At 38.0% G+C, this 116,220-nt stretch overlaps 7 protein-coding genes across 16 annotated transcripts; 3 read left to right on the forward strand and 4 right to left on the reverse strand.

The window, feature by feature from the left end:
- Positions 1-749: 749 nt before the first annotated feature.
- nfatc1 (nuclear factor of activated T cells 1) lies at positions 750-46,919 on the forward strand. Of its 2 annotated transcripts, none has more exons than XM_051873153.1 (10): positions 750-1,113; positions 3,472-4,549; positions 4,675-4,834; positions 10,384-10,586; positions 11,912-12,084; positions 13,335-13,475; positions 27,903-27,958; positions 31,195-31,327; positions 33,938-34,576; positions 45,245-46,919. In XM_051873153.1, the coding sequence occupies exons 2-10, from the start codon at positions 3,663-3,665 to the stop codon at positions 45,298-45,300; spliced, it is 2,448 nt and encodes an 815-aa protein (XP_051729113.1). In that variant the 5' UTR covers positions 750-1,113; positions 3,472-3,662; the 3' UTR covers positions 45,301-46,919. The 2 variants fall into 2 exon arrangements, with proteins under 2 accessions (XP_051729113.1, XP_051729112.1); XM_051873152.1 differs by having other exon boundaries at positions 3,520-4,549.
- Positions 46,920-54,601: 7,682 nt separating this feature from the next.
- Positions 54,602-59,022, reverse strand: si:ch73-196l6.5 (riboflavin transporter 2). The gene is made up of 4 exons (XM_051873087.1): positions 58,913-59,022; positions 55,330-56,385; positions 54,974-55,097; positions 54,602-54,867 (listed from the first exon to the last, which is right to left on the reverse strand). Exons 2-4 carry the CDS (start codon positions 56,340-56,342, stop codon positions 54,658-54,660), a joined length of 1,347 nt encoding a protein of 448 aa, XP_051729047.1. The 5' UTR covers positions 56,343-56,385; positions 58,913-59,022; the 3' UTR covers positions 54,602-54,657.
- Positions 59,023-65,788: 6,766 nt separating this feature from the next.
- Positions 65,789-81,584, reverse strand: LOC127501309 (solute carrier family 52, riboflavin transporter, member 2-like). The gene is made up of 3 exons (XM_051873258.1): positions 81,106-81,584; positions 80,646-80,769; positions 65,789-66,030 (listed from the first exon to the last, which is right to left on the reverse strand). The coding sequence occupies exons 1-3, from the start codon at positions 81,426-81,428 to the stop codon at positions 65,821-65,823; spliced, it is 657 nt and encodes a 218-aa protein (XP_051729218.1). The 5' UTR covers positions 81,429-81,584; the 3' UTR covers positions 65,789-65,820.
- Positions 69,869-74,572, reverse strand: slc52a2 (solute carrier family 52 member 2). Its single transcript, XM_051872940.1, has 3 exons — positions 74,158-74,572; positions 73,020-73,135; positions 69,869-72,801 (listed from the first exon to the last, which is right to left on the reverse strand). The coding sequence occupies exons 2-3, from the start codon at positions 73,081-73,083 to the stop codon at positions 70,112-70,114; spliced, it is 2,754 nt and encodes a 917-aa protein (XP_051728900.1). The 5' UTR covers positions 73,084-73,135; positions 74,158-74,572; the 3' UTR covers positions 69,869-70,111.
- On the forward strand, positions 74,900-94,969 carry LOC127501141 (F-box/LRR-repeat protein 6-like). 6 transcript variants are annotated; one of them, XR_007926528.1, is made up of 12 exons: positions 74,910-75,147; positions 75,283-75,816; positions 75,931-76,089; positions 76,219-76,282; positions 76,401-76,532; positions 77,314-77,421; positions 77,518-77,634; positions 78,092-78,323; positions 78,558-78,798; positions 78,970-79,091; positions 79,294-79,516; positions 79,721-80,075. XR_007926528.1 is itself a non-coding variant. In XM_051872945.1 (11 exons), exons 1-10 carry the CDS (start codon positions 75,137-75,139, stop codon positions 79,133-79,135), a joined length of 1,764 nt encoding a protein of 587 aa, XP_051728905.1. In that variant the 5' UTR covers positions 74,900-75,136; the 3' UTR covers positions 79,136-79,151; positions 93,799-93,932. The 6 variants fall into 6 exon arrangements, 5 of the variants coding, with proteins under 5 accessions (XP_051728905.1, XP_051728904.1, XP_051728902.1 ...); XM_051872945.1 differs by lacking the exons at positions 79,294-79,516; positions 79,721-80,075 and adding an exon at positions 93,799-93,932 and having other exon boundaries at positions 74,900-75,147; positions 78,970-79,151; XM_051872944.1 differs by lacking the exons at positions 79,294-79,516; positions 79,721-80,075 and adding an exon at positions 94,822-94,969 and having other exon boundaries at positions 74,901-75,147; positions 78,970-79,151.
- On the forward strand, positions 81,762-90,790 carry LOC127501142 (F-box/LRR-repeat protein 6-like). Of its 4 annotated transcripts, XM_051872947.1 has the most exons (10): positions 81,762-81,778; positions 83,542-84,072; positions 84,187-84,345; positions 84,478-84,541; positions 84,628-84,759; positions 86,486-86,593; positions 86,689-86,802; positions 87,265-87,496; positions 90,007-90,247; positions 90,416-90,790. In XM_051872947.1, the coding sequence occupies exons 2-10, from the start codon at positions 83,546-83,548 to the stop codon at positions 90,543-90,545; spliced, it is 1,707 nt and encodes a 568-aa protein (XP_051728907.1). In that variant the 5' UTR covers positions 81,762-81,778; positions 83,542-83,545; the 3' UTR covers positions 90,546-90,790. The 4 variants fall into 4 exon arrangements, with proteins under 4 accessions (XP_051728907.1, XP_051728908.1, XP_051728909.1 ...); XM_051872948.1 differs by lacking the exon at positions 81,762-81,778 and having other exon boundaries at positions 82,526-84,072; XM_051872949.1 differs by lacking the exon at positions 81,762-81,778 and having other exon boundaries at positions 83,957-84,072; positions 84,187-84,278.
- On the reverse strand, positions 90,663-110,600 carry eppk1 (epiplakin 1). Its single transcript, XM_051873260.1, has 4 exons — positions 110,455-110,600; positions 97,962-105,593; positions 95,025-95,915; positions 90,663-90,703 (listed from the first exon to the last, which is right to left on the reverse strand). Exons 2-4 carry the CDS (start codon positions 105,574-105,576, stop codon positions 90,663-90,665), a joined length of 8,547 nt encoding a protein of 2,848 aa, XP_051729220.1. The 5' UTR covers positions 105,577-105,593; positions 110,455-110,600.
- Positions 110,601-116,220: the final 5,620 nt, after the last annotated feature.

Raw genomic sequence — 116,220 nt, forward strand, 5'->3', positions numbered from 1 at the left:
CTGAATCAGTAAGAGCGGCTCTGGAGTTAACAAATACGTGCAGAGTTTACACGTCCAACTTGCAATAATTCTGGTTAATATTTGGATGCTAAACTGAGAGCTGTCTCTTTTGATGTAATGAACTCAAAAACCAATGAAAAAAACTAATGAGGTGAAAAGTAGGTTTACTAAGAGAAATGTTGACAAAAACTTAAATATATGACTATAAAACACAATTGCTTTTAATGAATAAGTATTTTATTAGCCTAAAACATGTCCAAAACATTTTAGTATTATTTTTTTTATTGTAAATGCAAGTGACTTTTGATTCTAAATGAGCTAAATCATGGCTGGAACTGGGACGTAGATCTATGAAATGACGATAAACACCTTTTTAATATAACCTAATAAACAAACAGAAATATGTTTCTACACATGGCTCTACTGAAACGAATGTAATATCCAATGTCAGGATGTCAGGGACATTAAACAACCGCTGAATCATTATTTGAACCGGTTCTTTAAAACAAACTGTTCGAAAGAACCGAATCGCAGAAATGAGTTGGTCTTCCCTTCACTAGCAGACGCGCATGCGCACACGCCGGCTCATTTGCCTTGCGTTTCAACGGTTCCACATCTGGAAATGTTGAGAGGAGAGAATCCCTCTCTTCATGTGCTGTTGAGCTTGAGACGTGGTGCCTGCGTCACTCCATAGAGAGGCGGGGCTTCTCGGAGGTGTTTCCCGGCTTTATATAGATACAGAGACCTTTCCATCGCAAAGCAGTGCGTCACCAGAACCCCTGGAAACTAACATGCAAGTCCAGATTAGAAAATATAACGAGTTAGATAAACTGAATTAAAATAACATAATACATTTTTGCGTTGTTATTGCATGCGCTTTTGAAGTGTTGTATATTGAATCATTTGAGCTTTCAAATAATTTATACCGTTTTCTCGTGACTGGAGTACACCTTTATTGCGGTAGAAGTGAACATTTTTATCACAGATATCTGGAGTCATCATTATATTGGGAAATAAAACGCTTATCGGACACTGTTGTGCGTTTTGGAAAAGTGCGTTGAACTTGGTGTGAGTTCACTCTACACTTCGCAAGCATGAAATCGGCAGAGGAAGGTAACGTATAAGAAGATTGAATGCATCTACTCACGCTGTGTCATATTTCACTCGAACGTGTTTCTGTATCATTATTAGGCCTAATGTTATTGAACCGTCATATTAATGGAGCACGTTTGCTTATGAGTTTACCTGCCGAGATTGAACAAAAAATCAATAACTACTATCGTGCACTCACCATTAACGGTTACTAAGGGAGACTGGGGAGTGTTGTAACAGTTGGTTTCAACGTCTCTAACGCGATGTCGTATTATGCCATGTCTCTCAAACTTTGACATGACGTTACTATATTTCTCTGCTACAAATTAAAGTAATTTGGAAATCTACAGCATGTTCCTAAACTGTGTATTAATGTCAAATACAAAGACTGCTGTTGTAACCAACCTCACTAAAGAGGTAAGTTCTAATAGTAGCTGGGGTGGGTAACACTGATAGAAAATATGTCATTTCTCTGCATGGATTTATTGTGGTAATCAAATTTACTGCACTTTTTTTTTTTTTTTTTTTTTCAAAATAATTATTAGCGTCTCTGATCACTACCCCAGTCTATTAATAAATTATATTTATAGCAAATAAATGATTAAAACAAGTATATAAATAGGATACCAATTCTTCTAAACCTATATTGTGCAATCTTTGTGTGTCCATAATAAGACTTTGGAAAGTTGTATTACAGCCCTCCCCATGCATGATTTGATGTATTTCACCCCAGTAGCTCATTTCTGATTGGTTGTTGGTGGTTACAGCTCACCCTGTGCTACTGCTCTATTGTGTACAATTATTGTAATGTTTATTCATTCTTTTTTATTCTTAGTCTAGTGAAATTGAAGTTATTTCTTATTTAATCAAAGGACTGAATGAGTTTTCCTTAGTTTAAGAGACTGCAGAAGGGAGTGGTGGGCCTGACGAAGATGAATAAGCAGGGACGTTATTTAGATTGTGGGTTTTTGCATCCCTCTCTTTGCAGCAAATGTGTATTTCACCAGATAACTTAGATTATAGTTCATAATGACCGCTCTACCAAAACAAAACCAGTTCTCATGGTTCGAATATTTTCATTTAAGATGATTTCCTGGTCTTAACTGGTTTAAGATGGTCTTCCAGTCTGGGCAAGGTTGTCTACAAGCTGGTCTCCAAACCTGACCTGCTGAAAAGTGACTAAAACCACTTTAATCCAGTCAACAGACCAGCATAACAAGGCTGAGAGACTAGCAAACCTGCTTAAGCTGATTTAAGGTGTTTTATTTCAGCAGGGTTACTAATGTACTTTTAGTAATCAGTAATTTAGTACTTTTATTTATTTTTTAAGCTATCAGAATCACATAGTGTATACTTACGGCTTGCTTACAAAAATCTAATATGTAGTTGTTAACTTGATTCAAAAACGATACATACATTAGGGATACATTAGCATGCTATCAGTATCCAGGGTGCTTTGTTGCGCTGTGGTCACATTTTCAAGTATCCGTGTTTTTAATCGTCCTCTAAAGTAGCGAGAAATCGTTGCAAATTTTATTGCAAGCAGAGCTGTGCGCCAGTTTGGGCTAACTTACATTACATATATTTCCACCAGGTTGGACTGACTGACTACAGTGACTCACTCAACTCAACTGCATTTTTTTCCTTTTTTGCACTGAGTACACACACACACACACACACACACACAAAAATAATTACAAAAATTCTGTTATCAAAAAAATGTCTTAATGGGATAGTAGATGGACAGACTTAAAAACTTGAATAGGCCAGATGACGTATTACTACTGCTTTTTAAAATGTTTTAAAAGTTTTTGGATAAGCTACGTGTTCTAAAATTGCTAAAGTGGTCAATGATTCATCTTGAACTCTCCAGAAAGCATTCGATTTTTTAAAAAAATTATTATTTTCTAGTCAAGACATTTTGTGTTAGTCATGTTGCACATCAAATGTTGTGTTGTTCTCTAATCTCAATATATACATTGCATAGAAGCAAATGTTTGCCCCTGTTTTTCGACAGAGATTGCTTATGAGTATTGGTTTTCCATCTGGTTTTGTCCTCCGGAAGATATTTTTAACACTTTGTTATTTTTGGCCTGGTATTTGTGTATCACTCACCTTGCTTCCTCTGCAGAGGTTGTGGCTTTTAACCACTAACGTTTTTTTTGACTCACAGCTATTACTAATAAAGAGTAGAGTGTCTTTTTATAATGCCACCGTTTTATACTAATCAAATGGCAGTTCTTAAAAAATAAAAAGCTATTTATTAGAGTTGGATGATTGTAAAAGCAGCAGTCTCCTCAAAATATCCACACAGCAGCTTTATGCATGTTCTTCAAGAAATATTTTCTGCACTTACTGTATGCTCTTTTATCTCTATAGATTATTTTTTATTGCAGTACCTCATGAAAATCTGATTGCACCTTACAGATGCATATGGTTACGGCCAAAACACCAGCATTTCACTTCCTCTGAGCAACCCCTGCCCAGCCTCCCAGTACCACAACCTCCAGACCAGCCCTTCATTGTCAATATCCATCAGTCAGCCATCCTCGTTCTCCCCTCAAGATGACATGAGCTCAGTGGGCTACTTCCAAACATCCGGCCCCCGGTCCAACGGAGCTCCCACATTGGAGAGCCCACGCATTGAGATAACGGCTTACGGGCAGTTCCCCGAGGATGAAGTAGAGGAGAACAGCATTCCCGTGGCCAAGCGAGTCAATTCCATAGTGACATTAACATTGCCAAGTGTCGACGGTTATCGTGATCCCACCTGTCTCAGCCCGGCAAGCAGCGTGTCCTCTCGAAGCTGCCATTCAGATGCGTCGTCATACGAATCTGGCTTCTCGTACAACTACGACAACTCACCACAGAACTCGCCCTGGCAGTCTCCCTGCGTCTCCCCGAAAGGTTCCTCATCGCTGCAGTCCTGCACCCTCGGGGCTTCTCCACGTCATTCACCATCCGGTTCTCCCCGTGCCAGTATCACAGACGACAGCTGGATGGGCACCAGAGGCTCGCGACCAAATTCTCCTTGTGGCGGTAAACGGAAGTACAGCTTTAATGGCGGCCAGTCACACAAGTACCATCCATACTCGCCGAATCAATCCCCGGGGCCTTCGCCACAAACTTCGCCCCGCCTCAGCGTGACTGAGGACACCTGGCTGCCCAATACCAATCAGTACACCAACTCTGCCATTGTCGCCGCCATTAATGCCCTCACCACAGATGGATTAACAGATCTTGGGGAGGGGATCCCTTTGAAGTCCCGCAAGACCAGTCTGGAGCACAGTGCCTCCATGAACCTGAAAGTAGAACCAGGTGGAGAGGAGACAGGATCCCTGGAGCTTTGCCAGGAGGACTTCTCAGCACGTTTGCCCTTCAAAAAAGAGACCTACTGTAGTGGCTTCTTGGATGTACCCCAACACCCATACTGGTCCAAGCCGAAGCCTTACATCAGGTTGGTTGCGCATAAAAATTTCTTTCATATTCATGGCCAAATAGTTTGCTATTTTGTCTGTGCTAACCAAAGTTCTCTCTTTCTCTTTGCCTCATTATTGGACTCTCTCACTCTTATTCTCGAAGTCCATCGTTGCCTGCTCTTGATTGGCAGTTGCCTTCCAGTTCAGGGCCGTACAGCCTACAGATTGATGTGCAACCCAAGTCCCATCACCGTGCTCATTACGAGACTGAAGGCAGCAGAGGGGCCGTGAAAGCACTAGCGGGAGGGCATCCAGTTGTCCAGGTATAAGTTCATAATCTCTCAAAAGCAGTAGCGTTTGTCAAAGGCATAGTTTACTCTGTCATTATTTACTCACCCTCATGTTGTACCAGACCTGTACAACTTACTTTTTTCTCTGGAATGTTTCAGCTGGTTTTAGGTAGGAAGATGCAGGAACTGATTAGTTAGATTACAATCTACTACAGTCTTCTAGGTTGATCTCTGCATGAAAAAACTCTGGTATAAAATGTACTGTTATATACACAACATTTGAAAAGTTAGATAAGTAAATATTTAGGGAAAGATTTTTTTAACTCTTTTGATAGAAGTTTCTTATGCTTACCATGGCTGCATTTATTTGAAAAAAACAAAACAAAAAACAAACAAACAAAAAAAACAGTAAAAACAGTAATACTGTGAAATATTACAATTTAAAGTAGCCACTTTATATTTTAATATATTTAAATGTAATTTATTCCTGTGATGGCAAAGCTGAATTTTAAGCAGCCATTACTCCAGTCTTCAGTGCCACATAATCCTGTAGAAATCATTCTAATATGCTGATTTGGTGCTCAAGAAATATTTCTTATTATTATCAATGTTGAAAACAGTTGTGCCGTTTAATATGTTTGTGGACGTGGAAACCAATACTTTTTTCAGGATTCTTTAAATGAATTGAATGTTCAAAACAACAGCATTTATTTAAAATGGTAAATACATTTATAATGTTACAAAAGATTTCTGTTTCTGTTTAATCAATTAAAAAAAATGTTACATACCCCAAACCTTTGAACAGTAGTGTAAATTTCTTATGTGTCTTATTTTTAACTATTCATTTATAGTCAACATCCTGCAACATCCTCTTCATGTGCTTTGGTGGTATATTTTTGCTCTCTCATTGTTTTTGTTTTTGTTCATGTAAGGGAAGTTCCTTTTATTTGTTTTCTCTAAAGTCATAGTGACACACTGTGATTTAAACCCTTGTATTGTTCGTTATGCTACCAGTTCAGGAAATGTCAGTGAAGTACTTCTGATATTTCACAGGACCGCAGTGTCTTGGTGTCAGTCCGTTCTGCTCATCAGTGAGTCACACACCACATTTGCCTTCATAGGTGAATCATGGGTATTCACTGCACGAGTTGGTTGCAGATGCTCCCTAATGGATAACAGAGTTCCTAAAGACAGGAGTCGTGGTTTTATCTGAAAAAACATCAGCGTGGTTGGACGTGACTCTTGGGGTATGCGAACCACAGTCTCCACGACCACTTTATTTACTAAAATTGCAGTTAAAGGTGAACTCAACATTTCAGAATACATCCGTGGCTGCTGGGTACTTCAATTCAAAATAATGAGGTGCTAATGATTGTGAACACGTGGCTCAGTGCGACTCCCGTCTGAAAAAAACAAGGTCCTCTCACCCCTTGCGTTTTTTTGAGATTCATTGCCGTTTCCGGCCTAGTGCACAGACTGCCTTTTGTTTAGCTGAAGGTCCTCGTACTGCACTGACATCATGTGCAACAGCATCGTGTGGAGGCGTCCAGTCTTTGCTACACACAGTTTTGGCAGGCAAGTGAAGGGGAGTGCTCGAAGGAGCCTCAAACAAGCTTGTCCCATTCTGTAAACCATCAGATTAGAGAGCGCTCGCAGCTGCACAGGTTCTTCTTTTAGTGTACAGCACCTCCCTTTATGCTCTGTCACCACTGTCGTCGTCCTCTGAGGATCTCATTCAGTGTGCAAGTTCTTTTGTGGCTTTAAGGGGAGTTGTTAAAGTACTTTTGTCAGATTTTGTATATCAATTGGAAGTTCTTCTCACAAAAAACAAACTGACTTGTGGCCAGTTTCTTTAACTTTCTTGTTCTTGTTATATGTAAATCTTTAATAGATAACATTGATACTTACATTTTGTCATATACGGAGCTTGTGAGTGGAACCCACATATACATACTTTTTAGAACTCCAGTCTATTTTTAAGGCCTCCATTGTTTTATTTTGATTAACTAGAGGGGTTCAAGCCTTAACTGGAGAGTCAGGCTTCCCAACCCCCAATAATTTGCACCCTGTTCTCAGTGAATTAGTCATATGTTCAGTATTTTAAGCACCTTCTTGTATGTGAGTCACTATATCCTCATATTTAGTCTTAGAGCTCCACTCTTCCCTCCTCGTGTCTCTCTAGTTGGGGTTTGGTGGTTTCTGATGATCAGGATTTTTGTACTCAGGCTGCTAGAGCCCTGTCTCTCTTTTTCACTCTCCCCCTGCTTGGGTTCCTGGTGGTTTCTGTCAGATTTTTTGTATCCTGGATGCAGTTTGACCACATGTGCCGTCGGATTGACGGTAGATGTGAGTGTGTAGCCTCTGAAGTAAGCCTGCCGCACCACAGCTATGTGCTTCCACGTCTGCGCTTAAGTCTCTCGGGAAGTTAACTTCTCAAAGAACAGCTCTGTCAACAAAAATCACTGCCGTAACTGGAAGAAGTGACGAAATCCCTAAATATAGGTTGGTTTGTAAGGGCAGTGCTTCCACATTTCTAATATTCAGACTGGTTTTATTTCATAGGCCTACTGTGACGGTGATGATCTTTATGACTTTTTTGTTGAGTACTATTAGTAGAGTTTTTATCTGGTTAAGTCTTTTTATGACTTATTTTATCATAGTAATATGTCTCATTCACTAATAATTGTGTACTCAACTTGTGTTGTTACTTAAGTATTCAAAAAGACATAAATTTGTTCTTACCCTCAATATTACCCTTAATTATACACTCTTTTTAGATAGACCCTGACTACATATGATTGTCTGCATTCATATTGCAATGCAAATGCATATATACACCAATGAGCCAAAACATTATGACCACCTGCCTAATATGCAGTTGATTCTCTGCATGGTGCTAAAACAGCGCTGACCCACTGAGGCATGGACTCAACAAGACACCTGAAGGTGTCCTGTGGTATCTAATGTTAGCAGCAGATCCTTCAAGTCCTGTAGGTAGCGACGAGAAGAAGCCATGGATCGATCTTTTTGGTCCAGCAAATCCCACAAATGCTTAAACAATGTGTGAACAATGTGTGAACAATGTGTGCAGTGGGACAGGGTGCATTATCCTACGTGGTCTGCAACAATGTTTAGGTAGGTGCCAAATTTACATCCACATGAATGGCTGGAACCAGGGTTTCCCAGTAGAACATTGTCCAGAGCATCATAGTCCATCGGCTTGAGTCATCCCACAGTGCATCCTGGTGCCATCACTTCCCCAGGAAGGCACACAAGTACATGGCCATCCATGTAATGGAAAAGAAAACAGGACTTTTAACGCACCAGGTGACTTTCTTCCCCTGCTATAGGGTCCAGTTCTGACACGAGCGAGCCCATTGTAGGCACTTTTGATGGTGGACAGGGGTCATCATATGCACTCTGATTGGTCTGTGGCTACGCAGCCCCATACGCAGCGATGCACTGTGTTGTGACGTATTCCTCCCAATAACCATCATTAAACTTTTTTGTGACTTGTGCCACAGTATACCTTCTGTTGGCTCAGAACAAATGGAATGCCCTTCATTGCCCTCATGCATCGATGAGCCTTGGGGCCCAACACCCTGTTACTGGTTTGTGGCTTGTCTCTCCTCGGACAACTGTTGGTAAATTCTTACCACTGCTGCTGTTTCAGAGATACTCTGACCTAGTCAACTTGCAGTAACAATTTGGCCCTTGTCAAAATTGCTCAGATATATATATATATATATATATATATATATTTTTTTTTTTAAGAAAAATGATTTATGAAAAATTCATTTTTTATGTTTAGTTGTAGGATCCTTATAATTTATACTACTTTTATATTTTATCTTATTATAATTTTTTGCAGATTTGTGTAAATATGGCCACAGAAGTCTGTGAATTGTTTGGGTATATGTGAGGTTTAGATGGTTCTAAATTTTACCTTCAGTTTAGAAAAAAATCTGTGAACTTATATTTCTAAATCAGGATTTCAATGTTTTAAAGTGACAAATATATACATATGCACTGTTAGTGAATAAGCCCAATGAGAAGAACATTTGGTCTTGCTCAATATCACATGAGACATAACCTTTTCCAGTAAGAATTTGCTCACTAGATCTGGCCAGTAACTCTTTAACAGAGCCCGTGTTGTAGATCTACTTTTTTTTTTTTTCTTAAACTGTTTCCCTCATCTGCCACAGATGTGCCACGGAGGTTGAGAGCTTGAGTGGGTGAGAACTGACCCACAGCACTTGGAGGTGCGGACATACGGCTCTGAACTCTGTGCCATGGGCGGAAAGAGTCTTGGCATTCCTCTAGTGGGTGATAATGTAATGAAGTGAGGGGAGGGTTCTAGGAGTGGGATCTCTCTGGCCTCTGTCTTTCTGGCCTGCGTACTCCCAACTGCCTGAATAAACACAAATGCCAGGCTCAAACATATCTACTTAAATAAATATACAGACTGGTCCAGGACTTTCACCACAGATGCTGACCACCCTCTTTGAGGATCTCCATACATCAGCTGTTTAGACCCAATGTGCTTGAGCTTTGAATATAAACCTTCAAATTCAAAACCTTACTTCATTTTTGTCAACGAATTATGATTTGTTTTTTTTACTTTTTTTTTTTGTGGTTTTCCTTGTAGAACTTTTTTTCAGCTTCTACAATCAGTCTCTCTTAGTTTACAGTATATTTGCTAAACAACATTCACTACCATTCAAAAGTTTGGGGTCTATAAGATTTTTTGTGTTTTTCAAAGAAATCTCTTATGCTCATTAAATCTGCAATTGTTTGATCAAAAATACAGTACAAACTGTGAAATATTATTATCATTCCAAGTAGTTGTTTCTATTTTAATATATCTAACATAGTCTTCAATGTCACATGATCCCTCAGAAATCGTTCTAATATGCTGAATTGCTGCTCAAGAAAAATTTCATATTATTACAAACAGTTGTGCTGCTTAACATTTTTGTGGAAACAGATGCATTTTATTTGATTGGATTCTTTGATGAATAAAGTTTAGAATAAGAGCATTGATTTGAAATAGAAACCTTTAACTTTATAAATGTCTTTACTGTTGCTTTTGATCAATTTATTGCATTTGAATAAAAGTATTAATTTCTTTAACAACAATAATCTTACTGACCCCAAACTGAATTGTAGTGTACATGAGGAGCAGGTTTGTGGTCCAATGAGATTTTAATGTGGGCGGGGCTACCAGCCATAATGCCACAGAAATAAAAATAAAGTGACAAAATATAGCATCACATGTAAATTAGAACATGGACAGCAATTAAGCATTGTGTCCTAATCAAGTTTGACAAAAAAGTGATAATTAAAAGGTGCCGTCTGAGGTTTTTTTTTTTGTACAGCAGGACATGCAGGGTCATGCTGGGTAGTCCCACCCACTTTGAAATCTTATTGGTCCAAAATCCCACTTTACATTTAAACCTCAAATATCTTCTAATTGACTCTGATAGTGTCATGTCGTGGATCGGTTTCTAGTTCAGTTTGAACAGACAAACTGCTTTTTGCTAGAAATGGGTTACCAATAAATTCATATTTGTATCTTTCAGCTTCACGGCTACATGGAGAGTGAGCCTTTGACCCTACAGCTCTTCATTGGGACGGCAGACGACCGTCTTCTCCGGCCTCACGCCTTCTACCAGGTCCACCGTATAACCGGGAAGACGGTGTCCACACCAAGCCACGAGGTCATGCAGTCCAACACCAAAGTTCTTGAGATTCCTCTACTGCCCGAGAGCAACATGAGGGCCATGTGAGTATGAGTGTATATCTCAGAAAGACATTAAGAAAAAGAAAAAAAATGCAGAGAAACATAGAAGCCTGGTGGGGGAAATGTTTGTACCACATAATTCTGTGTATCCACATACATCCTGTGCATATTTCCTGCAATAAACAACACTGAAAAAACCTTCCGTTTTACTGCCAATCCCCCTGTTGTGAAGGCAGTTGCTAAGGAGAAGTGTGTTTTTGTGTGCGCACGCTTTCTACAGAGTCCCAGCGCCATGGGTTTCCCTTGTATGAGCTCCAGGGCTTGTGTTACAGGAGGCCTCTGGTCGCGTGGTGCCTGTAATGGTGCGCTGGGGTCTGTTCTGCATGCCAGGCGGTAGCGGTTTTACTAGCTCAGCATTTTCTCCTCACTCTATAATGGATGTAACACTTAACTTATACAAAAAAAAAAGAAAACCACACACCCCTCTGGATCCTGTTTCAGAGCTTTCTGAGTAGTGTTCCCTCTTTGTCACGTTTTTGTAGTAAAGCCAAAAAATGGTTATGCCCCTGTGTCAGTGCAGTTTAACCAATTTTAAACTCTTTAGTATTTCATTTCATATTTTCTTTTGATTGGAGAGAAAATTATATTTTTGCTTTGTATATAAAGTTCGGTTTGGACGCATAGTGCTGAAAATGTGAGGCTGGAAACTCAACATAGGCTTCACACTTTTTGAAGCAGTTTTTTTTTTTGTTTTTTTTGTAAAAGGAATGACTGAAAATTGGGATGACTACTAGAACAGAGTGTGCTCGTCCTCACCACGTACACATGGGAATGTTAATATCTGATGCTGCAGTATCTGTACTGCGTTGACAGATCACTCATACTCAGTGATTGTTTCTCCAGTTTTTCAGACTTTCTGTTTTTGCCAAAAAGTAAGCTTTAAGGATATTTCACACAGATGAATCTTAAATAAAGGGCCCTACATGTTTCTTCAATGAGATGCAAAACTAAAAGGCTTTAAATAAGTATTTATACATGTTGGCTTTCTGGTGTAGTTGGAGGATTTGTACTTTTAATGGAGAAAGTAAACTTTTCATGGATTTTTAACAACATCCCTGCCATGTCAGGAGCAGAAATTGGAAGGGATGAGAGAGAAAGGGCATGTATTTACGCAGTGCAGAATAAGGGCCAGGCGTAATTTTGGCAGAAATTGTACAAAAAATTCAGGCAATAAATTAAACGTTTACTCTGTTCCGAGAAAATGTTTATTAAACAGCTGTCTAACAATATTAACCACACATTTTTGTACTTCTGAAAGGATTTGTTGAGTCTATTCCTCAAACATTAACGTTCTTTTTGTGCCACAGAATCGACTGCGCTGGAATTCTCAAGCTGCGTAACTCAGACATCGAGCTGCGGAAGGGCGAGACAGACATCGGACGGAAGAATACACGTGTGAGGATGGTGTTCCGTGTCCACATCAACCAACCTAATGGGAGGACGGTGTCCTTACAGGTGGCATCTAACCCCATTGAGTGCTGTGAGTCATGCCACTAAATCTCACTAATTTTTTTTTTTTTTATTGTGCTTTTTTTTTTTTATCCAATGTGACTAACATTGCAATCAATCAAGGTATAATTTTTATGAGTTAAAGGGATAGTTCACCCAAAAATGAAAATTCTGTCATCATTTACTCCCCCTCAAGTTGTTCCAAACCTGTATGAATTTCTTTCTTCTGCTGAACAGTTGATGGGCCCCATTGACTTCCATAGTATTTTTTCTCCATACTATGGAAGTAAATGGGGCCCATTAACTGTTTGGTTACCCATAATCTTCAAAATATCTTCTTTTGTGTTCAGCACAAGAAAGAAATTTATACAGGTTTGGAACAACTTGAGGGTGAGTAAATGATGACAGAATTTTCATTTTTGGGTGAACTATCCATTTAATACATTCCCAGGGAATCAAAACCATGATCTTGCAAGCACTATTCTCTACTGATAAGAATGCTGTAATTAGATGGATTGAATCAATAAATCAAAGACAGATTTTGCTCAGTATATAAATCAGTTTTTTCTCCCCTAATAATTGCTAGTGCCGATCAATTGCTATGAGGTAAATGAGAAATATCACTAGAAAATGAGCACAGCTCATAAAATGTGATTTACAATTTCAGAATGTTTTAGAAAGTACAGACTGAACTACAGTAGTGTAAATAGTTTGCAGTGTTCATGTAACCATGGCATATATGATATGATATGATATATATCATATCATAATATATACACTACCATTCAACATTTTGAGTCAGTAATTTTTTTAAGAAATTAATACTTTTGCATTAAATTGATCAAAAGTGGCAGTAAAGACATTTATAATATTATGAAAGATTTATATTTCAAAAAATGTTATTCTTTTGAATTTAAGAAATGTTTCTTGACCAAATCAACATATTCAAATGATTTCTGAAGGATCATGTGACACTGAAGACTGGAGCAATGATGCTGAAAAATCAGCTTTGCCATCACAGGAATAAATTACATTTTAAAATATATTCAAATAGAAAATTTATTTTAAGTGTTAATAGTATTATAGTTTTTACTGTGTTTTTGATCAAATTAATGCAACCCTGTTGAGCACAAGATATTTATATTTTATAGTTATACTAAGATTTAGCTCTTTACCCTACTGTTGTAGAAAGTACAGCTGTAAATATGTAGAGATTTGACTGGTTTTACACATTTACATCTCTTTCCTCATTTTCTTTCTGTCTCTTTGTCCTTCCTGCAGCCCAGCGCTCAGCACAGGAGCTGCCCCTCGTGGATAAACAGAGCATGGAAAGCTGTGCCGCCTCAGGGGGGGAACAGATGCTTCTCAGCGGGCACAACTTCCAGCCTGACTCCAAGGTGGTGTTTGTGGAGAGAGCACAAGGTAGGGAACACACTTGGAGCTGTGATTTTGTGTGTGTGTGTGTGTGTGTGTGTGTGTGTGTGTGTGTGTGTGTGTGTGTGTGTGTGTGTGTGCATGTGTGTGTGCGCGCGTGTGTGACCAATAGGAATTGTTTTGAAATGGCCTCTCTATTGGGAGGTTTTTGAAGATAAATCTGTAGGGACAAAGGCTGAATCCCAATCCGCATACTTCCCATAAGTACAAGGAAATACGTAAGGTGCTGACAATGGTAAATAACATAGTTTTAAGTATGATGTAAACCTGTACATGAGTATTGGTTTATAATTAGGCCCACAAGGAATCTCTGCATGATTTGCAAAGTACCTCTTGCATGTTAATTAAATAGTTTTGCTTGTTGATTATGCTTTTAGTTACCAATACATGTCTAGTACACTTAACACTTCAGATTTCCCGCCTAAAAACAGAAACAGATTCTATCTGGGCCTGGTCATAATATTATGTTTCAATCCATTGCAAACCAATCCTCTTGCATAGTGCTAGGGGATCTGGACAATATTAGGCCAAAAAGCATGCGTGGGTGCCATCTGGCCACTTTTGGCATACTGTTTTCAATGCACCAGGAATCGGGATGGATACTAATCATGCATACATAGGACGGATAGTAAGCAAACTGGGAATGAGGCACTGCATAACTGCATTTAAAGTTTTACTGTGTCATTTTTGGGCCATTTGCAACACCAAACCAAATTGCAAAAACTTCCCAATTTCCCAAACACTCTCCTGTCTTTCACTGTTTGGATGAACATTTAATCCTGTCCCAAAATTATCCCATTTATTGAGCCAATATTGTGTCATTCTGCTCATTTTTATCTTGTTGTGGGATATGCAAAGTCATTATTGCACTTGGGTTAAATATAATTTAATTTTAAGCAGGTGTGAAGGTGCATAAGTTGGCCTAAATATGGTTCCACAAAAATATTATGATTTAAAAATACTGTTTCAACAGTGATAATAAGAAGAAATGTTCAGCATATTGGAATGATTTCTGAAGGATCATGTGACACTGAAGACTGGAGTAAAAACTGGACTGAAAATTCAGCTTCGCATCACAGGAATGAATTACTTTTACAATTGAAAAGCAAATTGCAAAAACTTTCCAAAACCCGTTTGGATGAACACTTGATCCCCTCCCAAAATTATCCCATTGGTTTAGCCAATATTGTGTTGTGCTGCTCAAACAAACACAACATTTCAATTATTTTGATGCCACTAGTGGTGCAGAAATCACTGCAAGTTCCTGTTCATATTCCAGTGGAAGTAAAAGGATCCAAAATGAATATCTGCCTCCCTGGGTTTAATGCGGTAGTTTATCTCTCTGTTATAGTCATGGGGGTCAATGTTTATTCATAAGAGCTTTTATGTTGTGACGTGCCCCTAGAAACAATCCAATATATGTGTAAAAGTCCTGCTTTGTCCTTAAACTACTGTCTTCAGTAGTGTGTATGTGTGTGTATGCTTTCTCCAGATAGAAAAACCCTCCTACCACTCCCTCCATCCCTCCTTCTTCCCCTCTCTGCCGTCAAAATATCTCTCCCTATGCCAGAGTGCCACATGTGGAGCACATTAATGCGCTGTATTTTTAACCCAACAGATTTACATTTCCAGAACTTTCCATTGCCTGTGCTGCCCAGGAATGGAGCCCAAATAGAGAGAGTGTGCAGTCTGGGCTGTCCCTTGTGTCTGGGCGTTTGTTTTGATTTTTTTGTCTGTCTTTATTCAGGTCTCTCTCTCTGTTTTTCCATATGGAAAATAGAAGCAGTAGCCCTTGACTGTTGATACCTGAGATTTACAAACAGTCATTTCCTTGATGAGTTTGTCAAAAAAAAAAAAAAAAAAAAAATGAAAAAAAGACAGGAGGTGCAGACAAGGCCAAGGCCGAGCAGTGTAAACACTCTGGATATTTGGCGATCCGCAACACAAAGCTGAAGGAAATGGCCTCATTGTTTTACCTGTGAAGAGGGGAACTCTGGGAAATGAAGCTGCTGTAATGTGTTATAGTAGAATAATATTGATCCTCTCTGTATTCTAATAGCCACTAATTTATATATATTTATTCTTATATAATTTTTTATATTAAATATTTAATATAATTGTATTATGATTTTTATTTTATTTTTGGTAACACTTTACAGTAAGGTTCCATTTGTTACAACATTAATATGTTCTGTCTGTTTACATTATTTAATGGACCTGCTGTATTGTACAAATGTATTGCTCATTATTAGTTAACATTAGCTGATGGGACCTTATTGTAAAGTTGTATCTTAGTTTAAGAATTTTTGTTTTTTTAATATTATATTTTCATATTTGTATATACAAAATTTATATATATATATATATATATATATATATATATGATTTTATTTTTATTTATAGTTGGATGGATGGATAAATGGATGGATGAATAAGGTTGTTGTGGATTAACTAATGAATGAATATTTGTTTTAGTTACAGCCTCAATAACATGCTGTCAAACCAAGAGACATTTTTGGTTTGTGCACGTATTTGCGTGGGTGTTTGTGTAAAGGAGAGAGAGATAGAGAGGGCATGTGTGTGCTTGCCGACAGAAGGGAGTGTGCTCTTGTTTTTGAGAAGGGTTTCCCCGTGTCTGGCATCCACTGTGGATTCTTGGGCACTCCTCACATGGAAACACCCCTGAGCCAGCCCACCATTGGCATCAACAGCCCTTTCTCTCTCTCTCTCTCTCTTCTCTCTCTCTCTCTCTCTCTCTCTCTCTCTCTCTCTCTCTCTCTCTCTCTCTCTCTCTCTCTCTCTCTCTCTCCATCTCTCTTTATTTCTCTGTCCAGTTCGCTAAAGACAAATCTTTTCCACTATCATTTTTCATGAGCTCAGTCACATGCTGCTGCCTCATTGCCTTATAACTTATTCCCCTGTATTTGCATTTACCATCATCTATAAAACTTTGGCTTCTTTAAAACTGGGGAACAATCAGTTTTTAGGAAGAGAATGAGGTGGTTCAGTCTCTAGATTGTTTTTTAGATAGGATTTCCTCATGTGTTAAGGCATATTAGATTCATATTAGTTCTGGTATCATAATTTTTAAAGGGATAGTTCACCCATAACATTTTGTCATTATTTACTAACCCTCATATTTTTCCAAACCTGTATGACTTCTTACTCGAGACACAAAAGGTCATTTTTTTGAGAAAATATCCATATAATGCAAGTGTATTACGATCCAAAATTAAATATAAACCATTGAAAAGGTCCAAACAACTTGTGTGATATATTTTTGAAGCCATACAATAGTGACTCTGTGAGGAATGGACCAAAATCTAGAAGAGTGGCCAAGATATACTTCAACAATCCACCATTGTGTTCCATGAAAGAAAGAAAGTCATACTTGTTGGGAACGACATGAGGGTAAATAAATGATAACAGAACATTCATTTTTGGATGAATTGTTCCTTTAAAGCATATTAGATTAATATTTTTGTTGATCAGCATCACAACTGTCAATGAAAAGGTGTTGAAATGAATCTGAGGTCTGTAGCACTGTGCAGTCTCTCTGTGGGTTCAATCTCGAAGGGAAGAGTTGTTTTTGTTATGAGTAAAGAGGGGGCTCCCACAACGTGACTCACACACAGGGAATCCCTCTGTCTCTCTCTCCCTCTTTCTGACCATTGCTTCTTCTCAGCTGCAACGTGACTTCATGGACTCTTTTCCCATCTGTGCTTGGAGCGTATCTTAAATGGAAAGACAAAGACAGTAACTAATATGCTAAAGGAGAGGAAAAATAGAAACTGAGAGAAAGAAAGAAGTTTAGGGAAATCATCAAAACTGATTGATAATACACTACTGAAGAAGTAAAACTGAATACTCAAATGGAATTATTTCTGCTTGTGAATAGAATAGAATAGAATAGAAATGTTTTTCAGAGTTTGAATGTCAGTTTGACAAAGGCTTGTCTGAAAGTTGAAAGCTATTTAGGACTTAACAGTATGTAATTTGATTACTGCAGATTGAAGCGAGATTTAAAGAATTTTAATGAAAGCTATGCAGGCCCAGTTCTATGCAAGCAAGAGTACCGTCAGTTGATACTGTAATAATATATTGGTGAAACAGACTTGGCAAACGCTCATATTTGTGTTTGCGCTCTGGAGAACGTCAAATGTATCTGTTTACAACGTGTTTTTGCAGCGGTGAGCAATGTAGCTAATCTCAGACATAAGGTGCTTTTCCACTGTCGGGCCGAACGGTTCTTATTGCTTAACCATTCCATTCCATGCCGATCCGGGCCAGCTGGTACGGTTTCATTTTCCTCTGTGGGGCTGATAATGGCCGCTCTTTGAAATGTAATACAAAAGTGTCAGTCATTGCCTTGGTAATACAACGGTTTACTGATGATATGAGATGTAAATAGCCACTGCGTTATGGAGAATGATCAGATATTTCTTTTAATTTTATTATTAATTTGTGTTTACGTCTTTCAAATAGAGCTCTTAGCCAGCTACAGAGAAACTGGTAGCCAGGAAACACAAGTGACCAATCCTGAGTGATGACGTCACTTCACAAATTCTTCCAGCATGATTCAGCACGGTTAGACAACCATGCCGAGAATTCCGGGCCAGGAATGGTTTGTAATTGTGCCGTACTGTGCCGTACCAGGCTCAAGTGGAAACACAACTGGAACCATTCCTTAGCATTCTAAGAACCGTTTGGCCTGACGATGGAAAAGCGGCAATGGTTGTTGATCTCTTGAATGCAATGGCCAATCAGAGGTGTTTAATTTAGTCAGAATCAACTCACCGCTCAAAATGTGCTTTTATTCAGTGCTGAGTTATGCAGGTTGGCGAAACCTCTCATTAACAAAGTGTAGACACGACGTAAGTAAGAGATTTTTGTGCTTTGTTGGCAGCTTCATTGATTATAACGGAACTTTGTGAAATCTCTATGAACTGACAAAGCAACAGCGTTTTAGTGATTGTAAAGGGAGCAGTCTTGGCTCCCTTTTGAGGCTACAGCCTATATATCGGTAAAGCACTTGAATAAAACCATTGTTTTTCGTGCTGCTAAGAGGACCAATGTGCTGCAAAGTTTCGAAAGTGAGCACCCTCAGTAATTTCAGATGCACCCTCAGTGATTTGATTCTGCAATGGGGCCTGAAACTATGTGGTTGTTAAGGTGTTCTGTTTTAACTGCTTGGCAGTTGCTAAATTGCTTGCATGCTTGATGGATGGATGGATAGATGGATGGATGGATGAATGGATGGATGGATAGATAGATAGATAGATAGATAGATAGATAGATAGATAGATAGATAGATAGATAGATAGATTAGACACATTGCTAAGGCATTGTTAGATAGCTGTTAAAACACTTGCTAAATATTTGCTAAGGTGTTCTAGCTGGTTGCTAGGGCATGATAGATAAATCAAACCGATAAAATAAAAGGCTAAAGAATAGAATAGAATAGAATAGTACGGTTTCACAATTAATGAAGTCTTTAATGAAGTAGCTGCTTAGCTCCTGATCACTTGTCATCAAGACTTCAGTGCATAAGTGTACTGCAAGTCGCTTTGTATAAACGTGTCTGCTGAAATGATCTGGGCACCATCCACATCAGAGTCATCTGTGATTAATATGTGTATGTTACTAATTTGAGTTCACTTGTCTAGTCTAGACATAATCAGACACCTCAGAGAAGTCTTCGTTTTGGCACACACTGATGACTAAAGATAAGACATCTCCTTTTCTTTCTCTGTAGACGTGGACAGAGAGGAAGAGGGAGAGAGAAGAATTGCTCAACTTTAAAGTTCTTTAAGTTGGCATCCTCAGATGCATATCAGGTTAATATTGTTGGAGAGCTCACGGTGTCAGTGGTGGAACAGCTTGTTGACTTTGTATGCAAATTTGTAACAACAGAACTTAATGATGTTTTTGTTATCTTTATTTGACACTGGCCAGGGCTGTGATCTATAGTGGTTCCTCTTCGAATCGAAAATTTTTCCATTGACTGGAAAAGGGCTATGTGTTTGTGTATGAGTGCTTGGCCCAGATGTGTTACAGTTAATATGTGTGTGTGGGTGTGTTACGGAACAGTGGGGATTCCTAACAGAAGGGAAAATAGAGGGCAAAAAAAGAGCGAAAGAAAGAGGCAGACACAAAGAAAATCCCTCATGAGAGAGGAGCGTTTTCACATCTGGACTCACTGGACTTCACTGCCTGCTCAGCTGCAAAACCACTTAAAATTCTTTTTCCCCTCTTTCTATGTGCATTGGTGTTTGAGTGCATATGATAATGCCTTCAGAGGTTGCATGGTCACATACTAATGCTTTGACCTGGAGCATCTTATTCTTATCCGCTAGATTGAGTTATCCAGGTATAGACCTGTGTGTGTGTATGAGTCAGTCTTCATTAGAACAGTTCATTAAGGTAGATCTGTCTGCACTCATGGGTGGTTCCAGACAGCTCAGGTGAATATTGGTCTCGGCTTTTGTCCATAAAAAAATCTTAATTCTTGCTTAATCATACAGTGAACAGACAGATGATAGTTTATACACATTTTAAATGCATCACCCATTCTGTATGTGTTAAGACTTGGTTCTCAATAACTCCAGATTTCCACTAAAACTGTCAAAACTGCAACAAAAGAAATTAAAATTTGCTAAAAATTATTTAAAATCCACTTGCAGAATCTTTGTGTGTCCATATGCGGTTGTAACAGAGGCCAGCTAGTAGTTACTCTGCGAGTAAACCTAATTCCTCTGATCTCAAGAGAAGCTCTAGCGACTGACGCTGGAGGTTGCAGCCTTTAGCCTCTTTGTTAGAGTGTCTGACTCCCACGCCGGAGACCCAGGTTCGATGCCCGTGCAGAGCGGGGCGAGTAGGACCTGGGTGAGGGGTTACACGGTATCATCAGATATCTTGTGCGGTGCATTTAAAAGTGCATAATCATTTACTGCTTGCCACTACTGAGTAACAACTGTCTCCTTTACTGAACCCTGAATCAGTGATTTTGAATAAAACTGTTGAGGCAACAATTCACTGACTCACTCATTAAGGCAGCCATTCACCATTTATGGCATAACAATGTAACTTGCAGAAAGATACTCTGATAAATAACCGCATTTTCTAAACCCAAGTAAAGGAACATTTCACACTTGTAATTTAGAAGCGGGGTTCACACCACTTTTTTATCTGAGGTTATGAAACCCTGCTCCAAACTTGTACAGTGTGAGACGATGCAGTGTTAGAATGTTACAGCTAGATGCGTAGCAACAGACAACCAATAGTGTGCCTCATATTCATGTGCTTTGGACAGTCATGGAAACACTGTGCATTGTATAAGCAATAGCTTTAGCGTTTGAGGAGGAAAACAGTGACAGAAAATGTAAAAAATGGAGTGAAGAGACTGTTTCATTCTTACCTTTATAGTCTGAAAAGTCCATTCAGTATAAACTTGATAGTATTGTCGGCAAAATATAATATGAAGATGCGCAATGTTAGAGCATTTGTGTAAACATATTGCGTGCAGAGTTCATCCAATCAGTGACACCGACTCCACAAATATGCAAATAAGGACGTTAACCCAGATTTTTGGAATGTACAGTGTGAAATGTCAGATTATGAATACCCAGGATTAATTGTTAACCTCGGGTAAATTTTGAAACATAAATTAAGGTTACCCAAGATTTCGTTTACCCTGGTTTTACAATGAGTCAGGGTTAACTATTTCAAATGTGAAAAACCCTAAAGTATTTACAATTCATATTTTATTAATTGTAGTCATGTAGCCTAAAGAACTATTTTTCAAACTATTTGGTACTATCTGGTGTAAAATTCATGTAACTTAAACCATCATAGTCATAGACTCTTTATCAAAGCACACAGCAAGAAATTTTAAAGAAATTCTGTCATTTGTTGTAACAGGTTTTGTTTTGTTTTACTATCTTATCATGAACCTGGCAAAAATCTAAGGAGTTTTTCAAATCCCTAACAATCTATATTAGCAATAGTAATAGTGCTGCTTATCCTCACAAACATCACTAATAATGTTGTTATTTGCAAGTGGTTTCTATGGGTCTTCTGTGTGAGATGAGTTTGTTCTGGAGAAGCTTCGTGAATGAAAATCTCATGTGGGTGTCCGCCTTTCACACTTCAGAACAATAACCTCCGTGTGAAGGAGCCCTGAGGTTTGGCTCGTCCTCAACAACCCTCGGCAACAATGGCGCACTCTCACAAACAAACCAATCGTGGTCGCAAGCCTCAGGGAATCCCTGCATTGTCTCCTCATTAAGGAGCAACAAAAAAAAAATAATATTAGACATTTATAAACAGACCATCCACAACAATGGCCTGGCAGAATTTGACGGCTTTTATTGTCTTTCATTTAAATGCAATGAAAATGGATATTTTTCAAGCACATTGTAGCGTTTTAACGTGGCATAGAAGAGCAGCGCTACTCGCCTGAAGACTCCACAGCTGCTGTTCATTAGCACGTTCTGGAAAACTGGCTCGCTTGAGCATCTGCAATTAGGGTCATCCCAGCCTGAGCTCCCCTTTCTCTCTCGTGCCATACTCTGATCCCTTTTGCCCAGAGGAGGAGGGGGAGTCGCTCTCCGCTGCAGGAGGACAAGGGAGTCTATTCACAACGCTGTGGCGAGCAGGTCTGCATTGCCGCATCTGTGTGTGTTTACAGTACAACAGTCTGAGGGAGGCTTTTGGACGTGCACTACCACCACCCAGATCCCTGACTGCCTACTACCCTGACCGCCTGGGGTACTAAGATTTCTTTTTTGTGGCCCTCCCTAATCAACAACACAACAGGGCTTTTGATTCTGAACTGGGCTTAGGGGGAGTTTGACAAGTGCAAGCTGATCCAGAAACTTGGCTTCTGAAGTTAGCTTTTGAGTAGTATTCTGCTCTTTTAGAGGTATTTGCTAAGGCCTAATACTTAAAGGGATAGTGCATCTAAAAATTATGATGTTATTACCCTCATGTCATTCCAAATCTGTATGAATTTCTTTCTTCTGTGAAACAAAAAAGACGATATTTCATACAGTGAAAGTCAGTGGTGTCCAGTGTTGTTTTAGACTCTGCTAAAGTTCATCATGGACCCAAACAGTGAAGCATTCTTCAAAATATCTATGAAGAAAGTCATACAGGATTGGAATGACATGAGGGTGAGTAAATGATGAAACAATTTTTATTTTTGTGTGAACTTTCCCTTTAAAGTCCCCCTGAAATTAAAATTTAATGTTAGCCTTAAGGTTATGAATAAGCTGGTGTGTTCCAAAACAATGACAAAATTTGCGTTTAGGAGATATAAGCATTCAAAACGTACAGTCTCTCACTTCCGCTAAAATGGATCATGTATTTTCATGACATCACTGCATACTTCAGCATCTCATCAAATCTTGTGTCTAATCAAATGCTCTCTAGAATCTGAAGTCCCGCCCCCTCCTACACTATAAACAGACACTGAAGCTGCGACTGAAATAGGTCATTTGTTCACACATTTGCTAGTTTCTATATGGTGAATGGCACATAGTTCACTATAGAGGATATGGAACGATTCAGACAAATTATGCTTTCCATTGACGCAATGAAGTCCGTTTTCGCGTTAGTGTCATGTGAACCACCGCAGCGCGAGCACAGTCTGCTCCGGTCCAGAGAGACACAATCAGCAGCTCGTACACTCGAGTCGGCACAGACCACAAAACGCTTGGACACATTTGAATTCTACAAACAATGCTATATTTTAAAAAGCAATATGGAGGAGAAACGGTTAGAGATTAGCTGTGATCTAGGCAAAACGCTATTTGCTATTTTGAAAAAGGGGAGGAGCTTCCGGATATATCCCGCCCTGTCTTCCTGTTTCATTGGAAATTACGTCAACACAGTGAATAATGCCAAGGCACTTCAGTGGGCCTTTAAGTATTAAACTTCGATGTGTAGATCATTGTGAATCCTGCGGGTATTTAAGCGATCAGACATTTTTCACCTAGTGGACAAAAAACTGTGTGATTGAAGGCCATATCTAGTTACCAGAATATCTTAAGCTCCTTTCACACAGAGAATCCAGAAGATACTCTGATAATGTGATTTTCTGGAATCACATCCCGTAAAGATCCCGTAAAGACGTGACATCAGGATGTGACATGTATTGTCTCCACAGTGTCTTAAGTTTGCTTATGATCTACGATTTCTCTCTCTAGAAACCACGTTCGTGCATTTTTTTCTGATTCGATCATAAACTAGCGCATCACGCTCTGTTCCACTAAGCTGGCAAATGATCTCAGCTTCAGCGTCATCACTATGACACACCACCTTACGGCATTGGTCCTGACATTTGTTTACACAGGGCACGTTCCGGGACTGATCCCTGCAATGTTACTAGGTCCCCATCCTGGGATCAATCTCGGGATCAATCCTGGGACGTGTTTGCTTTCACACAGAAGGCACTCTAGCAATTTTATGGCAATTTTCTGGGATCAACACTCGGTGTGAAAGAGGCTATTGAGACATGGGGTGGGCTTTTTTGACTTGGATCAGTCATCAACCACTCTAGCAACCACATAGCAATGTGCTGAAAACCACTCAGAACACATCGCCAATTGCGTAGCAACACCCTGGCAAGCATCTGTTAAATCCTAGCACAAAGTTTTATACATACAAACACCACATGTAAAATCTCGTTAAAGTTTGATATTTGAAATATGTCAGGTTGACCTTGGCTCCCAAGTAAAGTAGTTCAGGATTTTTATTAGTAATAGTCTTGTTTGCTTCTCTCTGAGCAAGTAGTCTGATATGACGTGGTCAAGGCAAGGCTCAGTCTTAGACAAGAGGATTTTCTGAGCACCTCATCAAGATGAAGTACACTGTGTCCTCATCAGTTCTTCAGCGTAGTGAGAGTGGGCAGGTATTCCACTCACATGGCTCAATCAGAGTGAAGATGAGAGCTCTTATGACCACAGGCTCCACAGTCCTGCATTAGTACTTAAGGATGTCCCAGTGGAGGAAAGGCTCTGAGAAAAGGTTTCACCTCTGTGTAGATGAGGAGAGTAAGAGAACAAAAGCACAAAATAAGAGAAAGAGCACAAAATTTTAGTTTTCAGAAGGGTGCTCGCAAGTGCCCCCTTTGCGGCTGATATGCACCCTCGATGCACACTTTTGTCAAGCCCACACTGAAGCGTGCTCCGCAGCAGACTTCTTCACGACAGTCAAAGCGGTGTTACGTCATGAAAATGCGGTCTCTTGGAAGATTGCGAGTGTTCAGGGTGTGAAGGCCATGGCATGCTGCATTACTAAATTAAAAATTGAAATTGATTAATCAGTTGATTAAAAGTATTTCTTAAGTTAATCAGATATTTCATATCTTGCAGAACAATGTGCAAATATAATGTATATAATGCTGGCTATATATAGTGTATGCAAAAAAAGCAGAATCATTTATGTAAGCACAAAAAATGACAACATGAAAAAACGTATAATTTAAAAACGTATAATTTATTATAAATAATAATACTATACATTATTTTAGTAGTAATAATAATAAAACTAAATCTAATAATAAAAGTAAATATTAACATTGTAATATTTTTATACTTGTTTTTACAGTTATTTAAACCATTCTTTTGCTTTTTAGACAATTTCTTGCATACAGTATCTAGCACAAATTATATAAACGTTATTTTGCACATACATAAACTTGACTTTTTTTGTTTTTTCTAAAATAGTCATTTCTAGCAGACCTACAAAAAAACTGAGGCTGAGAGAAAAGTCTAGAGTAGATATCTGAAAAAAATGACCATATGACATTATGCTGGTGTACCGCAGATCTTGCTCTCTCCCCCATCCATAATTCGAGGCCCCATCCAAGTGGTGACGTCATATACAAGAGTTTGTATTAGGGGTGAAATAGTATCACTGATGGAGACAGACAGTGATTTTGGTCAATTTGGCTCTCTCAAGTCATTTTCTGTTTATTTTTTTTGGAAACATAATTTCAGTTCATCTTTCTAAATGTATTTTGTTATTTCTTAAAAGTAGTGTATATGTCAATTAGGAAAAATGGAATTATAAAGTCTGTGTGAACACTGTCTGTATATGTGCCTCTTTGATGTGGAGTAAAATCGCTGTAGAGAGACAAATTTAACCATAATATAGTTAGTAACTTCATGAAACCGATCTGAGAAAGAGCAGAAACAAAAGAGAGAGCGAAGGAGACAGTGGCAATGGAGGTTCCCTCTAGCATCGCATTACCTTCCAGCAGTAATGACAGACCGTTCCACCACATCACAGACCGCAGCGCGACTAGCCAGGGATGCCCTCACTGTCTGCCCATGAAAACTAGACCCCAGTGTCTAAGCTTTCTTTTAAAATGCAATCAAAATAGTCTCAGCATTCCATCTTTAAAGTCTGAATAATATGTCTGGAATAGTTTGAGAACCTCCAATGGAAAATTTCCCTCGATGCCAGATTCATCGCAATCAGATGTTACTACAGTATTGTTAGCGCGCCTCTAAATCTGACGCTAGATTATCCATTCGTTGCATATGCTGTTGAGTAACGTTATGAGAACTTGACAAGTCATTTGTCTTACAATTTGACAAGCAATTTGTCTGACTTGAAGCTCGAGACCTCATAAATATTTCACAGAGGTGAGAACAATACATTTGATCTTTCTCAGTGGCATAAATAAAGCACTCAATGTCTAGGAATACAGTCTTCAGGGTCTACTGGAGCATATTTGTCATAGAAAATTATCATGGAAAACCAATACAGTCTTTTCCACCGCATTCTGTTTAAACCCTGGAGCATCATCAATGTGAAATGTATGATAGCAATATGCAATTATGTAAAAATATGACAGCAGACAAGCCAATGGAAAGTTTAAAAAGATGCGTTGTCTATTGTTCGAAATAATATTAGAAGAATTTCCTTTCTTCTACTTTCTTTCTTTACTTTTATTCTTTCTTAGACACAATGATACTTTGTTTTCATGTGTGCGTCTGTGGTTTGCCCTAGCGGGTCGCTGCTGTGACCAAACTACCCTGCGGTTTTCTCCTGCTTTTACGGTCTAAGTAAAAACGTCTTTTCAGTGATGTCTTAACTAAAAATAGCAAACGAGACCTTAATATGTCTTTTGTTCCCAAACAATTGTGTGGGAAAGCCTGTTTGCGTTGAAAAACCGGAGGCTGAAAATAGTTAAATAAAACTTTTTATAATGAGGAGAGATTGGAGATCGAGAGAAAGGACAGATGAGAGTCTGTGACGCGTAAGCGCGCCTCACGCTCTTTAGCCAAACAGCCGCTGCTCATTATCTGAAGCAGAGTTTACCAGGCCTTTTATTGGACCCTTCAGACACTATTTGTCATGAGTTGCGAGATTCCACAAGGGGCTGATGTAAGCGACTGGTCCCCCCATAGCAAAAGCACGTCACACGCACACACTTCTTGGCTCTGGTAAGATCATTAGGATTGCATCAGCCCCCCATCTGCCCAAGCGGGTCAGAGGCAGACAGGACATGATGTAATCTCAAGGCTGACTGCAGTATAGCGATTGCTCTTGAAAGACTTTTGGGATTTCTGCCTCTTTAATGTTATACTGAGGTTGTCTACGGCAGTGGGTCTCAACTGGTCTTGCCTGAGGACCCAGATGTCGAGTGGTGACTCAACATTCAACAGTACCAAAATCATATTTTCTTTATTAATATGAACAAGAACTACTTAAGCAAAAAATGCCATTATGTATAATGCATTATAAAAGTATTCATTATAATGCATTATATCCTTTCATAAATAATTTTAACCAAACTTAAAAGGCCATATAATATTTTAATTAATAGATAAGTCTTTTAATATATTATAACTGTGGTTAAAATTATTCATGAGAAAATACAATGCATTATACGGTGCATTACAAGGCATAAAAATACTTTTATAATATATATATATAATATATATATAAAAATTTTAAGTAAAGTGTTACCAAATAGGTTATGAGAGACTGAATAGAAAATCTCTGGGAAAATATTCTGGTAGTATCAGCCATACTGACATATTAAGTGACTACTTTGCACCAAAAATTCACAAAAACAACTTAATAAATTTAATATAAGCTATTTTTCCATCCCTCTAAAATCTGAAAAAAAAAAAAAAATGATTTATTTAACTATACTAACTGCATGGTTATATGGTTCATAATATAAAATACAACCCTGTGTTCGTGGAAAAAGTTCAATTCAATCATCCATTTTTTGCTTTGATCAGGCTTCCATCACAGTTTATGTTGATTTTAATATCAAAATTTCTCTTCTATTCTGAATTGAAGCTCACTCTGTGGTGTATTCCTTAACATATGTGAGGTGAATGTTAATAATATGCCATAAATTTCATCTCTTTTTTAATTTATTTTTTGCAGATGGCCATCACATATGGGAAATGGAGGCCAAAGTCAACAGAGAATCCTCCAAATCTGTAAGTCTTGCATTTTACAAAACATTTTTACACTTAAAAAAGGCAGCAAGATGATCTCCTGAGAATTTATGAATAAAATTATATAAGTATATACATTATTATACAACAAAAAGAGTTTAAAACTAAGAAATGTTTGTTGTATTGTTGTGTTTGAGGTAAACAGGTTGTTTTTTTTGTGTGTAAAGCGGATATAATGTATGTGTGGAGCCCTACTCTCTTCTCTCGGGAGGAAACACACACACACATACACACAACACTCGCACACGCAAACCTGCTCCTTGTTTTCTCTATGGAAGATTCTTTCTGCGAGAGCTCAGGGACCACAGTTTAGACTCTGGGATTAGACTGTGTTTGTGTGTGAACCCTGCACCTGCTCCCCTCACCACACACACTTGTAAGGTAGCACATGTCTGTCCATAGAGCTCAGACTGTTGGATAAAACCCATTCTAACTGCCAGTATTGTCCAGCTAAGAAACTCAGAGCTCTGGAATGTGATAGAATGTTTTAATCAAAGCATTAAAGGGAAAACGCACCAGCTATTTACCATTTTATTTGTAGATTCTCGTAAAGAGAATGTATAATTGCAGAGTGACTCTTTAATTGCTTCTCGGCAGAACTTTCAAGTGCGAGTTTGGGTCCTGCTATCAAAAAATGAGCTAGCTAAAATTCCTTAATTTATGACAAAATTTTAGTAGCTTCTGTCTGAGCTCATGTGTTCATAATAAAATGAAGAGAGCTCTATGGCTGTCATATATTTTTTTTAGGATGAATTAATGTTTGTTTCTTCCCTGCCTGAGCCAAAAGCTCCCTGAAAGCTAGTCTTTGTCTGGTGTCTCTTGGTTCATAACTTTATGAGAGCCTCCACGCCTGGTTTCAATGCTCAGAGAGTGAATGGAGACCATCTGTTTTGAATGGAGCATTAATGTATTAGACAATTTTTTTACAAGGACGCCTTTGATTTCTGCCCCTCCCTGCCCGGCCGTGTGTGTATATGTATATTTATTTAATGTGAACCATTTTCTCACACAGTCTAAACCACATGGCTCTTTTAGTTTGGTAAGCTGGCTTGTGTCAGCTGTCTTTTTTTTCAGTTTTTTTTTTTTTTTGGGGTTGCTTTGTCTTTTCACAAATCGGCAAATCCAAAATATAAAGCACCATTCGTTAATGTTACATTACTTTTTCATACAAACACCAACATTTGAAATAGTTTCTAGAATGTGGTGTTTGTAAATAAGGGGCGGCGCTTGACTTCGACAAGCTTCGGAAAATGAATAACGGAAAATGACATGAAGTTGTTTATATTATTATTATTATTATTATTATTATTATTATTTTCTCAGATCTCATAAATAATACACTGTATGTTCAATAAGGTTAGCCAAATAACTATAGTATCATATCGTTCTTGCAAATTAGCATTCATTGTCTCAATTCTGATATATAATCACCAGTTTTCACCATCCAATCCTTTTTGATAGTTTTTTTGTGTACTACCAATCAAAAGTTTAGGGTTGGTAAGATTTTTTTGTTTTTGAAAGTCTCTTATACTCACCAAGGCTGCATTTATTTGAGAAAAATATAGTAAAAGCAATCATTTTGCGAAATACTATTATAGTTTAAAATAACTGTTTTATATTTTAATATATTTTAAAACATAATTTATTCCTGTATTATTTTCAGCATCATTACTCCAATCTTCAGTGTCACATGATCCCTCAGAAATCATTCTAATATGCTGATTTGCTGCTCAAGAAACATTTCTAATTATTATCACAGTTGTGCTGTTTAATAGTTTTGTGTAAAACGGTGATACATTTTTTTCAGGATTCTTTGATGAATTGAAAGTTCATGAGAACAGCATTTATTTGAATGTTTTTAGTGTCACTTTTGCTCAATTTTTTGCTACCTTGCCCAATAAAACTATTAATTTCTTTAAAAAAAAAAATCATACTGACCCCAAACTTTTGAACGCTAGTGTACATGTGCATTAACTGGACCAGTCTTTTTTTTTTTAAAGTATGATTTAAGCTAAAGAAAGAAAATGTATGATACAATTTTAAGATTTTATTACTGTTTTGATACATGTTATTGAAATGTCATCTTAACAAACAGTTTTGGAGATTTCAGTCTTTCTTAAGTAGGAACTGAATGCCTTTTACCTTTATACAAGATTACTGCTTGGGGGCGTAACCAAGATTAGGCTGCCAAATGACCAGAATTGCCTTAATTTTTTTCACTGAAGAATATGTTTTTCACTCAGAAATACATCAAATTACAAAAGTAAAATGGGTTGTCAATGACAATTCATGTTAAATTTATAGGTAAATGGGTGTGTTGTTGGTGTTTTAACACTTTTAAGTACATTTTTACTGAAGTAAATCTAGTATAGTTGGAGTTTGCTGTAGGCCAAGCATCCCGAGCACAGCTGCAGATCAGACTAATAGATGAAATTCTCTCAAACACATTGTGCTTGGTCTGGCATTGCTCTGCGGCTAAGGCGATGTGCTAATATAAATAGTCTGGGAGCTCACCTGCACATGGTTCTAAAACCTGCAAGAAGACTGATGACTTCCTCTCTGGCTACTGTACAGCACTTCCATCAATTTCTTCTCAGCCACACAGGGTTCATTTCAGGGTGGAGGAAAAGAGGTTGGGGGGAGATAGACAGTTTGACACTCCCAGCACCTTTCTCATACTGTAGTTATAATCGCAGACGGCTCAGCGGTCAAAAGTTCAGTGGTGTCTGGAGACAGAGAGGGGAGACGCGCAGGGGAAATAAACTGTCTGGACGGAGTCCCCGGACACTCTCTCATTCAGGGTGAGAAGCGCAAAAAATAACACCGTCTGCTGCATGCAGTTTGGTTTGTCTGGACCTCATCTGCCCCAAGCTCACAAAGCCACAATCACTGTGCGGCTGTTGGACACTGCTCATGGTGTGAGGTTGAATAACGGAGATGGCGCTGTTAAGGTTTTTGGTATCTAGGAATCTATTTTTTTTCCATTAAAATGCCTGATGAAACTATTCCAAGTGATTATAGGTGAAGTGTTAAAATGCTTCTTATTTTTTTCTCCGCTTAATATTCAACAGAACTAGAAGTAACCCATACAGTGGCTTTTTGGTGTTATAAAAACATGTTTTGTTGTTGTCGTTGTTGTTGTTGTTGTTGTTGAGGATCCTGACGAGCCCAACACTGCAACATCAACTGACTGAAATTGTTTATATTTTGAATTTCAGGTGGCTTTGCTTGTGGAAGTCCCATCATATCGGAACCAAAGAATATCCAACCCAGTTCAAGTGAATTTCTATGTGTGCAATGGCAAACGGAAGAGAAGCCAGTACCAGCGTTTCACATACCTGCCCACAAACGGTAAAAAAAAAAAATAGCCTCTTTCCCCTTTAATTCACTCACGCTTCTTTTTCCAATCTGTGACTGAATTAATTCAGAAGAAATTCTGAAGCCTTTTTTAGTGGATGGAATTGTGGCTAGTTTTTTCTTTGTTAAAAGCATTTCCATAAAATTTGTTCTTTTCCATACCTGCTCCGGGAGCAGTGGAAGGGCAGTGGCAGGGTGGGGTCCAGTATGTGAATGCTATTATTCAAATCCAGACTGGTTGCCAGGTGAATAGAAAAAATGACTTTACATCTGAAAAGTCCTAACCACCGCTAATTCCCTCAGGCCCAGTGTGCGTAACCAGTGGGTGGTTCAAAGGCTTGAGTCAGACCCAGCTTGTCCCAGCCCTGTCTCCTGAAGTGTGGGCACTGCAACTGCAGGCCGTCCCACTCACACTGCAGTACTGTCTTTTTTTAGACTGTATGCTGTAAAGATGTTGCAAGAAATCTGTCCAGCACATTTTATGAATAATTGTCTTTTAGAGCAGAGGTTTTCAGGCCAAAGACCCCTGAAATAATCATTATTTATTTATTTTTTTAAACTATTATTGCATCATTTTTTTAATTATTCTTGATGTGCAAGTCATATACTTGTACATTAAATATTAAATGTACTTAATACATTTTAATGTGGGTGGAACAATGGAACATCTTTTTAGGGCCGAAGTCATCAGGCCAAGGGCAAGAACCCCTAAAATAATAATATTTATTGTTATTTTTTTTAACTGTACCTAGAGGTGCATCTTTTTTAAATAACTATTATTGATGTGTAGATTCATATACTTGTACATACAATTTTAATTTATGTTCCTAAATTGTATTTTATGAATTTAATTGTGGGAGGAACAATGAAACATTTAGCTAAACTTTAGCTAAAGTTAACATGTTAACACAAAAATTGTGCTATAATTGGCACATTGGACCATTGCAGACTCCTGTTTGTTTGTTTATATATATATATATATATATATATATATATATATATATATATAATTTTACCTTTTAATATAAGACTTTCATTAAGTGTTAAGATAACCCTTTTTTTATTATGATTATGAGGAGGAGATTTATAGACATCCATTTATCTAATTCTATTTTAAAGAAAAAATTATAACCCTGAGTCTGTGTATTTAATTTCATATTAGTAAAGAATGACAAATGGCTCCTCACGAGTATAATGAGTCTATAAGCTTCAGTGGGAAGTGGTAAAAATCTGAATCATCTGAGATGGCTTTTGGGGTTAAAAATGAGGCGGAGTGACAGATAACTGCCTGCCTGTATAGTCATGTGCTAGAAGCCTCATTTCCCCTTTCAGGGCTTAAAATAGGTGTCTAGGCTCTATTTTAAACCTGCGGTTGATCTGGGCGGCACAGATAGTTCCCCTTTTCTCTGTATTGTTGATAGAATGCAAAATAAAACTTCAGGGCTTCTGTAGAGGCATGTTGGTGTGAGGGATGTCTCATTGTAGAAGAAAAATAAACTGCTGCTGACAGTCTGTTGAGAAATGCAGCCAGAAGTTAAAAGGTGAAATGTAACGTCATGAGGATGAAGAGTTTGTCAACAACAGCTGAATTCTCCCCAGTAGCTCAACATCTGTTCGCCAGAATCAAATACACCAAGTAATACCAATGAGGTAGTTTTTAGTTGTAGTTTCAACTAGTCATTATCAGGCTTTTTAATGAAACAAAAAGACATGGATGATTTTGTGAAATTGCATGAAAATGCATTTCCTTTTGAAACAGAAAGTCGTATATTTGCTAGTCAGATGAAGATGTTGTTGGGGAGGGAAATTCTCATTCTAGAAATCATCTGATTGGGCAAAAATAGGTCATCAATATTTTGGGGCTTTTTTTCCTGGAAGAAAAAGAATACAATTTTAAAATGAACTTGGTATAAGTCTAGTATAAGTTAATTTTGTCATAAGCATATAGATGGCCTCAGAAGCTAAACGGCATGAACTGAAAGTATACTATACAGTACTCCATTTTTTTTCTTTAAGATGTCTTTAAAGGCACCTTTGCTACTGTGTATATGTTAAAAATGGGCAGCCTCACTGCTAGTTTGAACTCCATGCACTCGATATGTAGGATCTGCTGATCTGTTTCTAATCCAGTCTCAGTCCAATTCTTAGCAATTTGGCTCTTTTAAACCTGAGATCCCATCTTAAAATGACACTGAAAAAAAAATGCTGGATTTTTTTTGTAAAGCAGTGGATGTGAAACTACTGTAGCAGTAAAATATTTCATAATGCACGCTTATATGGTATTAGCACTGGGGGCAGATCCAAAAAAAATAGCCCTTTTATTTTCGAAAGCAGCTGGAAGGCTCTTGTGGTGATGATTCATCCCTTTTTTCCCTCTTTCTTTAAATATTTTCAGTTGGGCGGGAGCGCGTAGCCTCAGACACATAGTCTCATTGATGAGAATGTTTGTTTCGCTGTGGGTATCCTAGCCACAAACCCACTCACTCGCGCTAGCTCGCATAAAGTCACATGAACCCGGAACGTGTGTTCATTCGTTTTTCTCTTTTCCCCCGTTTTCTTCATCTGATCTTTCTCTTTGCTCTCTTTTCCCCTTCGCTTCCCCAGTTCCAACCATAAAAACAGAGCCGCGCGACGACTACGACCTCCCCCAGGTATGTGCACCACTCCATCCAGTTGGGTTGGCGCTGCATCCGAAGCCCTACTACAGCCCCCCCGCGATGACCCCCATGATGCCCTCAGAACTAAGGCCCTGTGTGGCAGGCTCATTCGCATCGAGCCCTCAGAGACTTGCGGCAAAGCCCACCTCCCTGTCCTGCTCGTCCTCCCCCAGTACCAGCCCCAAACTACAGGATCTTTCCCCACCTCACATCTCCACTAAGTGCCTATCAGCGGGATCGAACCTGGGCCCCCAGTCTCCTACAATCCCACACGTCTCCACCATCCAGCCCACACCCGGACGCTACCCACAGTCCATCCTCTACCCAACAGGAAGTGCCGCATCCTCTCCAGGGTCCCATCCTTCCACTCCAAACTCCGCACCAGAACTCCCCTTCACTCCCAGCCACAGTCTGAACCAATCACAGGCCACCAGTGAGGCCTCTGTGTTAGCGGCTCAGATAACCAAAGGACCAGTGAGGAGCGGGTCCTCCCCCCTCCTACAGGAGGAGGAAGACGCCCCTACCATGCTAGCTGTCAGCATCAAGCAGGAACCACAGGAACTGGATCAAATGTACCTAGATGATGGTAAGTGACAGCACAATATTCAAGCGAAATTTAGTGACCGTATGCATCGTAGTCTGGTGATGTAATGCCCAACAGATGTTTCTAATTGCTTGATGTTTTTGCCTGAGTGCTCCCTCACAAAATTAAGACTGTTAAGATCCAGCGCTAACCGTACTGCCACAACGACAGCGGCCCTGTTCCATGATGTTTAATATATCGAGAAAGCAAGTTAAATTAACTGGAAAGTTAATGAATGACTTCATCGGTTTCCCTTCAACTTTTGTGTTAAATTTTAAGCATCTGTGGAAGAAACATTCAACAGATGGAAGAATTTTAATATTAGATCTGTCTATTAAATCATGAAAGCTAATAGATAATGGTTTTCTAGTCATATAGCCAGACCTTTGACTAAATAGCGAAAGGTCTGATCTACATCACAGCTTATTCTGGCCCAAAACCGCCAACTTAGACAGAAGGAGACTGTCTGAATGACATATAATACAAAAAATCACAGTTTAACAATAATAGGCCGCTATGGAAAAAATAAATAAAACAACAGCCTCTGAGAACAGTTTTACAAAAATTGGTGAAAAATGTGTATAGAATTTTCAAAAATCAAACAAATATAGAAAAGGAATACACTATTTAAATCCTACACATTTAAATACTACTTTGACTACTATTTTTATTAAATTGAATATCCCTTATCCAAAATAAACCAGTAAGTACAACATGATACCCAAGTAGCACTCTTTGCTTTTATTTATCCTGGCAAACTTTGGCAAATCCAGTGTACATTTCATCTTTATAAACACAACTTTTTTTTCCAGGCCAACTGATTAAAAAAACCCTTTTGTGCTCTGACTCCGGAAAGTGTAAAGTCAGCCAATCAGATTAGAGCTTGCCAGATTGAGAAAGTACCGTCCAGTTTTGTGTGTAATATGCATCAAGCGGTCTCTGGCCATTCCATGGGTGTACAGACATTGAGACTAATGGCTCTCTAGTGTATTTGCAGAGACCCAAACCTTAGTGGTTATGAAAAGATCTGCTGAAACATCACATGGTGCTTCAAGCCCAACAGGAGGTCACTTTTCAGCGCTGTCATTTAGTTTGCATCATGCTGATACACAAATAGTCTGGACTCCATCCACCCCGCAGCTTTTCAACACTATAGAACATGTGACAGGCCATCAGTATTTCTCAAACCCTGTGTCTTCCTAGGGCTTCTGCCCTAAGAACACTATTGCATACGTGAAACTCCTGTATGCTAATTTAGTGAAGGAAATTGTCTTAAATCATTCTTTAGACAACAAACATCATGCTAGCGATCTAAGACCCTTCCTTGGAGTTTAAGATGTCGGATAGCGGATTACAGATGCCATAGTGGTTTCCTTAGGTTCCAGGCGAAGCTTAAGTCTTCATACATTCGAGCAGTTGAAATATAGTCCATACCACTCAAGCTAAGCGGAAACATGAACAGTTATGCATGGAGTAAGAGCAGGATTTTTTATGGGTTTGCTTGTCAAAATTATTACCTGTCATTTCTCCCCTGGCAAAATATAACACGTTTTAGCGAGCACTAACACGTCTCCCTGTGTCATTATAAGTTCGGATTGCATTTCTTCTAGATTGCAGCTTTAATGGACTCTGTCAGGTGTGGCATTCAGGGAGCTTGTCAACCACTCTCATTAATTTGATTTGAAGCAGAGGCACTTTTCTACAAGCACAAAACCATCGTCCGTCATGCACGGCTGTCAACATATCTAGTATTGAGGGTTTCTGAGGCTTTAGTTGTCTTATTATTATTGAAGATGTTCTTCTTATTATATACAGTACTTGAATAGGTTGTCGGTGTGATGAAGGTACTTTTAAACTTCACAACCAACCACTTATCCAATACTTCAGTCTTCATTTACTGTTCACTCTTTCCTCTGATACGGTCCTTCTGTTGTTTTCCTTTGCTTCTTTGAGGAGGGGTTACAAAACCTTTTACTCATGGAAACTCTTACAAAAGCTGGCTGCGAGCCTGGCTCCTGGCCTTCACCAGCCGTAAGCTTTGAGGGGCCTCACTGCAATAAAGCACACTGACTTGGCCGCTGCCGACGCAAGCCTGTGGCTTGAGCGCTGCCAGGAAGAGTGATCCAGCTCGGCCCGAGCCAAAGCAGTAGATCCTGCCGTAAAGGAGGGGGTCACTATGGGAACCGCTCCATACCACGTGACCCACGAGCTGGGTTCCCCATAAGAAACCACAACAAACTTTCCAATTCAGCCTGTGGGGCTGTTAGGAAATGTATGTAGGAGTGGTGAGCAGTTTGAACATTCAAAGCGTTGAGCAAGTACAGTGAGGACTTGTGAAACATATTTATGCTATAAATAATAGAAATGTTTCCCATAAAGTGATAAGCATTTTAAACTTTAGTCCTGTTTATGAGTTGTTAAGGAGTCTTGACCAGTGCTTGAAGTAATAGTTCACCCAAAAAAAAAAAGAAAACTCATCATCATGTTGTTCCAAACCTATATGACTTATTTCTTTTGTGGAGCACAAAATAAGATGGTTTAAATAATGTTTCAACTGTACAATGACAGTCAATGTGGTCCAAAACAACACTGGACCAATTTGACCCAATGTATGGACCCGTCACCTGAGAAGTTTTTCCACATAAGTAAATGACAGAATTTTCATTTTTGGGCAAACTATCACTTTAAATAATGTAATTTGTTGGGTGCTTACATAAGAGTTTAAATAGAAGAGATTGGCTAGACATTGGTAGACACCTCCAAGTCGATGACTAATGTTATTGTAATTTTGCTAAAATTGTAGCAAAGGCCAAATACATCTTGTGGTCTGGTACGTGGTCAGGCTAACATAGTTTTTGAGGAAGATATACCCTTGTGAGTCAATTATGAGGCCGGTTATTGCGTAGATGAAAAATCCCTGTGTGATCGTGATCCTGACCCGAGGTCTGTTTTTCTTGTCTTCTGCTGATTAAAACAATTAGGACTACTGGGAGTTTTGGCGCTTGTGGACCCCTTTAATGAAGCTAACAGTGCTGGTGGGATAATTGTTTGGTAGTTCCTTGTTCCCCCATTGTTTCCTGAAGGTAGAGAGCAGGCCAGGTCTCTGGGCTCTATCACACGGATCCAGCTGCTGCTTATCCTGGTCCAGCAGGAAGCAGGTTCTTGGATTACCTCACATCCACATATTCACTTCCCAGTTAGAGTCACAACAGCAATCTCAAAGATACAAGACCTTTATATTAGAGTTCAAGAGGTTTGTTTGTCAAAATAAATAGTATATATACAAATAAAATCTAAAGAATATTTATTTATTTGTTTATGAACTAATGGAAGTCCTTCATTTAATCAGAAAGATATGTTGCTAATTGGTTGCTAAACAGGACGATGGCTGTAATCAGGAAGAATTCTGAACCTTTTATTTAAAAGTCGGAACCACTAAATGGAATGGAATGTGGAATGGACATTGGATGGATGGCTCATCATGCCACACTTTCCTCAGCAGATCTGATTTGAATGATTTAATTTTGAATATTTAGACATTTACATTTATGCACTTGGCAGACACTTTTATCCAAATCAAATTACATTGTTGAAGCTACATTTTATCAGTTCATGCCAGTGTTATTTTACTATTGTCCAGGTATTATTATCGTTTTTTTAGTATTTTGAATTAGCTTTTATTTTTGTATTTTTTTAGTTTTATATTAACTATTGTATTATTAACTATATAATTTAGTTTTCATTTATTTTATTTCAGTTTATTTCCAATTATTAGTTTTAGTGCCTTAACTTATTTTCATTTAGCTTAAGTTTTTCATCTTATATTTGTTTTATTTTATTTCAGCTTTATTTCAACTAAGATTTTTAAAAAATATATATTTTATCCGTTTTAACGATAATATCCCTGGTTCATGCATTCCCTGGTAATCAAACCCATGATCTTGGCATTGCTAGCACCTACTGTTTGAGCTATTGTTTTAAAAATACTCTACTGTTTTAGCATGTTATTGAACTGGAAATGGCGTCTAACGCCCAGATTTCTTTTTCCATGCAGAGGGCTAATAAAAACCTGGCTGGCTAATGCATCGATTCATGAACACCGTCTCTGTCGCACTCTATATACTCTGTTCATGCATCATCACTCTGAATCATTTATCACGTGCTGAAATACCTCTTGACTCATGCTAAGCTTATCGGGTTATGAGACTTAAGGGTAAGACTCGGCTATTCTTTGCCAACTCAAACAGCACCAGGCTGAAATCAAAAACACTTGTTAGTTTGGTATGAAGCCCTAAGTAGCGTCTCATATTGCAGCTTTATTATAGTGTATCCAGTCACTTATCACTTGAAGTCCTTTCATTAGACTCCTCATTCGAAATGTGGCAGCAAATTGAGATGTATCCTATGGCAACTGCCAACAGTTTTCTTTTCAAGCCAACAGTGTACAAAAGCAGCATCGCAGTACATGAGTCACTAGCTGCTATCCTTAGCCAAAACCCCAAACCAAAATTGTTGACCAATAGAGACTTGAAAACAATCAAAGTTTCCTTGGTCTTTTCAAAATGTTAGTGCATGTGTCAACACCTACTGAGGCCGTCTTTATTTACCATGAGCACTCTGAACAAGATGAAACCTCTTCAAATGTAAATTGTCATCTTGGCTCAAAATAACAGAATCCTTTGAGTCTCTCTGCACTCAACATAAATATCTTTTTTGTTTTGGATATGTTCACGTTTCTCTTTTGTACTCTGTTCTGTGGCTTGTTCTCCCAAGCATAAGTTCACAAGAAATCTCTGTGTCCTGTTATTCACGCCAAGGAGTCACACAGTTCAAATGGATTTGGATGATCAGGTCAATGTAAGGTGAAACCTCAAGGGAGCTGTGAACAGGCAAAGTTATGCTGCTTGCACTGAATCTGGTGCAATTCGAACACGTGGCGAATGCCGAAAAAATGTTAGTAGACACTTCGTCATCAAAGAAAAGGTTTTTAGACCAAGACAAAATAGGTCATGGCTAATTAGAACTCACAGTAACGCTTTAGTTTAGGGTCCAATGCGTATTAGCATGCATATTACTAGGATATTGGCTGTTTATTAGTACTTATAAAGTGCATATTAATGCCTTATTCTGCATGACCATATTCTACATCCCTTAATCCTACCCAATACCTAAATGTAACAACTGCCTTACTAACTATTAATAAGCAGTAATTAGGAGTTTGAGGCAAAAGTCATAGTTAATAACTATGTTAATAACTTTGAGTTAATAACCAAGCTCAAATATTTGTACTACCAGTAATAATACCAGAGAAGAACCTACTACCACTTAGACGTTCCATTGATTTACTTATATACTACTGTTCAAAAGTTTGGGGTCGGTAAGATTTTATGTTTTTGAAGAAAGTCTCTTATGCTCACCACAGCTGCAAAAACAGTAATATTGTGAAATATTATTACAATTTAAAATAAGACCGCATACGTATTCTACTTACAAAGAAAGTGTAAAACTCTAGCAGTTCAAAAAGCTTGCGCTACGTCCTACGCCTTCCCTATTCAACTTATGGAATTGACGCAACGCTAGTTCTGTTTTTTTTTTTTTCGTAATTTGAATACGGAAGGCAGTCTGATGGAAGCTAGATATTTTACTTCATAACTTGTTAAATATGGATTTTTTTTTTTTACACAAATGCATCGCTTCGCTTCAGAAGGCCTTTATTAACCCCCCCGGAGATGGAGACACTTTCTTCAGCTCGTACTCGTTTGGTAACGCTTACTGCCATTATAAAGCTTGGATGCATCAGGATATTTATTAATATTTCTCCGATTGTGTTCATCAGAAAGAAGAAAATCATATACACCTAGGATGGCTTGAGGGTGAGTAAAGCTTGGGCTAATTTTCATTTGAAAGTGAACTAATCCTTTAAAACATTTGTCTGTCCCTTCAACTCATTCAATAGTCTTTTGAATTCGAAAAGATGCTTTCGCTAGCGTCCCGCTCACCATAAAACTTTATTGCACGTGTGCAGTCGTGCAGATATTTCTTCCCAACCTCCACTGTTTTGACAGTTGGGAACCTAGTGATTCAAGAGACCTGCGTTTTAATGTCCAAACTCCCATGGCAGTTGTCAGTGCTCGCCAAATTTTTCACAAAGATATATTGGCGTAATTTACTCCCAACTGTCAAAGGTCCCTAATTGTTTCAGTATGGAGTGGTGTTTGTGTGGCACGTCCATGTGTGATTTTCTCCTCATAATTCAACCATCTCATTGATTCATATCCTGTTCACATATTAGTGCTATTCAATCAGAACGCTACTGGCAGTAGCATATCATATGGGTTCATGCCCAAGAGAATATGAAATCTTAAGGGATTTTAATATTTATAAGGCTGTGAAAAAATATTCCTCCAGCTTTAACGGCTTCAATTTCAGTATATCAGTGGTTAGATTTCTGATATTTTGAATATCAGGGGTGAATTTAAGTGTAGATTTTGGTGTTTTGTCAGCTGACTGTTCCCAGTTTTTTTTTGGCATGTTGTTGATGGTGTAAGGTGCTTCCAAGGCATAGTTCTTTTAGTCTTTGGAGAATGATCCTATGTCAGTTTGGTGAAAAAGAGAAACCAGGAGCCTGGGAAGAGGCCGTGTCAGGCCAGGGTCAGGTAGGCTGGGTGCGCCGCACCTCATGAGGAGATGAAAGACAGATTCGGCTTCATTGTTTAGAGGGAACGTCAGCATTCCAGACTCCTCTCAGTCCCTTAGGCAGTTTTGCAATGGGAGCACGAAGGCCATGGTTCATTTGCAGGGAATTCCTCAGCAGGCTTCCTGGTCTTGGCCGGGAGCGACACTTGAGGGGAGGAAATCCACCGCCTTCAGCCACATGTGTCTTCTCTCTCTCTCTCTCTCTCTCTCTCTCTCTCTCTCTCTCTCTCTCTCTCTCTCCCCCTCTCTCTCTCTCTCTCTCTGTGTCACAGCCCTTAGGTTGTTGGGATTTTAAAGGCTTACATGATTTTTAAAGCTCGTATAAGGATGTGACTTTTACATTACCATTCAAAAGTGACCATAAAGACGTGTGTTTCTATTTCAAATAAATGCTGATCTTTTGAACTTTTTGTTCATCAAAGAATCCTGAAAAAAAGTATCATGGTTTCCAAACAATATTAAGCAGCACAACTGTTTTCAACATTAATAATAACAGGAAATGAAGACTGGAGTAATGGCTGCTGAAATTATATTTTTTAAAATTGTAATAATTCTTCATAAAATTACTGTTTTTACTGTATTTTTGATCATATAAATGCAGCCTTGTTGAGCATAAGAAAAAAACTTTTAAAAAATCTTACAGAACACCAAAATCTTTGAACAGTAGTGTAGAATCCAAATATCTAGAATCCAGGATGCCAATTTTAATCAAAATACATAAAAATCCAGCCTGAAAACAACAACAAAAAACCTTATTGTTTTTGTAACTGACACAAGACTTTTTTCAAAGCTGATAATCTCAAAATGACCAAATATCTTATAATTTATTGCTTATCACTAATATAAATATTACATACACAGAACCGGGTGATTTATGTATAGATTGCTATTTAATTTGTGGCTAAGGAAACTATGACTTTAAACATTTTTATGTCATTAGAAGGATGCAGATTTTGCTTTGAGGATGATATTCCTCACCACAAATGAGAAAAACACACACAGCTTGTCTAATAGTTATCAAATGCTTCCTGCAGGTGCTTACGTCCATGCTAAAGAATTCAAAGGCCAACTAAAGCAGTCTGTGCAGATCGTAAGGGAAGAGGAATGTGCTGTTTTGAAACAGATAGAGCAACTGATACAGTTGCCTATCTATGGCCCTCGGAGGTTTGAGAGCCGTTAGCAAAGAAACGTGAAAGCAAATCGCTTTTCTCAGAGCTAAAAGGCTCAAATGTTTTGCAATAAACCGTTGAAGGCTTGAAAACTGAAATACAGACATTTAGAGAAGGGTAATGTGCTGTGTGTTGGTCATACAATGCTCCCTACGGGCCTGAGAGTAAGATAATACGTCTACCGCTAATATGCTAACATGCTAACTCTAAGAGGCAGCCTCATCCGGTTTCCCCTGCTATCACACAGCGAGTGAGTGCCAGGCTGTTTGTGTAGCCTGAAGCCATGCTAAGTCACTTCCCGTGCTTGGGCCAAAGAACACAGCTGACAGAAGGAGCCAGGGTCCTAGTGTGTGGGAAAATGCAATGACAGATAGAGGGCAGGAAGATAGCAGACAGCTGGAGTTGCAGGGTCCTCCGTAAGAGGGCATGAGATCTTCTGATCTTTCTTCCTCTCAGTCTCAGGGAAGCCACTGAAAGAGATGTGATTTACTTTTATTTATGTTGTTTATATTGACTGTTGTTGTGTGTGGGGTCTCAGATGCTATATATGTAGAAATTATAATAGGAGATTTGAAACTAAACTCATATTTTACCCATTAAATTATTTTACTATGTTCCTCTGACCTAATTAAAATTGATCAAACTTACATTTTGTTTATAATAAGGTCTCATAGGATTAGCAAAAGTATGTAAAATTTTCAATCTTACACTTCAACTGGAAGTCAATCTAAATGGAATATTTACTATTGATCCAAGGAAATTTGTCTGTCTTGGTTATCTTTATCAATTCCCCATGGATCCCACTCTCATTATTTATTTATTTATTTATTTCATTTGAAAATGAGGCGCATCACAGAAGCAAAATGATTCACTGATTTACATATTTTGAATTAATTTTAGTGATATCAACCACCTGATGAGTGAACGTAAACTACCGTTTAAAAGTTGGGGTCAGTACGTTTTTTTTTTTTTTTTTTTAAAGAAATTAATACTTTAATTAAAAAAGGATGCATTAAATTGATTAAAAGTGACAGTAAACACTTTAATAATGTTACAAAAGATCTTTCTGTTCTTTTGAACTTTCTATTTATCAAAGAATTCTGAAAAAATGTATCTTGGTTTCCACAAAAATATTAAGCAGCACAACTGTTTTTTAACATTGATAATAATAAGAAATGTTTCTTGAGCAGCAAATCAGCATATTAGAATGATTTCTGATGGATCATGTGACACTGAAGACTGGAGTAATGATGCTGAAAATTCAGCTTTGCACCACAGGAATAAATTACATTTTAAAATATATTAAAATAGAAACAGTTATTTTAAATCGTAATAATTAGTGCTGGGAAGCGATTAAATTTTTTTAAATTCAATTAATTACATGATGTGGCGATTAATTAATCTAATTAATCGCAAATTTATCATACATAAAATTTGGCTGAGAAATTACCCCCAAAAGATAATTTTAAAGTCATTATTGGGTAAAGCATCAAATAGACATTACAAAAAGTAGATTCAGAAAGAAATATTTTATTTGATTCAACATAGAATTTATTACACAAACTTTTAGACCATGAGGTTGAGTATGATGACTGAATTTTAATTTTGGGGTGAATTATATCTTGATTTTTTTATTATTATTATTTTTATCAATATGGAAATATGAAATTGAAAGCAAACATGGTAAACTGATGTTTTATGAATAATTTTCTTAGAGAAGTTAATTTACTGAAGGCTACCAAGAAGCCCTTTATTTCATTTTTTCCTTTTTTATTAAAAATATTCACAAACTTGTTAACTATAGCTTATCATAAACTATAGGCTATATAGGCGCTGAACATCCACGGAAAAACATGAGATATTCTCCATTTTGAGCAATAAAAATAACAACTGCAGCTTTCAGATGTGACGTTCTTTTCATTTCTATAGATCACTCGAGTTCACTTATAGTTCACAGTTACTATGGCATTTTTTTAACGACGTGCATGTCACTCAGTTATTGAGTGTGAGCACCAACCAGCAGAAACATAAATCGGCACCTATTGTCAAATATTTGAATGTAATTTGTCGTTTAAATCATGTCAGTTGTTCTATAACACGCAATTGGTGCTGCCACCGCAGCCAAAGCGCGAAAGCATGTTTGAATTTAGCAGTGAACGTTCTGATCTTACCGGTGTAGTCGTTTGCTTCAAAGGGTTCAAATTGATTGCCTTTCACCTTTCATATCTTGAATTTTATGGACATTCTAACTGCATTCTATAGGCTATAATCACGTAGTGAGTTGTTGCCCTGCATTATATTCATCATCAGTCAACTGTATGAAATGTCAGATGACATATGTTGGACTAGGTGCGGGGCAAGTGCGTTAAAAATTTGAACGTGTTATTTTTTTCTGTAATTAATTAATATAATTAACGTATTCAAATTCCAGCCCTAGTAATAATATTTCACAATATTACTGTTACTATATTTTTGATGGAACAAATGCAGCCTTGGTGAGCATAAGAGACTAATTTCAAAAACATCTTAACGACCCCAAACTTCTGAACTGATAGTGTATGTTGGTGAAAACAACTTTGTCTTGGACAGGGAACATTTTAGTGCTGTATTACAAACAATACGTAATCCAATAGATGTATGTGCCATACATCTGCAATCAGGGCATGAAAAACATCTTAAGAATGAACAGCATTTTCTAAAAGTGCATTTAGCAATATTTTCCTGTGGTGATACAATTTCTACTGCAGATGAATTGTTTGTTTTGGGTGTAGCCTAAAAGTAACATGATTTCCAATTGCTTTCACAGTAAATGAAATCATCAGGAACGATCTCTCCAGCATCTCCGTGCACAGCCATGCATAGCAGCTGAAGGTCCCTCTGAGAAGACCACGGCAATCATGAACTCTTCAGCATACCAAATTTCTTACAGAAGATCCGAATCTGCAAGACCTGACTCTGATAACACCGATTCAACAAACAAACCTTGTGCACTCAGAGTTCCACTTGATGTGAGGCCGTCAGAACTCACCGAACCTTGCTTGTTTTATTTCCACGGGGGAACTGAAAACCAGCCTAAAAGCACAGAAAAAAACAAGTGCACTTCACTTCAGAATTTATCAGCACATCCTGCCGAGACGGAGCCGTGTGCTGTTGTGGACCAAGTTGTCTCCCTTTTGCTTTCCTATTTACTCTCTTGTACTCGATGTAGCTTTTTAAATTATTACCGTAAGTGCAGTTTGACGTCTTTCTCCATCCACGGCCATGTATATTTCTAAAAAGAACATTCGTGAGATCATATGAGTCTGGTCACAAATCAGAGTAACATTGCAGGCCAAAAGCCAGGCGTGCAGTTGACGCATGCACAAATCTAAATTATAACCTAAACTTTTTTGTTTTGTTTTGGATGCATGCATATGTGAATGCAGCTGTGCACGTCTGAACACTCACTTTGTCTTTGTGTTTTTGTTACATTTCATCATCCAGTGGCACAAATATGTGTGGTTAAATGAAGTATCTGTTCCTCATGAAGAAGAAAACATTGACGACTGATTGCCTTTATGGAGATGTTTGGTCGAATATCATTTTGAAGCCTGACCTGTTTGTAAGCCTGAGTGGCCTTGTTTATTTGCCTTAAGCTTATGCCAAATTGTCGTTTTGTTCATCATATGACAGCAGATGTCTGTGCTTATCTCTTAATAGCCATTCCAATGTTTATAGCTTTTTTAATATCAGGTATGATATGTACTTGTTAACTGGAATTTTTATGAATAATAGAATAGAATAGAATAGAATAGAATAGAATAGAATTATTTATTTGGAGTGAGCTGGAATTAATCAAACAAAAGCCATAAGGGAAGTATAGTAATTCTATCCCCTCTATGGTCACATTGGTAGCAAATTTTGTGACCAGAGAATGACTGGACTGGCATATGTCAACCATCCAATATTATTCTAGCAATTTTTCAAGGCAATATTATGGTTTCACATTAGGCTACGCTCTATTAAACTGCCTCTGAACAGCAGAATATACGTTTCACTATAACTGCCTCTATGACCTGATGGTTTACTGCACTGTGCCTTAAAGTGTTTATTAAGCAGGAATACTTTTATATATGTATTTGTCCTCTTTAATTATAAACGTAATGCATGTTTCTCAGCATATAATGAGATTTTCGTACAGGAGGTTTTACTTCCTGTACATTGTATCCTGTCTGTAGGTTGTTAGGTAATGTATGCACTTTAATTTGTATTTTTCTGTACTGGTATCTCAGAAATACCACATATTGTTTTGTTGTTGTTGTTCTTTCTTGACAATCAAACCTAACATGATATATTCTTCCACAAGGTATCAATGACAACAACAGATTGTTTTTCTTGCAACTATATGTATTCAAATACCCATGCTAGTTACATTTTTACGGAGCATTTACATTTCAGTACCAAAATATGCACAATAAATTCATGCTTTGTTGGCTCTTTTAGAGTTGTGTATAGTTGAATGGTGTAAAATATGCATACAAATATACAGAAAATACCAGGCCTAGTTGTCATAATGTCTGTCTCAGTAACTATAAGATTTATACAGTATCTCACAGAAGTGAGTACACCCCTCACATTTTTATAAATATTTTATCATATCTTTTCATGTGACAACACTTTGACACTTTGCTGCAATGTAAAGTAGTGAGTGTACAGCTTGTATAACAGTGTAAATTTGCTGTCCCCTCAAAATAAATCTACATACAGCCATTAATGTCTAAACTGCTGGCCACAAATGTGAGTACACCCCTAAGTGAAAATGTCCAAATTGGACCCAAAGTGTCAATATTTTGTGTGGCCACCATTATTTTCCAGCACTGCCTTAGCCCTCTTGGGCATAGAGTTCACCAGAGCTTCACAGGTTGCCACTGGAGTCCTCTTCCACTCCTCCATGACGACATCACGGAGCTGGTGGATGTTAGAGACCTTGCGCTCTTCCACCTTCCATTTGAGGATGCCCCACAGATGCTCAATAGAGTTAGTCCATCACCTTTACCCTCAGCTTCTTTAGCAAGGCAGTGGTCGTCTTGGAGGTGTGTTTGGGGTCGTTATCATGTTGGAATACTGCCCTGCGGCCCAGTCTCCGAAGGGAGGGGATCATGCTCTGTTGGCATTCATGGTTCCCTCAATGAACTGTAGCTCCCCAGTGCCGGCAGCACTCATGCAGCCCCAGACCATGACACTCCCACCACCATGCTTGACTGTAGGCAAGACGCACTTGTCTTTGTACTCCTCACCTGTTTGCCGCCACACACGCTTGACACCATCTGAACCAAATAAGTTTATCTTGGTCTCATCAGACCACAGGACATGGTTCCAGTAATCCATGTCCTTAGTCTGCTTGTCTTCAGCAAACTGTTTGAGGGCTTTCTTGTGCATCATCTTTAGAAGAGGCTTCCTTCTGGGACAACAGCCATGCAGACCAATTTGATGCAGTGTGCGGCATATGGTCTGAGCACTGACAGGCTGACCCCCTACCCCTTAAACCTCTGCAGCAATGCTGGCAGCACTCATATGTCTATTTCCCAAACACAACCTCTGGATATGACGCTGAGCACGTGCACTCAACTTCTTTGGTCGACCATGGCGAGGCCTGTTCTGAGTGGAACCTGTCCTGTTAAACCGCTGTATGATCTTGGCTACCATGCTGCAGCTCAGTTTCAGGGTCTTGGCAATCTTCTTATAGCCTACGCCATCTTTATGTAGAGCAACAACTCTTTTTTTCAGATCCTCAGAGAGTTCTTTGCCATGAGGTGCCATGTTGAACTTCCAGTGACCAGTATGAGAGAGTGAGAGCGATAACACCAAATTTAACACACCTGCTCCCCATTCACACCTGAGACCGTGTAACACTAACAAGTCACATGACACTGGGGAGAGAAAATGGCTAATTGGGCCCAATTTGGACATTTTCACTTAGGGGTGTACTCACTTTTGTGGCCAGCGGTTTAGACATTAATGGCTGTGTGTTGAGTTATTTTGAGGGGACAGCAAATTTACACTGTTACACAAGCTGTACACTCACTACTTTACATTGTAGCAAAGTGTCATTTCTTCAGTGCTGTCACATGAAAGGATATAATAAAATATTTACAAAAATGTGAGGGGTGTACTCACTTCTGTGAGATACTATATATATATATATATATATATATATATATGAGTCAAAACCCTTTTAAATTACGATATTTCTTTCTGAATTTAATCCTCCAAAACCAAAACATTGGTTTGATATTTTTATTACCTTTTTGCATTTTTTGGTGTTTCATGAATTGTATTTCTATTTCATAAATCTTGTAATATACTGTTTAAATTTTGCTGAAAAGCCCTTAATAGCCTATTTAATGTCAGGTTCCTGTGACAACAAATGCATTATAAGTCGCTGATAAGGAGTTATAACTGCATGAATAGAAAGGGTGACTTTAACATAATACCTGCCAAATAGTGAGCCATTTTTAATTCACATGTTATAAATGCTTAATAAATGTATTTATTCACACATATTTTACTCAGAACCAGATTTCTGGTTATTTCATGATGCATAAATATACTGTTATGGTGAGACTGAAGGGTGATTTATTTGTGGTTTTCTCAATAATATCTCATGACTTATGTCACTTTTCTCACTGTTGCTCATCAGACTTTACTCTGTGCATTACCCATGATGCCTATTCAGAGGAATGTATACAAACTGATTACATGTTTATCAAGATGAAATGATCGAACTTTATTTTGAAAAAAAAAAAAAAAAAAACATACGAGCACAACCATAAATTGATGAAATATTAATAATGAAAAATGTAATTACATTAGTTGTGAACCCTAAGAAGGGTGAACCATTTATTCATGAGTTATAAACGTTAGTAATCTATGAAAGTGAACCTTAGTGTAAAGTGGAAACACGTGAATCATGTCTTTATTTATAACGTTTATAAATCATGAATAAATGGTCCACAGAACTTCACTTTACATTAAGGTTCACTTTAACAAGTTACTAATATTTATAACTCATGAATAAATGGTTCACTCTTCATTAGGGTTCACAGGTAACTAATAATGTAATCACATTTTTCATTATTAATATCTCATCAAGTTATGGTTGTGCTCGTATGTTTGTTTGTTTGTTCGTTTTCAAAATAAAGTTTGATCATTTCATCTTGATAAACATGAAATCAGTTTTTATACATTCCTCTGAATAGGCAGCATGACCTTTTTGCAGAGTATCATGGGTAATGCACAGAGTAAAGTCTGATGAGCAACAGTGAGAAAAGTGACATAAGTCATGAGATATTATTGAGAAAACCACAAATAAATCACCCTTCAGTCTCAACATAACAGTATATTTTTGCTGCATCATGAAATAACCAGAAATCTGGTTCCGAGTAAAATATGTGTGAATAAATACATTTATTAAGCATTTATAACATGCGAGTTAAAAATGGCTCACTATTTGGCAGGTAATACGTTAAAGTTATTCATGCAGTTATAACTGTTTATCAACGACTTATAATGCATTTGTAAATGAGTTAGTCATTAACAAACACCTTTATGAACCCTTTACAAAGGGAACCTTAATGTAAAGTGTTTTTTTTAGTTAAGACTTTAAGGCAGAGGTGTCTAGTCCTGCTCCTTTTTGCAGAGATACACCTCCTTGATCTCTAAAATGCTCCAACACTCAAACCTGAAGCTTCCAGTAATCCTAAAGACCGTGTTCAAAATCGTCCCCTCTACCCTTAAATAGGGCACTATTTGAGGGAAGAGCCATTTGTAGTGGTGTCCGAAACCATAATGGACATTATAAAGTGCACTCATTCAATCCTATAATGCACTGCAATAACGAGTGTACAACTGATGTACACTAAACAGCTAAAGAATATCTATAATGCACTGTGAGGGTCGCAGAATCATCCATCCATCCATTTTCCAAACCGCTGGTCCAATGTGGGTGCAGTGTAATATCAAACAGGTATAAATTCCTTTGTAAATTATTATTAAATTGTTTCATTAAGATTTAAACGTAGTTGTTTCCATGACAGAGTGCAAAATATATATTTTTTTCATCTTACAGCTGGAGTTGCCAGTTTGATATAAGTGTCAAATGATTTTTAAACAGCAAGCACAAACTACACAAAAACAGCAGCCCTTCTGAATTCGCTCACTCATTTTCATTCACTTCTTCAAGTGAACTATATTAGTTGACTAATGTAAGCACTTTGTTACCTATACCTGTAGCGGCTAATGAATTCAGCACATTTACAGAAAATTGCTTACTTCCGCATTGCAAAGGAAGGTGGATACAGAAACTGACTTTCAAAAATTAAACCCATTAAGAGAAAATATTCACTGGAGTAAAACGTGACAAGTCTCTATTATGACAGGAGACTGCTAGTAATTGATATTGAGTTTTACAACAAAATCAAATGGCAAAAGACTTCAAGATGTTTCTTATTGGTCCTAAAAATCATAGAGAATGAAAAACGGAGATGATTTATTTGAAAAAATCTTTTGTCCAAACTTTTAAAGAGTATAAAACACTGACCTAATGTTCCGTTTCACAGATCTAGTTTCAACCCTAGTCACAATGGCTCATTAAAAATGTGGCAGTGTCGTCTGAAAAGGAATCATGAAAAATGCGCAAGATGTCTTCCCCATGTGCGCAGGAGATCTTAACTTCCAGAGTAGTAACTAATGGATCAAAGTAGAAGCAGCTGTTGCATCCAGGCTTTGAGCCAAGCACCCTGTGACACCTGCCAGGCAGACAGGAATATTTTCCATGGGTTTGAATCCCCGGTCACACATAGCCATGGTGACAACGCACAGTCAGGGTGGGGTGGATCATCAAAGCCAGTGCCCAGAAATAGCCACTCTATTAGTAGGCTGCCTGTGTGAGGATTGTAAGAGAGCCAAGAAGACGAGAGGCTATGCTAACGGTCTCAGTTATCACTGTGTGAAAACTGTCCCGTTGAGTGAAGAGCTGGGAGTCTTAAAACTCACAGATGTGAGCTCCGCATCCTAATACATATAACTGTCATCCTCCCATTATCTTCTCTCCCTTGATACTGTGATTGCTGGATCAAAGCAAGATGGTGGCTGTTCCGCCCAGACTGATGTCATCTGTCTAGTGTATTAGGTATACAAACTTTTTGATGCCACGGACCCTTTCTTAACCATATATAAATGTATACAGTAAAAAAAAAAAAACTAGAAATATATACAATATTGTCTGGAAAATCCTTTCTTTTTTTACTTTCTATGAAGTTGACACTGTATCTTTTTTTTTTTTTTTTTACCTACCATAGATGTATAAACCTGAAGAGAAACATAAAATTTAATAAACTGAAGTGCCATCAATCTCATTATTAAAGATCAGTTGTTAGAAATCAGAATAAAACTGCAATAAAGTCAAATTCGGTAACTTATTTACAGTGTTGGGGAAAGTTACTTTTAAAAGTAATTTAAAGCTTTACAATATTGCGTTACTCCCTAAAAAGTAACTAATTGCATTGCTTAGTTACTTTTTATGGAAAGTAATGTGTTATGTTACTTTTTTCACCAGGGCTGGGCTTGCTTGTTTGTTTTTTAATAACAAAAAGGATTAGTTCACTTTCAAATGAAAATTACCCCAAGCTTTACACACCCTCAAGCCATCCTAGGTGTATATGACTTTCTTCTTTCTGATGAACACAATCAGAGAAATATTAATAAATAACCTGATGCATCAGAGCTTTATAATAGCAGTGAACAGGGGTCATGAGTATGAGCTGAAGAAAATGTTTCCATCCACATCATAAACATATTCCACACGTCTCCGGGGGGTTAGTAAAGGCCTTCTGAAGCGAAGCGATGCGTTTGTGTAAAAAAATATCCATATTTAACAAGTTATGAAATAAAATATCTAGCTTCCTCTAGACCGCCTTCCGTATTCAATGTACAGTCAATCAGTCAATAACTGGGAAAACTTGTGTTAGGTTTGTTGTCAATTTAAAAATAACTAGTTACTTTACTAGTTACTTGGAAAAAGTCATCTGATTACGTAACTTGCGTTACTTGTACGCATTACCCCTAACACTGCTTATTTATTTTGGCATAATTTGGTTTCTGTTTTCCTATTTTTTTTTTAGAACTTACAACTTTTTGTGGACCCCCTAGCACCTCCTTAAGGCCTCAGACCCCCAATTTGAAAACCTGCTGTATTAGAGTATCAGCAGTTAAAGGGGGACTGAGTGATATTTTAAATCCACTGTTTGGAAGTTAGTCGGGCCGAGTCCAACAACAAACGTCTAACCAATCAGCATCGGGGGCGTATGACGGTCGAGGAGAGAGAACGAGCAAGAGGGAGATTTGAAAATAAGAAAAAAAAACTTCAAAAGGAGAAATGGGACACAATACAAAACAGCTCAAAAGAATATTACTGGAATGAAGGTTTATGCCTGGGCAAGCGCTTTAGGACCTGGTTATATTAGAAAAGCTTTCCAGCGCTGGAGAGAGCTAAGAGGGAAGGCCTGAAAACTGTTTTGATCCCGCTTATGATGCGAGTAACACTGGGTTTTGATTGTCTGGAGCTGCTGTGCTGTTTGCGACTAACAATGAACACTTTGTATTTACTCTTGTGTACTGTATGTTCATTTTTTGTGCTTCCTTGTCGTTCGTTCATCAACTGCGCTTTATTTTTCGTGAAGCATTTTGTTGCGCGTCAGCTGTGATAAACAGACATCCACTCGCATTGCGTGTGTAACAGTGGCCAGATAGAGAGAGTTGTGCAGGTAAACCACTGCACACTGACGGATGCTAGAGAATGAGGTGTTTAGCGTCATTGGTAGTGCATTTGCCTTGCATGCCAGTAGCGATCGGGCAGCAGTTTGAGTCTGACTCAGAGCAGGGTGGTTAGAATTTAAGTGTGAGTTTTGGAGGCGGAGCAATGAAGAGAGGGGTGTGTTTGATTGGGTTGATTTCAAATAACTGTGTTCAACAGCGTAGTTCAAATACCACTTACTGTACCTTTAAGACATAGAGGAGATGTATATCTAGGTGCATTTGAGTTTCTTCTTTCTGATGAACACAATTGGAGTTATATTAATAAATATCCTGATGCATCCAGGCTTTATCTTGGCAGGGAACAGGACCAAGAGTATGAACCTAAAGAAAGTGCATCCATCCATCATAAACGTACTCCACACGGCACCGGGAGGTTAATAAAGGCCTTCTGAAGCGAAGCGTTGCGTTTGTGTAAGAAAAATATCCATATTTAACAAGTTATAAAGTAAAATATCTAGCTTCCGCCAGACCGCCTTCCGTATTAACAGAAACTAGGGCTGTCAATACATTGAAATAATCATGAAGAATCATGAACAATTTTTACTGCCTAACAGGTTGTTACTTTTCTTTAAAGGAAAGAAAACAAAATAAATGCTGTTGCCTTGAAGCAGCAGAAATTCTTTAGAATTTCCCCCCGACATTATTCATAACTTAAACTCAACTATAATATTTTAAAGGCAAGCAAATGTTTATATTGGGGAATTCATTAGAAACATTTTAGATCACTTTATACAAATGTTTAGGGGACAAATTAAAAACCTTCCTGATTTTTCTCCATATAAAAAATCCAATGCACGTTACGTTTTACTTATACTGCACATTATATCTAATATAAGTAACTGATAAAACATAAATACGAGGTGACTTAATTTTAAGAATTTTAAGACATTCTGAAACTAGTTTACTGAGGTCCTCTAGTAACCCTCTGCTCATGAGTGAAAACTGATCTAAATGAACAATATTCACTGTAGACCGTTACCGCCTCCTAGTGGACATTTGATGATTCTGGCAAATCTGGCATTAAAAATATTCTTACTCCTATTCATGATTAGGATGTTAAAAACAAATAAATGGACAAATAAGAAAATTTATATATAATAATAATAATAATAATAATAAAGAAGTCAGCATAAAAAAACTTTACAAACATTGTTAATGTAATAAAAACATCTAAAATAGACATTAAAAGCAAGCTTATTTTACATCGTTTACATTCTTAAATGTACATAAAATATTTTAAATTAGTTTTAAGCAAATTCCTTTTCTGATTAAAAGTCTAATATAAAATTATAATATTTTACATATGCTCCACAATTAAGAATGAATTTTAATAATATCATTAATATTATTTACAGATCCCTTTTTTCAAAGACAATTAGTGTTACATGGGTCACCTGAAATAAAAAAGTCATATATATTGACCAAGGGAAACATAGTCACTGCCCCCAACATTGAGCCCAACTGCACTACTGCTCCACACCACACGAGAGCGCTGTGACCTTCATCTCGCAAGATGACAGCAACAATCACTTTAACGTAGGATAGGACGAAAATAAAAAAGAACCACGCCAACACCTGTAAAACATAGGATTACTAAATATACAAAAAGAAACAATAAAATAGATCAAGCAAAAACACTTCTTATATTAAAAATAAATACAAATTCGTCCTTAATACTCACAATAATGACTGTTCCAGAAGTGTCATTAACAAGCAGTGGACAGGGACTCAACACAGCCATGCCCATAATGTAAACTCCAATAAGAGAACCAATAGAAGTGAGAACTCCCATCAGCACTAAAGACCTGTTCAGAATGTAACAAAGAGTTGAGGAAAAGTAAGTTATCTATTTATCAGTTTTTTAATATGTCATTGTTGAAAATTTAAAATTGATCATTATTTCATGTCCACATATTTGTTTGGTAAGCATGATATTGTAGAGTTACAATATATTATCATATATTGTTCAAATGAACAACAACAAAAAAAATCTAATTACTACCCATGCAATCATTGTTTTATCATAATGTAGCTCACCTTTGAGTGTAAAACATAGTGATGAAGCAAGCTATAGGATTGGCAACATTTGCCATAGTGGCTGACCAGTGATAGGCCTGGTTTCCATATGGTAAACATGAGTACGACTGGACTGATGGCAAACCAGTATTGGTCAGAGCGTTTACCCATGCTAGGATAATGTAGATGTACACTACTTGTATCCAAGTGTACGTCCCTGTCCCAAACCTGCTCCTGGGCTTCGCCTTTTGAGAACGCATCATTGGTTTCTGTTCAGATTTCTTGTTTTTCCAGCGGGATGTATGGTCTCCACTTTCGTTTGAGTTATTAGGGCGCTCTCGAGCCACAGCTGGATGGTAGTTCAAAAGTAAGAATGCCACTAAACAAACCACCATCATAGCAGTCAGGAAGAAAAAATAGGCTTCAACTGAAAAATTAGCTGGTTGGTAGTGAGGCACAAGGTAGTTAGCATCTATTTCAGACTTATTAAGATGTGTTTTATTGGATCTGAGGATTTGAGATGCATTGACACATTCCATCACACCTACACCTTGGACCATCGCCACTAAAGCTGGGACAAGACCGCTCAGGCCTTCTCCTATATAATAAGTCCTGAGATACTCCGCCTTGAGCTGCGTCATAAAGGGAAGGAACGTCACCGAAGAAGTGCAGTCCACTATGGAGACAAAGAAGACGAGGAGCAGGAGAGGAACGCTGCGCTCCAAACCTAGCACCACTATTGTCTCACTCCAAAAGAAAGCCAGGAAGAGGCTGGCCAGAATCCCGAAACCAACAATAAAATAGATAACCGCTGTCTCGTTGAGCGTTCCTGGTCGGAAGCGGTGCATTATCGTGACAAACAAAGGTCCGATGTTGGCCATTTGGACAATAACAGAGAGGTAGGAGGGAAGATACCAGCCCTCAGGTACCTGTGGAACAATTAAAGGCAGCTCCACCCACAGACCACAGATGGTGACCCAGGAGCCCATGCCAAACAGAACGGCCAAAACATGGGTGAGGATGGATGTGGCCATGATGATTAAGATCAGTATCCCTCAGAATTTGTAACCTAAACGTCTTCAGAAAAGAAAAACGATACAATTAGTAACCAACAGAATCAGCATTATCAACTAACAGAATTTCATTCAATAATGATAGCCATTATTTTTGCAACTCCACTTGGTGTCACTAGTGGAGTAGAAATTACATACTCCATCTTTAAATTCCAAATTTGGTGCAGTCAAATGAAAATTACCCCAAGCTTTACTCACCCTCAAGCCATCCTAGGTGTATATGACTTTCTTTTTTCTAATGAACACAATCGCTGACGCGACGCCAGTTCAATTTTTTTCGTAATTTGAACACAGAAGGTGGTCTGGCGGAAGCTAGATATTTTACTTCATAACTTGTTAAATATAGATTTATTTTTTTTTTTTTTTACACGAACGCATCACTTTGCTTCAGAAGGCCTTTATTAACCCCCCAGAGCCGTGTGCAGTATGTTAATGATGGATGGATGTGGATGGAGACACTTTCTTAAGCTCATACTCATTTGGTAACCCTTACTGCCATTATAAAGCTCGGATGCTTCAGGATATTTATTAATATTTCTCCAATTGTGTTCATCAGAAAGTAGAAAGTCATATATACCTAGGATGGCTTGAGGGGGAGTAAAGCTTGGGGTAATTTCCATTTGACAGTGAACTAATCCTTTAAAGATGCAATGTGTACATTTTAGCGACATCTAGTGGTGAGGTTGCGAATTGAGAAACTACGGTGGCCAACACAGGACAAAGAGGTCGTCTGAGACAGAAGAGAGTAGCCAGTCAAGCAAACGCTGTCTGTAGAGCAGTTTGTCTGTTTAGGGCTACTGTAGAAACATGCCGACGCAAAATGGCGACTTAACATTTAAGGGGACTCGGTGTATGTAGATAGAAATGGCTAATTTTAAGGTAATAAAAATGTAACGGTTCATTATGTAAGGTCTTTATACACCACGGAAAACATAATTATGTATGTTATATTGTATTTCTCCTAAAATTTACACATTGCACCTTAAAAGGGTTAGTTCACCCAAAAATGAAATTTCTGTCATTAAGTACTCACCCTCATGTCGTTCCATACTCGCAAATCCTTCATTCATCCTCGGAACACAAATTAAGATGTTTTTGATGAGATCCAAGAGTTTTTTTTATCCTCAATATAAAGTAAAGAAATTACCACATTCAAGGTCCAGAAAAGTAGTAAAAACATTGTTAAAATAGTCAACATGACTACAGTGATTCAACCTTAATTTTATGAAGCGACGAGAATACTTTTTGAGACGAATTTGTTGAATCAAGTTGTTATTTTTGTTTTGATTTTCGCACAAAAAGTGTTCTCGTCGCTTTATAAAATTAAGGTTGAACCACTGTAGACACGTTGACTATTTTAACAATGTTTTTACTACTTTTCTGGACCTTGAATGTGGTAATTTTGTTACTTTCTATTGAGGATAAAAAAACGTCTCGGATTTCCTCAAAAATATCTTAATTTGTGTTCCGAAGATGAACAAAGGTCTTACAGGTGTGGAACAACATGAGGGTGAGTAATTAATGACAGAAATTTCATTTATAAGTGAAATAACCCTTTAAGTAAAACATTTAAACCGAGGGCACTCCAGGCGATCGACCCTTCAATCAGTGTACTTTCACTTTGGACAAGAATCATCTGCTAAAGTGAAGTTATTCAGTACCATCTGTAGTGAGTGGAGCATTGTCTAATTATTACTTTGATGTTGTGCCAATGTATTTTAAGAACAAAGTCAGGAAGAATGTGCTTATTTGCAGAAGGGCTATCAAAGTACAAATCAGAGTGCAGTGATAGCAGGGGGTTTGCAGGGTGAGATCTTGATAATGGGCCCCACTGGTGTAAAAACTGTCATAGCATTAAAATAATATACACAAGCTTTAAAATGTACATGAATGTATAAGGAAATTTGTACTTGCAATTTCATGTCAACTATATAACTATGAATAGGTCTACCTTTATTTAGTCTGCAAAAACTGGGACAGAACTTTGTTCAAAAGTGAACAGAAGTTAAAACAAATCAAAATGAGTCAGGCTACCTCAATGTTGGAAAAAACAGAATATAATTTAAATAAAATTAAATAGTGTGCAAAAAACAACTTGAACACAGTAAGCATTTTTTTTTTTTTAGCTATTTGTCTTTTTGGAAAGCTCATCTTTATGCTGTTTGTGGTTGTCACCAACATTGTGGGTTGAGTATTAGACTAAATGATTAGGTCTGTGTGCACATCTGAGTTATAGCGTGTAGGTTCGGTCACTGGAGGGTATAAAATCATGAGAATTTTGTGCGTGTGTGTTATAGTTGCAGCATATTGAGCAGTTATTCATTTATAATGATTATACTGATCATAAACACTACATAGCATGCAACATTTGGCAAAAGCATTTGATTTAATTATTTAACAATAAATAATGTTATATTGACTTATGGTAATGTAAAATTAAATAACAGAAAGGAGTATGTAGCAATGAATAAAGTAAATTAGAGAAAAAAGATTCCATAATAACATGTATGAGAAATCTGACAGGTACTCACATGATCTGAGGCTAATCATATGGAGACAATGACCTGTACAATGAGAGAAATGTGTCTTATATCCTATGCATGAGTGGGTGTGCCCATTCTAGCCAACCATGACACCTGTCTGTTGATGTTTTATTAAGGAAAGGGATAACTGGATAATGTGTAATTTGTAGATAATTTATTATAATGCAAGTAAGTCAGAAAAACATGAATCATACATTTAAAAAAGAGAAACAGTATATGTGTACTGTAGCATCATCCGTAATTACTAAACTGTTTTCTTGCATGAATTCTGACAGCAAATATAATAAAAAATTGCCTTTGCTAGACAGACCAATCTCAGCTTCAGTAAAAGTTTAACTGTGACCATCATGTTATGCAATAATGTGGTAAAAAATTACTTAATACAAGTGCTGATGACTGTAAAAAAACAAAAACAAAAAACAAACAAACTGTGGTCTAGTGTAGTTTTACATTTCTATAGTTTATAGTTAAGTTTTAGTTTTAAAATATTTATTTGTTTTAAATAATTGATTTAGTGGTGTCAACACTATTATTGACAACATTTTAAATAACCAGTTAATATTCAATAATATTTATTAAGAATATAGACAAACCATATATTACTGCTGGCAATATGTTTAATCTGTCCCATATTAAATCATTCCTTTTTATTTTCTATTTTTATTAAAAAAAATAACAGTACATATAAATATATAATTCAAAGTTGCATCAAAAACCACAAACGCCTTTACTCTAAGGCTAATAACTGTTTGTCACAATCAGCTGCTGGGTCATTATTAGTAAAACGAAATAACTCCACATGATGTTTCTGTCTCTTGTCATTCACTCTTATAAGCAGTTATTAGCAGTGTGGAGATGCAAATGCATCAGGGGTGGAAAGGGTAAAATATATTTTTTTCGTGTTCGTGTTAGTTACATATATAATGTTTTAAACACAATTTTTTTAAAACTCTACATTTCTGCAGTAAAATTAACTTTAAAGAACATTTCTCATTTTAATTCATGGACATAACATGGAAAATGTGCCATGCTTTAGTGGAGGATTTCTGTCACCTGGTGAAAAACAAACACTTTTAACATAAAAATGACATGAAATTACCAATATAACCAGTAGATGGCTGCAGAGGACCACTCATCAGCTTATTTGTCATTTCCACTCCCTTTTATAGTTCTCTTCACATGTTTTGCTTTTGGAATTTTTATAAAATGGGTAACACTTTACAATAAGGTTTTATTATAGGTTAACATTAGTTAACATGAACTAAAAATAAACAATACTTATACCAGTCCCGGCGCCAGGACACACGACTTGGGGGGCTTTTATAATTCTCAGGGGGGGGCGAACCGGGGGGTTGGGTTGGGTGGGGTTGGGTAGGGAGGGAATTGTACTCTAGCTGAGCCCGAACTAACCTATTTCCATGGCGACGTGTGATGCAGGCACAATGGCGCTGTTTGACATATCTATTCTATTACTTTATTTTTCCGTGTTTTATCCAAAATATTCACAAACTTATTAACTATATGATATATTCCGATTGTCAGATATGTATAAGTGAATTTGTTTGTCTTTTAAAAAACTTTATAATGCTCGTTCAGAGAATCAGATCTGTGGATTAACATCATGTAAATTCACCCATTTCTCCCAAAATACATAAAAGTAAGTTGCCGTTGAACTAGTAGAAGAAGAGAGTTTATATACCACACAATGTGTATATGAATAAAGGACATCGTCACATTTTAATTGATGACGTGTTTTTGTAGGCAAAACCCAGAAACGAGTTAGCATTTTAGGACTTCCGGTTCCATCGCCCCGAAGTCAATGGGTTTTTTGAATGGGTTTTTGCTAAATCGCCTGAAATAAGGTCTGTGGTTAACAAAGCCTCTAAATATTTTCATGTTTTGATCTATGACATAAAACACACCAGTTATAAACCGCTTGTGATTTTTTAAACCTTTATTGTGTCTTAAAAATGGCGGTTGCTAACAAGTTGATAAAAGGGACTACTTCCTTTGGCAGGAACTTTAGACATCATCACGACAAACAGGACATTTGGACAGCATTTCTCATGAAAAAGTGGATAAGTATTCATACACAGCACAGATCATAATCAGCGAGTATGTTTTTAAATAAAGTTGTTTTGTAAATAAATTCTAAGGAAGCTTGGTGGTGGTGACGTTGATCCGCGACCATGGTGTGCTGTAGTCCGTTTATAGCCTACTGTTAGCTTTTTATATCTGACGACTTTATTTAGGCTTCAGAATGTATAAATGTTGTGTTAACTTGTAAAGATTATCTTGATAGACAATACGTGTAAGTGTCATAACCCTTTGTTAAACACAGAGCTTATTTTTTGCGATTTTCCAAAAGTCTATGGAAAAAAATGCATTGGCTTTCGATTGAGGGAACCCGTGCGCCGCTAACTTCCGGGTTGGCCTACAAAAACAGGTCATCCCTGAGGTACTCTATTGCCTCTTTCCTTAGACACCAGTGTATTTAACAAACTGACAAACATCATTGTGTATTATGTCTTTTTTGCTAGTACTTAACCCTTTCAAGCATGAGTTTAAAATATTCTAACTGACCCCCCAGAGTGAGTTTTTTTAGGCGACTGTTATTTTAGAACGTTTGCCCTTTTTGTTTCCATGGCGACGCGTCATGCGTGTCACGTACGCTGAACACAGCCACAATGACAGATGGATCGCTAATATTTTGTTTTTCCTTTTTTATTTAAAATATTCACAAACTTGCTTACCATGTCATCAACTATCTTATATTCCAATTCTCAAATATGTGTAAGTGAGTGTGTTTTGTAGTTTAAAAACCTTTATAAATTATCTTTATCTTGATCTATAACGCGAGATGGGCGCCGCCATCTTAGCTTGCCCCGCAGTTCGCAGAGTCCTGTCAGTCGGATTACAGCAGGTGAATTCAACAGTTTCTCCCGAAATATATGCAAATAAGTGGCTGGTGAACTGGAAGAATAATAGAGTAAACTTTATACAGGTGCTGGTCATATAATTAGAATATCATCAAAAAGTTCATTTTTTTATTATAAATTATTTTTAAAAATGAAACTTTCATATATTCTAGATTCCCTACATGTAAAATAAAACATTTCAAAAGTTTTTTTTTTTAAATTTTGATGATTAGAGCGTACAGCTCATGAAAGTCCAAAATCCAGTATTTCAAAATATTAGAATATTTCCTAAGATCAATCAAAAAATGGATTTGCAAAACAGAAAAGTTCAAGTTCTTTAAAGTATGTTCTTTTGTGCACTCAATACTTGATCGGCAGGACATATTACAGCAAATGACTTGCTCCTAGCACAAATTACTGCATCAGTGAAGTGTGGCATGGAAGTGATCAGCCTGTGGCACTGCTGAGGCACTATTGAGCCTTCAGATCATCTGTATATTGTTGGATCGACTGTTTCTCATCTTTCTCTTGAAAATATCCCATAGATTCAGGTCAGGCATATTGGCTGGCCAATAAAGCACAGTAATATCATGCTCAGCAAACCACTTGGAAGTGGTTTTTGCACTGTGTGCAGGTGCTAAAGTCCTGCTGGAAAAGGAAATCAGCATCTCCATAAAGCTTGTCAGCAGATGGAAACATAAAGTGCTCCAAAATCTCCTGGAAGATGGCTGCATTGACTTTGCACTTGATAAAACACAATGGACCAACACCAGCAGACGTCACGGCCCCCCCAAATCATTATTGACTTCAGAAACTTCACACTAGACTTCAAGCAGCTTGGATTCTGTGCCTCTCCAGTCTTCCTTCAGACTCTGGGACCATGATTTCAACATGAAATGCAAAATTTACTTTTATCTGAAAAGAGGACTTTTGACCACTGTTCACTGTCCAGTTCTTTTTCTCCTTAGCCCAGGTAAGATGCTTCTGACGTTGTCTCTGGTTCAGAAGTGGCTTGGTAGTCCTTTTCCTGAAGATGTCTGAGTGTGGTGACTCTTGATGCGCTGACTCCGGCTTCATTCTACTCATTGTGAAGCTCTCCCAAGTGTTTGAATTGGCTTTACTTGACAGTATTCTCAAGCTTGCGGTCATCCCTGTTGCTTGTGCACCTTTGCCTACCCAATTTCTTCCTTCCAGTCAACTTTGCATTTAATATGCTTTGATATACACTCTGTAAACAGCCACCCCATTCAGTAATGACCTTCTGTGACTTACTCTCTTTGTGGAGGGTGTCAATGATTGTCTCCTGGACCATTGCCAAGTCAGCAGTCTTCCCCATTAGTGTGGTTTCAAAGAACAAAAGATACCCGGAATTTATACTGTAGGGATGGTCATTTAATGAAACTCAAATGTAAATATTCTAATATTTTGAGATACTGGATTTTGGACTTTCATGAGCTGTACGCTCTAATCAACAAATTTAAAAAAATTTACATGTAGGGAATCTAGAATATATGAAAGTTTCATTTTTTAAAATAATTTACAATAAAAAAATGAACTTTTTCACGATATTCTAATTATATGACCAGCACCTGTAGTTACTTAGGCCCATTATGTGTGTCTGATATGAATAAATGTCGGCAAATTATAGTTGAATGGATTGTTATTGCTGCTTCCACTCATGTCTGACATCAGTGTGTATTTTATAATCTGGCAGTTATGTGACGTCACTGAACGTTCTAAATAAAAATCCCATATGTGGGACCGTACCGCTCAAAAGGTTCATTTAAATGTCTAAAACCTAAAATAAATCGGATGTGGTTGAAACTGATTCATTGTGATATAGGCTATGAAAAACACTGAGCGAGTGCGACTATCTTTGGTTCAGCGCTAGACAAAGTGCGAAAACATGTTAGAATTTTGCAGTTACACCGGTGATCGTGCACAATGAATGGTTAAAATCGAAGCGTTTCAAGGGTGGAGGCGGTCAAATTGAATGTGAGGTGGCACAAATCAGATCCGAGGGGTCGCCCTCGGTTGAAATCGTTTAAATTAATAAATAGGCTACTGTAACAAATGTAGGCTATTGCTCATTGTTTGTTTGTGTTAGTTATTAACTAATGTTAACAAATCAGACCTTACTATAAAGTGTTACCCCAAAAAAAAAAAAAAAATTAATATGACAAATTTTAGCAATTGTATTGTACTATATTTATAGTAGCCAATAGCAAGAGTAGAAAAAGTCACAAAGACTCGAAGGTCCCCTATAAAGGCTTATTATTACTATATTATTATCATTATTATTTCATTCGCCAAAAAAAAAAAAAAAAAGCAGATGAAAATAGCATCATGATCGTTTTCTACAGTATACCTTGTGTGTGAAGCGCTCCATTTTCACTGGAGGAAAGAAACAACTGTAGTGTGATGAGGGGTTAACACAGCAACTTTTTTCAGTGGATAGAAAACCGTCTTGTATTGCTCCCGCATCATATTACGTAAAACTGCATTCATGACAAACAACTACACAGATGTACATGTCATGACAATCTTTTTACGAAATGCACAAACCTTGTTCTCTGCTTCTGACGCTGCTGCAGAATGCGGATTGAAGTACACGCTGAATAACGCAGACTAAAATACGGAGGAGCCGAAGCCTGCCGCCGTTTTTATATGAGTTTTGAAGGGGACTGAGGCGATCACTAATTAGTGTACAGATTACTGAGTTAATCACACATTTTAGGGGGTCTAAAGTCCTTCTAAATTGGGCTTAGTGACGCCCCACACAGATAAGCTCCACAACTTTGTTTTCATACTAGTCACAACATTCCCACTTTTGTTGAAATAACCATTTATTACTAATAAAGCTGTGAGATCTTATAACAATGGCACATTCAATGCACATAAGAACATGTAAACACATTCAAAACAGCATATAATAGTTCTATGATGCCATATAATATTTTTAAGTCAATGAAAACATGATGGGAAATTATTTTATATATAGGCAAAGTATCCACAGCATGATACTGCTATGCAATAATAATACAACAGTTTTTAAATAAAGGCTTTCATAAGATACGTCAGGAATGCGATTAGTGCCCACATTAAAATTTCCAGCTCTCATAAAGTTGATTCTGAATTTATTCAATTAGTGCCCAGAATAATTAGTCAAAAATGTAAAAAATTTAATTTCTGAATTCTTATTTCATGGATATTTGTCAAAAAAAGAAAGAAAAAGAAAGAAAGAAAAAAAAGTGCACAATAACAGCAGCTGAAGAATGCATGAGATTAATCTTAATTAAAATACTGGCCTCACCTCTAAAATAATCAAAATCAAAAAGGTAAAACATGGCAGCATCACACATGCCAGATATTACAGGTTTGACATGTCGATAGTACATTTAGACTTATGAACATTAAAATTTTACAGATATTCAGCAGAGAGACAAAGTTGTGTGCATCTATATCTAAATCCAGAAAACTGTAAAAAGTAATTTATATTGGAATGTGATGATACACATTTTTTTTTTGCTTGTGGTCAACAAAACAGTTTTCGGGCTAGAAACAATATAAACTTACCTGATTTGCATTCAACTTGCTAATAAACAAAATGCTGTGTATAATACTACACAGATGAAACATATAGTACAAGTCTACTCATTGGCATAGTGTACATTGTAGCTATAGATCGCTGACTTTGATTTGAAACAGTCTCTTACTTAATCTAGATTAAGGTTTTCACACACACTTTCAAAGTGACATATGTATCAACCACATATTTTTCACATTCTCAATGTGCCATCAGGTAACACAAAGATATGCAGTGTGATCAAGTGCAGCTCTGTCTGCATTGACATTAACTGAAATGTCCTGTGAAGGCATCAATTTTACCACCCCTTTCCATTGTAGAGTCTCACGTGAAGTGATACCTGTTATATAAAGGCATGGGGTGAACCGAACGTAAAATCGAGTGCTGAAATATTAACTGCAGACATCAGTGCAGTCCTGGGCTCGCTGGAAGACCTGGTACACACTGACTAAAGGGAACATTGTAAAGGCTCCAATAAGAGAGCCAGCCTGGATGAAGACTCCACACCAGAGAAGAGCTGCATGTCCTGCTTCATGAAGCAGAGTCCCAATTACCACCTTCAGGTAAGAGAACAGACCAGTGAAGATGATCCAGGATATGATCTAAAAGGTGAAAGTATTAGGCTTCTATTAAAAAAAAGATACAGTTTAATAGAATTACTTATATACTGTATTTACAGATACAGTGTGTATTATGTGTGATGAATGAATGGGTGATTGTGACAGGAATAGATTTTTTTTAGTGTAAATCAATAATGGAAGAAATTCAAGGAATGTTCTGGGATAAATAGAGCTAAAGTCGACAGCATCTGTGGCACAGTGTCATTTGCAATTAAAAATCATTTAATTAGAAATAATATTAAATATAATATTAAATTACAATGTTGGTATTATAAGTATAATTAATTGTATTATTGTATTACCTAATTATTTTTATTTTATTTAAAAATATCTTTTTTTTTAAAAAATGCTTTAACAATTATTTGCTTATAATGAAGTGTAAGTAACAGTTGCCCCACAGTTGACTACAACAGACAGACAGTACAAACAGATTTTAAGGTTTAGGATTACTTTTGACTCTTTCTTTATCAGATCTTTACAGATGATAAAATAATCACCATGAAACAATGAACAGAGTGTGGTGAATTCATTAAACAGTTGCGCCACTTTTGCATGTGGTATTTGCACGTGATAAAGTGGTGTAGTAAAAAGCACTTTCAACATTTTAAGAGATTCATTCTTAGTGAGTTCCTCTTCCACCCAGTAATGAGACACAATTACTAACCACTAGAGCGACTCCAGACTGACTTCCTAAAAGTGGTGGGCAGGGGCTCAGAGCTGCCAAGGCCATGAGATAAGCTGCAAAAATACATCCTCCTAGTGACATCATACCGAGACCAACACTGGACCTGTAATGAAACCTTTAATCAATTTCAATTCTAAAATCAACTAAATTAACAACATATCACACAATTCAAAGACAAATTGTACAGGAGCAGAATTTAAAGGGTTAGTTCACCCAGAAATGAAAATTATATCATTTATTACTCACTCTTATGTCGTTCTACACCCGTAAGACCTTCGTTCATCTTCGGAACACAAATGAAGATATTTTTGATAAAATCCGATGGCTCAGTGAGGCCTCCATTGCCAGCAACGTCACTGAACCTCTCAAGATCCAGAAAGGTACTAAAGACATATTTAAAACAGTTCGAGTTGATGCTTTGAAGCTTTATGAATCTTTTGTTTCAAATTTGGTTCGGATCGCATAAACAAAGCCTCGTTAACTGAAATCATGTGACTTTGGCGCTCCGAACCACTGATTCAAAACAAAAGATTCGTAAAGCTTCGAAGCAGTGTTTTGAAATCGTGACGAGAATACTTTTTGTGCGCCAAAAAAACAAAATAACTACTTTTCAACAATATCTCACTAGACGAGGATATTGTTCTCACTAGATATTGTTGAAAAGTAGTTATTTTGTTTTTTTGCCACACAAAAAGTATTCTCATCGCTTTATAATATTAAGGTAGAACCACTGTACTCACATGAACTGATTTAAATATGTCTTTAGTACCTTTCTGGATCTTGAGAGGTTAAGTGACATTGCTGGCAATAGAGGCCTCACTGAGCCATTGGATTTCGTCAAAAATATCTTAATTTGTGTTCCAAAGATGAACGAAGGTCTTACGGGTGTAGAACGGCATGAGGGTGAGTAATAAATTACATTATTTTCATTTTTGGGTGAACTAAAACTTTAAAGAACAGGAACACTACATTTTTTACAGTACTGTTATGCACACCAAAAAACTCATTAAGAACTTTACTTTACTTTCACTTACCTAAGTAGGACAAACATGGCCACAAAGCAGGCCAGAGGGTTCGCAATGTTGCCCAAGACGACAGAGAGGTGAAAGGTCATTGTGCCATAAGGCAGACAGGAGAAACTCTGCACTGACGGCAGCACACCATTGGACAGAGCATTAGATATTCCCAGTAACAGGAGCAGATAGACATTGCGTGATGTCCAGAATGCCACAACAGGAGTCTTTTTTTCAACTTCAACTTGTTCCTCAGAAACTGGTGAACCTCCATTTTGTAAAGGATGTGTCTCTTCCTCCATTTTCACTGTTTCCTGCTCAGTCTTCGGAACTTCCGCTACCTCAGTCTGGGTGACCACTCTGTACGTCAGAGCCAGGAAACAAAGGGCCGAAATTGCAAGCATCACAAACAAGAACCAGAAGAAGTTTTGGGCAGGGAAGTTTTCTTTGAGATAGTGGGGCTTTGTGCCGTTGGACGTCTCAACACACTCTAGTTTCCCTACACCCTGCCCCAAAGCGACTACACAGGGAAAGAGTGCGCCAAGACCCTGTCCGACAAAGAACGTCCGGATGTATTGCGAGGGGTAACGGAACATGAAGGGTAAGAAGGTGACATTGGAAGTGCAGCAGACAAATGACAGTATAAAAGTAAGCAGCAGGAATGGGACAGACCTAGACTCTCCAGCAACCGTGACCACCTGGGACCAAAAGAGAGCAAGAAATGCAGCTGCAACCACTGCTAGCACTTGTATGATGTGGATGACCACACGTTCATTTAGCTGTCCTGGAGCAAAGTGATGGGTTAAAGTGACAGCCACTGGACCCAAATTCCCAAATGCAATCAGCACTGAAAGATAGGCTGGCAAGTTCCACCCTATAAAGAAAGGACATGTTTTAAGTTCTACTGTTGTCAGGATAATAAATTCAGTATCTACTAGGTACAGCTGTAGGACACATTAAAGTTTTATTAAAATTAAGTAATAATGGTATACGTTTTTTAAAAACACTAATTACCTTCGGGTAAAACATCTACAACAACCGGCAGCTCAACCCAAAATGAGTTCACAGAGATCCATGAGCCCATTCCAAACAGGGCCACCAAAATGTGTGTAACGCTGGCATGATTCCACCATGTATCTGCCATTTATATATCTAGGAAGAGGGCATGGGTGAGTTAGAGCATTGCATGTTTCTTAATTACACCTATTTCTTTTGACTGTATTTGTAAGAATAGATTGGTCAATATAGCAACAATTCATTATTTAAGTACATTCTTCATGCTAAACTGTCATTTGATGTGGATTGTATTCAGACTTATTAAAGTTAAAGACTTCTCACTTTCTGTTATGATCATCACTGAAATGCTTGTTCAGTGCGAAATTATCAGTGTTCACTAATATTGCAATGAGATATAAAATAATATAAAATTTAAAATATATGAAAATCTGTTTAAAACATTATATATAATGAATTATTGCTTTTTGAAATGACCATTCCCTGTTTTTATGATTTAAAATAAAATTTGCTCAGCTTAAATGAACAGTACTCGCCCAACAACAGAGAAAAATATGAGATGCTGGAGGGCTTTTGAACTGTTTTAAAGAAAAATACACATGTAACATTGGCTAAAAAAAAGGTTGAAATGGAAAAAGAAATTAAACATTGGATGGTAAATTGTTAAATGGTCAATTTTTTTTTTTTTTTTTTTTTTTAAGTATTATAGATGGATGAGTCTAAGGTCTATAAAACTTTCATTACTGCAAGTGGAAGATTCTTTAAAAGAAAGAACAGAAAGTTTTACAGACCATCATTTATTTTAAAAAGATTTAGATTATAAATTATTTTATTGCAACATCTTTTACTTAACATTTTTATTGTAACATAACATGTTACTTTAACATTTTTTATTTAAATGTTTGTAAAATTTCATAGTGATTCCAAACATTTATATAATTATATACATTTCTAGAATATATAAATATTATATAAATATATACTACTTTGATATATAGAGCATACAATATAGATATAATAATGATGTACATTATCAATAATAATAAAATTATTATCATTGGTTGTAGTATTAATAGTTGTATTGTTGTTTAATAAAAGTCACAACAAGTAGGTTTCTAAAAACTTTTATTTTGTAATGCAACTTCTATAAAAACAAATGTCAAAACAAACAAAAAACAGAATCAACTATTTCAATACTAATAGAAAAAAAAGTCTAGCAATCTCTTAGGTATAAGAGAACAAGCTTGTTAGTAACAAAACATCTGAGAACAAAATCTTATCCATATGCATAAAAATAAAATCAAGAAACTACTGCAAGTCAAGTGGCATATATTCAGTAGCATTAAAACAATCAAAGAAACTCAAAGTTCTGCCTGTAACAAGGGGCAAAAAGCTTTCTTTTCTTTATATCAATACTACTGTCAAAACTTTGTTGAGGTTGCTGACCAGTGGATGCGCTTTGAGGGTCTGAGGATGTTGTTTGCGTCAGGGTCTCTTGAATCTCTGTGTGATCAAGCACATTTTCACCTGGTGATGTAATTATAACTCTCTCATTTGGCAGAATGTCCTTCAGTGTAGAAACCATGTCATTCAAAGAGAAACCAATGTGATTTAGCTTTTTGTCTCTGGAACCCAAGATGCTCTTTTGGTAGTTCAGCTCACAGCGAATTACCTCACGTGTATGTGCATGGCTTGCACCTTGTAGTTTTTTAAGCAATCGTTCCACATCTTGTTTGCTTTTACATGGGCCGCCATATTTTGAAACCGCTCCAACAATCATTTTCTTATAAATGTGATCCTGAGCCTTTTGCTTTAGCCTAGACACCTTCATTTTTTTTGCGGCATTGAGATTTGCTCCTTCAAACATGGAGTAGTGTTTTGACACTTGTTGCTGCTTTTGAATGGTTTTGGCAGGTGATAATGTGACCGATGGTGATGTAGGTTCATCTGTCGTCATTCGGGAAGCAGGTTCTTGTTCTGTCCCTTCGGAAGCGCAACCTTTGGCTTGAGTTTTATCAGGCCTGGTCTTCTCATAAGGGTACCCATGACCGAAGGGGTACTCACCCATCAGCTGTGAAAATGTGCAGTTTGCCATTTGAACAGCTATATCACTAGGCTGATCTTTGCAGTACTCGCCACCAGGTAAGAAATCTTTGAGACTGTCCTCCAGTACAGCTGCGAGGGCTTTCATCATCCTCTGCAGACAAGCCCTCATGAGAGTACCGTACTGGTTCTCTGCATTAGCACGACAAAATTTGAACACTCCTTCAAAAGTCCCCTCTTGCATTGGAACCTGTAAGAATGCGTTCAGAAAAGCTTCGGGTTGCAAAAGGCAACTGGCATCTTGCGACCATTCCAAGAGCTTTTCGTACAGGCAAAGGATGTACCTACTGAAAAGAGGATATTCTCCATCACTCTTCAGAAGCTGCCAAAAGGGTCCCAAGACTTTAAGGTAGACAATAGCAACAACACAGACTAGCGCCTGCAAAGCCTCGTCGTTTGCATCAGCATTGACGCTCTCCAACAGGATATTCGAGTTGTCATTCAGAAGCTGCAGGTCAGATACAAAAAGAACAACATCTTCATGATGGTGAATGAGTCCGGCAGCTGCCTCAAAGTAGTTAATGACACGATTTGACCGATTTATAGGTAGTCTGGAAGGGTTTTTTCTCTCGAGGCAAAAAGCAAGCCAGTGCCTGCGGTAGTTTGGGTTGGTCTCCTCACTTGGACATAAAATTTCAGTAGCCATGTGAATGTAACGAGTCACGGCGCTCTCATCGAAGTTGACAAAACTCTGAAATCTGGGGTGCTTGTCACGTCCCAGTTTCTCGCCTGTGGTGTTCACGAGGTCTCTTCCAAATGATATCATTTGCTGCTCAGTTACATCAATAAGTTCGAAAAGGAATTGGCAGATGTAGCGCAGGAAATTCAAAGGTGGCACTATTGGATGGGTGCTTTCTTTGACTTTGTCATCGAGAGATCTCAGGTTGGCATCTTCCTTCAGCATTGCTGAGAAGTGATTCTGAAGTAGATCCATTGAAGCCACCTTAGCAGCTTCGTTCTTTCCTCCATACACGTCAGCAATCTTCTGCCAAGACAGCACAGAGATATCAAGAAGAGTTACACTGTCGCCCGTGTCACTTCTTGGGTCTTCTTCCACATCTTCTAGTGACTGTATCAATGTTTGTTGGTTCTGTGATCTCTGTTCCCTTTTTACACCGATCACATGGGGCATTTGCTTTGGTTCATGCTGAAACAGAGTTTTCACAGTGGCATCTGTCTGCAAAATATCAAAGGGTTCATCTTCCTCCTTTACTGCAGTAGGTTTATGCACGGAAATGTGGCGTTTCTTCCTTAGATGTGCTTTGATCATTGCCACCCTTCTGTATTCAATATCATCAGCATCCCTTTCCGGAGCAAGATCAAATGGACTCTGAAGAAACTCATCCAGCAATCCACGGCTCCTCTTTCGGCTCCTCTGATTGTTGCGGTACTGTATTCTGAAATTCTTGAGATTAGCTCGTAGGAGCCTATAGGCTTTTTGGATCTTGCCATCACTACAAAATAAAGGCTCAAAGTTACGAATCCAGGACACTAAGACGACCGGGTCTAATTTCTCTCGTGAAATAAAATTAGTCAATTCAAGAACTAGGCCATTTGTGAGACCAGTTAATTTTGCACGATCAGAAAAATCAGACATTTCAAGTAAATCTCTTCTTCCGATTCCGATACTATCACATATAGGTCCAACAAATTCAAAGTTGACATCTGACTCAAGAAAATTTTGCCTGGCATCTCCAGTTAAGCTCAAAGCTGTCGTGGTGTTTCTCTCAATCAGGCTTCGAAAATCAGCAGACTGAAACATTGGGATAATCTTTTGAAGCCATTGTATCAAATCAACCCATGAAAGATCTTGCTCCTCTCTCATCAGCCCAATTTGGACCAACATGCGGTTTTTCCAGGGCTTTTTATCCAGCTCCAACAGCTCTCCGTAATGAGCACCAAGGAAGTCGTCAACAAGCTTGGAGTAAAAATCATCCTCTGCAAGACATAAAACAACAAAGCTATTATAATATATTATACATGTCTGTGTGTGTGTATGTATATTACATATATATATATATATATATATAAGTAAACATTTAACATACATTATGTATAGAAAATAACTATATTATATGAGTTATCAAATGTAAGAAAACAGATACTTAAAAAAAAGGTGTAAGTGACTGAAAAACAAGACAAAAAGTGGTACTCACTGAGCTCAGCGGCAATGGTCTTAGCACTCGCACTAGAGGAACCAAAGACTTGCAGGTCCTCCATAGCTGAACATCAAAGTGGGTTGGCTTGATTTTTAAACCATCCGGTGAGCCCGCTTCCAAATAAAGGCCAGATAAATGTTTTAGTAATAACGACCAGAGCATGGTAGTCCACAGTTGATCTTAATCGTGCAAAAAATATTATCCCTCAGGTTATTTTATTTTATTTTTTTAATCACGTTACAACAGGTGTACCAGTCTGAGAGCTTAATTTTCCTATTGGATTAAAGGGTTATAACAGTTTTCAACTGAAAAAAATGAAACTCTCATCTTCTGCCTTTTCAGTCCTTAGATTTACAAGACATCTTTTTTTATACAATACATTATAAAAATACTATGGTAACATGGTTAATTTATGGTATCTTGGTATTAGCCAATGCTATCAACAGAAAAAGATTTTTTTTTTCCAAGGACATTGCATGTTAATCAATTCACCATTATTTTACAGTCGTTATAATGTTTATAGTAACTGTAGTATCTGTGGTGTCCTGTGTGGTATTGTAAAGGTTATGAAAATTACCAGTTGTGCATGTCACACAAAAAGAGAATAAACAGAATTCATAGGACAAAAATAGTACTGAAAGAATGGTGCAAAAGTTCAGTTGCATCACTGCTAGCTTTACTAGCGTAAATCAAGGTCACATAATCTGTCAACTGAGCGAGTTATTTGTTAGTTATCCTTTAATAATCAAAGAACAAAATGTTCACGCTCCATTTGCTCACGCGGCTACTTTTTGTAGGAAAGGGGACGTATAATCGACTTCATGCTATTATTGACTAAATATCAATTATTTTGGTTTTACTATTTAAAAAAAAACTAGAATATGTTTTCAATATTCGTGGTTTGTTCTCTTTACCGCGCGAGAACACGTCATGCACCGTATCGTGAAGTTTGAAAACATGCTGCTTGTGTTGAACTGGTATTTCTGTGGGAGATTACCATTAATAAGACGTTTAAGCAACGTTATTTAGTAAACATATTTAAAACTTTATTAAGCATTCACAAAAATGTACCAAGGGCAATTAATGCATTTTCAACAACAACAGTAATGCGTAAGTGTGAAATCTCTGTACTCACCAATGTATTGTGCTGCGACGGTATTATTTGCTTTGTAGTAGATGTAGGTATTTTGTGTAGCGTTTTCTCTTTGGACACTTTGCAGTGTGTAGAGAAGCGTGGTTTTCTCTTTGGACCCTTTGCAGTGTGGAGAGAGAGAGTTGGGGATTCCGTTTAGGTAATAATTTTCATGTAAACGGAGGAGCGTCCACTCTACATCATGGACTTCCCTGTTGAGTCACGTGCGCATTTGAGGAGACTCTGATTGGATATATCCCTTCCATATACCAACTCCAAAGAGTTGGTTCTATCGACAAACTGTCCGAATCGTCCTAATAACGTCATATGTAGGCACTTAGAAGGCTGAGAATATTTACCTTTATGGAATAATCCACTAATGTCCTGAGATACAATGTGAACTAAAATTCTCAGTTGCACGTGCAATCGCGCATGTCTGGGAAACTCATTAATATTCATGTATGCCCCGCCTTCGGAACCCGAAAATCTCGTAACACCGGTTCAGCCCGATGTGAATAAAAAAATATAGACCGAATTTGTAAACCTTTAGCCTTGATGCTAAATAAGTAGTTTTGACCAGTAACAAAACTAACAAAACGTATATATTTAAAAACGACAATGTTTGTGTTATGTATGTCCATATCAGCATGCAGAAATATTTTGTGCTATCCTCACTTATTTACACATTTATTGTATGACGAATTGTGAAGCATGTTCTGCAAAAAAAAAGTTATTCTCCAAACAGTGGACAGGCAGAGCCTCTTGCCGCTGGGCATGAAAGCGGATATGACGACATTCATTGACCAAAGTGCATCATGGGGCTCGGATAATAACAACAAAGGAGCAAAACTGTACTTCGATTATGCTTCAGTAATGGTGCTATAAACGCTAAATTATTTTGCACGGTTGTCCGCGAAAACCTCACAACTGCTGCTGAATCTTTCTGCCACAATGCACAAAGAGAATTGATTATAAAGTTTAAATGAACTATCTGTAAGTTGTGCTCTTGCCAATTTTCCGTATTTTCTTTTTTGTGAAGTTTTTTTTTTTTTTACTATTATTATTTACTAAAGCGATTTTTAAGGACCAGTTGTAGAAATAGTTTTTTCTTCTTTTTGGTATTGAAAGCAGAATAATGCAGGTTTCCAACTCAAGCACAGAACCAGAGTCACTCCAGGCACCTTCTGCAGAAATGTCAACCAGCAGAGCTGGAACATCCCAGAATTCCTTTTGCAGGTGCAAAGGACTTTTGAAAAGGAAAGCTGGTTCTCTTAAGGATGACAAAAGCAAAAAGAAAAAGAGAAATAATTTCAAACGAACTGTGAGACCAAATTACACCATCCAGGAGGGAGAGGACATGCTTTTGATTATATCAAATATAAGTAGTGGTGACAGTATATGGAAGCCCAAGCGGAAGGGATGTAAGAAAAAACAGGTAAACAAAAAAGGGAAAAGTAAAACCTCTGCTAACACCACTAAAAAAGCACAAGTTAAAGCTAAAACCCCCAAAGTCACAGAAGAAACTACTGATAAAAATGTTGATTTGGACAATGTGAATGCTGTTAGGTTTGACCACTGGGGTCAGAGTTTACCAATAGAGGTCCTGGTGAAAATCTTTCAGTTTGCAGTTCACCAGGATGGAGCAGTTCCTTTTCTGTGCAGGTAAGGCCTTACACCATATTTGTGCTATTTGGTTTCTGTCCAGCCCTTATAACTTGCTACAGATACTATATTAGCATTATGTTTATAGTTACATTGGTTTGCTGTCTTTTAAAGGGTTGGCAGAGTTTGCCGTCTATGGAATGGAGCTGCATCCTCTCCGGTCCTGTGGCGTAGTGTGTCAGTTGGCTACTGCTGGATTGAACCCGGTAAGAATCAGTTACCTGGGACAGAACAGAAGATTAGGAACACTATAGACTGGCTAGCTGAAAACAGGTCAGTGATTGAACCAAACAAAAGTATGTTTTGTTTGCTTTTGTTTGTTTTTTTAAAACTGGAAGAACTTATTGAAGACATTTTTTCATGTGGGATTATGCATTGCAAAGCATTTGTCATTTCCTGCAGATTGTCTCAGCTGAGGGAGTTCTCCTTTTGCCACTGGAAAAAACATGTTGACTATGTTATTCAGGTAATAATAATTCATCTGCTGTGGAATTTTGTTTCTGGTATCTAAATCTGTTTCTGATCATGTTTTTGGAATGTATCGTGCATTATAAATATTCAGGGTCTGTGCTCTGTTTTTCTAGAAAGTTTCACAATCATGCCCAAATCTTCATTCTCTCAAGCTGTCTTACTGCACGGGAATGACAGAAACAGCCTTCCAAATCCTTGGCGCTAACTGTCGTTCATTAGAGAATATAAATGTGCAACACTCAGAGGTTTGTATGTAATTGTATTATTGTTAACTTAGATTTAAATATGAACATTTTATTCTCCCTCATGCTATTCCAAACCTGAATGGCTTACTTTCTTCTGTAAAACAGAAAACAGGATATTTTTATGGACTACATATAATGTCACATGGGCTACTTTATGATACTTTGGTGGTTTTTTGCATCTTTGAAAAGCTTCTGTCCAAGTTCTTTATAGTTGAATAGTCAGTTCTCAGTATAGACCTAATTTTATCCTTTTACACCTGGTATTAAGATCTGTCTCAGGTGATCCATTCACAAGTGGTCAGTTAAAACACATGGCTGTTTACACTTGGTAGTGACGTGTGTTTCATTGTTCCTCCTGTGACCACTCTGCATCGTCGTTAACAATTGCATGTTAATAAAATGCAAAAAAAAAAAAAAAAAATCTCCTAAAATAGTTTCTCCCAAAATATACATGAAGTCTTGTGCATGTATATGTATCTGCTTTTCTAAATCCCTTGTTTTAGCTTTGTTTTTGATCGACAGGTTAGCAGGCAGTAATTTACTGTTGTTCAGATGCATGAGTGCATGTGTCACATGCACATTTTTTTATGTGGGTAAAAGTGGCTTCAACCTCCTCCAGATGTGGTGGAATTGGACGAATCACAAAAAATTTCAGGCAAAACAAATGCTAAAAACCATGGCCCAAATGAGACTACAGTCAAAGGGGTTTAGAATTTTCTAATTTTCTATTTAATGTGAACTTTTCTTTTATACCTGTTTTGTGTCCTTGGTTTTAATATAGTTTAATGTTGATGGTCTGGTGTCCTTCCTTGAGGGGTACGGCAACCAAATAAAGAAATTTTACTTCACGCACAGCACCAAGAGTGACAAACTGCTCAATGCTTTGTCTGTAAGTTAATATTACTCCTTTTCACTTAATGTGACCTAAGATGTTACTGTATGTCTGTTTGTTTCTGATGAAAATCAAATGTCTCTGAATTTAAAGAAAGGTTTCTGTCCTGAGCTCAGGCTGCTGGAGATCAATACTAAATTAGAAGGAGGATTCTGCGAGCAACATTGCATCTGCATTCAGGCTTTGCAGATTGGATGCCCTAAACTTCAGGTATTAAACTAAAATGTGTTGTGATCTTTATGTACATGTACACAAACCAAATCGATATACAAGAAAAAGTAGTGCACAGGAGGTGAAGTATAGCTGTATTTTCTCAATTGAGTGCACAGTTACTGTTTGACATTCTAAAAAGCTTTTGCACACATTCCTCTACATCAGGGGTGGGTGACTTCAATCCTGGAGGGCAACCGTCCTACTGAGTTTAGCTCGAATCTAAACAAACACGCCTGAACAAGCTAATCAGTGTCTTCAGGATTACTAGAAAGCTTCAGGCAGGTGAGTTTTTATCAGGGTTGGAACTTAACTCTGCAGGACAGTGGCCCTCTAGGACCAAAGTTGCCCATCCCTGCTCTGTGTTATTAACGATGACGTTGAGAATTTATAAAAATTGTACTACAAATATAAAATATTACAATCTTATTCTTCTCTTTTTAATTTTGTAATTTAGACTTTTAGATTGATGAATTTCACTCTACTTCCTAAAATGATCCGCAATACGGCCAGTTCAACATCCGGTTTTCCTATGCTAGAGGAGCTGTGCATTGCCACTTCCTCTCACTCCTTCATGACAGACAGTGACCTGAACAATGTGCTGCATGGCTCCCCCCACCTGCGTGTGCTAGACCTGCGTGGTGCTTCCCGCATCACAGCCACTGGCCTCTACGCTCTGCCTTTTGAGAGTAAGTTTCGTTTTCAAAATAACAAGATGGTGAACATTGATGTACCTCACACAGTAGTGAAAATGTAATATTTAAGCCACACACATCTATGAATAGCACATGGTTTGATGGACTTTCCCTATTTTTATTCTTATACTGTAGTTTACAGTATGAAAGGATTTGGTCATACCTATGAATTTCAGGGATGCAATAATATTCTGCTTTTCCATTAATTTGCTGCTATGTCTTGTGTAGAACTGGAGTGTCTATATTGGGGCCTGTACTTCAATAGCAATACCATGGTAGCATCCAAGAAAGGATTACACATGCTTGCCCAGAAATGGAGCAGCACCCTCAGGGAGCTTGATTTGGCCAACCAGCCATTTTCAGAGGAAGACATGGAGATTGCCATGGGACATCTTGCACATAGTGCTGGAGTTGATTTGTTTCGCTCCCTGAACCTCAGTGGTACAAAAATCACTTCATCTGCACTCAGGTAATGATTACCTTTGTAGTTGCACACATGAATATAATGCCTGCCAGAAGACTCACCACCCATTAAAACTTGTAGACAAGAGTTTATAAATATAATTGAGAGTACAAGGCATTTCTTAATTTTCAGTAGATTGGTAAAGATGTTCTAGTTCCATTTATTAATGTTTTACAGGTTATTCATAACCCAGGCACCAGCTCTGAAGTATTTGAATCTGTCTTCTTGCCGGTATCTGCCCAGAGGGCTCAAACGAGTATATCATGGTCAAGAAGACATTCAGCTTCTCCTGGTATCAGGTATCTTCTCACAGAGTCCATTTCACTTACATGATCAACTGTGACTTTTCCAGAAGTTAGGTCTTTGTACATTTTCTCATCAGTGACTTTGGATAGCAGTAACTCATCAGCACTCACATCCTTTCTGATACCTTGGAAGTTGTGCTACTGGGTTATCTCTGTTATCTTCCCAATCATGTCCAACCAACTGAATTTACCACAGGTGGACTCCAATCAAGTTGTAGAAACATGTCAAGGATGATCAGTGGAAACGGGGTGCTTCTCAATATCCCTCCTTGTTTCCTCGCTCCTCCATCCTATGACCCAGAAACCGATCAAGCTCAGCCATCTTGAAGGACATCTCAATTCTCTAATTGCACCACGAGGAGGTGAGGAACGAGGAGTGAGGAAGCTTCCTGAGGAGTCATGAGCGAGGATACACAGGTGTATCCTTTGCGGAAGTCTTTCTCGTCGAGAAACGTGATGCATGTATAAATTCTCCTCCCCCATCTGTCACAATAATTTAAATGTATGCTTTACTTTTACAGTTTAAATAAACTTTACATCTCACATATTTCAACGGAGCATCTTGCTTTATTAATATTTATTATAATTTTTTAAATAACCAAACTTTAACAACATATGGGTAGATCCCTCAAATGCAGCTGATGACGCTTTGAAGTGACGATAAAGGGAGCAAGGATATCATTTCACTTGATTCAATTCCTCTGTCCTCGCGTCTTTTCCTTGTGTCCTTCCCTCGCATCCTGAAGGAGTGGAGCTAAGACGTGAGTAAAGGAAACAAGGATGCACAAATAAGAATTGAGAAGCACCCAGGATGCGCCTGAGCTCAATTTTGAGTGTCATGGCAAAGGCTGTGAATATGTAAAATGTGATTGTTTTCGTTTTTTATTTTTAATAAATATGCAAAGATTTCAAACAAACTTCTTTCACGTTGTCATTATGGGGTATTGTTTGTAGAATTCTGAGGAAATAAGGAATTTAATCCCTTTTGGAATAAGGCTGTAACATAACAAAATGTGGAAAAAGTGAAGCGCTGTAAATACTTTCTGGATGCACTGTAATATTAAATGTTATAATATTATATTACAATGTTGGTATTAAGTAAAATCAATTATATTATTGTATTACCTAATTATTTTTTATTTTATTTACAATTTTTTGTACATTTATTTTTTTTAAACGCTTTAACAATTACTTGCTTATAATGAAGTGTAAGGAGCAAGTTTACAACAGTTTACAACAGTTGCCCCACAGTTGACTTGTTTTCTTCAAAATATTTCTATAACGACCCGTTTTACAATAATTATCTTTACAGTACAAGCAGATTTTAAGGTTTATGATTACTTTTGACTCTTTTTTTTTTTAATCAGATCTTTACAGATGATACAATAATCACCATGAAACACCATGAACAGACTGTGGTGAATTCACTAAACAGTTGCGCCATTTTTGCATGTGGTATTTGCACGTGATATTTCAGTGGTGTAGTAAAAAGCACTTTCAACATTTTAAGAGATTCATTCCACCCAGTAATGAGAGACAGTTACTAACCACTAGAGCGACTCCAGACTGACTTCCTAAAAGTGGTGGGCAGGGGCTCAGAGCTGCCAAGGCCATAAGATAAGCTGCAAAAATACAGCCTCCTAGTGACATAATACCGAGACCAACACTGGACCTGTAATGAAACCTTTAATCAATTTCAATTCTGAAATCAACTAAATTAACAACATATCACACAATTCAAAGACAAATTGTACAGGAGCAGAATTTAAAGGGTTAGTTCACCCAGAAATGAAAATAATGTCATTTATTACTCACCCTCATGTCGTTCTACACCCGTAAGACCTTCGTTCATCTTCGGAACACAAATGAAGATATTTTTGATAAAATCCGATGGCTCAGTGAGGCCTCTATTGCCAGCAACGTCACTGAACCTCTCAAGATCCAGAAAGGTACTAAAGACATATATTTAAGTTGGATGGTTCATGTGACTACAGTGGTTCAACTTTATAAAGCGACGAGAATACTCATTGTGCCATAAGGCAGACAGGAGAAACTCTGCACTGACGGCAGCACACCACTGGACAGAGCATTAGATATTCCCAGCAACAGGAGCAGATAGACATTGTGTGATGTCCAGAATGCCACAACAGGAGTCTTTTTTTCAACTTCCACTTGTTCCTCAGAAACTGGTGAACCTCCATTTTGTAAAGGATGTGTCTCTTCCTCCATTTTCACTGTTTCCTGCTCAGTCTTCGGAACTTCCGCTACCTCAGTCTGGGTGACCACTCTGTACGTCAGAGCCAAGAAACAAAGGGCCAAAATCGCAAGCATCACAAACAAGAACCAGAAGAAGTTTTGGGCAGGGAAGTTTTCTTTGAGATAGTGGGGCTTTGTGCCATTGGATGTCTCAACACACTCTAGTTTCCCTACACCCTGCCCCAAAGCAACTACACAGGGAAAGTGCGCATTAAAGTTTTATTAAAATTAAGTAATAATGGTATACGTTTTTTTAAAAACACTAACTACCTTTGGGTAAAACATCTACAACAACCGGCAGCTCAACCCAAAATGAGTTCACAGAGATCCATGAGCCCATTCCAAACAGGGCCACCAAAATGTGTGTAACGCTGGCATGATTCCACCATGTATCTGCCATTTATATATCTAGGAAAAGGGCATGGGTAAGTTAGAGCATTGCATGTTTCTTAATTACACCTATTTCTTTTGACTGTATTTGTAAGAATAGATTGGTCAATATAGCAACAATTCATTATTTAAGTACATTCCTCATGCTAAACTGTCATTTGATGTGGATTGTATTCAAACTTATTAAAGTTAAAGACTTCTCACTTTCTGTTATGATCATCCCTGAAATGCTTGTTCAGTTGTCAGTGCTAAATTATCAGTGTTCACTAATATATATTGCAATGAGATATAAAATATACACTTAGTATTTTAATTTTAAAATATATAAAATCTGTTTAAAACAGTATATATTATGAATTGTTGCTTTTTGAAATGACCATTCCCTGTTTTTATGATTTAAAATTAAATTTGCTCAGCTTAAATGAACAGTACTCACCAAACAACAGAGAAAAATATGAGATGCCAGAGGGCTTTTGAACTGTTTTAAAGAAAAATACACATGTAACACTGGCTAAAAAAAGGTTGAAATGGAAATTAAAAAAGAAAAGAAATTAAATATTGGATGGTAAATTGTCATTTACTTTTTTTTAAAGTATTATAGATGGATGAGTCTAGTCTGTACTTTAACATTTTTGATTTAAATGTTTGTAAAATTTCATGATTCCAAATATTTATATAATTTTATACATTTATAGAATATATAAATATTATATAAATATATACTACTTTGATATATAGAGCATACAATATAGATATAATAATGTTGTACATTATCAATAATAATACAATTAAATTAAAAGTCTAGCAATCTCTTAGGTATAAGAGAACAAACAAGCTTGTTAATAACAAAACATCTGAGAACAAAGATCTTAAAGAGTTCTATCGACAAACTGTCCGAATCGTCCTAATGACGTCTTATGTAGGCACTTATTGTTGTTTATTAGGTTTTCTTTTCGATTAACTTTTATTTAAAAAAAAAATAAATAAAAAAAAGTGTTTTATTGAAATTTACGTGCCCCAGTTTTGTTGCAGCAGTGATTTACCATGAAGTCCGTTATGATGAAAATAATTTTGAAATGTCAATATCGAAAAGAAAAGAAAAGAAAAGAAAAGAAAAGAAAAATAATTGGTTTAATGTTGTTGACTCGCAAAACTATCGGACCGGTTCAGCCCGAGGTGAACAAAAAGATTTAGACCGAATTTGTAAACCTTTAGCCTTGATACTAAATAAGTAGTTTTGACCAGTAACAAAACGTATATATATATTTAAAAACGACAACGTTTGTGTTATGTATGTCCATATCAGCATGCAGAAATATTTTGTGCTATCCTCATTTATTTATTTTATGACGAATTGTGAAGCATGTTCTGCAAAAAAAAGTTATTCTCCAAACAGTGGACAGGCAGAGCCTCTCACCGCTGGGCATGAAAGCGGATATGACGACATTCATTGACCAAAGTGCATCATGGGGCTCGGATAATAACAACAAAGGAGCAAAACTGTACTTCGATTATGCTTCAGTAATGGTGCTATAAACGCTAAATTATTTTGCACGGTTGTCCGATTTTTTTTAGTGAAGACCTCACAACTGCTGTTGAATATAATATGCAATAATGTACAAAGAGAATCGATTATAAAGTTTAAATGAGCTATCTGTAAGCTGTGCTCTTGCCAATTTTCCGTATTTTCTTCTTCGTTAAGTTTTTTTTTTACTATTATTATTTACTAAAGCGATTTTTAAGGACCAGTTGTAGAAAGAAATAGTTTTTTTCTTCTTCTTTTCGGTATGGAAAGCAGAATAATGCAGGTTTCCAACTCAAGCACAGAACCAGAGTCACTCCAGGCACCTTCTGCAGAAATGTCAACCAGCAGAGCTGGAACATCCCAGAATGCACCTGCAAAAGGAAAAGGACTTTTGAAAAGGAAAGCTGGTTCTCTTAAGGATGACAAAAGCAAAAAGAAAAAGAGAAAAAATGTCAAACGAACTGTGAGACCAAATTACACCATCCAGGAGGGAGAGGACATGCTTTTGATTATTTCAAATATAAGTAGTGGTGACAGTATATGGAAGCCCAAGCGGAAGGGATGTAAGAAAAAAAAGTTAAACAAAAAAGGGAAAAGTAAAACCTCTGCTAACAAAACTAAAAAAGCACCAGTAAAAGCTAAAATCCCTAAAGTCACAGAAGAAACTACTGATAAAAATGTTGATTTGGACAATGTGAATGCTGTTAGGTTTGACCACTGGGGTCAGAGTTTACCAATAGAGGTCCTGGTGAAAATCTTTCAGTTTGCAGTTCACCAGGATGGAGCAGTTCCTTTTCTGTGCAGGTAAGGCCTTACACCATATTTGTGCTATTCAGTTTCTGTCCAGCCTTTATAACTTGCTACAGATACTATATTAGCTTTATGTTTATAGTTACATTGGTTTGCTGTCTTTAAAAGGGTTGGCAGAGTTTGCCGTCTATGGAATGGAGCTGCATCCTCTCCGGTCCTGTGGCGTAGTGTGTCAGTTGGCTACTGCTGGATTGAACCCGGTAAGAGTCAGTTACCTGGGACAGAACAGAAGATTAGGAACACTATAGACTGGCTAGCTGAAAACAGGTCAGTGATTGAACCAAACAAAAGTATGTTTCGTTGTTTTTTTAAACTGGAAGAACTTATTGAAGGCGAGATTATGCATTGCAAAGCATTATTCGTGCAAATTAGCTAAATTTTGTTGTCCATTTCCTGCAGATTGTCACAGCTGAGGGAGTTCTCCCTTTGCCACTGGAAAAAACATGTTGACTATGTTATCCAGGTAATAATAATTCATCTGCTGTGGAATCTTGTTTCTGGTATCTAAATCTGTTTCTGATATTCAGGGTCTGTGCTCTGTTTTTCTAGAAAGTTTCACAATCATGCCCAAATCTTCATTCTCTCAAGCTGTCTTACTGCACAGGAATGACAGAAACAGCCTTCCAAATCCTTGGCGCTGACTGTCGTTCATTAGAGAATATAAATGTGCAACACTCAGAGGTTTGTATGTAATTGTATTATTGTTTACCTAGATTTAAAGGAAATGAAAATTTTATTCCAATGTTATTCCAAACCTGTATGGCTTACTTTCTTCTGAAAAGAGGATATTTTTATGGACTACATATGGTGTCATATGGACTACTTTATGATACTTTGTAGGGCTACACGGTACGAAAAATAACATTGAGCTTAAACACATTTATCGCTTAAACGAGATTCTTAGTGTGATCATGAAATCGCAAAGGCTGCGAATTTTTATTATTTATTTTTTTAATGCGCAGCTTGTCAATGAAGTATGGCTCCAAATGCTAATCCATCTGAAAGCACTGCGAGTTTGAATCACTTGTAATGTACATTTGAAAAAGAAACACGCGTCAAACATCTTTCCATGTAAATGAGAAGCATTTATTAACATCTTGTCCAACAAAAGACAACATTTAATAACGTGTTTTTACTGCAAACTCACTTCATAACAACAGTTGAGCATCCTTCTGTGAGATGATGTGGCTTCTTACACAGAATAAGTGGCCGTTCACATATCGCGTCTAAAAACGCGTAGAAAATGCGTTCTCAAAAGTTGAGAATTTTTCATCTTGATGCGCCTGGAAAACGCACCGAATGCACGCCGCGACCGCGTCGGTTCCGTTATGAGCACGCCTGCCGCGTGGCTACATTTGAAATAACTGACTTGCATGCAGAAAAGACGTGATATGTGAAGTTGTGTGTTTATTAGTCATGCTTAATCAAAGCGTTTCGATCTTCTGTTTATTCAGCTACAGCGATATGACGTGTGTTATCTTCTTCTGCGGCAGGGCATATTTGGAGTTTCTGCGCAAGAACGCCCTCTGGCTTTCAGATGGAGAAGCATTTACTACTGATCGCAGAGCCGTACAGCTCTGAGAAGCATAAAAATAATCGCAGCCAAATCGCGTGCGGTTTAATCACGATAAACCGTGCAGCTATGTTGGTGTTTTTTTGCATCTTTGAAAAGCTTCTGTCCAAGTTCATTATAGTTGGGTTTTAAAGAGTGACCAGTATTCTCAGTATAGACCATATTTCTCTTTTTAAACCTAGTATTAAGGTCTGTCTCAGGTGATCCATTCACAAGTGGTCAGTCAAAACGCATGGCTGTTTACACCTGGCAGTGACGTGTGTTTCATTGTGTCTCCTTTGACCACTCTGCATTGTTGTGTTATCAATTGCATGCTAATAATAATACCTTTTTATTTATAAAATGATACAATGCAAAAAATAAAAATAGTTCTCCTAAAGACCAGATTCTCCCAAAATATTCCTGAAGTCTTGTGCATTTATATGTATCTGTTTTTCTAAATCCCTTGTTTTAGCTTAATTTTTGATTGACAGGTTAGCAGTCAGTCATTTACTGCAGATGCACGAGTGCTTGTTACATGCACATTTTTTTTCTAATCTAATGTGGTCAAAAGTGGCTTCAACCTCCTCCAGATGTGGTGGAATTGGATGAATCACAAAACAAACCAGGCAAAACAAATGCTAAAACCATGGCCTAAATGGTTTTATGGTCAAAGGGGTTTGGAATTTTCTTTTTAATGTGAACTTTTCTTTTAAGAAGGTGACTACTGGAGTATTTTTCTCTATTATAATAGTATGCCACAGCCATTTGTTCTTTTTACTTTACAGCGCATGTTTCACTGATCCACTACATGCTACCCCTTATACCTGTTTTGTGTCCTTGGTTTTAATATAGTTTAATGTTGATGGTCTGGTGTCCTTCCTTGAGGGGTACGGCAACCAAATAAAGAAAATTTACTTCACGCACAGCACCAAGAGTGACAAACTGCTCAGTGCTTTGTCTGTAAGTTAATATTAATCCTTTTTCCTTAATGTACCTAAGATGTTACTGTATGTCTGTTTGTTTCTGATGAGAAACAAATGTCTCTGAATTTACAGAAAAGTTGCTGTCCTGAGCTCAGGCTGCTGGAGATCAATACTAAATTAGATGGAGGATACTGCCAGCTTCCCATCTGCATTCAGGCTTTGCAGATTGGATGCCCTAAACTTCAGGTATTAAACTAAAATGTGTTGTGATCTTTATGTACATGTACACAAACCAAATCAATATACATGAAAAAGTAGTGCACAGGAGGTGATGTATAGCTGTATTTTCTCAATTGAGTGCACAGTTACTGTTTGACATTCTAAAAAGCTTTTGCACACATTCCTCTACATCAGGGATGGGCAACTTCATTCCTGAAGAGCACTGTCCTACTGAGTTTAGCTCGAACCCTAAACAAACACGCCTGAACAAGCTAATCAATGTCTTCAGGATTACTAGAAAGCTACAGGCAGGTGAGTTTTTATCAGGGTTGGAAATTAACTCTGCAGGACAGTGGTCCTCCAGGACCAAAGTTGCCCATCCCTGCTCTGTGTTATTAATGATGACGTTGTCATGAATTTATAAAAATTGTACTACAAATATAAAATATTACACTCTTATTTTTTCTTCCTTTTAATTTTGTAATTTAGACTTTTAGATTGATGAATGTCACTCCAGTTCCTAAAATGATCCGCAACACACCCAGTTCAACATCCGGTTTTCCTATGCTAGAGGAGCTGTGCATTGCCACTTCCTCTCACTCCTTCATGACAGACAGTGACCTGAACAATGTGCTGCATGGCTCCCCCCACCTGCGTGTGCTAGACCTGCGTGGTGCCTCCCGCATCACAGCCACTGGCCTCTACGCTCTGCCTTTTGAGAGTAAGTTTCGTTTTCAAAATAACAATGGTGAACATTGATGTACCTCACACAGTAGTGAAAATGTAATATTTAAGCCACACACATCTATATAGCACATGGTTTGATTATGGGGTTAGAATTGTTACAATTTTCCAATTAAATACATTATGATCCACAAATAAATATAAAGAGATTCACAAAAATAATTGTACGCACAAATGAATAGAATGAGATCCACAAATCTATGTTGGGAGTTTCACAAAAATTAATTAAATTCACAAATAAAATAATGAGATTTGCTAATAAAAAGACATATTCACAAATATGTTTTTATGTCACAAGCACAACTCTGCCTGCATTCATTTGTGAATTGCTTTCTGTGCATTTGTGGATCACTGCACGCATTTGTGGATCTCTTCCTGAGCATTTGTGGATCACCTCATACATTTGTGGATTTTGAAACATTTCTAGTGTCATGACTGCAGACAAATCCACAAATAGGTTGACTCCACCCACGGACTACTTAAGCCAATCAGATAATGGCCACATTGCGCTGACCTATCGCAGCACACTCTCGCTACAACCAATCAGGTTTTGCTTTACAATCAGGGCGGGAAAAGACTCTGAAAGGTGCTACGTACTATTCCACCATGGGCGCTGAAAAAGCTGAAATGCTGTTTGTGTGATTAAAACACCCCGTTTACAAAATGTAACAGACTTTATTGTGATTAGTCTTCTAATTTGTTTTATACATATTTTTGTGGGTGTAATTATGTATAAGGTCTGCATTATCCGTCTTACAATAGGGTGACTCTTATTTTGACGGGTATTATAGCCAACGGAGTGATACTGATCACGGCAGTAATGAATATAGAACGTGTCGTGCACATTATTACGGTTCATCTGAGTTTTCTTAGAAAGTAGAGAGTAGAAAGGTAGAAAGTTTACCAGTTTGTTAAGCAACCCTGAAAAGGCATAAGGTCTTACAGTGATTATCTGGAGTTAAAAACGGTCATGGTATCTTTGTACAATAAAACCTCATGAAACTCATCAGTAAAGTTTCGGCCATCATTCGGATGGGGTCCGCTACACAAAAGATTTTTGGAGTATATTCTTTATGTTGCCTTCAGGATCAGTGAATCGGGATAAAGGACTATGCACAAATTATGATCATTCACAGATTCCGAGCTATAACACCTCTACCTGACCCGAGCGGTGCGGCACGGCGCGATGCAACAAATAGAAGGCATTATAATCATTATAAACAGACAGATTACATTATTAGGTTCCATGTACATGCAGCTAGTGATGCTGTCTGCAAGTGGCACGGTGCGACACAAGTCAGTGGCAGTAAACAGATGTCCCGTTCTACTCCTGAAGCACAGTATTCCACACTTGCACAATACCATGTATAATAACAAATGTGAGCCTGAATGACCATCAGTGATACCAGTACCAGTACGAGCCTCGGCATCACTGCAGCATATACTATGGTTTTGGATAATGCAAATAAAGAGGTTGCAATGCTGAAAAATTCATTTTTTGTATTTATTTTGGATGCTGTAAATAACTTTTACAATCAAAAACTATTAAGTCTGATTCATCTGAAATATTTGCGTGATCAAGTGTCTGACTGCTGGACATTTTACTTTTAAATGAAATGCATAATCTATATGTAATTCAGTAACCTGTCACACGTTTAAAAAAAGGCTATATCTTCTCTACAAACAATGGTAACGTTAAAAGGTTTAATTAATGTTTAAAATATTACTTAAGGGCCTCATGTTTAATAGCTGGTTTGCTCCTCATATCCGTCAATGTTTGATTGATAAACTGGGAAATGCTGTTGGTGGTTGTTGTGTGACGACAGTTTCATCTATTTTGCAAACTCGTATGTTTATCACAAGGTTAAATCAAGTTAGTTAAATTAATAGCTAATTATTGAGGCTTTCTGTTCTATCTTGAATAATGTGGTTCTTCCATAATGCATCTGTATCCAATATACCATTGTTTCCATAACAGAGAGGACTGTTTCTCTGGCATTTTTAAATGGTGCATAAAATATAATAGTTTGGATTGGCTTGACACACAGTCTAATGGTCTAATGAAATCTAAATTTTAAACATCTTTTTACTGTACCATTGTTTAAGAACCCTATACTTCCTTTCTAAGCAAATGCAGGATGACACTGCCCCAATTGTAAAGCAAAACGTGATTCGTTGTAGCGAAAGTGTACTGCGGTTGGTCAGCGCAACGTGGCCGTTATCTGATTGGCTTGAGTAGTCGGTGGGATCTCATTCTATTCATTTGTGCATACGATAATTTTTTTGTGAATATCTTTACCTTTATTTGTGGATCATAATCTATTTATTTGGAAATTTGCAACAATTCTACCCCCATATTTGATGGACTTTCCCTATTTTTATTCTTAAACTGTAGTTTACAGTATGAAAGGATTTGGTCATACCTATGAATTTCAGGGATGCAATAATACACTGATTTCCATTAATTTGCTGCCATGTCTTGTGTAGAACTGGAGTGTCTATATTGGGGCCTGTACTTCAATAGCAATACCATGGTAGCATCCAAGAAAGGAATACACATGCTTGCCCAGAAATGGAGCAGCACCCTCAGGGAGCTTGATTTGGCCAACCAGCCATTTTCAGAGGAAGACATGGAGATTGCCATGGGACATCTTGCACATGGTGCTGGAGTTGATTTGTTTCGCTCCCTGAACCTCAGTGGTACAAAAATCACTTCATCTGCACTCAGGTAATGATTACCTTTGTAGTTGCACACATGAATATAATGCCTGCCAGAAGACTCACCACCCATTAAAACTTGTAGACAAGAGTTTATAAATATAATTGAGAGTACAAGGCATTTCTTAATTTTCAGTAGATTGGTAAAGATGTTCTAGTTCCATTTATTGTTTTACAGGTTATTCATAACCCAGGCACCAGCTCTGAAGTATTTGAATCTGTCTTCTTGCCGGTATCTGCCCAGAGGGCTCAAACGAGTATATCATGGTCAAGAAGACATTCAGCTTCTCCTGGACAAATTAGGCTGAACATGTGTGTAGCGCAGGAACATTGTTGTGATTTTGTATATAAAGATAAAACCATTTCCCAGTTAATGTTAGACTTGCCAGTAAATTCCCCCCCCCCCAATAAATATTTGTGTATCTTTACTGCCCTTCTCTGCTACTATTTTTCTCATGTTCACGTGCTGGTAATGCAAAAAATGTCACATGTTGTGAGCTTATGATAATGTAAACAAGCCATGTTTAATAAAAGCACAATGTTTATAATGAAAGAGTTTATTGACTTGAAAATTATGAAATAAAATGACATGTTGCAGCTGTTTGTTTATTTGTATAGTTTTGAACATGTAGCCAGAAAGCATTAATACGTGTATTAAAAAACACACTAACTTTTTAAACTTCTAAATTGCAGTATAACAATGTAAAATTGATTTTACCTTAAACTATAATGTATGCAAAGCACTCTGAAACTGAAATGATATACACTTACAGATTTGCAAATGGCATGAGTAGAAAAAGAGAAGAGTATTATTGTAGTTGATAAAACGTGAATAGCTTGCATGGCATGTTGCATCCAATTTTAAATCTACTTTTTTAAAGCAAGCAGACTCAGACCAGTCTTTGGGTCTCTAACACACCTCTCCACAAGTTGCAAGTATGTGAGGTTCTCCTGTGTGTTGGGATCAAAGAATCCCTTGGTGTCATCACCTGGATCAGAGAGGATCTTGTTCATCTCCTCATCAAAGTACCCTCTTTGGTAAGCCACCTCCACAGGGACACGGTGGCTGTGCACAGGATCAATGATGCCCCCTGTAGCAATCTGAGCTTCTAGCAGACGAATACCATGGTCTTTGACAATCAGATCTTTTTTCAAGGCCTGGAACAAGGAGATTGTTTTTCCCGTGTTGGGGTCTGTGTAACCAGTAACTGCCCGCTCTGCAGACAGCAGTTTGTTTTTCCATTCTGTCCCAACAATCCCTTCGGCCACCGCCTGCTCTACTGACAGTTTTTTGTTCTTCACTGGGTCAATCATAAAGCCAGTGGCAGCCTGGGCCTCAAGTAAAACCAGAGATGTTCCAGGTGTCAGAAGTCCCTTATTTTTGGCTTCGAATATGCTCATGGTCTGTTTGGTAGACTGCACAAATACACCAGCAATGCTGTTCGTTCCTTTCAGGTATCTTCGCACAGAGTCCATGTCACTTACATGATCAACTGTGACTTTTCCAGAAGTTAGGTCTTTGTACATTTTCTCATCAATGACTTTGGATAGCAGTAACTCATCAGCACTCACATCCTTTCTGATACCTTGGAAGTTGTGCTTCTGGGTTATCTCTGTTGTTGCTGTGGTGGTGGTAGTAATGGTTTGGGTGCTTGTTCCTGATTGCTGTGATACCAATGTCAGAACTATTTCTAAGAATTCTTCAATAGTTATTGTACCCGACTTAAACTGCTGCACCAGTTCTCTCCTCTTTTCCTCAGATATGTAATTTGAATATAGCAGATCCCAAAGAGTCACCAGCTCTCCTTGGAATTTACCTCCTGCTTTCTGTGTGGTCATAGACTTGAGGATATTCTTTGTATGTTCATCAATGAAGAAGTAGTACTCGCCCTTTTTCACAATCACAAGGAGGCTCAGGCCAGTGATGGGGTCTCTAACACACCTCTCCACAAGTTGCAGGTATGTGAGGTTCTCCTGTGTGTTGGGATCAAAGAATCCCTTGGTGTCATCACCTGGATCAGAGAGGATCTTGTTCATCTCCTCATCAAAGTACCCTCTTTGGTAAGCCACCTCCACAGGGACACGGTGGCTGTGCACAGGATCAATGATGCCCCCTGTAGCAATCTGAGCTTCTAGCAGACGAATACCATGGTCTTTGACAATCAGATCTTTTTTCAAGGCCTGGAACAAGGAGATTGTTTTTCCCGTGTTGGGGTCTGTGTAACCAGTAACTGCCCGCTCTGCAGACAGCAGTTTGTTTTTCCATTCTGTCCCAACAATCCCTTCGGCCACCGCCTGCTCTACTGACAGTTTTTTGTTCTTCACTGGGTCAATCATAAAGCCAGTGGCAGCCTGGGCCTCAAGTAAAACCAGAGATGTTCCAGGTGTCAGAAGTCCCTTATTTTTGGCTTCGAATATGCTCATGGTCTGTTTGGTAGACTGCACAAATACACCAGCAATGCTGTTCGTTCCTTTCAGGTATCTTCGCACAGAGTCCATGTCACTTACATGATCAACTGTGACTTTTCCAGAAGTTAGGTCTTTGTACATTTTCTCATCAATGACTTTGGATAGCAGTAACTCATCAGCACTCACATCCTTTCTGATACCTTGGAAGTTGTGCTTCTGGGTTGTCTCTGTTGTTGCTGTGGTGGTGGTAGTAATGGTTTGGGTGCATGTTCCTGATTGCTGTGGTACCAATGTCAGAACTATTTCTAAGAATTCCTCAATAGTTATTGTACCCGACTTAAACTGCTGCACCAGTTCTCTCCTCTTTTCCTCAGATATGTAATTTGAATATAGCAGATCCCAAAGAGTCACCAGCTCTCCTTGGAATTTACCTCCTGCTTTCTGTGTGGTCATAGACTTGAGGATATTCTTTGTATGTTCATCAATGAAGAAGTAGTACTCGCCCTTTTTCACAATCACAAGGAGGCTCAGGCCAGTGATGGGGTCTCTAACACACCTCTCCACAAGTTGCAGGTATGTGAGGTTCTCCTGTGTGTTGGGATCAAAGAATCCCTTGGTGTCATCACCTGGATCAGAGAGGATCTTGTTCATCTCCTCATCAAAGTACCCTCTTTGGTAAGCCACCTCCACAGGGACACGGTGGCTGTGCACAGGATCAATGATGCCCCCTGTAGCAATCTGAGCTTCTAGCAGACGAATACCATGGTCTTTGACAATCAGATCTTTTTTCAAGGCCTGGAACAAGGAGATTGTTTTTCCCGTGTTGGGGTCTGTGTAACCAGTAACTGCCCGCTCTGCAGACAGCAGTTTGTTTTTCCATTCTGTCCCAACAATCCCTTCGGCCACCGCCTGCTCTACTGACAGTTTTTTGTTCTTCACTGGGTCAATCATAAAGCCAGTGGCAGCCTGGGCCTCAAGTAAAACCAGAGATGTTCCAGGTGTCAGAAGTCCCTTATTTTTGGCTTCGAATATGCTCATGGTCTGTTTGGTAGACTGCACAAATACACCAGCAATGCTGTTCGTTCCTTTCAGGTATCTTCGCACAGAGTCCATGTCACTTACATGATCAACTGTGACCTTTCCAGAAGTTAGGTCTTTGTACATTTTCTCATCAATGACTTTGGATAGCAGTAACTCATCAGCACTCACATCCTTTCTGATACCTTGGAAGTTGTGCTTCTGGGTTATCTCTGTTGTTGCTGTGGTGGTGGTAGTAATGGTTTGGGTGCATGTTCCTGATTGCTGTGGTACCAATGTCAGAACTATTTCTAAGAATTCTTCAATAGTTATTGTACCCGACTTAAACTGCTGCACCAGTTCTCTCCTCTTTTCCTCAGATATGTAATTTGAATATAGCAGATCCCAAAGAGTCACCAGCTCTCCTTGGAATTTACCTCCTGCTTTCTGTGTGGTCATAGACTTGAGGATATTCTTTGTATGTTCATCAATGAAGAAGTAGTACTCGCCCTTTTTCACAATCACAAGGAGGCTCAGGCCAGTGATGGGGTCTCTAACACACCTCTCCACAAGTTGCAGGTATGTGAGGTTCTCCTGTGTGTTGGGATCAAAGAATCCCTTGGTGTCATCACCTGGATCAGAGAGGATCTTGTTCATCTCCTCATCAAAGTACCCTCTTTGGTAAGCCACCTCCACAGGGACACGGTGGCTGTGCACAGGATCAATGATGCCCCCTGTAGCAATCTGAGCTTCTAGCAGACGAATACCATGGTCTTTGACAATCAGATCTTTTTTCAAGGCCTGGAACAAGGAAATTGTTTTTCCCGTGTTGGGGTCTGTGTAACCAGTAACTGCCCGCTCTGCAGACAGCAGTTTGTTTTTCCATTCTGTCCCAACAATCCCTTCGGCCACCGCCTGCTCTACTGACAGTTTTTTGTTCTTCACTGGGTCAATCATAAAGCCAGTGGCAGCCTGGGCCTCAAGTAAAACCAGAGATGTTCCAGGTGTCAGAAGTCCCTTATTTTTGGCTTCAGATATGCTCATGGTCTGTTTGGTAGACTGCACAAATACACCAGCAATGCTGTTCGTTCCTTTCAGGTATCTTCGCACAGAGTCCATGTCACTTACATGATCAACTGTGACCTTTCCAGAAGTTAGGTCTTTGTACATTTTCTCATCAATGACTTTGGATAGCAGTAACTCATCAGCACTCACATCCTTTCTGATACCTTGGAAGTTGTGCTTCTGGGTTGTCTCTGTTGTTGCTGTGGTGGTGGTAGTAATGGTTTGGGTGCATGTTCCTGATTGCTGTGGTACCAATGTCAGAACTATTTCTAAGAATTCCTCAATAGTTATTGTACCTGACTTAAACTGCTGCACCAGTTCTCTCCTCTTTTCCTCAGATATGTAATTTGAATATAGCAGATCCCAAAGAGTCACCAGCTCTCCTTGGAATTTACCTCCTGCTTTCTGTGTGGTCATAGACTTGAGGATATTCTTTGTATGTTCATCAATGAAGAAGTAGTACTCGCCCTTTTTCACAATCACAAGGAGGCTCAGGCCAGTGATGGGGTCTCTAACACACCTCTCCACAAGTTGCAGGTATGTGAGGTTCTCCTGTGTGTTGGGATCAAAGAATCCCTTGGTGTCATCACCTGGATCAGAGAGGATCTTGTTCATCTCCTCATCAAAGTACCCTCTTTGGTAAGCCACCTCCACAGGGACACGGTGGCTGTGCACAGGATCAATGATGCCCCCTGTAGCAATCTGAGCTTCTAGCAGACGAATACCATGGTCTTTGACAATCAGATCTTTTTTCAAGGCCTGGAACAAGGAGATTGTTTTTCCCGTGTTGGGGTCTGTGTAACCAGTAACTGCCCGCTCTGCAGACAGCAGTTTGTTTTTCCATTCTGTCCCAACAATCCCTTCGGCCACCGCCTGCTCTACTGACAGTTTTTTGTTCTTCACTGGGTCAATCATAAAGCCAGTGGCAGCCTGGGCCTCAAGTAAAACCAGAGATGTTCCAGGTGTCAGAAGTCCCTTATTTTTGGCTTCAGATATGCTCATGGTCTGTTTGGTAGACTGCACAAATACACCAGCAATGCTGTTCGTTCCTTTCAGGTATCTTCGCACAGAGTCCATGTCACTTACATGATCAACTGTGACCTTTCCAGAAGTTAGGTCTTTGTACATTTTCTCATCAATGACTTTGGATAGCAGTAACTCATCAGCACTCACATCCTTTCTGATACCTTGGAAGTTGTGCTTCTGGGTTGTCTCTGTTGTTGCTGTGGTGGTGGTAGTAATGGTTTGGGTGCATGTTCCTGATTGCTGTGGTACCAATGTCAGAACTATTTCTAAGAATTCCTCAATAGTTATTGTACCCGACTTAAACTGCTGCACCAGTTCTCTCCTCTTTTCCTCAGATATGTAATTTGAATATAGCAGATCCCAAAGAGTCACCAGCTCTCCTTGGAATTTACCTCCTGCTTTCTGTGTGGTCATAGACTTGAGGATATTCTTTGTATGTTCATCAATGAAGAAGTAGTACTCGCCCTTTTTCACAATCACAAGGAGGCTCAGGCCAGTGATGGGGTCTCTAACACACCTCTCCACAAGTTGCAGGTATGTGAGGTTCTCCTGTGTGTTGGGATCAAAGAATCCCTTGGTGTCATCACCTGGATCAGAGAGGATCTTGTTCATCTCCTCATCAAAGTACCCTCTTTGGTAAGCCACCTCCACAGGGACACGGTGGCTGTGCACAGGATCAATGATGCCCCCTGTAGCAATCTGAGCTTCTAGCAGACGAATACCATGGTCTTTGACAATCAGATCTTTTTTCAAGGCCTGGAACAAGGAGATTGTTTTTCCCGTGTTGGGGTCTGTGTAACCAGTAACTGCCCGCTCTGCAGACAGCAGTTTGTTTTTCCATTCTGTCCCAACAATCCCTTCGGCCACCGCCTGCTCTACTGACAGTTTTTTGTTCTTCACTGGGTCAATCATAAAGCCAGTGGCAGCCTGGGCCTCAAGTAAAACCAGAGATGTTCCAGGTGTCAGAAGTCCCTTATTTTTGGCTTCAGATATGCTCATGGTCTGTTTGGTAGACTGCACAAATACACCAGCAATGCTGTTCGTTCCTTTCAGGTATCTTCGCACAGAGTCCATGTCACTTACATGATCAACTGTGACCTTTCCAGAAGTTAGGTCTTTGTACATTTTCTCATCAATGACTTTGGATAGCAGTAACTCATCAGCACTCACATCCTTTCTGATACCTTGGAAGTTGTGCTTCTGGGTTGTCTCTGTTGTTGCTGTGGTGGTGGTAGTAATGGTTTGGGTGCATGTTCCTGATTGCTGTGGTACCAATGTCAGAACTATTTCTAAGAATTCCTCAATAGTTATTGTACCCGACTTAAACTGCTGCACCAGTTCTCTCCTCTTTTCCTCAGATATGTAATTTGAATATAGCAGATCCCAAAGAGTCACCAGCTCTCCTTGGAATTTACCTCCTGCTTTCTGTGTGGTCATAGACTTGAGGATATTCTTTGTATGTTCATCAATGAAGAAGTAGTACTCGCCCTTTTTCACAATCACAAGGAGGCTCAGGCCAGTGATGGGGTCTCTAACACACCTCTCCACAAGTTGCAGGTATGTGAGGTTCTCCTGTGTGTTGGGATCAAAGAATCCCTTGGTGTCATCACCTGGATCAGAGAGGATCTTGTTCATCTCCTCATCAAAGTACCCTCTTTGGTAAGCCACCTCCACAGGGACACGGTGGCTGTGCACAGGATCAATGATGCCCCCTGTAGCAATCTGAGCTTCTAGCAGACGAATACCATGGTCTTTGACAATCAGATCTTTTTTCAAGGCCTGGAACAAGGAAATTGTTTTTCCCGTGTTGGGGTCTGTGTAACCAGTAACTGCCCGCTCTGCAGACAGCAGTTTGTTTTTCCATTCTGTCCCAACAATCCCTTCGGCCACCGCCTGCTCTACTGACAGTTTTTTGTTCTTCACTGGGTCAATCATAAAGCCAGTGGCAGCCTGGGCCTCAAGTAAAACCAGAGATGTTCCAGGTGTCAGAAGTCCCTTATTTTTGGCTTCAGATATGCTCATGGTCTGTTTGGTAGACTGCACAAATACACCAGCAATGCTGTTCGTTCCTTTCAGGTATCTTCGCACAGAGTCCATGTCACTTACATGATCAACTGTGACCTTTCCAGAAGTTAGGTCTTTGTACATCTTCTCATCAATGACTTTGGATAGCAGTAACTCATCAGCACTCACATCCTTTCTGATACCTTGGAAGTTGTGCTTCTGGGTTATCTCTGTTGTTGCTGTGGTGGTGGTAGTAATGGTTTGGGTGCATGTTCCTGATTGCTGTGGTACCAATGTCAGAACTATTTCTAGGAATTCTTCAATAGTTATTGTACCCGACTTAAACTGCTGCACCAGTTCTCTCCTCTTTTCCTCAGATATGTAATTTGAATATAGCAGATCCCAAAGAGTCACCAGCTCTCCTTGGAATTTACCTCCTGCTTTCTGTGTGGTCATAGACTTGAGGATATTCTTTGTATGTTCATCAATGAAGAAGTAGTACTCGCCCTTTTTCACAATCACAAGGAGGCTCAGGCCAGTGATGGGGTCTCTAACACACCTCTCCACAAGTTGCAGGTATGTGAGGTTCTCCTGTGTGTTGGGATCAAAGAATCCCTTGGTGTCATCACCTGGATCAGAGAGGATCTTGTTCATCTCCTCATCAAAGTACCCTCTTTGGTAAGCCACCTCCACAGGGACACGGTGGCTGTGCACAGGATCAATGATGCCCCCTGTAGCAATCTGAGCTTCTAGCAGACGAATACCATGGTCTTTGACAATCAGATCTTTTTTCAAGGCCTGGAACAAGGAGATTGTTTTTCCCGTGTTGGGGTCTGTGTAACCAGTAACTGCCCGCTCTGCAGACAGCAGTTTGTTTTTCCATTCTGTCCCAACAATCCCTTCGGCCACCGCCTGCTCTACTGACAGTTTTTTGTTCTTCACTGGGTCAATCATAAAGCCAGTGGCAGCCTGGGCCTCAAGTAAAACCAGAGATGTTCCAGGTGTCAGAAGTCCCTTATTTTTGGCTTCAGATATGCTCATGGTCTGTTTGGTAGACTGCACAAATACACCAGCAATGCTGTTCGTTCCTTTCAGGTATCTTCGCACAGAGTCCATGTCACTTACATGATCAACTGTGACCTTTCCAGAAGTTAGGTCTTTGTACATTTTCTCATCAATGACTTTGGATAGCAGTAACTCATCAGCACTCACATCCTTTCTGATACCTTGGAAGTTGTGCTTCTGGGTTGTCTCTGTTGTTGCTGTGGTGGTGGTAGTAATGGTTTGGGTGCATGTTCCTGATTGCTGTGGTACCAATGTCAGAACTATTTCTAAGAATTCCTCAATAGTTATTGTACCCGACTTAAACTGCTGCACCAGTTCTCTCCTCTTTTCCTCAGATATGTAATTTGAATATAGCAGATCCCAAAGAGTCACCAGCTCTCCTTGGAATTTACCTCCTGCTTTCTGTGTGGTCATAGACTTGAGGATATTCTTTGTATGTTCATCAATGAAGAAGTAGTACTCGCCCTTTTTCACAATCACAAGGAGGCTCAGGCCAGTGATGGGGTCTCTAACACACCTCTCCACAAGTTGCAGGTATGTGAGGTTCTCCTGTGTGTTGGGATCAAAGAATCCCTTGGTGTCATCACCTGGATCAGAGAGGATCTTGTTCATCTCCTCATCAAAGTACCCTCTTTGGTAAGCCACCTCCACAGGGACACGGTGGCTGTGCACAGGATCAATGATGCCCCCTGTAGCAATCTGAGCTTCTAGCAGACGAATACCATGGTCTTTGACAATCAGATCTTTTTTCAAGGCCTGGAACAAGGAAATTGTTTTTCCCGTGTTGGGGTCTGTGTAACCAGTAACTGCCCGCTCTGCAGACAGCAGTTTGTTTTTCCATTCTGTCCCAACAATCCCTTCGGCCACCGCCTGCTCTACTGACAGTTTTTTGTTCTTCACTGGGTCAATCATAAAGCCAGTGGCAGCCTGGGCCTCAAGTAAAACCAGAGATGTTCCAGGTGTCAGAAGTCCCTTATTTTTGGCTTCAGATATGCTCATGGTCTGTTTGGTAGACTGCACAAATACACCAGCAATGCTGTTCGTTCCTTTCAGGTATCTTCGCACAGAGTCCATGTCACTTACATGATCAACTGTGACCTTTCCAGAAGTTAGGTCTTTGTACATTTTCTCATCAATGACTTTGGATAGCAGTAACTCATCAGCACTCACATCCTTTCTGATACCTTGGAAGTTGTGCTTCTGGGTTATCTCTGTTGTTGCTGTGGTGGTGGTAGTAATGGTTTGGGTGCATGTTCCTGATTGCTGTGGTACCAATGTCAGAACTATTTCTAAGAATTCTTCAATAGTTATTGTACCCGACTTAAACTGCTGCACCAGTTCTCTCCTCTTTTCCTCAGATATGTAATTTGAATATAGCAGATCCCAAAGAGTCACCAGCTCTCCTTGGAATTTACCTCCTGCTTTCTGTGTGGTCATAGACTTGAGGATATTCTTTGTATGTTCATCAATGAAGAAGTAGTACTCGCCCTTTTTCACAATCACAAGGAGGCTCAGGCCAGTGATGGGGTCTCTAACACACCTCTCCACAAGTTGCAGGTATGTGAGGTTCTCCTGTGTGTTGGGATCAAAGAATCCCTTGGTGTCATCACCTGGATCAGAGAGGATCTTGTTCATCTCCTCATCAAAGTACCCTCTTTGGTAAGCCACCTCCACAGGGACACGGTGGCTGTGCACAGGATCAATGATGCCCCCTGTAGCAATCTGAGCTTCTAGCAGACGAATACCATGGTCTTTGACAATCAGATCTTTTTTCAAGGCCTGGAACAAGGAAATTGTTTTTCCTGTGTTGGGGTCTGTGTAACCAGTAACTGCCCGCTCTGCAGACAGCAGTTTGTTTTTCCATTCTGTCCCAACAATCCCTTCGGCCACCGCCTGCTCTACTGACAGTTTTTTGTTCTTCACTGGGTCAATCATAAAGCCAGTGGCAGCCTGGGCCTCAAGTAAAACCAGAGATGTTCCAGGTGTCAGAAGTCCCTTATTTTTGGCTTCAGATATGCTCATGGTCTGTTTGGTTGACTGGACATATACACCAGCGATACAGTTTGTTGCCCCAAGGTATTTTTGAATAGATTCCATATTGTTTATATCTTCATCATCTACTTCTTCATTGATAATCCTTCTAATCATTTCTTTTGAGATGATTTTAGCCTCAAATAGTTCACTTGCTGACACTTGTTTTCTCAGACCTTTAAAAGAATGCTTTTTTGTGGTTACCTCAATTATCATTGCTGTCACCATTTCTGTTATCTCCTCAATTGATAGTTTCTTTTGTTTGTATTGGTCAAGTACTTCTTTTCTTTTTTCTGCAGATATATACTCTGAGTGTAGTACATCCCAAAGTGATACACGTTTGTCTGCAAACTTTCCAGCATTGATGATCACTGATTTTTCTTTGAAGACATTTATTATTTGCTTGTCATTGTAGGTTGAGCTTTCAGCACTCTTTTCAGTTATTGGGAGAAGCAGCAGGCCGGTTGTTGAATCCTTTTCACATTTCTTCATGAGCTGATGGTAGGTAAGAGGTTCTTTTGTTTGGGGGTCTGAAAACCCTTTTTCACTTTTACTAAGATTTGCCAGATAATCACTGGTCTCCTTATTCAAGCATCCTTTCATAATTGCTTTCTGAACAGGTAGCCGATAGCTTCCAATTGGATCAATAATTCCCCCTGTTGCAAGCTGTGCATCTAAAAGGTTCAGTCCATGTTTCCGAGGGATGAGGCTTTTATTCATTGCTTCAAATAAGCATATCTGCTTATTTGTGTAGGGGTCTGTGAAGCCAGTGACAGCACGTTCAGCCAATAGCAAGTGCTCCAATATCTCTGGTCCGATAAGTTGAGCTCTGACAGCCTCCATGACTGAGTTATGTGTGTTTTTGATTGGATCGATAACAAATCCAGTTGCTGCCTGAGCCTCAAGCAACAACAGTGCTGCATCGGAAGTGAGTAAGCCTTCAGTTTTTGCCATGTATAAACTTAACACTTTTCCTGATGGATGAAGTTTTATTCCAGCAATACTTCCAGTGCCCTTCAAATACTGTTGTACAGATTCAAGTTTAACCACATTTTCAAGTATCTCCTTACCATGTTGCAGCTCTTTGTAAGTACTGGTGTCAATGATTCCAGAGTCATACAGCTGTTGCACAGAAACAGGTTTTCTTAGGCCCATTGTTGTTTGAGGAGCTGCTTCTTTCTGTTCTAGTGTTTGAATAGTTGTGATAACCATGGTGACAACATCCATGATATTTATCTTTTCTAAACAATATTGTTCAAAGAACTGCTCCCTCTGTTCATCTGTGAAGTATTCAGAATGAATTATCTCCCAAAGAGACAGTGATTTCCCACAGAAACGGCCAACAGGAATGATAACTTTTTTTTTCTCAAATTCTTCCTTAATCTCAACATCTGAGATAATTTTTTGTGATTTTTCTTGTGTTTTACCTTTTTCGGCAACTGGAAGAAGTAAAAGACCAGTATCGGGATCCTTGATGCATCGTGCCATCATTTCCATGTAGGTCAGATTTTCTTGTGTGGTGGGATCAAAAAATCCTTTAGTGTCATCGCTTGGATCAGCAAGGATCTGATTTAAGTCAGAGTCAAAATAACCCTTCCGGAAAGCAACATCAAGTGGCAAATGTAAACATGTTATAGGATCAATGATGCCACCTGTAGCAATCTGGGCTTCAAGCAGACGAATGCCATGCTGCTTTACAATAAGTTCTTTCTCTATTGCTTCGAAAAGTGATATTTTCTTGCCTGTGTATGGGTCTTCATAACCAGTCACTGCTTTCTCAGCAGCTAGGAGCTTTTCATACAACTCTGGAACAATGATTTTCTGCTTCAGTGCCTCATCAACAGTGAGTTTCTTGTTTTGAATTGGATCAACAATAAACCCAGTGGCAGCCTGTGCTTCAAGAAGACACAATGCGGTGCCAGAGGTAAGATGGCCTTCTTTTTTGGCTTTGTAGATGCTCATTTTCTGATTAGACTTTTGTAATATTACACCTGCTATACAGCTTGATCCCCTGAGGAAGTTTCTCACAGTGCCCATCTCAATGAGTTCTTCAATTGTTAGCTTCCCCTGAATCACATTTTTGTATGTTTTTTCATCTATTATTCCCAAATTCAGCAGCTCCAAAATAGAGACTTTTCCCCTGAGACCATCTACACTGAGGTCAGCATTTCTTTGTACTTCTTTGCTCTCAATGATCTCTAAAATTATTGTAATGATTTCTTCAATTGTGATTGTTTTTGACTTGTAACATTTTAACAGCTCCTGTCTTTTCTCCTCAGACAAATATTCAGAGTTGATGATATCCCAAAGTGTCACATTCTTGTTGCTGAATCTGCCATATTTCACAGAGACATATGTGGTTTGGAAGGCCTCTTTGGTGCTTTCCCCTATCTTGACTCTCTTGTCGTTCCCTTTGATTGTCAAAAGGCAAAGGCCTGTGCTTTGGTCAGTGACACATCTGGACATAAGCTGCATATAAGTAAGGTTTTCATGAGTGTTTGGGTCAAAGAATCCTTTTGTGTCATCAGTTGGATCACAAAGGATCTGATTCATTTCAGTATCAAAGAATCCTCGTTTATAAGCAATATGAACTGGAATGCGATGGCTATTTACAGGATCAATAATGCCCCCCGTGGCAATCTGGGCCTCTAGCAGACGTATACCATGATCTTTCACAATTAAATCTTTTTGCATTGCTTGGAACAATGAGATTTTCTTGCCAGTGTATGGATTGTGGTAACCTGTCACTGCCTTCTCTGCTGAGGATAGTTTTGCATGAAGATCAGCCCCTACCACCCGTGCCTTCACTGCATCATCTACAGTAAACTTTTGATTAGCAATTGGGTCAATTATGAATCCTGTTGCAGCCTGGGCTTCAAGAAGAACAAGTGATGTTCCTGGCCTCAGAATTCCTTTTTGTCGGGCTTGGTAGATTGACATCACTTGTGAGTCAGGAAGCAGCACACCAGCAATGCTTGGTTTACCTTGTAGATAAGTTTGCACAGATTCATTCTCTGTAACATCTTTGACAGTCTTTTTTCCTTCTCTGAGATCTTCTAGATCGTGCTCTGTGATGATTTCAGCCTCGACAAGCTGGTTTGCACTTACTTTTTCCCTTATACCTTCAAAAAATGCATTAGATGTTTTCACTGAATGTTCAATGATCTCCAGGACTTTAGTGACTATAATTTCAATCGTGAGTGTTCTGTTTCTGTATTGCTGGATAAAGTCTTGCCTTTGCTGTTCAGTGAAGTATTCAGACATAAGTAATTCCCAGAGAGAAACAGTCATCCCCATGTATTTTCCACATGTCACTTTCACCATGACACCCTTGAAGACTTTTTTGATGTCATAGCCAATGAATGTGTAATTCAGACTACCAGATGGATCTTGAATGGGCAACAATGTGAGTCCTGTAGAAGGGTCGATGACACAACGATCCAGCAGTTGCAGATATGTCAGATTATCCTTTGTGTTTGGGTCAAAGAATCCTTTAGTGTCATCTTCAGGATCCTTAAGGATGGTGTTCATTTCCTCATCGAAGAAGCCACAATTGTATGCTACGTCCACAGGAACTCTGTGACTGTTTATGGGATCAATAATTCCACCAGTTGCAATTTGTGCTTCAAGCAAGCGGATTCCATGCTCCTTCACAATCAGTTCTTTCTTCAAAGCTTGAAAAAGAGAAATGGTTTCACCAGTGTATGGGTCCTTGTAGCCAGTAACTGCACGTTCTGCTGCAAGCAATTTTGCATGGTATTCTGGTCCTACAAGTTTTTGTTTAATGGCTTCATCTACAGTGTATGTCTTGTTTTCAACAGGGTCAATCATGAATCCAGTTGCAGCCTGTGCTTCTAGCAGAATCAAAGCAGAACCCGGCATGATTATTCCTTGTCTCATTGCCTGGTAGATGCTCATTTTCTTATTTGTGGCGAGCATAGCTACACCCCCAATGCTCTGTTTACCTTCTAGATATTCTTTCACTGTTTCCATTAACATTACATCCTGGGTGGTGGTTTTACCCTCATGTAGATTTTCAAATGTCTGTTGGTCAATTATTTTTGATGCCAGAAGCTGAGCAGACGTCACACCTCTGCGGAGGCCTTTAAATGTGATGTAGATCGGGAAAAGCAGTAAACCTGTTTCTGGGGCTGCAGTGCATTTCTTTATCAGGGATGGATAAGTGAGGTTTTCCTGAGAGTTTGGGTCATAGAATACTTTTAGAGCATCCATCTGGTTTCTGAAAAGATCTTTGTCATAGAGACCTCGCCCATAGGCTTGTTCTTCTGTTAGGTAGCATTTTTCAATAGGGTCATAAATCCCTTTGATAGAGATCTGTGCCTCAAGTAACCTAATGCCATATTCTTTTGGAATTACATCTTTCTGCATGGCCTGGAAGAGTGAGATTTGTTGGTTGGTGTAGGGATCTGTGTAGCCCATGATGGCCCTCTCTGCTAATTGAAGTTTCTCTTTCATTTCACGTCCAACAATGCCTTCTTTTACTGCATCTTCAACAGAGCATGTCCTGTTTTTGACAGGGTCGATGATTCCTCCTGTTGCAGCTTGAGCCTCTAACAGTGCCAGACATGTTCCTGGATTCAACAAGCGTTTCTTGTAGGCTTGGTATATTGTAATGGTTTCATTTGAATGTTCAAGAAACACTCCAGCTACTGGCCCATGAGAAATGCTGTTTTCCTGAGCTGGCATTTTTTTTGTTGACATTTTTCTTGCACCAGGTTCTGTGGATTACATAAGAATAATTATTAGTCATGCATTTAAAAAACTTAACCTGATGCATTTAAGTTAGCCATGTGTTTTTGATTACTGTACATTGTAAAAAAAAAAAAAAAAAAAAAAAAAATATATATATATATATATATATTTAAAGAAAAATACTGGAAAAATGCTACAGTATTAACTGGTCAACTGTTTTTGCAAGTGTTTTTGTGTGTTACCCTAATGGTGTTTTGTCTTTAAACGTATGACCCTGTGTACCATCTATGTACGAGTACTGACAGGCTGAACAGGCTGCTTATGATGAACTCTGATTCATAATGTAGCTTTCTGTTGTGCCACCTATATTATCGTGGTGGCTATCAGTACATTTTAAGGTAAAAAGCAGATTTTGGTAGTTAAAGTTGGTTTTTTATTATTATATTACTTAATGAAATATACGGTTATAAGTTTTAAAATATACAGGCATCCTGTAAAATTAGAAACATTATTACAATATTTTTATGGTGAATTTATGGCAACCACAGCTGTTAGTTTTTTTTACCCTAAAATTACAGGATATTTTTACAGTGTACATGACAAAACTATTTAGTGCATCTAGGTACACAGAAACACCTTAACATAAAGATAAATACCGTGTTGAAGTTTGTGTTTTCCCTAATGAAAAAATAGTATACTTAAGCACAATTTGTTCGTATGTACTTTAGTATAACTAAAGCTATAAGTTGGTATACTTAAAGTCTGCTAAATTGGAATGACTAATTTTGTACTAAATGCATTTTAGTTGTCCAAAAGCAGTGCTAAAGTTCAACTAAAGTTGTATTAAATATACTTGTTTGTGCTAAAGTGGAACTATTCCAAGTATACTTAAGTACACTTTAAGTATACTCTTGTATTTAAGTTTTGAAATGCAGAATTCACTCAGCATAAACTTCAAATGTATTTTGGTGACATTAGAATTGCAATTCAATTACACTGTAAGAGTGTTGAACATACAGTATCTCACAGAAGTGAGTACACCCCTCACATTTTTGTAAATATTTTATTATATGTTTTCATGAACACTGAAGAAATGACACTTTGCTACAATGTAAAGTAGTGAGTGTACAGCTTGTATAAAAGTGTAAATTTGCTGTCCCCTCAAAATAACTCAACACACAGCCATTAATGTCTAAACCACTGGCCACAAAAGTGAGTACACCCCTAAGTGAAAATGTCCAAATTGGGCCCAAAGTGTCAAATATTTTGTGTGGCCACCATTATTTTCCAGCACTGCCTTAACCCTCTTGGGCATAGAGTTCACCAGAGCTTCACAGGTTGCCACTGGAGTCCTCTTCCACTCCTCCATGACGACATCACGGAGCTGGTGGATGTTAGAGACCTTGCGCTCCTCCACCTTCCGTTTGAGGATGCCCCACAGATGCTCAATAGGGTTTAGGTCCCCTCAGTGTCTTTAGCAAGGCAGTCAAGGCAGTGGTCATCTTGGAGGTGTGTTTAGGGTCGTTATCATGTTGGAATACTGCCCTGCGGCCCAGTCTCCGAAGGGAGGGGATCATGCTCTGCTTCAGTATGTCACAGTACATGTTGGCATTCATGGTTCCCTCAATGAACTGTAGCTCCCCAGTGCCGGCAGCTCTCATGCAGCCCCCAACCATGACACTTCCACCATGTTTGAGCATCATCTAAAAATAATTTCACCATTCTCAGATTTGAAATACATGGTGAGACTTGTGTCTTTAGCTACAATAAGTTTCTAGACTCTAAAGGTTTCCTACTGACAAATGTGCCAAAATCTGCAACACAGATTCCCAATAGTGTGCACTCTAGTGAGTTCGGTTGTTTAGCAAAAGTACAGCAAAACCGATTATTGGTGAGTGTGATGGCTTTATGGTGTGTTCGAAAAATAGATAAATTATTGTGGTCTATATGCGTCAACTTCAGGTTCAACCAATGGTAGGACGTTGGGGCAGGCCAATGGGGGTCAAGTAGTTACGGTGTTTTCAAGTCATGTCAGAAAGAATGTATTTATGAGTTAAAATGCACATGAACATCAGCACAACTCATAATTATGAGTTTTGGTAACTTTGGATTTTCTTAAGAGTTTCCGAGTTAGGTATGTGATGGTGAGAAAACATTTCAGAAGCAATGGATGCAGAGTCTGCCCTAGTGAAAATAGGCCTACATTAATTTCATACTACCTACAAACCCATTAATATATCTACTGACATAAATATTCTAATTAAACTTTATTTGGAGGAGTTCTTTATTGCACAATACATATTTCTTAATAGTACACCTAAAATGTGTTTAATATCGCTATTAGTAAGGATAGTATGATCACTGTATAATTTGAATGCAAGATATTTAAAGTGTACCTAAAGTATACTTGCAATAGTTCCACTTTAGCACAATCAGAAATACTTAAGTATATCTTTAGTTGGACCTCAACACAAAAATACTTCCAATTCCAATTTAGCAGACTATACCAATTTTAGTATACTAAAAGTACAATTTGCTGGTATTTATATTGATAAATATGTAAATGCATTTGTAGTATACTTAGCATAAAATAAATGTATTTCAAATACATTTTAGTATATTTATTTTTCACTAGGCCATGGGCTAACAATGAAAGCACACTTCATCTTTATCATGACTTGTCCTGACAAGAAAAACGTCTTGAGCATTGCATCATTTGGAAAAGTGTTTTGCATCAACACTGTAAGCAATGGAAAACTGGAAATACAGGATGCTGGTGTACTTTTGAAGAATGTCAGGATAAAGAATCATTGACCCAGACAAGCTTTTCAGTTGTCAGTTACACAGTCATGCACAAAAGTATTTGAGGTGCATTTTCCTCTCTCTCTCTCTCTCTGTTTTTTTTTTGTTTTTTGTTTTTTGTAACTGTTTTGTTTTTATGATACATAAAGCAGTAAAATTTAGCTTACATATGCATTGGTCCCAAATACGAATTTCCGCATAATGATTGTGAAGAAAATTTTCTACGAAAATGTATTTTTTATATTTTTCACAAAACAGTCAAGTCATATATCACAAGAAAGCTCTCATTCTAAGGAATTTGCCCATTCCAACTCTGATGACTGCTTCAATCAGCCACAAACAGCTACAAATAGACAACATATACTACAATATTTATCACTTTCAGCAGTGTTTTATGTAATTTCAAAGGGTTTTCTGTAAAATGACATGGGATACTGCATTTATACCACTGTATATGGGTATGGAAAGACTTTACATTTGGGTAGGCGGAAATTACATAAAGCAGAAATTACATTAAAAAAAAAAAGTAATATTCTTCCCTTCAGGTGCATTTGAATAAGTCTTGCATACAACATGATAGAGACACTATTCTTTTTTCCAGTTTGCTGACATCTAGAGGAAACAACCAGAACTGTCTGCAGGGTGCAACCAGAACTACTGCACTTAGTTAAACACTTTCAAAAAATATTTATATATATATAATCCGGACGGAAATCCCCAAATGTCCCGAAGCATGAGAGGTATATATTTTATAACAATGTGTGAAACATTTGCTTCCCTTCTTCTTTAATAAAGGACAATTAATGGCACCTGTTTTTTTTGTTTTTTTTTGTTTGTTTTTCCCACAGAATGAATGAATTCCCTAATTAAACTCCACACTGCCGTTATTTTGAACACACCCCTTTCAATGAATGAGTCAGTTACTCAGAACAAGCAGCATGGATGTCATGATAGTTAGGTCTGTTGTTTTTCTATTATACAAGTAAATTATTTGCAATGCATAAATATCACTATTAATGACATGGTTGTACTGCTATTTTTAACAATTGTACATCACCATTTTAATGACTTTATAACAAGGATGTGACATCCTTATGTAAACAGTGAATGTTTATGCAAATTCTTCTGCAAGTGATGTTTGCTTTAAATGATATCTTAGTTATAAAGTCTCACTGCTGCAGTCAGCCATGAATAGCTTTCTTTTAGCAAGGAGCAAGCAGGAGGCTTTAAACCCTTGCACAATGAAAAGGATTGCTAATGGCCTCTTCCTGTCCAAATTCTTTGGATGCAGTCAGTGTTATAAAAAAAGGACTTTTGAAACCACAAGTTCACATGACTCAGACATTTGTAAAAGAACACTCAAATGAACACTAAGTATTTTCTGTGAAGCTGTATATACAATGCATTATAAGTTTATTTCGAATCATAAAGGAATTCTAATGCACATTGTAATGTTTTAACCACATTGTAATTTTTAAACCAAAACTATACATTATTACCATAGTGAAATGGTGTAATGCATAATAATGCATAGTAACAAGTGTTTTAATGCATTGTTCTATTTTTTATTCATTGAGAATATCTGAGAATATACACCTTATTATGTAACACTTTCACAATGCACTATATATACAGAAAGCCTTAGCCTACTTTCGTAATTCGGTGCCCAGGCAAAATTATTTATTTCCTTTCTTGTGTTTAGCCTTCATTTGATAAAACTTCACTTTTGATAAAAAAGTAAAGTAAATGTTTAATCAGTCCTCTTACCATCTAAAAAGTACATTACATTATAAAATCATCCATGTTCAAAGGTGTCCAAGACTTATTGTCTGCAAATATTTGCCCTCTTATAAAGCATTTTAGCTTTTTATTGCTAAGAGGTGTGGTCAAATAAGTGAACATATGTTGAGCATGACATTCTTGAGAATTATGGCACACACGTTCAGTTGCCTGAAAGTCCTTACTTTACATGAAGCTATCACTGCTAGTTTTTTAAAGCAAACAACAATGCAATTACAAGAACAATCTTTAGCTTGTTATCTAAGACCAAAAGAAAGTTTCATAGCTACTTGAACTCGTTCTTACCTCTTTCAGTGTTTTTGCAAGAAGCTAGGTTTCATTCAGGATCCAGTCAGAGTCCAGTTGAGGGTATTTTTTTCTGCTCACTTGATGTGGGTCAAGCACACTGTGGACACTCAGTGAAAAACTGAGTATGCTTCCTTCCTTCCTTTCCTCTGTTTAATATACTGATCAGTCAGGGCCAAACCCCACCCCCATGAACACTCCCCACTCTTGCTTCAGATAAAACAAATACCTTGCAGCTCAGTGAAGGAATTGCCCTCTGCTTATTCATATTTTGTGTGTGTTACTTTAAATGGGGTTACTGGGGACAAACTGACTGCCAGGTTTTTATTATTATTATTATTATTCCCCCCCCCCTCAGTGCACTCACAATTGCTGGCTGACATTTCAGACTGTGTTAGAGCAGTGTCGAGCTCATGTTCAAGCTGGCAATAAAAACCAGTTCTCATGAACAATTTTATCAGTGCATTTCACTAGTATTCTCTCAAGTTTGCACACAGTTTCTGTTAATCATTTCAAATTATGTAAATAATTAAATGTTGTCTTATCTCTGCTATACTGAAAATACGGTCATTAAACAAGAACCCGCTCAAACTTGCAGCTTTTGGTTTTGTGGAACAAATATCATTAATGTTAACAAGATTTTAATAATGTATTAGTAAATGTTGAAATTAATAAATACTGTATAAGTGCAGTTCATTATTAGTTCATGTTAACTAATGTAGTTCATGTTAACTAATGTAGTTCATGCATCTAATGAACCTTATTGTAAAGTGTTACCATTATATCTTATTGAACTGAACTGAATTGAGCTGAATAATGACTATTATCTTGCTACAGCTGCTTTACAGCAGAATTTGAAGTTCTCATATTTTATGAAGTTTGCGTAATTTCTGTTACTTTCCTGTTTATTGTTGTGAAGCTGCTTTGAAACTATTTCTATTGTATAAACCGCTATAAAATCAAAGTTGACTTTACTTGACCATCATATACTTTTTATTCAATACTATTCTCTACTGTAAAGAAGATTTAAATTTGGGTTTGGGTCAGTAAGATATTTTTAATGTTTTTAAAGAAGTCTCTTATGCTTACCCAGGCTGCATTTATTTGATCAACAATACAGTAATATTTTAATATATTTTCAAATATAATTTTCTTTCTTTTTTTTTTTTTTTTTTTTTTTTTTTTGTGATACCGAAGCTGATTTTTTAGCTTCATTACTCCAGTTTTCAGTGTCACATGACCCTTCAGAAATCATTCTAATATGCTAATGTGGTTCTGATGAAACATTGATAAAAAAGGATAAATGTTAAAAATAGTTGTTGCTTAACCATAGTTAATGCCTTAATTAAGATATGAACAACGGACACTTTATATATGTATTCATTCATTCATCATTCATTTTTTTAAACTTAGTTCCTTATAGAAGAACTTTAATAATTCCAATTTTAAATCGGATATATTTTTTTTCTTCTAAACCTCACAGGCAGATATAAGCAGGAATAAATTCCTGTAACCCTTATGTGTTTCGCAATACATGTTGCTGTAATGCATAACATTATCTTGCCCCATTTTTTTCTAAATCCTTTAATGTGCAAAATATTTGCATATTGGAGAGAGGATCATGTTGCTGATTTGACAGAACAGGCTGCAGAAATCTTCCAGGGCAAAAGCTGGGCATGTTTGCCAAAACCACACCTCCCCTGCCCTTGTTACTTTCTGTTGTTAAAGCTGTTCCAGACTTCTCAAGTATTTTGAATTCCTCATCTTTCAGTGAAAATGGGTTGGTATGTTGACACCCAAATTGCTGCAAATAGAAGTGGCTTAAGAACTACAAGAAACTCTTATCTCTGTTTCTTGGTGTAGACGATTTCACTTGAATGAGATCCTGCTCTACCTGCTGCTCTTGGTTTGTGGATAAATGTACCTGAAAGAAAGCAAAGATACCAGGTTAAGATGGACCATTAACCCTCTGTTGTTGTTTCGTCAATTTAGACTGAAAAAAAAGTTTTTAATTTGTAAAAATCGCTACTTCATCAGAATGGTGCGAAACTCTGTGAATGGGAAATATGACACATGAAAAAAAGAGCAATTTTGGGGGGTACAATTTTTTAATTGCAGAAAAAAACGAAGTAACGAAGTGCAAAATAGACACACTCCACCCACGCCACCTTCAAACACACACATGTGTGGCTGTAACAATATTGCAAAATTGAGCCAGAAGACTCAAATAGGTTGCAATCAGATCAGACCCAGATTAATTAAGCTCTAATAAAGAATTCCTTTTCAATTTTGATATTATATGCAATAAAATGTCTTTCTCTGTGTTCAGGTTTGACTGTAGTAATATTAATGGAAAAACTGACACTTCAAATCAACATTTCAAACAAAAAAAGATCTAAACCTTGACAAAAAGTGTCTTTGAGAATGTCTAAATAAACCCAAATCCACAACCTAATAAAAGTAAGTTTTTATATCTAAAAACAACTGTATAATTTACAAGCCTCTTTATATAAAGCTATATATAAAGTGGTTGGTTACATCACAGCATTACAGATGTTTTTCTTTCTTTTCGCGCAAGATGGCACTAATCTGCCTTCAAAAATGGGATTTTATAGGCTTTCTCTCTATTTTTAACATGAAATACATCTTTATTAGAAAAATAATTAAAAAAAAAATAGAAAACATTTTTTTTGTATTTTTTTTTGTCAATGGGGAAAAAATGATCAGAATCACTGCATAAATATTAATTAGTAACATGCAATTCTCTCAAAATACAAAATAAAAAATAAAAAAATATTCTTGAACAGAAATATATTACATTGATTTTACTGAAAATAAAAAAAAGCTTCATTTCAGGTGTTCGGCCATTTTTGACTGCGAACAACAGAATTGTGACTCCCAAATGAACAATACCAGAGGGTTAATTAATAATGTCACACATTAGTGATCAAACCTACAGTTGATAACACAGGACTGCATGTTTAAAGAGAATCATTGGCAAAATGTGCAACAGTTTATACTAGTTAGGTTGGTGATAAAATGTAATTATAATATTTTTGTTTCTTATAAACACCATATTAACTACAGCATTTTTCAAACTTTCAGTCTTGACTAAGAATATCTGCAAAGATCTATTAAGGATTGTGTGGCATTTATGGAAATTAGTAAGTGAAAGCATTCTACATTGTTGCAGTTCATCTTGAACTAATCCAAACCCTGTGGGCAAATCAAATCTTTTCAGCTGTCTTGTCATTATCTTAATTTGCATGCTACAGAATGCCAGATGAGCAGGGCTCTGCCAAAGTTTTGATGTGGTTGTTAATGTGTATGTGTGATTTGCATGTCCATTCGTGTTGTGAGACTTGTATTCAGGTGTTAAAACCAATTTCACTCTGTGCCAGTTTATTTATTTTGCTTTTGTTAGAAATGTTCACATTCATCACATTCATGTTCAAACAGCTCTAGAATTCTTATGATGTCTGCTCACTTTTCGCAACGTCTCCTCCCACACTTGTAATTCAGATGCAACCTAAAGGAACTGACAGAACAACTATGCAAGGCTTCGCCAGAAGAAAAAAGGTGTGGCAATTTACAGTCTGAAGTAATTGTTTTGTTTCCTGGGAAATATCTTGATAAGGGTTAGGTCTCTCATTTTGTCATTTTCCACAGGGTGTGTTAAAAAGTATTTTCTCATTTTTTTTTTTTTTTTAGCAATGCTAATGTTGTGAAAGCTGTTTTATCTTTTTATTATTTTATATACTTTTTCTAACATTTACAACTAAACAACTAAAAACTATGCAAGAAGGGATAGATTTAGCCTTAAACTCTCCCTTAGTAAAAGCTAGTTATTTTGGGAATAACTGAGAAAATGGAATGTTTTCATTTAATTGTCTTTAAGTCATGGAAAAAATGTTGTTCTACAATTAACTGAATATCAGATTATGTCAAAGTTATGCGATTTTATTTGTTGTATTCAGGTTAAAACCTCTGAGGTGAGCCAGGCCACAATCACTATTTATATTTTGATCCCACTTTATTTTAAGTGTCTTTTACTATTATGTACTAACATTTAAATGAATCATTTGATGCAATGCACTTATTGTGTACATACAGTACATTTGTTTACATTGTACTATTTTACAGTGTCCTTTAAATTATGCATAATTACATGCAACTAAACCAAACTCTAACCCTAGTTAATTAATATTACTCAGTACTTAAATGTATAATTACACTGTAACAATGACACATTAACATAAAGTGTAACCAAAAAATACTTGCATGTAATTACAGCTGTATTGAATACACCCGGGCTCACCGCCACCCGCTGGCCTTAGGAAAACAGTGAACAGTGGGTGATATTCATTTTCAAGCGAATAAATAGAGGAAAAATATAGCAAAGTCATGTTGATGCACCACACTTCCTGCTGCTAGCAGGTGGCGCTTTGACTACAGCTGAATATTGGGATGTAGATGTCTTCAGGCCAGGACTCTTATCACACATGTGAAGTTTGGGGCAGGTTGCACATTGTATGCCTGAGTTACAACAGCTTTCTCTTTCATGACGAAACATCAGATTTTGTCAGGCCGCCATGGACACGCCCTTTAATGAAAACTCAAGATCTTTGCAATTTAACAACGTTAAGGCCTTAGGATTAGACTGACCAAATATGATGTTGTTCTGGTTAAATCTCTATGAGGAGTTAATCACAGTGTGAAACATGCCATTTCCTGTTACCCGCAGGAGGCGCTATGACTGTAACTGAATATTGGCATGTAGATGCCTTCAGGCCAGGACTATTATCAAACATGTGAAGTTTGGGACAGATCAGACATTGTTTTTGCCCGAGTTACAACAACTTCCTGTTTCATGGCAAAACATCGAATTTTGTCAGGCCGCCACGGACACGACCCTTCAGATCTTCGCAATTTAATGTTGCAAAGGCCTTAAGATTAGACTGACCAAATATGATGGTGATCTGATTAAAGCTCTAGGAGGAGTTTGTTAAAGTACGTCTGGAAATGGCAAAAACTGCAAAAATTGTGCAGAAAAAAAATCTAAATATCTCAGTTCCTGTTGGGTTTTCAGATTTTGCACCCAGGGACTTTTTTGTAGGTATTGGGCTGTTACATCTGTCTACCGAATTTCATACCTGTACGTGAAACGTAGCACAAAGAGCACTTAATTGAAATTTTGTAGGTGGCGCTATCGAGCCATTTTGCCACACCTAATTCTGAAACCCATATCAGATGTAAATTTTCACCACTTCTGATGCGTTGTGCAAAGTTGAATGAGTTTTCGAGCACGTTTAGGCCCTCAAAAATGCGATTCATTTCAGAGAAGAAGAATAATTGACCAAGCAATTACAACAAGGTCCTCACACCATTGGTGCTCAGGCCCTAATTACACAGCTGACCTTTCCCTTACCCCTAAACCTACCATTAAACCAACCCATACCACTAAACCTGTCTCTCACCTTCCCCTTATCCCAGCTCAGTAGTGTGTTTTACAATGCAACATGAACACAATATGTACATGGTACCTAACAATTATTTTTATAGCACTGTTGCATTAATGCTATGCAAGTTTTCTTAATACCAAAGTCTACATTTTCTAAAAGCGCAAAGGAATGAGAATAATAAAAATAACATTATAAAACATTTAGTTTCAGTCTTAGATGCTCACAGTCAATATAGCACTCCAGCTGTGCTAAAAACCTGTTCACCAGTTACTGTACTGTCTGTAGAAGCAATAGAAGTGAACTA

The sequence above is a fragment of the Ctenopharyngodon idella genome, chromosome 19 (genome assembly GCF_019924925.1).
Source record: "Ctenopharyngodon idella isolate HZGC_01 chromosome 19, HZGC01, whole genome shotgun sequence".
NCBI lineage: Eukaryota > Metazoa > Chordata > Actinopteri > Cypriniformes > Xenocyprididae > Ctenopharyngodon > Ctenopharyngodon idella.

Coding starts and splice junctions, on each gene's coding strand:
- LOC127501141 (XM_051872942.1), top strand. Junction 78,799..78,969: donor ATCACTTCATCTGCACTCAG/GTAATGATTACC, acceptor AATGTTTTACAG/GTTATTCATAACCCAGGCAC. Junction 79,092..79,293: donor TCAGCTTCTCCTGGTATCAG/GTATCTTCTCAC, acceptor AATTTACCACAG/GTGGACTCCAATCAAGTTGT.
- slc52a2 (XM_051872940.1), bottom strand. CDS start 73,083: ATGGAGGACCTGCAAGTCTTTGGTTCCTCTAGTGCGAGTGCTAAGACC. Junction 72,802..73,019: donor GACCATTGCCGCTGAGCTCA/GTGAGTACCACT, acceptor TATGTCTTGCAG/AGGATGATTTTTACTCCAAG.
- LOC127501142 (XM_051872948.1), top strand. CDS start 83,531: ATGGAAAGCAGAATAATGCAGGTTTCCAACTCAAGCACAGAACCAGAG. Junction 84,542..84,627: donor ATGTTGACTATGTTATCCAG/GTAATAATAATT, acceptor CTGTTTTTCTAG/AAAGTTTCACAATCATGCCC. Junction 86,803..87,264: donor TTGGATGCCCTAAACTTCAG/GTATTAAACTAA, acceptor TTTGTAATTTAG/ACTTTTAGATTGATGAATGT.
- nfatc1 (XM_051873152.1), top strand. Junction 4,835..10,383: donor GAGGGCATCCAGTTGTCCAG/GTATAAGTTCAT, acceptor TGTATCTTTCAG/CTTCACGGCTACATGGAGAG. Junction 10,587..11,911: donor GAGAGCAACATGAGGGCCAT/GTGAGTATGAGT, acceptor TTTGTGCCACAG/AATCGACTGCGCTGGAATTC.
- eppk1 (XM_051873260.1), bottom strand. CDS start 105,576: ATGTCAACAAAAAAAATGCCAGCTCAGGAAAACAGCATTTCTCATGGG. Junction 95,916..97,961: donor CCAGAAGCACAACTTCCAAG/GTATCAGAAAGG, acceptor ACAACTTCCAAG/GTATCAGAAAGGATGTGAGT. Junction 90,704..95,024: donor GGTGCAGCAGTTTAAGTCAG/GTACAATAACTA, acceptor TTGCATTACCAG/CACGTGAACATGAGAAAAAT.
- LOC127501309 (XM_051873258.1), bottom strand. CDS start 81,428: ATGCTTGCGATTTTGGCCCTTTGTTTCTTGGCTCTGACGTACAGAGTG. Junction 80,770..81,105: donor ATGAGTATTCTCGTCGCTTT/ATAAAGTTGAAC, acceptor GTTTCATTACAG/GTCCAGTGTTGGTCTCGGTA. Junction 66,031..80,645: donor AGTCTGGAGTCGCTCTAGTG/GTTAGTAACTGT, acceptor TTCACCTTTTAG/ATCATATCCTGGATCATCTT.
- si:ch73-196l6.5 (XM_051873087.1), bottom strand. CDS start 56,342: ATGGCCACATCCATCCTCACCCATGTTTTGGCCGTTCTGTTTGGCATG. Junction 55,098..55,329: donor ACTATGTTTTACACTCAAAG/GTGAGCTACATT, acceptor CATTCTGAACAG/GTCTTTAGTGCTGATGGGAG. Junction 54,868..54,973: donor CTTCTGGAACAGTCATTATT/GTGAGTATTAAG, acceptor TATGTTTTACAG/GTGTTGGCGTGGTTCTTTTT.